Source organism: Populus nigra, chromosome 15, assembly GCF_951802175.1.
Source record: "Populus nigra chromosome 15, ddPopNigr1.1, whole genome shotgun sequence".
NCBI classification, from domain to species: domain Eukaryota; kingdom Viridiplantae; phylum Streptophyta; class Magnoliopsida; order Malpighiales; family Salicaceae; genus Populus; species Populus nigra.
The window spans coordinates 11,447,256-11,566,641 of record NC_084866.1 but is presented as its reverse complement, the minus strand read 5'-3'; the positions used below and the strand labels follow the sequence as shown (position 1 = coordinate 11,566,641).

At 31.5% G+C, this 119,386-nt stretch overlaps 11 protein-coding genes and 4 long non-coding RNA genes across 15 annotated transcripts; 7 read left to right on the top strand and 8 right to left on the bottom strand.

Annotated features, from left to right (window-relative positions):
* Positions 1 to 3,316: 3,316 nt before the first annotated feature.
* LOC133674882 (glycine-rich protein 5-like) lies at positions 3,317 to 4,121 on the bottom strand. The gene has a single exon (XM_062096177.1). The coding sequence runs from the start codon at positions 3,932 to 3,934 to the stop codon at positions 3,506 to 3,508; it is 429 nt and encodes a 142-aa protein (XP_061952161.1). The 5' UTR covers positions 3,935 to 4,121; the 3' UTR covers positions 3,317 to 3,505.
* A 4,114-nt stretch (positions 4,122 to 8,235) lies between these two features.
* On the bottom strand, positions 8,236 to 9,993 carry LOC133673729 (uncharacterized). The gene is made up of 4 exons (XM_062094603.1): positions 9,733 to 9,993; positions 9,139 to 9,468; positions 8,947 to 9,057; positions 8,236 to 8,856 (listed from the first exon to the last, which is right to left on the bottom strand). The coding sequence occupies exons 1-4, from the start codon at positions 9,763 to 9,765 to the stop codon at positions 8,326 to 8,328; spliced, it is 1,005 nt and encodes a 334-aa protein (XP_061950587.1). The 5' UTR covers positions 9,766 to 9,993; the 3' UTR covers positions 8,236 to 8,325.
* Positions 9,994 to 10,111: 118 nt separating this feature from the next.
* LOC133673830 (uncharacterized) lies at positions 10,112 to 15,821 on the bottom strand. Its single transcript, XR_009835069.1, has 4 exons — positions 15,600 to 15,821; positions 14,778 to 14,871; positions 10,796 to 10,861; positions 10,112 to 10,524 (listed from the first exon to the last, which is right to left on the bottom strand). It is a non-coding gene; the product is annotated as an uncharacterized LOC133673830 (long non-coding RNA).
* A 589-nt stretch (positions 15,822 to 16,410) lies between these two features.
* LOC133673771 (uncharacterized) lies at positions 16,411 to 18,296 on the bottom strand. The gene is made up of 3 exons (XR_009835059.1): positions 17,676 to 18,296; positions 17,542 to 17,594; positions 16,411 to 16,501 (listed from the first exon to the last, which is right to left on the bottom strand). It is a non-coding gene; the product is annotated as an uncharacterized LOC133673771 (long non-coding RNA).
* A 1,188-nt stretch (positions 18,297 to 19,484) lies between these two features.
* Positions 19,485 to 20,669, bottom strand: LOC133674938 (glycine-rich cell wall structural protein 2-like). Its single transcript, XM_062096237.1, has one exon. It carries the CDS (start codon positions 20,169 to 20,171, stop codon positions 19,677 to 19,679), a length of 495 nt encoding a protein of 164 aa, XP_061952221.1. The 5' UTR covers positions 20,172 to 20,669; the 3' UTR covers positions 19,485 to 19,676.
* Positions 20,670 to 24,572: 3,903 nt separating this feature from the next.
* On the bottom strand, positions 24,573 to 25,748 carry LOC133674855 (glycine-rich cell wall structural protein 2-like). Its single transcript, XM_062096132.1, has one exon. It carries the CDS (start codon positions 25,245 to 25,247, stop codon positions 24,765 to 24,767), a length of 483 nt encoding a protein of 160 aa, XP_061952116.1. The 5' UTR covers positions 25,248 to 25,748; the 3' UTR covers positions 24,573 to 24,764.
* A 1,235-nt stretch (positions 25,749 to 26,983) lies between these two features.
* Positions 26,984 to 27,678, top strand: LOC133673944 (uncharacterized). The gene is made up of 3 exons (XR_009835097.1): positions 26,984 to 27,076; positions 27,348 to 27,487; positions 27,580 to 27,678. It is a non-coding gene; the product is annotated as an uncharacterized LOC133673944 (long non-coding RNA).
* Positions 27,679 to 29,039: 1,361 nt separating this feature from the next.
* LOC133674718 (tetraspanin-15) lies at positions 29,040 to 30,365 on the bottom strand. Its single transcript, XM_062095927.1, has 2 exons — positions 29,790 to 30,365; positions 29,040 to 29,327 (listed from the first exon to the last, which is right to left on the bottom strand). The coding sequence occupies exons 1-2, from the start codon at positions 30,363 to 30,365 to the stop codon at positions 29,040 to 29,042; spliced, it is 864 nt and encodes a 287-aa protein (XP_061951911.1).
* A 1,007-nt stretch (positions 30,366 to 31,372) lies between these two features.
* LOC133673913 (cytochrome c oxidase subunit 6b-2) lies at positions 31,373 to 33,982 on the top strand. Its single transcript, XM_062094845.1, has 4 exons — positions 31,373 to 31,602; positions 31,988 to 32,076; positions 32,177 to 32,258; positions 33,736 to 33,982. Exons 1-4 carry the CDS (start codon positions 31,591 to 31,593, stop codon positions 33,787 to 33,789), a joined length of 237 nt encoding a protein of 78 aa, XP_061950829.1. The 5' UTR covers positions 31,373 to 31,590; the 3' UTR covers positions 33,790 to 33,982.
* A 7,023-nt stretch (positions 33,983 to 41,005) lies between these two features.
* Positions 41,006 to 43,256, top strand: LOC133674535 (tetraspanin-8). The gene is made up of 2 exons (XM_062095698.1): positions 41,006 to 41,631; positions 42,704 to 43,256. The coding sequence occupies exons 1-2, from the start codon at positions 41,125 to 41,127 to the stop codon at positions 43,016 to 43,018; spliced, it is 822 nt and encodes a 273-aa protein (XP_061951682.1). The 5' UTR covers positions 41,006 to 41,124; the 3' UTR covers positions 43,019 to 43,256.
* Positions 43,257 to 47,951: 4,695 nt separating this feature from the next.
* On the top strand, positions 47,952 to 49,679 carry LOC133674717 (amino acid transporter AVT1J-like). Its single transcript, XM_062095926.1, has 3 exons — positions 47,952 to 48,012; positions 48,407 to 48,690; positions 49,161 to 49,679. The coding sequence occupies exons 1-3, from the start codon at positions 47,952 to 47,954 to the stop codon at positions 49,677 to 49,679; spliced, it is 864 nt and encodes a 287-aa protein (XP_061951910.1).
* Positions 49,680 to 54,267: 4,588 nt separating this feature from the next.
* Positions 54,268 to 56,390, bottom strand: LOC133674923 (WAT1-related protein At4g30420-like). The gene is made up of 7 exons (XM_062096218.1): positions 56,105 to 56,390; positions 55,936 to 56,001; positions 55,706 to 55,822; positions 55,225 to 55,435; positions 54,988 to 55,146; positions 54,725 to 54,876; positions 54,268 to 54,625 (listed from the first exon to the last, which is right to left on the bottom strand). The coding sequence occupies exons 1-7, from the start codon at positions 56,281 to 56,283 to the stop codon at positions 54,394 to 54,396; spliced, it is 1,116 nt and encodes a 371-aa protein (XP_061952202.1). The 5' UTR covers positions 56,284 to 56,390; the 3' UTR covers positions 54,268 to 54,393.
* A 13,321-nt stretch (positions 56,391 to 69,711) lies between these two features.
* On the top strand, positions 69,712 to 74,525 carry LOC133673752 (very-long-chain aldehyde decarbonylase CER3). The gene is made up of 11 exons (XM_062094640.1): positions 69,712 to 70,096; positions 70,242 to 70,462; positions 70,570 to 70,805; positions 70,897 to 71,116; positions 71,446 to 71,573; positions 72,032 to 72,291; positions 72,381 to 72,488; positions 73,052 to 73,258; positions 73,385 to 73,495; positions 73,668 to 73,841; positions 74,113 to 74,525. The coding sequence occupies exons 1-11, from the start codon at positions 70,046 to 70,048 to the stop codon at positions 74,293 to 74,295; spliced, it is 1,899 nt and encodes a 632-aa protein (XP_061950624.1). The 5' UTR covers positions 69,712 to 70,045; the 3' UTR covers positions 74,296 to 74,525.
* A 7,850-nt stretch (positions 74,526 to 82,375) lies between these two features.
* Positions 82,376 to 86,412, top strand: LOC133673760 (uncharacterized). The gene is made up of 3 exons (XR_009835056.1): positions 82,376 to 82,773; positions 83,173 to 83,367; positions 85,864 to 86,412. It is a non-coding gene; the product is annotated as an uncharacterized LOC133673760 (long non-coding RNA).
* A 22,277-nt stretch (positions 86,413 to 108,689) lies between these two features.
* Positions 108,690 to 110,051, top strand: LOC133674278 (transcription factor IBH1-like 1). The gene is made up of 2 exons (XM_062095322.1): positions 108,690 to 108,855; positions 109,295 to 110,051. Exon 2 carries the CDS (start codon positions 109,296 to 109,298, stop codon positions 109,851 to 109,853), a length of 558 nt encoding a protein of 185 aa, XP_061951306.1. The 5' UTR covers positions 108,690 to 108,855; position 109,295; the 3' UTR covers positions 109,854 to 110,051.
* Positions 110,052 to 119,386: the final 9,335 nt, after the last annotated feature.

The following is a 119,386-nucleotide window of genomic DNA, read 5'->3' as shown; positions in this document are numbered from 1 at the left end:
ATGATATCACTTGATGACCAAGCGGTTACGAATTCAAATCTCACTATTTTTCATTTATTTAATAAAAATTAAACACAAGTAATATAGATCTATACAAGTTTCAAGCCTAGAGGGTTTTCACTTGAAGAGATATGTTAGAGAATAATATAAATTATATATTGAAACCTCATTTATCAGTTTAAGTTGTTGGTTTAAGATGATTCTTTGACAAGATATTGAAAGAAGAACTTCTAAACAACTTACTTTTATAATATGAAAGTTCCTAACAAGTACTATTTATTAAAAAAAATTATTTAATGATTTGTTCTTGAAATAAGATTTATACATGTTTAATATTATTATCCCATAATGTGTTTTAAATATTATTTTTAGTTTAAAATCAATTTGGATGGAGATCATGCATGCTGATTTATTTTTGTAGTTTAATCATGTTTTAAAAAAATTATTTTTTTCAATATTTTTCAATTATGATGATATTAAAAAAATTAAAATTAAAATATTATTTTAATATTTTTCTAAGTCAAAAGCTTTTATTTTAATTTAATAAGATTAGATGAGGGAACCTCAAATCCATATAGATTCCTTGGTATTCGATTGCAATTTCATAAAGTTAAAGGAGCTGCTGTAAATTACTGTTCTGTTTTGACTAAAACTTATATTCTCCATCTTGTTTATCTAATATTTGATATTGTTATTCCTTCTCGTCTCTCTGGCATTTTCTTTTCTTTATTCAGCTGGATAACTACTGCGGTGATGGGCCCCATAAAAGGAAGGTCCTTTAATGGCCGAACGGACAAAGTCGTCGGTTAAAATTGGCTGGCAGTGGCACAACATGAATATCATCTCTCTATCCAACTTTCTGAGGCACGGGTTTATGTCTCTTCGCTTCTGCCTCCGGGAACTTTCCAGGACAGTTCTTTTCCTTTTATTATTGCCAGATCCAATTCACAAGCAAATAATTCATTTGATGCTTTTTTAATAAAAATATTTTAAAAAATAACTGTTATTATAATATTAAATAAATTTTAAATAATATTTTTCTCATCTTAACACATCCTTTACTTTTATTTTTTTTAATGTATTTTAATTTTTTTAAAATATTCTTTTGATGTAATATATTCACCTTATAATCATTATTTTTACAGCAATGATGATTATAATAAAAAAATAATCAAATAAAGACTAACAACAAAAAAAAGCGACTAAGATAATGAAACATCAAATAAGAGAAGACTACATCAATGAGAAAAAAATCAAATAAATAGGGATCCAAAACCCAAAAATCAATAAAAAGAGAGAAAAAAAGTATAGAAAAACCAAAAAAAAAAACAGAGAATAAAAACAACAAAAAGCAGCTTGACGGGAAAAAAAAACCCTCCATGTAAAAAAATAAAACTAGCCATCTCTCTCTCTCTCTCTCACGCGCACACACATCTTGTCGTCGGATCCCATTGCATCGATCCAGCCCCATTCTTTGATGAGGTCTTTCCTCTTGATATCCCATTGAAGGTAAGCGAGTTAATGTCCATGGTTGATGCATATGAATATATTTATGTGTTCTTCACCCTTTTGATATGATAAGTGAATTCAGGTCGGATTGATTGATGATTCCATATATGCAGATTGAATATGAGTGGTTGTGGCTTTCGGGTCCATTTCAAACATTAAAAAGGAAAATGGGCAAAAGCGCAGTTAGAAATCCATTCCCCCTCCTTGCTGGGTTACAGTCAAAATAATTAGAAAAACATGGTTTCCAGTTTTTCAACTTCTAGAGAAACGAAGACTAAGGCCCAACCGGGTAGCTAACGGTCATACTTTGAGTTTGATGCTTAATAATCAAGGGATTTGGATTCAAGTTTCAGCATGATGATTATAAATTTACATAATTATTAATTTTATAACTTATAAAATTAAATAAATAAATTAACTCGAACATCTATATTAATGATAATAAAAAATAATAACATTCTGAATAAAAAGATTGAAACTACGCAACCAGAGGGTAGAAAAGCCTTCCTCTTGAATAGTTAAAATGAAAAATATGATTTTTTTTTTATTTTTTTATTAAAAGGAAGTGACAAAAATGCCTAAGTGAACAACATGATGAGTGTGGGTAAGACATTTGTTTCAATAATTTGTTACAGTAGAAACTCTATATCTTAGTATATTTTGAAATAAACTATAAGGAGTGGGAAGCCATAATTAAACATAATAAAATACATTGTAAACTATGGACAATCTTTTTCTTTCGACATCAGAGAGGGTGAGTTGTCACTTCCTTGTTGCTTTCTGTATTATGAGAGCTGAATAGTTGGAAGATTGACGAAAACTACTCCATTCAAACTACTCCATCTATTTGAGACTGGATTTTATGGCTCTCTCTTAATTATTTTATTTGGTTAGTTTTTTAGAATTAACATATTCATTTCTCTTAAATAATAAAAAACACTAAAACATAATTAATTTAAAATAAAAAAATTAATAAAAAACATATTAAAATTCACTCCAAAACCGTTCATTTCAAAGCTTGTGCTCCGATGAGATCAACTCGTGCGTGAAGAGGCCCTATAATTCCACTCGTGAACATGGAATTGCACAAGGTGAGTCTCCTGTTTAGGAGAGGATACTCATTAAGTACACCATCTCGCGTGAAGTTTTCAAGATCATGAGAATCAATCCTCAAATATTTAAGCATCATAAGGTCTCCATAAAGCCAGCACCATCGTTGAGGTTAATAAATAATTATACATATAAATCTTATTATCTTGACTTTATATTACAGAATTAAAATATGATATACTTCTAAAATGTTAAATCTTTTCAACAGCGTGAATAATTGAAATTATATTAGTGATGAGTATCATGAGATATCCAATGTTTGATTGTAAAACCATTTTCAAAATAGCCTTAAAGAATTCGAAATCATATTTAATTATTTGTTAATTTTGAATACTTTCAATAACCAAGAAATATAAGATCAAATATTGGATTATTTAGATAATAATTAAAGATTTAGATGATCATTAATCTCAGGGCTCGTAAAATTAATCGAGATATACGCAAGCTGACACAGATACTCACGTTAATAAAAAAAATATTAAATCATTTAAAAACCAATAATAAATTATGGATTTTAAAGTGCTCTAATTCATCAATGGATACGATTTTTAGCTTTAATATGAGGTACTGAACACCCTTTGCGTCGATTAAAAAAGAAGAAGATAAATCCTTAGTGTCTAGTGTCGATCGTGAAGGAATTGAGAAATATGGTAATTAAAATTTTAAAAAAATTGCTAAAATAAAAGACAAAAGAGCATAAACACTAGGAAGGTTCTAAGCCTTCTTCAATGGACGCATAGAAGGTAAATAAGGTACAAATTACAATATTACAGTGCGCACTTATAACACAGGAGCAAGACACAAACGTTCACAACCTTGTGGTGAATGCTTATTGGTAGTCATAGTACTGATTTTTTCTTTCAACGAAAAAAGAGGTCCTTTTCACTTATTTACCATTCCCGTTTCCTGACTTGGACCCGGCCCTAGAACCAGCAGATGAACCGGCTCCTGACCCAGCACCAGAACCAGCAGACGAACCGGCTTCTGACCCGGCCCTAGAACCAGCAGACGAACCAGCTTCTGACCCGGCACCAGAACCGCCTCCGGACCCAGAACTAGAGCTTGACGAAGAAGAGGATGAACTGGAACTTGAGCTAGACCCAGGTCTCGAACCCGAACCCGAACCCGAACCTGCTCCAGCACCAGAACCAGAACCTGATCCACCACCTCCCAGCCCAATACCCACTCCAACACCCAAACCAATCCCTAAGCCTCCAAGGTCCAAGCCCAAGTCTTGTCTAGCGACCCGGCTTTCACTCACAGCAAAAGATGCAACGAGGAGACCAAGAACTGCTAAGCACTTCAAATTGGCCATTTGTTAAGCCTAGGAACCGAAGGTCCGAGAATACCAGATACTATGTATGTATATACTACTATAAGAGTATTTTCTCAGCTATTAAGAGATCACGAGCTTTTGTGAGAGGGGAATGGAAAGATAGAGCTGCATTTATACTAGTAGATAGTGAGGTTTGGTATGTGGCAGTGAACGCAATTAAAAAGTTGTAGGCGTGAAGACTGTATCAGAAAGTGGTGGAGGGACATCGAATGCTAAGTTGCCTGATGAATTTTGTGGACGCCAAGTGTAGTGTGAAGGTTCGTTTTCTAAATCGGCTGTTTACAAGAATTTGGTGGCAAAAAAGCTGAGCATTGGGACAGGATTTTGGTGTCTGATACGTTGGACACAGCATTAGGAAGATCATGCCGTCCCATTATAGATAGTGGACTCTGACTGGCCTGTGCTGTAGGATGCTGTTAAGGATGAATTTAAGGAAAGTTACCGCTTCAACACATGCCCGGGAAGATGATGTCTGGAGTATCATTACCGAGAAGGCATCGCCCAGGTCAAGAAGAAAGAAACTACAACAACCTTCGGAATCCCACCTCGCAGGTTGGAATCAAGAACCAAATACAAAGGAAAATCTGGCAAGGCTGGTGAAAGTTTTGTTTGACTCCTGTTTTTTCATGAATTTATTGATTTGCTTTAAAGTAAATTAAGCAATTGAAAATATAAAAAAATGACCCTTACTTTTCTATAATTTATTTGCGATTATACCTTATTTTTATAGTTTTGAGAATTACAATATATATTCAGGGTTGAGGCCATTTTTAAACATTTCGACTTGGAGACCAAGGTCCAAGCCCAAGCCTTTTCTTGCAACCCGGCTTTCACTGACAGCGAAAGTTGCGACAAGGAGAACAAGAATTGCTAGACACTTCAACTTGGCCATTTTTTAATCCTGGCAAACAATGGTCGAAAAATATCAAATACTATGTATTTATTGTTTTAGCTAAGATATACTTGGAAAGTTTTTGTGAGAGGGAAATGGAAAGCTAGAGCGATATCTATACTTAGTATGTATTTAGTTTTCAGTGTATAATAGTTATGGTACTCGTGCTAGAGTCAACTTAAAAAAAATAAAATTTAGGAGCTGTTAAATTTTTATTGTTGGCGATGAAAAAAAATTAAGTGTGCTATTATTTGAACCCTTGCCTAATCTAACAGAATCAATTGTGAAATAATGAAACACTAAATAATAAAATTAAAAAAAAATTAGGAAGTGAAATGAAAATATGATCTTATATTAGATCGATCTTAATCAATTTGGGTTAATCTATTAAATTCACAATCCAGGTTATAACACGATCAAAATAAGCTAACTCGGTCTGACAATCCATCCCATTCATTTACCTCACTTTCTTTTCTTCGTGTGAGATGAAATTTAAGACTTATTTGAAGAGCCATCTAAGAATTAGTGGCTAAAGCAGACTGAAAATTTATCAGAAAACTTGGAACCAAATAAAAATATTTGATTGTTTAGGGATAATACATTCAAGCAATGTCTTGGACCTCATCCTGAATTTATTCATGACCTTTATGGGTGGCATTAGAATTATCATCGCTAGTCCTCTTTCTCAAGGCAACACATGTCATTTGCGAGTTCACGACAAGACTTTGATTTTTTCTCTCTCTCTCTTGATTTACAGGCAACGCAATAATATATAAAAAGGTGTAGATGAATCTTCAATGGGAATTAGTTCTTGTTTTTTATGATTATAATGGAAAAATAAAAAAGAAAACTAAAGGGGAAGACAAAAACATTTTATGCAAAGACTTAGTTTACTATTGATTACAATAGTAAAATAATGGTTTTGCCTTTTCCAAAAAATCACTAACTTTTTTTTAGAGATGTGTGACGACTTCTAGTTGCATAAAATATTGTTCTACCATGTCGTTGGATGCACTGTTGTGTCTTATTCCTTCTAATATGATGCATGTCGGTGGCAACGAGCTAGTTTATCATCGGTTGGCTTTTTTTTTCTTGTTCTCTCTCTCTTTCCCCCAAAAAACATAGGTTGGTCCTCTTTGTTGTTGATATTTCAACTTCATTCCTTATTCGTTTGATTTTTAATTTTTATCCTTGGTTGTTTTGTTAAAGTTTTATTTGGTTCCAATTTAATGCTTAAATTCTAATTTGTCATGTTTAAGTTTTTTCAATTTGGTCATTTTTCTTTTGATTTTTAATTTTTTTCTTTGCACTTTTGTAAAAGTTTTGATGTTTTAAATTTTACTCTTCAATCTAAGTTTATGATGTATTTTGTTTTTATTCTTTTGATTTTTTTTCTTTCCCTCTAATTTAATTTTTATTTGATTTCCACCTTCATTCTTTTTATTACTATTTTTTAAATTTATTTTAGATCTTTTTTTTTAATTAAATTTTTTTCAATTTTATTCCTTTGCATTCAATTTGCTATGGATTGAGTTTTGCATTTTTTCCATATACAGTGCTTTGGGTTTATTGACTCAAGTGATGAGTTTGAAAAGTAATGTTGATTGATGTATTCTTTTTTTGTTTATTTTCTTTTATGATTTCATTGTTTGATATTAGTCTTATTTTATTAAAAAAACTGGCTTTGTTGTTTTTCTCAATTTCTTTTCTGTCAGGTTATCTTAATCTTATAAACTAGATAATGAATTTTATGGGTTAATCCGAGTTGACTCGCCTCTTAGTAATCAAGTTATATGCCAATCATGCTATCTTGAATTGACTCGAGCTCTTTATTTTTCTCTTTTTTATGCAGTTACATGCTTCATGAGGTTTATTATAAAGTTATTGTAATTATTTTTTTTTTTAAAAAAAACTGTCGATTTACTATTGTTACTAATTTTTTAATTAAAACAAAATAAAAATTTTTAAACTAGGTTAGATAGTTTGTTTTTTATTTTTATTTTTTTGAAACACGTTTTCTTGACCTAGACATTATTTTTAAAGAATGCAAACCAACGGGCATGTTTCTAGTATATAAAATTAGAGATGGTACGATTGTAGACTGTAGGAGCGCAGAAGGGGAGCCTGGAGACATAACCTGCACTATTGTTTCTAATTAATTTGCTTTATGAATTATCGTGCATTGCCAAGTGTGCATGATCATGTGAACACGTTTTTAAATTAGTATTTGTCCAAAGTTTGTGGCTGAAAAAAGCTGAGAATTGCATTGCCAAGTGTGCATGATGGTTTTGAGATCTACGTACGTTTGGACAAGATGGTAGTGCCGTCCCATGAATCCCAAACCCACTACAGATACATACATTGTGGAGTTTGATTGGGTTGCACTGTAATGTTGCAGCAATGAATTAGGGAATAGAAAAATGCTCAGACATGTTCAACATGCTACCTGGCTAATTAAATTGATTAATTATAAGATATGGATAGATGAAAGATCAATTACATCCCACAGAAAAAAAGCTAATTCATCTCAAGAAATTTGACATACAATATTCACACAATTATATATGTTTTATCTTTTATTTTTATGATTTTATACCTCAACTAATTTCATAAGCCCTTAAGTTAACCATTATATAAATCTTTAGTGGTACTGAGAGGACCAAAACTCGTGATCATTGAGTAACAAATCCAAAACTTAACCAATTATACTTGATTATACGGGAGACATGTAGGCAGGGGTGCATAGGAGATATTATCTAGCTATTTTCTTTTTAAAAAAACATTTGTACACATTATTGTAATAACCAAGATGATTTTAAGAGTTAATCAAATATAATTAAAAAATCAAACTAAAATTTTGAAAACATTGAATGGCAACATTTTTTTTTTTTGCTTCCATGAGTATTTTGATCATCCACTACTAAAAAATGGAGTAATTAGCAACGGACGATTCCGTTGCAAATAAAACTAACATCCGTTGCTAAAACAATTTAGCAACGGAATCAGCAACGGCACAAATCGGATGCAGATTTGTCGTTGCTGATTTTTTTGCAACGGATTTGTCCGTTGCTGATTTGGCAGCAACGGAAAATCCGTTGCTGACATTTAGCAACGGATAATCCGTTGCAAAACTAGCAACGGATTATCCGTTGCTGCCAAATCAGCAACGGACAAATCCGTTGCTCATTTTGTGAATCAGCAACGGATTCTCCGTTGCTGATTCATGCATTTTGTTTTTTTATTAAATTAATTTTTATTTATTTATTAAAATCACTTTTAATTTATTTATTTAATTATTTATCAATAATTTAAAAATTGTAGAATATATATAACCAACATAAATTAATTAATATTAAAACTAATTATATCATTAATAAAAAACAAAATAAAAATAATATTCATATTATAAAAATTTAGTTAAACTTGCATTAATACAATTAAGTTCAAATACAATAAAAAAAAACAACAAAAAATACAATCATGGTGCTGGTTGCGAAGACGAACCATGATATTGTGGATCAACAGAAGATTGAGCAGGATATAAAGGTCGAGGTGTAGGTCTAAAAATTGGTTGAAATGCAGGACCCATAGGTGTCATTATCTGAGGAGCCATAGGTGGCGGTATTGATGGAGTCAAAGGTGGTGGCATACCTTGATCAATATTTGATGTCCCACCATGGTATCCAAGATTGTTCACAAGATATTCTTTCATGGAATCCATCTGCCGTTTCATTTCAAGAATAAAATCATCTTTTTTCTTTATCTCCTCTTCTTTATCTTTTATCTCCTTTTGCAATGCTCGATACGATGAACTGGGATATGATGACTCCACCGAGTAGGAATGTGATGAAGAGCTTGTACTAACTTTTGATTTTGGCATACGAGGTGCACCATATACCCTACCCTTTGTAACTCCTCCTGAAGCCACACACCAAGCTGCTCCATCAAATGAAGGATGATTTTCCCGATCAGTTCCATACTTTGAAATCATCTCCATTTTATAATTTTCCTACAAATAAAATACATGCAACAATAAATTAATTTGAATGTTGAATAATACTTAAGTTATATTAAGAAATAATCAAATAAAAATACATACAACCACTTTTTTAGACTTGTTGTCGATAAAGCTACCAGATTGCTTAGTACTTTGATGCAAAGCTGTAAAGACATCATCCCATGGAGGTTCTTTTCCACCAGCTTCCTCTTGCTTTCAAGATTAATAAATATTATAAAAGATAAATATACAAATTTTAATTTATTATCTTAAGCATTAAAAAAAAATCCTTACCATGTTAGCTCGATATGATGCAAATGACACTGTTCCTCCAGAATGAGTGCTTATTTTGCCATCTGTTTTGGTTAATCGATTCCTCCTAGCAGATTCAGATCTCCTTTGAAATTCAGGGGTGGACCAAACATCTTTGATCATTTGATTCCAGTCATCATTGTTTATCCAGGCAGGACCTTTATCAAGACAATCTATAATATTTGTAGTGTTTTCTTTTGACATGGCTTTCTTGCGAGCTCGGGTCAATTGTTGATTCAAAGCTATCCTAGCCTTATCTTCCCAAATATTACGAACAATCGACTCATCTTCCTCAGGAAAGGAATATTTTTTCTACCAAATAATATATATACCAAGTAAAAAGAGTGCACAAAATTTCAAATTATATAAATAATTAATCATATTGTGTTATCTTGTTCAGAATTTGCAAGATGATATAATAACTAAAGAAATTAAATGATATTAAAGAGTAAACAAGAAATAAGAACAAATTATAACACAAATCAATCATAGCTATTTAGTTGATAATTTTTATAATTCTACATTAAAGTTATCAAAATTAAAAAGAATATTATGACAATTAGTGTTGGTTCTTACCTTAAACTCTTTAAAGAGTTCATCCCTGCACATTGAATCTACTTTTTCCCAAGAGTGCCATGCTCCCTTAAAATTGGACCTCAAAATATCTCCGATTGCACGACCACACGATGCATTATTGAACCTGAAAATATATAATAACAAACTTATATTAAACAAATAATTACACAATAATAAGTAATTTTTTTCATACCTGAAAATATAACCTTAATAAGTTAGTTATTGAAAGTTTGAACTTACTCGGTTGTTCCATACAAACAAAGCTCCTTTTTTCTTGTTATTGGATCTATTGACGTGTCAAAATCCTTCCTTTTAACACTTTGATCATAATTGTATGGAGAAGATGTTGAACCGTGATATGATGGAACACCATCGTGATCCTCATCACATACACCTCTCTCATTACTACCGTCTCCCTCATCTTCATTTCTAATGTTCACATCATCATCATTACCTTCAACTCTCCCATAACTCCCATATAAATTATGTCCTCCATAAACAAGTTGATTATCTCGAGAGAAACCTCCTTGAGTTTGAAGCAAATCTTGAAAACGAAAGCCCTCACAATATTGATATGAATCAACCCTCCCATAATCATGTTGAGGAGGATGTGTACTCCCCAAAGTAGGTATATAATACTCATTTGCGTTCTGATACACAGGTTGATGAAATGTGGATCCTTTGTTATTATGCCTTGATGTAGTTTGAAATGACTTGGATGAAGTGGACCTGTCACTCCTAGAAGTGGACCTGTCACTCCTAGAATCTAATATGGATCCTCGTCGAGGCATGCTAAAAACCAGAAAAAATAACTAACATTTAGAATATGGCAATTTATACAACATAACAATAAATTAGTTCATAGTTAAACTATCAGGAACAAAAAATTCACAGATATTTTCCCAAGATTGCCATAACTAGAATGAAAACAAACTGTTACATCTCATTGACAAAACTCAGCCATGAAGTTTAAATTGTCAAAAGCCAATTACCACAAACAATAATAAAAATAATAATCTAAATAATTAATTAAGCAAAAATCAAAATTTATGAGTATGCTTACCTTGATGTTTGGTCCTATAAATCAAAACATTGAGTAGGAAGAACCCTTTCTTTCACGCTTCAGCATCTGTAAGCAAGAAAACGAATCACAAAATAAAATATAACATCAGAATCACAATTTAAAGATTGATACTTGAAAGGTTATAAATGGTTTCAAAGGTGAATGAAAATGATTTATGTAATGTGATGCATAACCCACACTTGAATATAAAAAAAAAAAACATTGACAGCCTAAATATTGTCAAATAATATGAAATCATTCATACATATAATAAAGATAATTCATTACATATACTACAAAATATAATTAACTTGTGCTACTCATTATTATCATCATTCCTAACCATCACCACCATAACAATCATCCTCATCATCATCATCTTCTTCTTCTTCATCACCATCACCATCACCATCATCTTCTTCTTCTTCATCTTCATCTTCATCTTCATCATCTTTGTTTCCCCAATTCATGTCAAGTTGAATCAATTCATGTTGCCCGATTTCTTCATAATAAGATGGTTCAACAAGTATATTTGGATCATCAAGTGTTTGAGTAGGAAAGACACGACATGATTTAGAAATCTCATCTGATTGATCAACATCAAATGATCTCACATTGTTGGCATCTTCAATAAATTCACCCATGTCAACATTATAACGACTTCTAGCAGTTGTCTTAATAACCGTCCACCATTCAGATGATTTATTACCAGGTGGATATGTATAGTAGACTTGTTGACATTGTTGTGCTAACACAAAATCATCATTTCCGTGTAGTCGAGATGTATGCTTGATTTCAACCAAACCATTCGAAGGATGCACTCTAATCCCTCGTTTTGTATCATACCAATTACATTTAAACATAAATAACTTGCACTTACTCCCCAAGTATTTTAGCTGAACAACTTCTTTAAGCATTCCATAATAATCACGTTCATTATCATCATAGCAACTTCCTTTCACACAAACTCCACTATTCATTGTCTTTTTAAAACGACCATAACGTTGAGTATGAAATTTAAAACCATTCACATAATAGCCATTATAACATTTCACTGAAGTTGAAGGGCCCATAGCAAGTCCAAAGAGCTGATTTTCAATTCCATTAGATTGGTATTCCACCTAGCATAATAGTTAACTCCATAAGAAATAATGATTCAAAAGAGATTAATAATATTTTTAAAGTAGCTAATTGACATAAAATATAAATTAATTTTACTAAAATACTTACATTATTTTTTAACCAATTTGGAAAGATCACTTCGCATAATTTTTCAATTTCACCATCACTCGCATGTGGTTGTTGTGACTTTAGCTCTTGTCGACATTGCCTAAAATTTTAAAATGTTAAAGTTAATAATAAATTATTATAAATTTAGTACAAATTCATATTTCATACTTACTCTAAATAAGGCTTCAATTCTTGACAATTGAATATCACATAGTTATGCGCAATTTGCATTTCAGCATGTGACAACTGCCTTTTATAAAATCTTTTGGATAATTTTTTCCCTGGATAGGAAAAAATAGAGAGACATCCATCTACACTTCTAAGGCCACCATCATCATTCCGTGGAACTCGATTCCAAATTGTTTGCACGTCATCACCAAAATAATGAGATGCAAAATTGGTAATTTCATCAATCAAGTATGCTTCACATATGGAACCCTCAACTTTAGCTTTATTGGTCACTTTCTTCTTCAAATAAAACATATACCTATACCATTTCTGTCAATTAGTTTATTTTTAAAAAATAAAAAGTGAATAAAATTAACATAGTATGAAAACATACCGTTCAAATGGATACATCCATCGATATTGAACTGGTCCACCAACTTTTGCCTCATAAGGTAGATGTATCGTCAAGTGTTCCATGGAGTCAAAGAAGGATGGAGGAAAAATCCTTTCAAGTTTGCAAATTATTTCGATTATATTCCTGCATCCATAACCATATTCCTATATGGATTCTCTAGACAAACATCATTAACAACATGACTCATTCCAATCGATGAAGGTCCAGCCAATATTGGTTCTGCAACATAAGGCTCCCCATGTACAGTCCAATTTTCATAACAAGGTAAAAAACCTTTTGTCAATAGATGTTTACAAACATCATCTTCCTTTAAAAACTTTTGATTTTTGCACCTCACACAAGGACATCTAATTTTTCCCCCAGATATATTTTTATCAATTGAAAATGCAAAATTGATAAATCTTCTGACACCGGTAATGTATTCAGGACGAAGGCGACCATCCATAAGACGACGATACATCCACGATCGATCATCCATGTTAATCTAATTAACATGACAACACCAATAAGCATTTTTTGAAATAAGCATACTTCTTTAACTACTAGTACTTAAACAATCTTTTAAAATAAAATATGTTCGGTTAGTATTTTATATTTTCATTTATATTTTCTAACTAGTGACAGAAGTAGACTTTTAGATTATGTTCAGTTAGTATTTTATACAGCACAAATGGGTGATGAAAAAAAAAATATTTAGTTGAACAAATATTAAATAAATTTATCTTTATAATAGTTTTGGAGTTCATTTTTTTTATTGGTCCTTCTAACTTTTGTTACCACCTCAAGTAGTTTTTTTTTTTATTTGGATCATTTTATTTTTATTGGATCCATCAAACTTTTTATTTTTATTCGGATATTTTTTGCTCAACTAATAAATGGTAAATAAAATCAGAAACATGCGAGGTAATACAAGATTAAAGAATTTTTTTCATTTTTTAAAAAAGAAAAAAATGCAATATAAAAAAAAACATAATTTATTATGTGTTACAATAGTTACTCACATTTGTATCTGTCTCTTATCATATACATTGTATCTATCTTTTATGTCGTAGTGAAATAATAATTAAATCATAATTATAATACTAGTGGATGAAAATATAAATACATTTGTTTTATAAATTTTTTAGGCACAATCCAATTTAGTTGATTGCAAGTTCTACACGGACGAGCAATAAATATTGTTAATATTTATGGTTAAGGCAATCACCGAATTTAAAGAATACTATTAGTCTCTTGGATAAGGATTTGTTTTTGTATTATGACATTTTTAAAAAAAGAATATCAAATTAATATTCTTATATTTTAAAATAATTTTAATATAACAATGTTAAACAAATTAAAAAAATTTAATTTAATATAATTTCAATTAAAAATCACACGAAATTATTTAATTTGCGTGGGTATACATGTTTTCCACACGTAATTATAATTGCAATCACCGAATTTAAAGAATACTATTACTCTCTTGGATGAGGATTTGTTTTTGTATTATGACATTTAAAAAAAAAAATATCAAATTAATATTCTTATATTTTTAAATAATTTTAATATAACAATGTTAAACAAATTATAAAAATTTATTTTAATATAATTTCAATTAAAAATCACACGACATTATTTAATTTGCGTGGGTATACATGTTTTCCACGCGTAATTATAATTGCAATCACCGAATTTAAAGAATACTTACTTTTTCGTAAAACTCCTAAAAGTGGTTTTGCATTTTTCAAAGTGTTGAATAACAATTTAAACATTTCCTTCAAACATCAATATCTCTCACCCATTTCTCCCATCTCTCCCTCAAAATCCTATCAACAAAATTCAATATCAAATTCAACATATTTCAAGCTGTTTCAACAGAATTCATATTTTATCAATTATGTTGTGCATATAGTAAAAGGAATCAACTTTTCCATCATTGTAATGTAAGTATTGTTATTTACCACACACCTAAATGTGTAATCATGTTTCTGAGAGTTTGATTGTACTCAATATAGGATGTAATGAAAGAAAATCATTCCATTAGTTTTCTTATACAAACTGTCAATATTGTCCCAATGAAAGGCAAAGTTCCAACTACTTGAAAAGATTACAATAAGCATGCCCAACATAAAAATTACGCACGATATAATTAAGCAACCATGTAAAAATGGAGCAAAATAGACTTACCTAAGCCCCAAGAATCAATGGCACAAGGTGGAGGTTTTCTTATTGCAACCCAATCAGATGTAGCATATTGTGATCCAATAAGCCATTCATATTGCTGGAAAAATAAAAAACATGAACAGTATGTTACACACATGTAGTTATAACAATTGCTAGTCTTTAAAACAAATTAGTGTTTTCCTCTCTAATCCTTTATCCTTTGTGTGATTGGAAATGGATCTATACTAATTAGTGCTTTGCTAGAACTGACTTCACAGTGTAAACATCAAGATCCCATCTTTTATATTCATTCCAAACAAGATCATGACCTTGAGAACCGAAAACAACAAAAGAGTGTCTAATATTTCCAATTTCACAATTTAAATGGTCAAGTCCAGTGACCTCACAGCACTTGACCCTAGCCTTTTCCACAAATAATTCTAACAAGCCCATGCGATTGCTTGTAGTTTGTTAACTGATCCTATATCCACTGATAACGGCTAAGCAAGCAAAGATTTTCACCATCAGTTTGCATCATTCACACAGAGAAACTCAGCTAACTGACTAAAAAATGAACCATTGCACAATGCTGGTGCATTTTACATGTATCATTACAGACAAACCTGCTAAAAAACATGCGATTGTTTCTGCAATTACACAAGTTGGCTCCAAACAATTTGCTACTTAGTTCATGCAACAATCAGAGTCATCTAAAACATGGAATGTGGAAAGGAAATAACTGAAAGTGTGAATAATTTACTAGCCATTTCATCAATTCTTGAACTGTTAAAACATAAAAGCAGCACAACAATCATCAGTTCATCTTGATAAGGTAAATGCACTTACTGTTTGATCATAGGCATCTATTCCTTCACTGTCTAACAGTAAGAGATTGTACTGAGTTCCATCAAGGTCAGTTCTCTAATGTGGCAGTTCCTTTTGTACATGGCCGATGATTGGATGCTACTTGAAATCCACTGCTCCTGCCAAGAAGATACAATACACAATTCCACCTCTTAGTTAATAACTGACACATGAGGTCAGTTGCAGAAATGGAACGTCATAACAATTAACTCTAAAATAAGCTTCAACAAACAAAATTCCAGTAGATATTCATTGATAAATCTACTAGTGTACATCTTAGGTAAAGGAATTGTGCATAACATCTTAAACCCATCCAGTTATAACACTTGCTAGTCTTTTAAAACAAATCCAAGTTAAACTATGAAAAACAGAAAGGATATCCAAGTTAAACTATTAATTTTTAATATTTTTTTGGCACTTGTCTTCTAATCACAATTTTTTTCTTCTAAGATCTAACCTGAAAAATTTCAATCTTAAACATGATTCATTTTGAAATTTTAAAATAACTAGCATTTAATTTATAACAAGGAACTAACTTATGGTTTTCAAAAACATAATGACTAACTTATAAAATCACAAAAAATGCATAGACTAAATTAATTAACTCTAATTAACAATGGTAGCAGATGCAGAAAATGGTAACAGTTTGTATAAAAACAGTAAATGACATGTAGAAAAATTGCATGAACAAAGGAAGCTGGATGCATTAAATGATATTCCATGTAAATGACATGTAGTATAAGAGCACAAGACCTCAAAAGGACAAAGCATTAAGGAGACCATATTAAATAATAGTAAGAACGCAACACACCACTTTCGTGCCAAGAAGAACCCAAAGGCTGATTAATTATTGAGGAAGATAACTTGATGCCACGCTTAAAAACCTAAGCCATCATATTGAACAAAGTCATGTCAGGACCCAGAAATTAAAAAAAAAAAAAAGCCAAATAACAAAGCAACTGTAACAAAATGAGTAAATATTACAGATTTTTATCCAAAATTCAATAGCTGAAGCATACATATAGATGATTCATATAGCCAGTTCCAAACTCCCTATTATATCTAGAATGCCTTTGAGTTGAAAAAAATAAAATAAGAAAATTGTTAAATTAAGGAAATTTTTAAAAACAGAGAAAGAATATTAAAAAAAAATAAAAGAAATTAAATAGTGAAATTACTATATTTCATGTACTAAAAAATCATGTCCCATTTCTTACATTGTTTCTCTAACTTTTTTAAATTCTCAATGTGACTATCATATTAAAAGCCTGCCACCTAAACCATTTGGTGATCAATAACGTTTCCAAATCATGCATGCTGACCTCAAGACAGGACAATCAAATGAAAACAGACAACATATATAGCTAATGTGGAAAATTAACTGATCACTATGCAAGGAGGAGGCAACCATGAATTGCAACCTCTTTCACTACACAATTCTGCTACTTATATATATAACAAGTAAAACAGCAAGAAAAAAAAATAATGAATGAAGAAACAAAAATAAAACAGCAATCTTATTAACAAAACACAACATCAACAAGCAAGTTTCCTTATATATATATAAGCATATGAATACATTCAAAACACCTAGGTGTCTGCACACAGGAGGACAAAAAGACTTGCAGACATCAAAGATCACCCAGCATCAATAATTCATACATAAAAATTAAATTGGGGGTTTTGATAAATTTTCAATTAAACATGCATAATTTCCATCAATCACTCTCTTCCAGACACAAGAATTGCCAGCATTCAATTTATGAACCGTAACCCTAAAAATTAATTTGGGGGTTTTCATAAATTTTCACTTAAACGTGCATAATTAGGATATAAATCATGGTAAAAACATTTCATAAACCTTATATTTTCAAATTAATAGCCTAAAACCATTATTCACAGTATCGGGAAAAAAAATTCTTACCTGTGTTCTTCAGTTACAGGTGAGGGAGATGGATCAACACGACAGAATAACACCTGAGATTGGGAAAGCTAGGTTAGAACTGTTTAGTGTAACTTAAATTGAAACAAAGAAAACAAAAACCATAAATTAATTACCTGAGCTATCGAAGAAAACAGTGCAAAACCTAACCCGTTTACAGAGAAGGGGTAAAACAGGATGTTCGATGGTGAAATCGATGGATCTGGTGCGATGTTGCCATGGGTCTCTGTTTTTGTTGGTTTGCAGAGAAATATTGAAACTGTTAAGATGAAGGAGAAGAAGATGAAGAAAAAAAATAGGGTTGCCGAAGACGAGTGCGAAGATGATGAACAGTTTCGGGTAAAGGAAGATGAAATCGATGAAGAGAGGGTGATTTTTGAACAGTTAGGAATCGATGTTATTAGGGACGAAGAAGGATACTGGAAGAGTGGAAGTAAATTAATTTTCAGCGTAAATGGTTGTTGGATCTGTATTTCGGTGTGGGGGGAGAGAGTGAAAATAAACGGTTCAGATTTTATGCAATCAACGGTCTACATAATTTTAACATTTTAATTTATTTTTTTTCAATTAGCAACGGAAAATCCGTTGCTAAATTCAACGTAAATTTTGCAACGGATTATCCGTTGCTAAAGTCCGTTGCTAATATTAAAAAAATAATATATGTGTAATCCGTTGCAAATCCGTTACTGAATTTAGCAACGGATAATTCCGTTGCTAAATTCAGATGCAAATGCCCCCTGTTTTTAGTAGTGATCTTAGTGTTTATGAAAATATTGAATGAAAAAATAAAAAAAAAACCAAACAAATTATTAATGATTTATGAAACTTGTGAAACCCTATTCAAAGGTATTTTTTTTTTTATGAGAATAACAAAATAATCACTACATTGCAATATTGAATTAAAAAAATGTGAGAGGAGGTACAACAAATCTCCCTTGCCTTTTAATATATTTGTTATGTTTATTGGAGGCTCACCGCTACTTTTGAATGTTTAGTTCATTGGAGTACACCATGTATCTTTTTTCCCTTTTCCTATAATTCCAACCATAAAATCTGGAAATGAATGATCTAGTATCTGTATTACTGGTTATCTAGTGTTGGAAATTAACTTGTTTATTTGGAAAAAAAAGAGACATCCAACCATTTAATCATCTATAAATAAACTAATTGAACAGTAAACTAGGTGGTGTCTCATTCTTATTAAAAAGTAATATAAATAATATTTTGGAATCTCATCTAATAATTTAAATTTTTATATTGAATTAGTTTTTTAATATGATATCAAAATCTTAATAACTAAAGGGTTACGAATTCAAATCTCATCATTTATTTAATAAAAATTAAGTATAAAATAATGTGAATCTATATAAATTTTAAGCCCAAAAAACTTTTATTTTAAAAAATAATTTAAATAATAATATAAATCTTATTTTCAAAGATGAGTTAACAACTTAAATTTTTTCACACTTGTTACTTTAGCAACCGGCATAATAATTTATAAGAAAAGGCTCCAACGAATTGTCTTTAGATTTTGTTAGAGGATATCTGTGGGGTTATTGTCAAGGATGTGATAATCTCCTGTATAGCTTTTAGCTCTCCTATGAAAAAGAAAAGAAAAGAATAAAATATTATACCACTTCTTAAGTTTTCAAACAGATTCTTGTTTGATAAACTATAACAGTCGAAGATGCATTTTTTAAAAAAATATTTAAAATTTTTGTATCGGATGTTGGTGAATCAAGTTTGTGAAGTGATTAGCCAAAGAAATTAAATTAAAACGCTTGAACCTCGAGCTCATGCATGGCAATGTCAATAACGTGTCTTGGCCTCTTGGGTAATAAAATCCTTGAAGCTCATGGCAATAATGTCATTACCGTAAGGTGACATCAAAGAAATCCAAGGATGGAAAATTATTTGATAAGCCATGCACATGAACACAACGATAATATTAGGCAACAAGAAGGACTCATGAGTTACATGACTGGTAGACAACTAGGTTAAAGACTCCATGGACGAAGGAGTGCTCTTATTCCACCACCTGTTTATTTTTTTATATACCAAACAGTGAGTTGTTCTATTCTTATTTTCACCACACTGGTATTAATTATCTTTCTCATTTAGTTACCGCTTCCACTGCCATAGCCCGATCCTTGTCCATGGCCCTCGCCATAGCCTTCACCGTTGCCGGACCCACTTCCCCTGCCAGAACCCTCACCGTATCCCTCCCCATGTCCAGAACCGGACCCGGAAGCTGCTCCACCACCTTGTTTACCACCTGATCCTGATCCTGCTCGAGACCCAGCATAGGAACCCGCTTCAGAGCCCGCGTCAGAGCCCGCGTCAGACCCGCCATTAGAGCCTGAACTGGACCTGGATGAGGATGAAGAGGACGAACTTGACCCGGAACTTGATCCTGAACCAGAACCCGAGCCAGACCCAGCTCCAGACCCCGAGCCACTACCTCCTAAACCCACGCCCACTCCTGCTCCAAGCCCAACTCCCACACCACCAAGATCCACACCCAAGTCTTTTCTTGCAACCCGACTCTCAGATTCTATAGCTGACATGATCACGAGCAATGCAATCAAAGCCAGAGACCTGTATGGAGCCATCTTTCGTTAAGGCTGGCTGTTAATATATCCTTCAATATAATTAAGGGCACTTAAAAGAACACGAGCGGGGTATAGTTCTTGAATCTTGCAAGTAGTTTTGAGAGTGGAAGAGTGATTGTTTCGTGGGAGAGACTATGGAGAGACCGTGCTATTTATAGTTGATGATTCTGAACGTACTACATCGTTACAGAAAACGAGTAGTGAACTACCGGATAATTGAATATTTTTCACAATTTGATTGAATTGGAAGTGGAGGTGATGATTTGGCTAATCTCGGGTTTTGCTGGACAGAAATTTGTGGCCAAGAAAAGCTAACCTGTTGGAGATTTCTGTATTCTTGGACATGTGTTACGATGTTGCCGCCCCACTTCACCTGCACCCACCATATATAGTGGAAACGTACTGTTGCGGTCTGCAGCATTTCTGTTGACTACGTTTCACTGCTGCTACGCAGTTGACATTTTTTTCCTTTGCGGTCATTATCTGAGTATCGAAAGTGGAATTCAGGCATCACTAACTTCCTGACACTTATATACCAATATTTGGTCCAATGCCAGTGGCTCTTATAATTTGCACATGCAAGGAGGGGAAGGACGACTCAGTTTCGGTGAGTGTGCGAAAAAGATGATGCATGCGTGCTCAAGAGGTGCGACATTAGCTAGCCTCTCTCAATTTTAGAGTGATGCTTAATTTATTTCATAATATTATATTGTAATCTGTAATTGTAATGTATTTAAAATTACGTCATGCTTGACATAACAAGAAGCAAAGCAACAGCAACTAAAGACTTAAATGCAGCCATTGTTGCGAGGGCACAACAAGAATATAACTTTTAGCAAGTAAATGACTTCTGTAGCAGGAAAGAAAATGCAATTCTTGACCTTATTGGATTAATTGATAATTTGCTAGATGAAGGAGAACCTTAATTTATATACTTAATTTGATCATGATACTTAAGATTGGAACAGAAAAGGTCAAGCACGTATATGTGGCCAAAAACTGAAGGATGTAGGGCAGTGGAAAAGTTGATTTTGCATAATTTCCAACTAGTATTGATAGACAAAACTTTGTGGTTGTTCTCGGAGATATTGTTGGTTTTCGACCCTTGGCCAAGGTGCCGACCCATTTGATTTCCACTAACCATAGTGGAGTAACATTTGTATGATGAATCAATATTTTATCAGCAAATTTTTGAATAATTTTCCAAAAGTAAAGTATTGATGAAAACATTCGGGAATAAATGTGACGAACTCTTGTTTGGGTTGGCATGCATCAGTTCCAAACTCAGGAGTTACTGGGTTTGTGCCTACCGTACCCAAAATTTGGTTCTGATAGGTGTTGCTAGGCCCAACGACTTGGCCTGGTGCTATCCTAAGTCAACTGGGTGGGTCTAGCACACATCTTTCGCGGGTGTCAAGCTTAAAGCTTTTTGTCATCGCACGTCGACGCTCCATGTTTGCCTGGGCCTAAAACGTGGATCCGCAACACCCATATGCTAAATGCATTGGTATGTACAAATTCTCTTGCCATACGCTACTGTAATTTTATTGAAGCAACACCTTGATTGCTGTGATGTAGCTTGCTATGCTGCATGGAGGGACAATTTGTGAGGAAACCAGATACAAGAGGGGAGGGGTGAAAAAGGTTAACTGCAGCAAGCTTGTATTCGTCTTGTATGTAATAGATGATACAAAAGTTGATCAACCATCAATTTTTGTCTTATTTGTGAGCATGCTGGTTTTGCAGTGTACACTGATGAAATGGTGCTGAATATCATCATAATAATACAAGCGTTGATATCACAAGGATTGAACTTTTCTGCGTTGATATTTTTTACACTGCGATGTATAATGTACATTTTGTTAAGTTCTGACTTATATCTATAATATTTTTATCTGCTGTTTTGGTGAAAAGAGCTAGATCTGAATATGAAAAAGGCTTAAATATAGAGAAGGTGGTGCAAATGAGAGCAATGGAACAAAATCTCACAGGGATGGAAAAGTTGCACATTGATGTCTTGAATGCTGATAACAGAGCACGCGGTAACCTTTTTTTTTTTATTGATTCACGTGGGGTGTCCGGGCCAGCTTGCGCGCATCACGACTATTCCCCACGGCCCACTGGACATCCTGCAAGCCCAGAGGCAGGTTAGGCACCGCGGGGGTGACAGACGTGCACATAGAAGGTTGAATCCGGGACGGGGACGGAACAAGTCATACAGTTGACCACAACAGCTAGGTCCTCAAGTGCCGGTAACCTTTTCTTGCATCTGAATGTGGTGGTTATATCATTCACAATTTTCTTTCATATTCTCTAATTCTTGTGGTGATCTGTGTTGTATTAGCTCCAAACCAATATTGTGTTGGCTATGCGAATCCTGGTGCTTCTTATCCACCCCCGGTAGAAGGCGGTGGTGCTTATGCTTACGTTGATGGATGGGAGGGGTTTTTTTTTTAATTTTTTATTAATATGGATGTTCAAATTAGTTTTGTGTGTATCTTGATTAATTTCACGGACCCTGAAATTAACAATCATGTAAGCTTTTAGTAAATCTGAAATTTATGAAACTCGAACTAGTAATTTTTTTTTTAAAAAAAAATTTAAAACCTAATCAATTAAATTATAACCTCAATATTAACATAAAAGGCCTCTCTAGTTCTCGTTGGTGTTGGGTCAGCTGGGAAGTGACCCAGTTGAGTCACCTGTGGGATAAGCTGTGATGGCTCTTGTTCCCGGACCAGGAGTGAGTTGATGCAATGGTACTGTAGTGTCCAGTGTTGCATTCGGTGGTGCAAAAAAGTCCAATGCTCATTCGGTTTTAATTTTAAATATATTTTAGATTTTTTTTATAATTAATTGTTTTCTGATTTTTTTTTGGCATTTAATTTGTATGAATTGAGTTTTGTAATTTTTTCATGGTTGTTGCTTCAAATCTATTAACTTAGGTCATGAATTTTAAAATAATGCTGGTCGATGTTTTTTTTTGTTTATTTTTTGTATTTTATCATTTGACATTTATTTTTTTATTAAACAAATTAGTTTTATAGGTTTTTTTAATTTTTTTTATTATATTATCTCGATCTCATAACTTAGACCATGGATTTTACGGATTAATCTAAGTTAACATATTTTTTAGTAATCAAGTTACATGCCTAGAAGTATTTTGATTATTTTACTATTTATAAAAATATTGAATGGACAAAAAGAAAACCACCAAACAAATTATTAATGATTTATGAACATGTGAAACCCATATGCAAAGGTATTCATTTTTTTTTATGAGAATAACAAAATAATCACTAGATTGTAGTATTGAATTAAAAAATGTAAGAGGAGCTACAATAAATCTCTTTTGCCTTTTAATATATTTGTTATGTTTATTGCAGGCTCCCAACTACTTTTGAATGTTTAGTTCATTTGAGTACACTATGTATCTTTTTTTTTTCTATAATTCCAACAATAAAATCTGGAAATGAATGATGTAGTATCTGTATTACCGAATTGTGGTTGCCTAGTATTGGAAATTAAGTTGTTTAATTGGAAAAAATAGAGGCATTTTCTAACCATTTAGTCAATTATAAATAAACTAATTCATTAGTAAATTAGGTGGCGTTTCATTCTTGTAAAAAATTAATATAAATTATATCTTGAAATCTCATTTAATAGTTTAAGTTTTTAAGTTAAATTAATTTTTTAATATAATATCAGAGTCTTAATTAATAACTGAGTGGTTATAAGTTTAAATCTTACTATTTATTTAATAAAAATTAAGCACAAAATAATATAAATTTATATAAGTTTTAAGTTGAAAAAAATTTTATTTTAAAAAATATATTATAAAATAATATAAATTATATCTTACAATTTCTAACTATTTAAACTTTTAGATTTTTACTTTAGCAACCAGCATAATAATTTATAAGAAAAGGCTCCAACGAATTGTCTTTCGATTCCGTTATAGGATAATCTCCTGTATAGCTTTTAGCTCTCCTCTAAAAGAAAAAAATAATAATAAAAAATCCTTGTATCACTTCTGAAGTTTTCAAACAGATTCTTGTTTGATAAACTATACTACTCATTTTTTTCAAACAGTCGAAGATGCATTTTTTAAAAAAATTTAATTTTTTTTTGAAATATATTGAAAACAAGGGTTAAAATCGAGTTATCAATTAATTAAATTTATATAAAAAAAATTAGTTAAAATACAAACTAGTCCAGATTAATAATAATAAAAAAGTTTATGAAAGGTTAGCTAGAGAAATAAAATGCTTGAAGCTCATGGCAATGTCAGTAACGAGTCTTGGCCTCTAGGGTAATAAAATGCTTGAAGCTCATGGCAATGTCATTACCGTGAGGTGACATCAAAAGAAATACAAGGATGGAAAATTATTTGATAAGCCATGCACATGAACACAACGATAATATTAGGGAACAAGAAGGACTCATGAGTTACATGACTGGTAGACAACTACGTTAAAGACTCCATGGACGAAGGAGTGCTATTATTCCACCATCTGTTTATTTATTTATATACCAAACGGTGAGTTGTTCTATTCTTATTTTCACCACACTGGTATTAATTATCTTTCTCATTTAGTTACCGCTTCCACTGCCATAGCCCGATCCTTGTCCACGGCCCTCGCCATAGCCTTCACCGTTGCCGGACCCACTTCCCCTGCCAGAACCCTCACCGTATCCCTCCCCATGTCCAGAACCGGACCCGGAACCTGCCCCATCACCTTGTTTACCACCTGATCCTGATCCTGCTCGAGACCCAGCATAGGAACCCGCTTCAGAGCCCGCGTCAGACCCTCCATTGGAGCTTGAACTGGACCTGGATGAGGATGAAGAGGACGAACTTGACCCGGAACTTGATCCTGAACCAGAACCCGAGCCAGACCCAGCTCCAGACCCCGAGCCACTACCTCCTAAACCCACGCCCACTCCTTCTCCAAGCCCAACTCCCACACCACCAAGATCCACACCCAAGTCTTTTCTTGCAACCCGACTCTCAGATTCTATAGCTGACATGATCACGAGCAATGCAATCAAAGCCAGAGACCTGTATGGAGCCATCTTTCGTTAAGGCTGGCTGTTAATATATCACAAGGGAGGCTTCAATATAATTAAGGGCACTTAAAAGATAACACGAGCGGGGTATAGTTCTTGAATCTTGCAAGTAGATATGAGAGTGGAAGAGTGATTGTTTCGTGGGAGAGACTATGGAGAGACCATGCTATTTGTAGTTGATGATTCTGAACGTACTACATCGTGACAGAAAACGAGAAGTGAACTACCGGATAAATGAATATTTTTCACAATTTGATTGAATTGGAAGTGGAGGTGATGATTTGGCTAATCTCGGGTTTTGCTGGACAGAAATTTGTGGCCAAGAAAAGCTAACCTGTTGGAGATTTCTGTATTCTTGGACATGTGTTACGATGTTGCTGCCCCACTTCACCTGCACCCACCATATATAGTGGAAACGTACTGTTGCGGTCTGCAGCATTTCTGTTGACTACGTTTCGCTGCTGCAACGCAGATGACATTTTTTTCCTTTGCGGTCATTATCTGAGTATCGAAAGTGGAATTCAGGCATCACCAACTTCCTGACACTTATATACCAATATTTGGTCCAATGCTAGTGGCTCTTATAATTTGCACATGCAAGGAGGGGAAGGACTCAGTTTCGGTGAGTGTGCTAAAAACATGATGCATGCGTCCTCAAGAGGTGCGCCATTACCTAGCCTCTCTCAATTTTAGAGTGATGGTTAATTTATTTCATGATAATATTGTACCTTGCATGTGAACAGCAATATAACACCCACGTTAATGCGCATTTAGCGAGGGTTTTCTTTGAAGGCGGCACATGGTCGCGATGGAGCTTTGTAATTTGTAATTTATTTAAAATTACGTCATGCATGCTTGACATAGCAAGAAGCAGAACAACAGCAACTAAAGACTTAAATGCAGCCATATTGTTGTGAGGCCACATCAAGAATATAACTTTTAGCAAGTAAATGACTTCTGGAGCAGGAAAGAAAATGCAATTCTTGACCTTAATGGATTAATTGATAATTTGCTAGATGAAGGAGAACCTTAATTTATATACTTAATTTGATCATGATACCAAAGATTGGAACAGAAAAGGTGAGGCACGTATATGTGGCCAAAAACTGAAGGATGTAGGGCAGTGGAAAAGTTGATTTTGCATAATTTACAACTAGCATTGATAGACAAAACTTTGTGGTTGTTCTTGGAGATATTGTTGGTTTTTGACACTTGGCCAAAGTGCCGACCCATTTGATTTCCACTAACCATAGTGGAGTAACATTTGTGTATGATGAATCAATATTTTATCAGCAATTTTTTATATATTTTTCCTAAAGTATAATATTGAGGAAAACATTTGAGAATAAATATCTTGAACTCTTGGATAAGTTGGGCCGGTATGTACTAGCTCCAAACACGCCCCAATATAGCTATGCATTGTTAGCTCAAGTGTAGCTAGATTTAGCAGGTGTTGCTAAATCCAGGAGTTATTGGGTTTGCTCCTACCGGATCCAAAACTTGGGTCTGATAGGTGCTGTTAGGCCCAATGACTTGGCCTGGTGCTCTGCTAAGTCAAAGGGTGCGTCTGACACATCTCCTTCGAGTGTCGAGCTCAAGGGTTTTTTGTCATTGTACCCTGAACATGGTCGTGCGCTCCATTTTAGCCTATGCCTAACTCGTGGCCAGACCTGCAACACCCATATGCTAAATGCATTGGTATATACAAATTCTCTTGCCATACGCTACTGTAATTTTATTGAAGCAACACCTTGATTGCTGTGACATAGCTTGCTATGCTGCATAGAGGGACAATTTGTGAGGAAACCAGATACGAGCGGGGAGGGATGAAAAAGGTAAACTGCAGAAAACTTGTATTCGTCTTGGAAGTAATAGATGATACAAAAGTTGATTAAACATCAATTTTTGTCTTATTTGTGAGCATGCTGGTTATGCAGTGTACACTGATGAAATGGTGCTGAATATCAGCATAATAATACAAACATTGATATCACAAGGATTGAACTTTTGTTGCGTTGTTATTTTTTACACTGCGATGTATTATGTACATTTTGTTAAGTTCTAACTTATATGTATACTATTTTTATCTGCTGTTTTGGTGAAAAGAGCTAGATTTGAATATGAAAAAGGCTTAAATATAGGGAAGGTGGAGCAAATGAGAGCAATGGAACAAAATCTCATAGGGATGGCAAGAGAAATGGAATAGTTGCACATTGATGTCTTGAATGCTGATAACAGAGCACGCGGTAACTTTTTCTTGCATCTGAATGTGGTGGTTATATCATTCAAAATTTTCTTTCATATACTCTAATTCTTGTGCTGATCTGTGTTGTATTAGCTCCAAACCAATATTGTGTTGGCTATGCGAATCCTGATGCTTCTTATCCACCCCCAGTAGAAGGCGGTGGTGCCAATATTGATGGATATGGGAGGACTCTTTTTCTTTTTCTTTTTTTTTTTGATTTACGTGGGTGTCCAGGCCAGCTTGCGCGCACCATGACTAATCCCACAGCCCACTGAACACCCTGCAAACCCAGTGGGCATGTAAAGCACCGCGGGGGTGACAGGCGTGCACATGAGGACTCGAACCCAGGAGCAGCAGGAGAAAACAAGCCCCTCCTACCGCCAGGCCAAGACCCTCGGTGCGATATGGGAGGACTCTTGTTCACATGGGTGTTGGGTCAGCTGGGGATTGGATAATTCCATACAACAGTAGCAACGGTGAAGTGTCCAGTGTTGCATTTGGTGGTGCAACAACGTCCAATGCTGGTGGTGCTACAATGTCCAATACTGGTGGTGTTGTTCACTGGGTAGGGCCTTTTGATCCATCTCATGCTCGGGGGTGAACATGATGAAGCTTTGATCAGAAGCTATCCAGAAGCTTTTCTGCCTTGCCTGGCATTCTGGGCTTACCGCAGCTCTTCAAAGGTTCCATCAATAGCTACAAGGTGAACATGCCAGTCTGATGAAGTTTTTCATCAGAGGCTTTTCACAAGCTTTTGCTACCCACACAATGCTCTGCATTTGTAAAATGCACAGTTCATTTGATGTTGTGTAAATTATAGATTAGATGCTTCCTTCACTTGGTAATTCATTATTAAATTTATTTCATTATTTCCATTCACCAGTCTTCTTGTTGAATCAATATTCAGCAGTAGGATAGCCATAGAGTTTGCCTTCTCCATCAATCAGAATTATCATTCTCCAGCCACCTTCGTTATAAACTGTATAACAAGTTCAGACAGGTTCTCTCAAGAATGAGAAAAAGAAAACATAAAAACCATATTAAGATCCTTCGCAGGAAAACGAAAGGTTTAGAGGTTACTTCATGCGGCTAGCTAATTAAAGCTAAAATGCCGAAACTGATCCTTCACAAGAGGCTTGATTCGTTATGTAGATAGGCTCATTTCCTTGCAGCTCAACTGGGTAGCTAAACTTGCAAGCTGTTGGCTTCTACAGATCAAGATCAGTCTAGATCTGTATCTGCCATGGTGGGTGAGGCCAGTTAAATGCATAGCAAATGGCCCAGAGAAAAGGTATGCGCTCCGTTATTGGTAAAAAAGTTTCCCCTCATACATGCTAATTCAAAGCATAGAATCAAAAGTTGCAAAATAACAGCGATCTAGAAAACAAACGCACAGGTGACCAACACCATAAAACAAAGCAAAAGAAGAAAACCATTCTTATTTCAAAAAGATTAAAAAAAAAGCGAACCCTTTTCATAAAAACGATCTGGCAACACAATAAGAAAAGGTCCTCTCTTTCTTGAATTTGTGGAGACGAATCCATCGTTCTTCATTATCTCTCCCACATAACCATAACGAATAATAATATGTGAGCAATAGCAAGAAGTAACCCCATTAAGATGAGGAGGACTCCGAGATTCCTCCATTTACTTTCCATTATTCTCACAAAACCACGTCTACAAGATCCGCAGTTGTAGCACAGGGTGCTTGGATCATTCCGCCATGTAGCACAGTCACTATATTGCAGTTGTGATTCATCCACTGCGCCGTCAACTTTTATCCAAAATGTGGCGTTCACATACTCCATTTGACATATTGATGGTGGTTTGCAACATCCAGTCTTCCATATAACAAAATAAAATAAAAATATATTAAATTAATTTGGAAGCAGAGCTGATATGCAAGAATATATTTAGATTTTAGATTATTAGTTAGTTGCACTCAATACCATAAAAACTTAAAATAACACACACAAATCAACAAATAACTAATTGCAGATCACTTGAAAAAGCATGGCTACTGCGATTAAGAAGGACGTTTGCTATAATGATAGGGTCATGTGTATATATATATGAACTTCTTTTTTCTTTGTAATTCTTCATAAAGAGCAAAAATATGGGTTCGAAACCTACCCCTCACTCCTCTCTTTTCTTTTTGTAGGAGCAGATAACATTGGTTAAATATGCATTTATAATCATGTATATGCGCAGCGATTTTCCTATAGAAATCATATCCACGTAAAATAGGCGCAAAAAATGATTCAAAGATAACAACATAACATGTGTAAATGGAATAAAACTACCTCTATAGATGATAATTTCTTGATACTGAAATCAAATGCTTTGAGATTCAACGACCTGGACACCAAATCATCGCATGTTCCTGAACTGAAAATGCAAGATTTAATATTCTCCCAGTCGTCATGATTGCGGATTTTTTCTCTGAACCACATTGGTGTCGCCACCAATCTCCTGCTTTCCATCTTGTTAGCTCCCACAAGTGCAAGTCCCATTGTGAACATCACGATCAACGGCACCATAACTATGAAAAAACCTGGCACTGGAAACCGTGGTCTCAAGAACACAACAATGTTGCTAATCAAGGAAACAAATATCAAACCAATGCCAATGCCCATCTGTAATCTCGGTAGCCTCAAGAGCTTCTCACAGTCGTAATCTCTCATGTAAAGCAACCAAATAGCTAAGGCAATGATCAAAACAGAAAGCACAAAAGTGAATATTGATAATAAGCCTGCATATTTTCTTACTTGAGTTCCTTTATCAGAGTCTGTATTTTCTACAGTTCGTTTATTAGTTTTGGTAGTCTCTTTTGTTGTTATCACTGCAAGTGCTTCTGTAGGGTTAGAATTTTCTGCCATATTTGAGATGAGCTGATCACATAAAATCAACAAGTAGTAATGGGTTTTATTATTGTCATGTGTTTACCAAGTCAAGTTCGTTTAAGTGTGAGGGAAAAGAGATCCTAATAAAAAGTAACGAGTCAACGTTGTTTAAGGGATACAGGAATTTAGCTTCTTCTTTTTTTTTTTTTTAATTATTATTAAACTCAGCTGGCTTATTATGTGAGTTATATATTATATGAGTTAATTCAAATTTATTCTGTTTAGTTTAATTTAAAATAATGTTATTGTTTTTTTTTAAATGGGAATATTTTCAATATTTTTTTAAATCAAATCAGATTTAAATTGAGTTATATTGCATCAATTTCTACTAAATTTATTTTTAAACTTGATTTAAGTTAGGAATCAGATAGAAATCACATGTTTGACTCAATAGTAAATTTAAGTTTAATTAATAATTTTTTTTATTAAGTATCTATTATAGTCATAGGAAAGAGATTTTGATACTCAATAATAATAATAATAATAATAATATGATTCTTCTATGTTTTTTTTTCTTTTTATTTTCCCATGAAAACAAGAAAAATAAATTATTTAAAATGGGTCAAGCATGTATAAGATTATTATGTATCATTGAAACAAAAAAACTAGACAACCTGTAAACTAGATTAAATATATATTTAGTTTATTTCATGTTTAACCGTTGCCATATAGTTAAATACACTCTAAAAATATTTCATATCATGGTGTAAATTATTTTTATTTAAACTATATTAAAATGATTTTTAGATTTTTTTATTAGAACATAAAAATCATAAAAAATATTAATTTAATATTAAATACTTTCTTAAAATTCACTTAAATATATTTTTCATATTAAACATTCTTAAATATGTTTTTTTCCATGTAGAAACGCAATACCAACTATCCTCTAAAGAAGAAATGTTAAGTGGTCTCGGTCTGGCCCAATAAACAAAACTGTAATTCGGGTTTAATATATATCAAAGCCAACCAAACAGTAGTTCATAACCCGATTTCACAGTCCATGCCTTCTTGTACCCAAACATGACTCTCTCAATTTTTTCGTTTCGTTATGCACGTGGGTCCCAATTTTATTGTTAATCGGACGAACCGCAGGAAAAAAAATAGAATTAATTAGTCAATACTGAGCCATCTCTCCCTTCGAACTCTTTCGATTGATTTCTCGCTTCTCTGTGTCTGAATTCGATCGCTATTGGCAGCCATGGGAAAAGAGGTATTCTTTAATCTCTCCTCTATCTTCACTTTCCGGATTTGAAAATAAAGGAAATCGAATTCATTTTCATACAATCAATTCCTCGGATCTGCAAAAGATTTATTATATATTCTGGCTGTGTTCTATATTTTACGTACTTGTTTTCATGTTTTACAAATAATTAATTATTTAAGTTAGGTTGATTCCTCCTAATGCTTACGACATCCTATGCCTGGTTTGTGGGTGATCTATTAAGATTTAGGGTTTTTTCTTTTCTTTTCGAATTAAGAATAAGGAAACAGCGATGAGACATTTTGAAAATTGTGATTGATTTTTATTTTTTATCTGTTGTTTGAGAATGATGTGGTGTTTCTTCGGGTAATAATGGTATTGTTTTACTGCGTAGATTGAGCTGAAAACAGCTCCAGCTGATTATCGATTCCCTACGACAAATCAAACCAGACACTGTTTCACCCGCTACATTGAATTTCATAGGTATTGTTCATTAGTCTTTGTCGATTTTATTTCATTTATCTGTCTATTATTTAGTGGTTATCTTTGTTTTTCCATGAACGTTAATTATTATTGACTGCAGGTGTGTGGCAGCGAAGGGTGATGAAGGTAATGATTGCGAGCGTTTTGCTAAATACTACCGTTCCCTTTGCCCCTCTGAGTGGGTGAGTATACTGAGCCTCTTTTTTTTTTGTCTCAATTAATTTATGATCTGCCAAGGACATTTTTTTTTTAATATACTGTAGTTCTCTGTAAAATGTTGGCAAATGATTTTCAATGAAAGTTTGCTAGTAAAAACAGCAAATTATTGAATTTAGAATTAATTTAAGTGGTTTCTTATTCACGTGGGATGTCATCTTTGCATTGTAGCATTATCATGAATGTTATTGCATCATTCATGGTTTGGGAGTCAGGCTAAATGTAAACACGCCTGTCTGATGCTACATGATGTGGTGTGTTTAACGACATTGCCAATTTTGTTTTAAACTGTATTACTCCTATTTGCTATCGGAATACACTGATACCAGTTGTACGAGCTTATTTACAATATTGAGCAAAGGGCTTATTTACAATATTGAGAAATCAGACAAGCTTGCCTTTATGTTAGAAACCCATTTCACCTCTCAAACATCATGCTCTCCACATTTGTCATCTGTGCAGAACAACAAACCATCTATATTTGCTGTTCTATCTATAAAAGTTTAAGTTTGACAGCTTGTTGGTCAATTTCTCAAGAGTATAATTAGTGATGTAGTGTGGGAAGAGAAATCAACTCAAAACAACGAAGAACAATAAATTGATGGCAAAAACTAGAAAAAAATTGAACTTGGAACTGGAAAAATTGGTTTAGGGTTTGTAGACAACCTTTTAAACATATTATGATCGATAATATACAAAACATGTCTGAAAAATAAGCTAGGCAGCTTTATTTATACTAGTACTAGGTCTAAATCCTAATCCTTATTGGAAAAAGAATCCTTAGAAAGTTATATGACTAATATTTAATCCAAATGGCATCAGGATTTTTAGACTAATAAGAAAAGTAAAATTACCAAGTAAAGCTCCATGTTGATTACGCTTGTTAGTATCTGATTGACGTATTATGAATCAGAGACTGTAATAGAGATCTTTTTGCATGACCTATTTTCTTTCATTCCCTGGCCAACATAGACAAATATTTGGGCCTAGATTACACGTAAACAGAATATCTCTGCATTTGGTGCTTTAACATGCCATTACTTAGAATGTGGAAGCATCCAGTCAGTGGTAAGATATTGTTTAGGATTGAATGAAAAGTTTATAAGACAGAATATTTTTTGTGCTGACTTAGTCTGTTCTTGATTAATGCTGCAATGCTATGTTCATCACTCTTGTATATTGAATCATACCTTCTACTATTTTAACTTTGACTCAAATTTTGTATGCCATCTCTCTGGATTGTCAGTAGTCAGTGGGATGTTGTCTTGGAATATACCATAATTGGTCTATTATATATTTCAGCCTCTTAAATGGAATCTGTTTTGTAGAATATTGTCTTTAGTGCTTGAAGTGGCAGTGATTTGCTTTTAGAGTCAATGAAAAATTTTTACCATTGTAATTGACCATTGTTTCTTTCTTTTTCATGTGAATGAATTGCTGCAGGTCGAGAGGTGGAATGAGCAGAGGGAGAATGGAACATTTCCAGGTCCCCTTTGATCTCACATCAGCGAGCTGAACAGTCTCTGGCCGTATTCGTCTTCTCATTTCTTCTAGCTACATTTGTGGTTGTGCTTTGAATATGAATTAATAAGGCACTGTTTGGAATTCCTTGTCAGTTTGTTGAATTGACATGAATTATTGCGGATATTTGTGCTGGTTTCTAATTTGTTTATTTTCATTGTACTGTTAATTGTTCTTCTTCACTGTTAGGGGTGCAACCTTTGAGTGTGTTGACAGTGAATGGTTCTGGAATACCTTGTTGATTATTAGAACTTAAAAAATATACATATAATGAGGTCAAAATGGTTCTATCACGGAGTTTGGGGTGGATTTCTCTGGAATCTAGAATAGGATATCAACAAGCCTGAGATGGCTATTTGAGGATTTGGTGGAAAGGACAAGAAGCTAGAACAGCAACCAGGGTGTTTACGATTGCTTAGCAATGCTTTTACTTTGTCACCATTGTAATCGTTAGCCTAAGTTTTTGTTTTTTTGATGGACATTTAGCACAAGTCCAGGAATGGAATTGGCTGAGGTAAAATGCAGCAACTGTATGCTGGAGCCGAGACCGAATACAGACTTCTCAGGGAGGCCCTGCTTTGGCGGAAGTCTTAAAACCTTGTAGTTTTGGAACCAGCCAGGGTGCCTCCCTTTTGATTCTTGTGGATGGTTCGATATTAGGTTTAATTATTTATTAGAGAGATGGATTGAAGAATGGGGCCAAGCCATATCTGTGGATTGTGTGTTAAGTTTCAGTGCTGAATCCGTGGTCGGTTGTTGACATTTAATTTGGCTACCATGACCGTATGCTCGTAAGAGGTATGTTTCCAAGGAATTCGAGCATTACACAAACAAAGAAACAAAAAATTCCTTGGTCAAAGTGGGGGGAGCTGTCCCATTGTCTGTTAATCATGCTCCAATTAATAACCTCATATAATTAATACGATGAAAAATGAAAATCGTCTAGGGCGATAAAGTGAAGCAATTTGATTACCAGTCCTCGTAGAAGAAGAGTTTGCAAGCAAAAGCTATCGTCCTTGCTGGTGGACCAGCAACAACCACCATCACCAACCACCTCTACTTTGCTTGCTAGTTGCTTCCATTCCAATTTTGCTTACCTTGACGTGACGGGATAGTAATTTTCTTAATCAGCGCCACTAATCTATGCATGTCAACTTGTTACCTTTAATTTACTCCAAAGCTTATCGGGAGCTCTGCACAACAATATAACTACTTTGCTTCTACAGCCATAAAGCTAGAGATGTATGGTGATATTCAAAGCATTAACAAAAAATCAGAACCTTCTTCTTAAAAGGTTGCTCTCACTGACAGATTGACCAAAGCATCAAATGCCATGTGATCGTGTTAAGAAGGTTCATTTCGCTTAATTAAACATCAAGTGATTACTGGGAAAATATTGGGATTTCCTTTATTGTCGAGCGGGGATATGATTTATTATACTGTTAAACTACACTAGCTAGATTGTCATAATTTGCAGGTACAGAGCATCGGAAACAAGCCGTACGAGTATATAGTATGCGCAACACCACCACGCTGCCTCGTGACACATTACCACAGAGGAGCAAAAAGGCTTCTTTCATATAAAATGGAATTTTTGCATGGATATCATATAGCGCTGTCTCGCTGACAATGCCATTCACAATGTGCATAGAACGTGATTTCCGTAGCTTACTGGCTCCTTATTTGCTTCAATGCTCTGTCTCTGTGAGGAGATCATGTGGATTGTGACAATATATAATGGCAGAGCCTGCAAAACCGTCATGGAATGGTTAGCATATAACAAAAATAGATTAAAAGGAAGAACAAAAGGAAGGAAAGGAGAGAGAGGGGAGGTTGAGCTTGAGTAATAAACAAGTGCAAGATGCAGGGGCAATATGTTGACTGGCCACCTGACGCAGAAGAGGTCACAAAACTAGTTCTTGGTCCAAAATGTCATCCGGTTCGAAAGAGGTGTTCTCACATTGGGATGTCCACCCTCCGTATGCCATGGCCCTGTGTGCTTCTCTTTTTGAAGAAAAAGGCACTACAGTTATAAAATTTATAAATGTGCTGTTCAAAATAGATAAATAAATAAATCTGGTAAAATATATTATACCCTTCAAGAGCAGGACCATCGTATTTCTGGAGCTAAACGCGGCATTGTAAGTTTCCAGGCAATTTCCGTCTGTGTATTTTTGGAAAATATTAGTATATGGGTTAGCAGTGCATGTGAAACTTGCACATAACCTTGTACATTAGCCTTTTTTTTTTATTTGATAAGTACAATCTACAATTCCACAGCTCCACATGTTCTTCGTCAGTCCTCTTTCTTAACCTTATAATTATTTATTCAGATTTCTCAGAGTGCTAGCCAAAGCAGGTATGTGCTTTGTGTGAAAAGATCAAATTGCTAACAAATGACTTGGTGAGGATACGACATGAGAAAAAACATTAAATAAAAAAAACAAAAAAACAAGAGGGCCAAATTGCTGAGATTCAAAAATCAAATTGTTCAACTTTATTTCCTTTTCTTGCTCAAATAGCATCCCATAAGGAACGTATATTTTTCAGTGCACCGAACACAAACATTAAGATAAAGTCTCTCTACTTTTTAATTGCATCAAATGTGGGCATAGGTATAGACTTAGATACTTTAAGATTATTATTTTTAAAGTATTAATTTTTTATGTTATATTTTTTTTGTAGAGTTAAAATAATATACATTCAGTATATAATAAAATTTTAAAATTTATAAACAACAACTTCTATAAATTTATTAAAATTTATTATTTTATTTATGATATAAATATAAACAAATAGCTTGTAAGGAAAAAATAGAAAAAAAATATTATTTTTCAATTGATTTTTGCCATTATAAGATTGATATTTAAAAGGAAAATAAAACTCTTTCATACCCACATGTCTATAAAATTTTAAAACATATCTTTTCATACCAATATATTTATAGAATTCAAAAGGCAACTTTTTAGTCAAATTAGTTGAATAACTGATATGATGTGTCATTCCTCATTAATTGATTAATTAATTTTGAAAAAAATATTATATATATATATATATATATATATATATATATATATATATATATATATATATATATATATATACCGAGATAAAGCGGCTTTGTTTTTTTGGTGTTGTATTTATATTCTAGTGACTTTTAAATTTCATGTGAAAGACTTTATGGATGTAAAAAGATCATATAGATACTTTAAAAAATGATTGAGGATATGACCTCTACACAACAATTCATCTTCATCTTGTTTCTTATGATCTGCCCTCAATTGATCATTGTTTTTAGGTGTAGATGCAGGAATTTCAGGCAGATTCAGATAAAAGATATAAGAGATCTTTAAAGTAGTAAATAAGAACATCATCTTGTCTTTTCAATGAGCAAATTCATTCCATCAAAACAATCTTGCTTTACAAACTCTTGATTCATCATAATCTTAGATTTCATTGCAGATTAATACCTTAAATTTGTTAAGTTAGTGGTATAGAAACAAACATGGAGACGAGAATATCATTATTTTTAAGATATTAATTACCTCCACTATATTTGTTGTAGAATTAATACAATATACCTTCATGATATAGAAAATCCTTGAAACTTATAGACATAAACTTCTATAAATTTCTTAAGGATTTTTGTTATGTTTATGATAAACATAATCAAAGAGTTTGTAGAAAAGATTGTTTTCTAATAATTTTTACCAGTATCAAATTGATATTTATATAAAAAAATAACACTTACAGACCAATATATTTTTAAAATTTAAAAACACATTTATTCATACCAATATTATACTATACTTTAAAATGAGTGAGAAAAATATTGTATATTTACTGTGGACACAGACTCATTGTATTGTGGACCACACTATAGACATAAAGTGTTTGTACTATGGACCACACTGTAACATCATGAAGGCATTGTCTTTGTTGTTTTTTAGTCAAAAAGTGTTACTAGGGGTGTTGTCTTTTGTGTTTCATGTGCCAAAGCTTCTGGGTCTGGCTTGGCAGCCAAACCCAACACTATTGAGTCTGGCTCACAGCCAGACCTAGTTATGTTCAATTTTTTTAGGTCTCTTTAGATTTTTGTTCTTTTCTTTTATGTAATTTTTTTCATATGATAAAGAAGAAATAAATTGATGAGACTTTTTTTATATTGTATAAAAGTTGGATGATAATAATTTTTTTTCATTTGAGGTTGGGCTAATTGATATCTTTTCTTCCAGTGGGGTTGGGTCGTGCTGCCCAGCAAGACCCAACAGCGATGAGCTTTGCCTTCCAGCAAGACCCAATAGAGTTGGGCCCTAACAGCATTGAGCCCTATCGCCACCTGGACCTAACGGTGTTGGCAGGATCTGGTTCATTCAAAATTCAGGCCTGTAATTGGCTTGGAGTAAACCGGTTGACTGGTCAGGTCAACCCGAAACTCGAGTGACTCGACAAAAACCTGGCAGAGATCTTTTTTTCTCAAATGTGTTTTTTTTTCTACCCAAAGACTTTTTTCTTCATATTTTTCAGTTGGTTACTAACTCATTTCAAAGTTCACCATATAAATACTTGAAGAATGTTTTATTTTTCAATGTGGGATTTGAAATCCTTTAGTATATATACTTTATGTTTACAAGAAAAAAATTATATTTTTTCAATGTTGGATAATAAACCCTTTTGGTTTAAATACTTCAACTTAGAAGAAGAAAATAATATCTTTCTAATGTGAGATAAAAAAAACCGTTTGAAATAATTTTTTAAACTTGATTATTTACAACATGTATAGTATATATTTACATAGATTGTTTCTTAATTTTTTCATAATAAAATATTAAAATATCAAATATTTTTTAAAAAAATTTCTGGGTGACCCGTGGCCTTGGCCAGGTCTATTTCATTCAAAATTCAGGTTTGCAATTGGCCTGGAAAAAACCGGTCGACCCGCCCGGTAGAGACTCTTTTTTTATATTGAAGAATTTTTTATTTTTCAAAATTTAATATTTTGATTTATATTTATCTCTTGGTTTTTCAAGTTTTTTTTTACATGTTATTAATGATATTTTATCGATTTATTAGCACATATAATTTTTAATTTATTTAATTACATGTATAAATAATATTTTTATAAAAAATATAAATATTTAATCCATAAAAAGCACGGGTCACACATAGCTGGAATCCATAAAATGCCGTGACCGTGTGGACATTGAAGTAAAGCTAGCCATCCCTCTTCTTGTCGAGAATCATTGCTAACATTTTACCTAATTTCTTCGCTGGTTGCATGACTTTCGTGGTGTTGGGAACTGCTTGTTTTTGAAGAAGAAGAAGAAGAAGAAGAAGAAGAAGAAGATGGACAATTTGAATATCTCATCCTCAGCCAAGCTTTCATATATTATTAAAATTATTTTTTAACATCAGCACATCAAAACGATCCAAAATATACAAATCATATTAAATTTTAGTAAAAAAAATGAAATTTTAAAATAATGTTTTATTTAAAGATATATTAAAATAATTTTTTATTTTTTCATCAATATATTAAAATATTTGAAAAATATACTGAAAAAATCAATTTAATATTTTACTAATATAATATACTTTTAAAACATCCAGAAAAAAATAAAAAAAGTTGCACTTTCAAACACCATGAAAGAATTCGGATCATTGGCTTTTGTGTTTCAAAAGTGTTTTTAAAAAAATTAAGTTTTTTTTTCTTTGCTTCAAATTTATATTTTTTTGGTATTTTTATATTATTTTAATCTATTGATATTAAAAATAATTTTTAAAAATTAAAAAATAAATTATTTTAATAAATTTTTAAATAAAAAAAAATCACTATCATCTTTTAAACATGAAAAAAACAGAAGGTACAGAAAGCAAGAAAGAATACAGGACTTGTTGCAAACGCAAAACATGAGTTCACCCCCTTTTCTCAGTAAACGCGGTTATACATTGACTGACTTCGGATTTTTATCATCATAAATAGCAAATAATAGCAATAATAATTTGCCTGATTTAGAAGTGGACGCGTGTGGGACATGCCGGTGACCCCTCATTCATAGTTACCACGCCGACAAGCCGCGATGGGTGACACGTGAAGGGCGCATGTTGGTAGTATAGCCCACGGGGTCACCAGAAGACTGCTACCTAACGGCTCCCTCTGAAACTTTATTTTATTAATTGCTTTTAAAAGGAAGACTTTATCATTTCATTATTGTAATTTGTAAAACATGTAATTGGCTAATAATTAATATGTAATCCTTTCTTATTTTTATTTTGTCTTGAACAACTAATTCTTTCTGTGGTATTTTTGTTCATAGACACATTTTGTGAGTAATATTTTTAATATTTTTTATAATAATAAAAATCAATTATTTTACAGCTATTTCATATTTAGATTTGCATTGTAATTAACGAAAAATATTTTATTAAAGAAATTATATATTATCATTCTTAAAAAAAATGAATATTTTAAATGTAATGCAACAAATTTCAATTATGTATTTATTTTGAAAGACTACAATGTATTTATTTGTTTTATCATATAAAATCATAAATTTATATAGATTATTATAAAATTAGAAGTGATTTAGAGCTAGTTTAGTATTATAATGTTATAATATTATAATATCAATTAATTTTTAAAATATTTTTGTTTAAAAATAATTTAAAATAATATATATATATTTTTATTTTTTAAATTTTATTTTTAACACAAGTATATTAAAACTATCTAAAAATACATAAAAAAATAAAGTAAAAATAATTTGTTTTTGATAAAGCACATTTCTACCGTAAAAAAACATGCAATTAATGAAAAATTACATTAGATTTTTCAAGATATGCACAAGAAAGAAAGAAGATAAATTCAGAATAAAATCTAAATAAAACACCGAGCATTAAAGAAGGATTTACACTAATTAATTAATTAAAAAGAAGAGATAACGAGGTTAAAAAGTTTTTGAAACACACAGTTGTGCTAATTACTAAACTGTCACATCCATACACGTTGACCGCTACTCTTTGTATCCGTTGAGGATTGTAATATAAAAAACAAAATATATAATAATAAGAAACCCTACGCCTTTCAACTAACCACGCGTGACTCAATTAATACGCGTCCTTTAGCGCGTGTAGTCGTAACCTCCGAGGCTAAATAGAAGAACCAGGCTTCCCTGCAACCTCCTCCCCCATCTTCCCCCCCTCCTCCATCACTAGTCATTATAAATAGCCTTCTCCCCTCTTCCTATCAAAACCCAACAAACGCTCCCTTCTTTTCTGTCTCATATTCTCCGCAACCAAACAAGAAGAACAATGTTTCGTTTAAGCAACAACTTGGTAGGAATCCTGAATTTCATAACCTTCCTGCTCTCAATCCCCATCCTGTGGGCAGGGATATGGCTAAAAAACAAAGGGACATCAGAATGTGATAAGTTCTTCGACACCCCAGTTATTATCTTGGGTGTCTTTCTCTTACTAGTCTCTCTAGCTGGCCTAATTGGCGCGTGTTGTCGCGTGTCATGGCTTCTCTGGGCTTACCTCCTAGTCATGTTTCTCCTCATCGTCTTGCTCTTCTGCTTCACGATTTTCGCTTTTGTCGTGACCAATAAAGGTGCCGGTCAGGTTTTGTCCGGGAAGGGGTATAAGGAGTATAAGTTGGGAGATTATTCAAATTGGTTGCAGAAGAGAGTGGGCAATCAGAAGAACTGGAGGAAGATTAAGAGTTGTTTGATTGATGCTAAAGTTTGCAGTGATTTTAACCAGAAATTCGCGAATGATACTGTTGAAGTCTTGTATACCCGCCATCTGTCTGCTCTTCAGGTATTTTACCTATCTTTTTTTTTTTATGCTTTTGATTATTGTTTTTTAAATTTGCGGTTTTTCTTTTTTTTTTTGTTAGATCTAAGTTTTTGTTGTTAAAAAGAAATAATGTTAAATCTACGATGATAATTGTTAACATTAGTATTTTTCTTTCCTATTGAAGAAACGAGATGGCACTCGTGAGTCATGATGGGTTACTGGTTGTCGTTAGATGTCAGTACAATTTTCTGTGTGTAATTGTGGATTAAGAATGTTGTGATTAATAATTTTGATCAATATTATCATAATGACAAAAAAAAAAGCTTTATTCTTTGTGATATAGGAATAAGGGATTTTTTCAATTATTTCTCTTTCTTTCTTTATTATTTTAGGATTATTCGCAGTTGTTTCTAGTTTATTATGGCTTTAGAAAGGAAAGCAAGAACACTTTTAGGTTACTGTATGAAGAATATGATTCTTTGTGGTGAATTATATATATATATATATATATATATATATATATATATATATCATTTGTTCTCATTTCTTTTATCTTTTACAGTATCCTTTGCTGGGATTCTGTGGCTAGTGATCCTTCCTATGTGCTGATATGTGAAATTACCCCATTTTTGCTTAGCTTTACCATGTGCTTGAGTTGTAATGAGTTGGGGGAAATGACCCTCTTTTATTCCTCAATCATTATGGTTAATTACCTCTGATCATTAATATTTTTATCATCTACTAATTGTTTTTGTATGGGGCAGTAGGGGGTCTCTATTCCTCGATGGCCTTTCACGGCCGTATGAACTGAGCTGTTGCGGTTTTACTTTTGTGTGCGCCGGTGGTTCTGATTACCCTGGGACAAGAAAATGGATATTCACTTCTTTAGCCAAAGGGGTTATTATTACCCTTAGATAATTTATTTATTTGACATGTAATTTTTGTGTAGTTCTTCAATTGTTTCTATGAACGTTTGGTAAATAGTGTTCTATGAACCCTGACATGTATGTAGGTATTATTGCAGTAGACTTCTTCTTCATGAAGTGTTCATAACACTACACTGGGTTCTGATGTTTCTTTATTGTTTTGGCAGGCTGGCTGCTGTAAGCCATCAGATAGCTGTGGCTTTCTTTATAAATCACCGACTAACTGGGAGAAGACAACTACAAATTCCACCTCCGATCCTGACTGCGCTTCATGGGATAATCAAACAGATGTTCTCTGCTTTAACTGCAACTCTTGCAAAGCTGGACTGCTGGACAACCTCAGGAGGGATTGGAAGAAGGTTGCTGTTATCAACATTATTTTTCTCGTATTCCTCATCATTGTGTACTCCGTCGGATGCTGTGCTTTTAGGAACAACAGAAGGGACAACAATGCTTACTCTGGTGGATGGAAGCACCCTTAACTTGGAGAATTCTTGCATCTAGCATGGATGCAGATAGTATTGCTTAGGATTTTAGTTGTAGGCAGCATACTTATTTGCTGCTCACTCTGATGTTATATATTTTTTTATTCCACAGTTGGTTTCTTTGTATAGCATTCTTATGCTTTCCTTTTTAGTATCTTTGGAACATATTGGTTATATATGGCCTTGTATGCTCTGCGGAGCTCACATTTTCTATATCTGAGACCTTGTTTGATCATTCTTCTCTGATTTGTTCAATGCATCAGTTGCCAAACCATGCATTAGTTTAATGCGCATACTGTTTCTTAGGCGAATATGACATTGTGAAGCAGCTTTAATACTATTCCTTTAATATATTTATTACCATGGTGTGGTAAGCGGTTGCTGAAAAAAAAAATAAGGTCAGGGAAAAGGGGTTTCTTCGGTTTCTAGGTGTGGATTCTGTGCTTATAATTGCTTCTGCAGAAGACTGATTTCATTATATTTGTGAGCGGTTGCTGCCATATTTTGCAGGAGTGGAAACACACCATTAATTGCAGGGCTCCCATTTCTTATTCCAGATACTTGAATGTTGGGTGCGATGTGTAAACTCAACAAAAAAATGGTAAATATTTCTCCTCGAGCGTGTTGATTGCAATCGAGAGGATAAGGACTTTCTCTGAAAAGTCTTCCGACGTGAACAGGGAGAAGAAAGGTGTACGTGCCAAAATACTGTCTTGTCTCAAAGTTTGGTGAAGATCAAATCATACAAAACACAAATTGACGTGCATTTTGGAACGTCTTTATCCAGCACAAGGGACTACATGGATGATTAAAGGTATCCTTTCTTAATTATTAGGATTTAAATTTCAAACTAAAATGTGAAAAAAATCCTAATTTTGATATGGATAGTGCAAAGCTAGACTAATTTTAATTTTTTTTTTAATTGAGGAATTATTTTTTCAAGGTTATCAAAGTATTTTTAAATGAAAATATGTAAAGAATTTTGTTGGGTGCTAAGGGACTTGGCTTACGCACATGAATATGTAAAGATTCATTTTATATTCAATAAAAATATTTTTAAGGTAAAAAATAATTTTTTTTATTCTTCCTCGTTTTTTTCTTGTGTTTATCTATGTCAATAGAGTTGTTGTCACTATTTATTTCTAAAATAATATATATATATATATTCTAAATTATTATTGTTAATGATGATGACTCATGGGGTCTATTTTTCCTTGAAAAGTCTTGATGAGAAAACTTTAAATATAATCACTAATTATGACGAAAATTAAGTGCCACATGAAATAATTTTTTTTTAAATAATTGAATACTGTAATTGTTTTTTGTTATATTCCTATACATCCCTTTCTAATTGGTTCATCGTAACCATACATCCTACCATTAAAATTCACGAGTCCCATTCTGCATTCATACTTGTAAGTTAGGTCCTATTACTTTGTTTTTTTTTTAAATTAAATCAATTTCTTTTAAAATATATTAAAAAAAGGCTAGCCATATAGGGCTGGTTACCTAACACGCCTAGGCCATAAGACAAGCTTAGGTGTGGGTGCATCTTAGCTTAGGCCCGAGCTTTTTTTTTTCCTTTCTTCGAATTGCCCACCCATTATTTTTATATATAAAAACAAACAAGCGAAATATGTGCCCTTAGCAAACCTGGTTTTTTACCACCATAAAGGTGGCTTAAAAATCGTGTTGGTATTTTTTTTTTTTACTAAAATCCTAATTTTTTATATATTTTCATTTAAAAACACTTTGATAACCTTGAAAAAATAATTCCTCAATTAAAAAAAACTCAAAATCGATTAGAAAACACAAAATCAAATGGGAAACAAATCTATCTCAAGTTTAATCTAATTTTTCAGGAAATTAGAAAGTTTTAAAACACTTTAATGGAACTCTTCTTACCGAAAGAAAAACTTTGACATCAAATTTAACTTTTTTTTTTATTGAAATCCGATCAACCAAAATTTTTCTCTCTCATCCAATGATTTTCAGTGTCTCTCTCTCTCTTCACTTTTAAATTTAAAAACTGAAATGTGAACAAAATAAAATTTTAAACTAAATTGTTTAATTGCAAAGCTAAAAGGACTAAAAAGAAAACTTGAAAATATTCTAAAGAAAAATTAAGCAAAAAGGTGCAAACACCATTTTATGTTTAAAGGGCCTTAATTATTTTTTTTTCAATCTCGTTTTCTCATTTTCAATTTTCTTAAAAAATAAAACTAGATTCTTTTCTCATGAAATCAAGTATCAACCCAATATTGAGATTTTTTTTAGATTAAGATAACTATAGAAAAAGTATATTAAAACAAATTATGAGTTCCAAATCTCAATTAACCCAACGTTGAAGGATAAAATTAAAAAAAAATAAAACAAAAGAAAAAAAAATGACCAAAGTCGACACCATAGTTTTGTTAAGAAACAAAAAGGGATGTCATTTTGTGTGGGTGCATGCTAGCCTAGGCCATGCTTGGGCTTTTTTTTTCCTTCTTCAAATTGCCTACCTATTTTTTTTTTAAGAGAAGCAAACTAAATGCTCTTAGCAAACCAGTTTCTGACCACTATAGAGGTCTCTTAAAAATCATGTGGGTTTTTTTTTATTTACTAAAAACCTAATTCTTTACATATTTATATTTAAAAACACTTTGATAACCTTGAAAAAATAATTCATCAACTATAAAAAACTGAAAATCAATTAAAAAACAAAAAATCAAATGGGAAATAAGTCTATCTCAACTCTAATCTATTTTTTCAGGAAATTAGAAAGTTCAAAAACACCTTAATGGAACTCCTCTTACCGAAAGAAAAACTCTGACATCAAATTTAGCTTTTTCAGTCATTGAAATTCGATCAACCAACTTTTTTCTCTCTTATTTGATGTTTTTCAATGATTTTCTCTCTCGACTCTTAAATTTAAAAATTTTGAACAAAATAAAATTTTGAACTAAATTGTTTAATTGCAAAGCTAAAAAGACTAAAAAGAAAACTTGAAAATATCCCAAGGAAACATTAAGCAAAAAGGCCCTAACACTATTTTATTTTAAAAGGGCCTTATTTTTCTTTATTTCAATTTCGTTATCTCATTTTCAATTTTTTTATAAAATAAAACCAGATTCTTTTCTTGTGAAATTAGATATCAACCCAATATTGAGATTTTTTGTAAATCGAGATAACCATATAAAAAGTAGATTAAAACAAATTATGAATCTCAAATCTTAATCAACCCAACATTGAAAGATAAAATTAAAAAAAAAATCGATGATAAAGCCAAAAGAAAAAGAAGAAGAAAAATGACCAAAGTCGACACCATAGTTTTGTTAAGAAACAAAAAGTGTTGTCATTTTTTCTTCAATTTTAGTCCCTTTATTTTCAATCTCTTGCAAACAATAAATTGAATTCTTTTTATATGAAATTGAGCACTAATTTGATGTTAGGATATTTTTTTGAGATCTCAATAATAACATAAAAAAAAATTAAAATAATCATCAACTTCAAATGCATATCAACACAATATCAAAGAATGAAATTGAAAAGAAGAAAAAATTGATGATTGAAGCAAAACAATAACCGGAAAAAGAGAGACACTACTCCAATTCACAATATTCTATAAGGAAGAGATGCCTTTCACCAATTCTTTTTCTCAATTTTATCCCTAGATTTTTTTTTACTGATCAAGTTGATTGAGTTACATCAGGACAACTCTTACACAATTTAATTTTCAACTCGAGCTAGGCAAGAAGTTGGGTTGAAAGGTTTTATGTCAATTTCATCTTTTTTTCTCTATTATCCTCAGTTATTTTTTGCTGGTCGGTCAGGATGTCTTTAGACCAACTTAGTCAATTCAGTTATATTGGAACAACTTGTATATGATTTAATTTTAAAAATCTAAGTTAGATAACAAATTAAATCAAGAAGTTTTAACATTGATCAATTGGATCGAGTTTAATAAAAATATCAAATAATTTTTACATATTTAATAATTTTTGCAATGTTCAAACAAATTTGGATTTGACATATATAGCACAAACCTATAAACTAGTGTCTACAGTATTTTTAAAAAATATCAAAATGGAACCTTTTTTTTATAATAAAAAACCCTTAAAATCCATTATTTTGATTTTAGTGATTGATTGGTGGATGACCTTCTTAGAAAATATTCTGGATGTAGGTGCATCTCATAAATTTGTTATATAAGGGACGGAAAGGGAGGGGTTTTGATAAATTTTATTCTATTTTATTTAAATCTTCCAATAAACCAAAAAAATAAAAGATTTCTTTTATATTTTATTAAGCTCCTGTTAGGTTTTTTTTCCCTTCTGATAAATCATCGTGACTGATCATCAGCCACTCCTAAAATATCGCCTTTGTAGAAAGACGATTTTTGAGAGATACAGCATCAATTTTATTCTTTCCCATAAAATTTTAAAACTATATTTTTATTGAAAAAAAATGTATCGTAGCTGTATATAGTCATATTACAAGGAAAATAATTAACCATAAATATGAAAAAAAACATATCTACCGAATGTTCATGTAGTTGAATGGCAACAATACCACAGCTCAAATCTCCTGTAATCTCCTACATCACTCACCCTCCATTCCAAGGTTTACAAAGTTGTTAGAAAATAATTAATTACTTTGCTTGAAAAATGGTAAATTAGGATAATGTGCAAGGTTGTTAGACAAGAATTAAGGTAAAACCGAAAACACAATTAGTGCTAACAAATATCCTGATGAATTCCTTCCGTAAAATGTGCAGTATCTCAGTAGTCGTAGGAAACTAGGTATCTTCTTAGATCCCTACTTTCCATCTCCTTTTCCTGATCACTGAGTTCATACAACATGCATTGAGAGAGATGTATAAAAAGAAACAAACCCTTCATTTTATTTAGCACATGGTTTAAAAAGTGAACAAAAATTCTGAGAAACAATGGAAAATAAACAAGTAAGCTTCCTAAAGACTTGCATTAATGGCATCAACGCTCTTTCAGGTATGTTCATTAACAATCATCCTTTTCTTCTTGTTTCCTTTTATTTTCTCTTCTTTTCTATACTGTCCAATATAGCTAAAATTCGGCAATCGAGCCTCGAAGACTGAAAAGGATGCAGTATTTTTTTTACTGTATTGAAGAACTGGTATCAATATGATTGAACTGAACTAAGAAAAAAAAAAACAGATGATCAGAAAAATATGAACATCATACTTTCTTAAGAAAAGTGTAGCAACATTGTTTGTTGATTTCGATCTCGCAAATTCTCCATAAACCCGCTTTTTACAGGGAAACAGGGTCTATTCTTTGCAAAACTCCGACAATTCCTACAGTGTAGATGGCTTTGCGTTGATATTTGTCTGACAGCGCGCTTGCGATTTATTTCTTGTCTCAGGAATGGGCATTCTATCCATTCCGTATGCCCTTTCAGCAGGAGGCTGGTTAAGCTTGATCCTGCTGATCTTGATTGCGGCTGCAGCCAGCTTTACTGGACTTCTGATGTGCAGATGCATGGATAGAAATCCTAATGTTACAAGTTATTCTGACATTGCCAGTCATGCATTTGGACGCAAAGGAAAATTAGTAGCGTCTTTCTTCACCTCTTTAGAGCTTTATTTTGTCGCCACTGGTTTTTTAATAATGGAAGGGGACAACTTGCATAAGCTTTCTCCGAACTTTGCATTAAAGCTGGGAAGCCTTTCTATAGATTGCAGGCATTCTTTTGTTATTCTTTCAGGTATTTTGATCTTGCCTACTATGTGGCTAAGTAACCTCGGTGTAATGTCCTATGTTTCGGCCTGCGGGGTGCTGTCTTCTCTGGTTGTAGTTGTTTGTGTTTTGTGTGTTGGTGTGACTAAAGGGGTTGGATTTCATGGCAAAGGATCACTGATAAATTTACAAGGGGTGCCTACTGCACTCAGTTTGTACGTTTTTTGCTATGGTGCTCATGCAATGTTCCCTAGCATATACAATTCAATGAGAAAGAAAAACCAGTTTTCCAAGGTGAGGTTTGGTTTCTTTTATATCACTTCAATGACTTGTAGTTGTCAATTCAATATGCCTAATGATGCAAGAATTAGACATACAAGTTTCTCTTTGTTGCTAGTGGTGACTAACTACTGATTTTCTCTTTGTTGCTCCAATTGCAGGTCATGTTTGTAAGTTTTGTCATATGTACTATCACCAACTTATCTATGGCCGTATTGGGCTATCTTATATATGGTCAGAATGTGCAATCTCAAGTTACATTAAATCTACCTACGCAAAAGCTCAGCTCCAAGATAGCAATATACACCATGTTGGCAGGTCCAATTGCCAAGTATGCATTAACAATAACACCGATTGCCACTGCAATTGAAAGTGTTTTGCCAGACAGGTATCAAGATAGTAAGTCGATAGGTACTCTTGTCAGAATGTCTTTGTTAATTAGCACAGTAGTTATGGCCATGGTATTTCCATCTTTCCAGTCCTTGACATCTCTAAGTGGAGCGGCTCTCATCGTTATTGTTTCATTCTTCCTCCCATGTGCATGTTACTTGAAGATTTTTAAAGTTCATCAGAAATGGGGAACTGAGCTAGCAGGTATCTTGACAATAATGCTAATGTCAGTTGTTGTTGGTGCAGTGGGCACATATTCATCTATTGCTCAGACTGTGAAGCATAATTAGGAATTCAATAGTCGGTTTTCAGTAACTAATGCCACACAAAAATAGACAGGCAATGGGATATGTTTCCTTGAGATGGTATTATGTGTAGGTTTCAAATATCACTGTATTTCATATTTCGAACAGGATCCCGGAGTCATTACCAGAAACATGTCGAAAAGAAACGGCACAGAGAAAAAATTGAGCTGAATTTGAAAGTTCCAGTCCTACTTAGACTGCTTCTGGATGTGGATAACTATTTTAATAATTGGCAATGATATTTATTTCTCATTTTCTGATCTGTGTCAGTCTTTGAGTTTGGTAATGTCAGCAATTTTCTTCTTCATGGACTGATATCTATTCATGTCATCTGTAGAATCTGCTTCTTGCAAATCAACATGGTGGCAAGCAAAATTGTAGCTTACTAGATTTTGAAAAAAAGTTAATATTACCATTCTATATCCTACACTTTCCTTCACTCAATATCATGAATTGATCTCTGATATCATCATTTTTTAAATGCCTAATACACATGTCGACTTGAATTCCTTCAAAGTGAAAATTCAATAATCTTGAGTGGAAATGTTTTTTGTTGAATTGGAAATGCACAAGAAGATTATATGTTGCAGATTTGCCTCGATAAAAAGGAATGATCCTTAAAATTATTAGTTTTCTACTTGACTACATACATTATTATATTAATCCAGAAACTTTAAGAAGTAAAACTTCAATAATTTCTCCAATCTGACTAATTTCAGGGACTCGAGTAGAATAACAGGCATCCACTTCAAAAGAACAGAACCAATGCTTTCTTAAGTAGCAAAAATGACTGTGGCCTAAAGCACGCTCAAGTTTTCTGTCAGGTTCAACGGAATGATAGCAATTGGTCAACATACAACTCAACATGTGTTGCTTGAGGCTTAGATTTTCCAATACAGTAAGAGGAGGAAATCAGCAGAGATATATATGGCTTGGAGCTTATCCCACACCATTAAGGATGAGAAACAGTGTAACTAGTTGGCACTATTAAAGGCAGCTCAAGGCTCTGGCAGAACCATACCTTCCTCTACCTTTTGAATAAGATCAATTGTAATATACGACCTTCTTAAATTAGCGATTTATTCTTCTACAATAATCAACGTAAAAAAACCTGATTTTGGTAGTGGAAAATCTTTTATTTTCTTTGTTTGAAAATCTAAAAAGAACCCCTAATTTTCTGTCTTAAAATAATATATCACTTCAATTCTCGTACTTTTTGAAATAAAAACTAATATACTCTTAAATTATTTTTATAAAAATCATCTTCCATTATTAAAATTTAAATAGTTAATTTTTAAAACTCTATTCAAAATTTTGTATATATATACTTTGCTTTAAAACTAAAAATAAATTTAAGTTTCTTAAAAAACATGTTTTTAACACCGAATTAAACAGACACAAATAAAAAAATAAAAGTAAGAGCAAGTCCACTCAAAACTATTGGCCTGGAATCCTTATAAACTAGTAGTCGAGAGCCATTCCTGCTTAACCAAATTGAAGCCCAAACATAGCCATTGCAGGCCTGTAATCATCAAATCCACCCTTTTTTTTTTTCTCTGTCAAGGCTTGATATTAGGGCGACGATAAAAGTTCTGCTGTGACATGCACTGATGCACACACCTCATCTCACGTGTATGCAGTGCTCTTACATGGACAAGAGAATCGTTAAACCAGGTATCAGCAGAAGGTGACAATGATATTCCTAGTATTATAAACCTTTCTGCCAGTGTAAATTAAAAATCGAAGTAGAGAGACAAAGAACAGACTTCCCACATGCATGTGTCTCGTTTTTTCTTGTTTTTAATCTGACAAGGACTTCTGGAAATCAGAAACCAGGATGTTACTGCTGTGCTTCGTTTCCTCTTTGTTCATGTTCTGTTAATATAAACGCTAATCAGCCATATATACCTCCATGGGCCAATCTTTTGTTCCACTCTTCTGAAATAAGAAATTGTTACATCGATTTTGAAAGGCGACCGTGTCTGAATAATTAAGACGAGCCCCACTGGATGATGCCCGTGAAGAAAATTCAGAATGATTCATGCATGTGACAACCTAACCATATGGGCTGGCGTAGTTTCCATAGGCTGGTTCTTATTCTAGAATTAATACCGAGGGCCAAATACAAATGACGGTTAAATCACAGGTTCGGAAGAAAATAATTATAAGATTTTTTTATTTTATTATCATGGATATTAAAACTAATTTATATATATCTTGATTAATCTCACGATTCTAAAATTAATAATCATATTATATAAATTGGTGGCCTATTTTAATAACTCGGTGAAGGCATACAGAGAGGATGCAATGGAAGCATGTGCAGCGAAGAGAATAAGAAAAACAAAAGATTAAATAAACCTAGAGGCTAGACAAAGCCACATCACTTGGCATGGACCAAAACAATAATGAATTCGAATCCAATGATCAAATAGCTATTGGTCTTTGACAATATTCGTGTCACATCAACCCTCTTTATGGTCGCATATTGCTTCAATTAAAAAATAAGGCATACTTTAATCTACTTCTTAGAAAAATAGAAAAACCATGCACTCTAGCGTCCACTAGATTAGGCCCATAATAAGTAAATCAAACTATATATATTTTGGTTTATTTACCATCATTGTATTATATATAATGATCATCTCAAAAATAATACTTTTCAATATTATAGAAAAATATTCTTTCAATATTTAATAACAAAGAAAAATCAAATGTTCATGGAGAAAATTAAAAAAAATCAAATTAAAAATAGAATAAAAAACAAATCAAGTTCACTCGAGTCAACCTGCCAAATGCACAATCTGGTAGTGAGATTAAGATAACCCTAAAGAAAGCAAATTGAATAAAACAACGACGCTTAAATCTCAAATAACCCAATGTTAAAGGGCAAAACTGAAAAAAGAATTCAATCTAAAAAAATAAAAAAAAACACAAGTAAACTTAGATTAACCTACTAAGCTCGTGACCCACGACATGAGATTATGATAATTTCATAAAAATAAAATGAAAACATTCACAAAACTCAATCTCTAACTAACTCAATATTAAATAATGAAATTGAAAGAAAATCAATTTAAAAAAAGAATCTAAAAAATATTGAAGTCAACTCATATTAATTTTTTAACTACATGACCTGGGTCATAAGGCCTGAACTAACCCTATAGAAAATAAACTCAAAAAAATTATGGAGCCAAATCCTCAATCAATAAAATATCGAGGGGTGAAATTAAAAAAATCAATAAAAACGGATAAAAAAGACAAAATAAATAGCAATCAAAATAATAAGAAATAAATATGAGGTAAAAATAAAATGAATCCAAATATTGATGGATAAAATTGAAAAAAATATCAATCAAGAAAAAAATGGGAAGAAATAGCAATAAAAAAATGAGTACTAAATTTGATATAAAAATAAATAAAGTCAAATGCCAATAGATGAAATTGAAAAAATGACTCAAAACAAAATAAATAGTAATTAAAAGAATAAAAATAAAATTTAATACAAAATACAAATGACATGACACCTTTAAAATTATAAAGGTCAGTGCGAAAAGGATGATAAAGATAAAGACAAAGGACACGAAAAAAATTCACCACGACCAAACCTCCATGCCACCACCTACACATGTTGCACCACCTAAGAGCTTCCTCATTCATCACTTGAAAACTATGGATGCCTCTCACCTACTAGCACAAGCGATGCATGCATAATTCCTTGCTCGTTTACCCTAATACTTATACTTATTTTAGTTTTAATTTAGTCATTTAACAATTATTTTAAATAGCTAATTTTTGTTTTATTTTATAAAACTAAGCACCAAAATTTTTTCTTAGTAGTGTAAGATCCCCATATCAAAATAACTAAAACAAATTACAAAATCAAATCCCAAATAAATCTAATGTAATGTGATCAAATTGAAAAAGAAAAGAAGTTGAGGTATAAAATATTTTCTCGACACCTTGAGATCCCCATATGCATTCTTGGAAAACAAATTACTAAGAACAATTTCAAATCAAGGCAATTTTGAAGGACCAATTTAGAAAACAATGAAATTTAGAGATTAAAGTGTAAAGAATCTCAGGGATTAAAAAAAGAAGAAGCACAGTGCTTCCTCTCACTATCTACAGTGAGGGCTATTAGTTTATATATATATATATATATATATATATATATATATATATAGATGAAGATTGAATATTTTTTAAAATGTATTGAATGATTAAACTCAAAAACATACAAAAATAAATAAATTTAATTGTTCAAACTTCAATCATATAGAAATGGCGCCGCCTTACACAAATGAAACCGCTAATTAAGTGGCGGCGCAAGATTAATTAGGACTTTGTAGTTATCTTCTTAATTAACTATGTTAATTGGACAGCAGAGGTGAACGAACCAGGCTGATCATCACTAATGAGACAAGAGTTTTCAACGTGTTACTGACATAAGCAGGATTGGTTCTGACAGGTCTTCGAGATGGAAGCTTTTTGTCCTTTGTTTGGCTTGGAATGTCTAAATAGCATCGGGAAGGTCCAAGGTCTTTTCCAAACCATCGCTCCTTGCGGTAGGTTTCGTGAAATAATACTAATTTGATGTGCACTAATTGAGTAATAAACTTCTTCAAAATTATTACAATGTCATGTTCGATATGTAATCTCACAAGAACTGCAAAATGACACACTCTACAGATCCACTCTATTTTTTATGGAAATCACTGCTTTCTTCAATGTCATTTGATTTATCAGATAGAAGGGGCTCTTCCAAGACAGGCTCGACTCCTCTAGACTCCTCAATCGTGATTTTACTTGTCTGCCTTTCATCAGTTTCCAGCTTTGGATCGACTCTGTCTTCCTCCTTTATGAAGTCTTTGGCTTTTCCCCATAGCACAATATATAAACCAATAATCACAGCAACTGCTCCTATCAAGCTGGACATGTTGCAAAAGAGGGCTTTGATGAGAACCCAGTATACAAATAGAAAGAAAAGAAAAGGTGGACAAAGATAGAAGTTCAAATCCTATTATTACCTTCCAGTGTAAATCTCTTCGTGGAGAAAAATGGCAGCCAGTATAGTGACAATAACAGTGCATAGAGGATTGAACATTGCAGAGAAGAGGGGGCCTCTTTGAGAAATCACCCAGGCCTGAACAAAGAAAGAAATCCCAGATCCTATAATTCCCTGTGTACATATCAGAAAATTTTGACCTTCAGTAATTGGGATATCTGTCAAGACCAGAGCATAAAAAATGCCAGCCTGTTACCAATATCAGGAACAGAGAGAGCTACTAACTGTGAATAAACAACCAACAACTTCCAAGTATGAATGCAGTTTCCAAGCATCCAAGTCTTTCTCTAAGAATAAAGTCAGAATCCCTGACTGCAGTGTTGCCAAGAAACACAACCAGGCTGACAAGGATAGGTGGTTAGGATAGCTAGCTGTAACCGGAACCTGTTAAAATTAATTTGTAATCTTATATTAGTAAACAAGATCTCTGAATGAGTGAGCAGAAATTTTAGATCCACACACCTGCAAAATCAGCCAAATTGACCAGCAAAAAGTGCTCGCAAAAATAAGCAGACAACCCAGCAACCAATCCTCACCTCCCGACTCAAAAATGGTTGTGTTAAGCAGCTTTGGTCCCCTGAGCAATGCCATTGATATGGCTCCACTTACACATATCACTGTTCCTACTATTTTCGCGATACTTCTGAAGCTTCGAATATTAATCTTCTCCAATCTATTCAATTTCAGAATAAATTGCAAGTGTTAATTACACGTTAGTTTTGGAGTATGTAACCTAAGAAGTGAAAATTTAATTGATTAATGAGGTTTTTTCTATGTTTTATGTGGAACTAAGCAATTCCATTATTTTTCTTTTGGCCTTGTATACAAGTCTTGTCGACTGATCTCATAATTCGAAGTGTTGATAGCTGCTACCTTCAATAGTGCCTTGTATGTGAGTTTTAACAGTGCATCAACCATCATTAATAAAGCAAGAATCATTTACCCGATAAGGAATGCCATGACAAATGTGATTGCAGGAACGAGATTACCCATTGCACTTGCCATTGATGATGAGGCCAAGTATAGTCCCTCAGCATAGACATTCTGATTGATTGTTACACTGTGGCAGGTTAAAGTCAGGAATGATCATGCTAGCTGCTGCTGGTGTTGCTCGATTTCAACACATAGAGGCCAAATAATGAAATTAGATTAGACTGATATATACTTGCATACCCAATAAGCGAGGCCGAAAACACCAAACAAAAACTCCTCAATCCCATAGCAGTTCCACCTGATTTTCTTCCGTGAACATAAAAGATTGAAAGAGAATATCAAACGAATGTTGGGGCGCGTGTGTGTGTGTGTGTGGATATACAGAAGATTTTAAGCATATAGAAAATACCTTGAGAAATGAGCTAAAGGTGCAATGACCACAGTTGCTATAGCTTGCCTGTAGACAACGAAGACCCTGGGACTCATTCCTTGTATAAGAGCAGCTCTTGTGATCAGAGAAACAATTGCATAGCTGAATTGCATTCCTAACATAGCCAGTGCAGGCTTGGAATCCTCAAATGCACCCATATCTTGCTTGTCAATTGCAACAAATTAAACTGCTTTATATATATATTGCTTGTTACAAAGCTCACATGTGTATGGTATATATAGGCTAGGCAAGCATACACATGATGATGATGATGATGCTCCAGATTTAAAAGAGAATCAATAAACTCACAAAGGATCATAATATTATACTCAGTGACTCTTGGGCCCAAAGATTTTAAAAACATAAACAATTGACAGCATCTAACGTAACAATTGTGTCTAGGATGGTAAGGACTACACTAAAACACTAGATTAGACTAATCTTAGTTTTTTAAAAGGGTTTAGAAATATAAGCTTATAAAAACTTCTTTTTATTAAACTCGATGAGTTTTATAAATAAGTTATAAAAATTCAATAAATAAACATGTAATATGATACATATTTCTTTTTAAGAAAAAAAAATGTGCGAATATAAAAATACCAGAATGACATGATAATTAACAAACCTGTAGAGAATTAATATGCACGCGCACGCGCATATATACACCTAGTTTTATAATGAAAATCCTAATAAGATCATTCCTCACATTTTTCCTTCTTAATTTATGTTTTTTTATTTCAAGTTAAATCATAAATAAAACGAGAAAAACTGATTTTTTTATAGAAAAAAAATATTGATAACTCACAGCCTAATAAATCAAATCCAGTGTGTAATATTGAATCAATAGTTGAGCAGCTCCAACTTGTTATACAGTGCGTGTCAAAGATATAGTTGTTTTGACTTTTAATGAAAATATTTTTTCTGTTTTATCTCATTATAATTTTAATATTAAAAATTAAAGATATAATGATACTAATAACATGCGTATAGAAATATAACAAGTTATTAAATAGATGTTGAAAAAAATAATTGATGAAGTGAGATGTTGTCAACAATTTTCTCTTCCTGCCATGCCAAAAGCCAAAAAAAAAAAAAAAGAGTTACCAATAAATTAAGTGAGAACCATGGTTATATTATTAGTGCATCTTGTCCTCCATGTGACCAAGGTGTGAGTGCCGAGTCATTGCTTTTGGAGCTTCGTTCATTGCGGGTATTGATTTGTTTTGTCTTCTTCATTAAGAAATTATACAAACATTATTTATATCAATTATTTGCTGCGTTGGACTAAATTAGAAAACAATTTATAAAATAAATAAATATATAAATAAATCAGACAATTAAATGTTCTGTTTTCCGTTTTGCAAACATGAGAAAAGAAATGCTGTAGTGGCTAACAATACCTTTATCTTCTCTCATGTATATGAACGTAGAAATAATAATTTGAAAATCTTTAAAATAAATAGATTTTTAATTAATTCTACGAAATAATTATTCTATTGATTCCTTTTTTTCATTAATAAAACTAATTATTTATGTTAAAAATAATTCCTTTTATATTATTTTATTTAAATTTTCAAAAAAACAATTATTCTCCTATGGTTATTCAATTATATCTTTTATCTTATCTTTTATAATCAAATATAATCCGTTATTATCTCCAAGTCAAAAATAAAAATAATCAATCTATTCATTCTTAAATTATTTTTCTTCTTATAACATATTTGATTAGTCTCAAAAATAAAATTATTAGTTTTATTATATTTGATGTCTTAAGAAAATAATTTATCTAATTTATTTATTTTTATGAAAATTGAATTAATATTTTTATCATTCTCATAAATTATGAATTTATTTTTGTTTAAAAAACAAATATGTTTTTATATATTAATTGTCAAAGAATTATCTCAACCCAAAAGTTTAAACTGTTAGGTTAGGTCCTAAAATATGATTTATATTATTCTTTAACACACCCCCTCAAGTAAAAATCCTTTGGGCTTGAAACCTGCATAGATCCACATTACTTTGTGCTTAATTTTTTATCAAATAAATGGAGATGGTGAGATTCGAACTCGAGACCACTTGGTCATTAAAACTCTAATACCTTGTCAAAGAATCAATTCAACCCAATAGCTTAAGCTGTTAGGTAAGGTTTCGGGATATAATTTATATTATTCTCTAATATTAATTTGATTCAAATAATTAAAATATATGAAAAACAATCCAACTCTAAAAAAAAAAAACCTATTTTTGGATTTAAGGGAATGGTTATGTAGTAGTTTTGAAAATCTTTTATATAAATTTTGTCGAGGGGGTTATGACAAGCTTGTCCCAGGGAAAATTGGTGGAACATTAATTTTGACATAAGACACGACAAAAATCACACCTTTGTAGCACAAAAAAACTTCATAAGTTTTAAAACTTGTGTTGGTTATAGATAAAATTTCAAATTAATTTGTAATATATTAAAAGAATATATCAATATTAAATATATATTTTATTGTATCATAATTTTTTTTAATTGAAAAATGTAAAGATGTTATATATGTTTAGTAAAAAAAATTAAAAATGGTTGAATCGAACAACTATTAAAGAGTTGTTAATATTAATTAAATTCTAAATTTTTAAGTCAATATTTCTTCTAAAAAAAAGATATATAGATGTTTATGCAAATATTTAATACTCACTTTTCTTTTGAATTTATGTGTTTTTTTATTTTTATTTTTTTATTTTAGAGGTTATTTTTTCTCATCAAGAACAAATATTAAAAAAAAACAGAAATAATACACCATTCAAATATGGTTTATTTATATCCAAAATATAAATGACAATATTCTATTTGAAAAATTATAACAATACAAAATATAATTTTTTAAAAAATAACTACTATTTAAAAAAAATAAACAAATCAATTTAAAAAATCAGAGAGAGGTTGTTATTTAAATTAAAACTAAAAATTAATGTAAACTAAAAATATATACAAAAAAGGTTAGCCACATGCATGGACTTATATGTTTTTTCCTAAAATGGATATACATTTTATTTTAAAAAAATTTAAAGTTGATGACGTGTTATTGGTGCGAAAAAATATGCATAGCATGTTACCTAGTTCCCAACTACCTTAAGTGACAGAAAAAGCATTAGAAAATCAGGTTTTTAACTTTTGGGTTAAAAACCTCCTTTTCAACCAATCTTTAACATGAACACATTTAAAAAAAAAAAAGACACCTTATAAATCTCAATAAACCCATTTATGGTATTAAAATAGCAAAAAATTCTGTTAAAATCACAAAAATAATTCAAAACTATAAAATTTTGAAAGCCTTGATTTACTTTTTTTGAAAAGATAATGATCAAAAACCATCATCATTGAACTTCTCTCGTCAAATAAAACCTTTTGACACCAATTTTGACCATTTTGGTTTTTAAAATTGTGATAACCAAAAACTTTTTCTCTCTTTCATCTTTTTTCAACAACTTTATATCTTATCTCTCAAACTAGAAACTGGAAAATAAATAAAATGAACTTTTAGATCAAAATAAAAATTATGGTGAATTTGGGATTAACCATATGTTTTCTCTGTTTTTAACATTTCAAATTTATGTCTTTTAATTTGAACTTTTTACTAAAATATCGAAAAGATATTGCATCTTGAAAGGATTTATTTTAATTTTAATTTTTTTTCTAAATAATCTTATTATAGAGGATACTTTTACCAAAAATAACTCATATTAGAAAATAAAAAATTGAGTTAAAGTACTTGATTTAGAGTAATTTCATGGTGCTTAGGGAGGAACTAGTTGCATCCTAATTGTTTTTTTCTTTGATTCACTTTTTAAAAAAGAGGCAAAAATAAGTAGAAGAAAGAATGTTTAAGTGAAGATATTTTTATTATTTTTTTATAGGTCTTGAATTTGTTTTTCTCTTTCTTTCATGTGTTTGTATTTCTTAAAATTGAGCTTAGAGAATAACTACTATAATATCATTAATTATTTTCTAGACACCATAAAAATTTTCTTGATGGGGATGATAAAAAAAAAGGTTGGTATATCAAAATTAAAATATTAAAATTCATATACTTGATTGATATAAAATGAAAATTAGAGTATTAATAGCATTTTAAGGAAAAATGACACATCATCTAATAAAAAAAAATGATGACAAGTGAACAGAAGCACTTAATTGAAAAATTCCAACAAGGCAATATACTCAATTTCATGTGCTCAATTGAGAAAAAGTATAAAGTTAGTGTACCAAAATGCAACTATCCCATAAATATTTTGATAAACAAATTACCAAATTGATGATTTTTTAAAAAAAACTTGTTTATAGTTACAACATTTTTACATCAAAACCATAAAAATTACTAGAAAGAAGTAATTTGAAGCATTTTCAGCCCCAAGAAATTTTGAAAACACTTGATAAAGTAAGACGCATTGAATATAAATCTGAAAACAAAGCACGACTTATCAATGAGTGTGGTGATATCCTTCCTATTCCGTGTTTTGTTTATGTCAAAAAAAATACGCACACGCGATTGGGGTTGCCCAAGTTTTAGGCATGCATTGCATATAACCTATTCTTGGACTTTTTTAAATAATTTAAATTTTAGGTTAAAATGATTATGTGATATAGTTAAATACTTGAATTTCAAATCCTACCCTCTCATTCTTCTAATTAAGTAAAGAATTTCAATCATGAGGGATATAGTTCAACTACTTCGGCTCTAGATTTGCTCTCTAGAGGTCACAAATTTGAGTCTCAAAAATCTTAGTGTCACTGGAGGCTTACATGATTGTTAGTTTTAGGATCCGTAAGATTAGTCAAGATACATGCAAATTAGCTAGGGCATTCATATTAATAATTAAAAAAAAAAGGAAACAATTTCAGCACAAATCACTAGTAGTATACTTGTGCAAGTCTGAAACCACAAGAAATCTTGTAAGAGCTTTCATCATTAAACAACAAACCCACATAAATGATATAAAACAAGGCTTTTTAGAAATCTTTAAAATTAAATCTTAATTGAACCAATTGATTCATGATTTTTCCTTTGCTACTCTGAAATCGGATCATGTTCAAGTCTTGTATGCACAGAGCAGGGCATCTGATCCAAGTTGCCTGGTTGTTAGACAAGGAAAGGGCCTTGGAGCTGAAATGGGCTCATTCGTGGACGCACGAAATGCCAGCCTGACAATGGAAAGATATTTGAAAACTAAATTACAAAGCCTGGTCTTTGGCCCACATTATACAATTGCAAATTCTAAGTCCTTTTCGCAAACTGGAATCAATATGTTTGGACTTCAGCTTTTGGACCAGCCACCGACCATCATCACCAACCAACTAGGATGGGCTTGGCCTACATAGCTGGGCCCAGCCCAATATATAATAATAATATATTAATAAACAATATTATAATGTTAAATATTTTTTAAAAAAAATTCAAAAATCCTTTCAAAATTTTTGTGATTTTCTTGCATATTTGTCTATCAATTTTGCATAATATCTGGTTATATATCTACACTGTAAGATACAGATTCGATGTTAAAATACATGGTTTTCTTCAAAAAAATTAAAATTCAAAAATCTAAAAAAAAATTAAATTAATTTCCTTTTCTTTTAAAAAAAAAGTTTTGGTTTTCATGAATACGGTCAAATCCTAAAAATTTCCAAGTATATTTTCATAAAACAAAATTACATCTTTCTCGTATTTTAAAATTCAAAATGAAAATTGTAACCATTTTATAATTATCCATTAGGATTTGATTAAAATATCAAAAACTCTCCACCAATCATTTTGTTAACTTTATATTTAAAATGTTAGGATTTCGCTATAAATTTTAGTATATGAAGGTATAAAACTACACTGTATAATATATTTTCAGATATTAAAAATATAAAAATAAATATAATGTTAAAATTAAAATTTTAGAATGGTTAGAATTTAGCCTGAAAAGATTGAGATTTTCTTATAAAATACGATCTGACTTTAACCTTATAAAAAAAAAGATGAATGAAAACCTTACCTATAAAAATAATTAATCAACAATGACTTGTTAAAAGAATAAAATGATCCAATCCATAAGACAATAAATTCTTATACGAGGAAACATAATAATGTGTAATATTGGATATGCTAATCATATCCAAACTAACCTGACATTAAGTATGAGTTTGGATATGCTAATCATATCCAAACATTAATATTTTTTTTAATATACAATAAATTCCTAACATTATAATTTAAAAATGAGTTTTTTTTAATAAATGATTTACGATAAAAAAAATAATTTAGGTAGCAACATGTTTTTTAAAAAAATCAAAGCAAATTTTATGAAGATGGGTGGAATTATAAATTGATCAAGAAAGTAAAAATTAAAAAACTTTAATTTTTGACTAAATCGAATTTTTAATTTAATTCAGTTTTATGGCAATTGAAAGGAGAGTAGGATTAGGTGAGTATTTATTGAAACTAGAAGGACTGATATCGTACCCTGGGTTTAATTAGGTACGGCCGCAGTAGAAACGTGTTTCTTACGGAACCACAAGAGTCAGATCACCGTGTGGCTGTACGTGACACAATCAAGTCCTCCATCGAACGCGCAGCGCCTCCCGAGCCCCACCACGTTTACTGGTTTCTGCGTCGGTAAATTAGATAGGTCCCGTTTGTGAAGGGGACTGTGGCTGCGTTTCTAAAAAAATTTTAAATTTTTTTTATTAAAATTTAATATGGTTTGTACGTTTTGATGTATTGATGTTAAAAATAATTTTTAAAAAATGAAAAAACATTGTTGACATGCATTTTAGCACGAAAAGTTATTTGAAAAGTACCCGCAACCACACTACCAAACACGTTCTAAAAGCCACGTGTACTTTCTGGTTTCTAAGTTTCAGCTGGTAGTTGATAAAAAAAAAAAAAACTTAATTAAGGAGGCCCTAGCCGCCCTACACCGTCGGTCCATCGTGTTAACTTTGCATTAAAAGCAAATCGGTACAAATGTACAATGACTTTGAATGCTAGTTAATTTATGATATGATGTTTTGTATTTTCTTTAAACTATTATAAATAGGTTCTTTCATTTGATTTTTTCTCCAGAGATACCGTGTGTTGTTCATCATTTAATTTAATTTAATTTAATTTATTCTATAAAAAATAATATTTATGCTGACTGTCTTTTTTTTTAAGTGTTAACCTCATCGAACACGACACGACATGTACAGATTCTTCAACTGTTAGAGTTTTATAATTATATATTCCAGAAGCTTTGCTAATTGAAGAATAATCAAGAAATATATATACATTATTCATCAGATTTATCATCAAACTTTCTTCAATTATTTTCATTATTCAAAACAAAACATTTCAATTCAAATACATAAAAAATAAGAGATATTAAATTTTCGAAGCTTTATATAAAATAGATTAAAAAAATACTTGATTTTAAACATAACTAAAAATATTAATACTTTTCGTCTAAAAATATTGAGGCAAATTATGCTCATTTCACATAGTTTTTTTTTAACAGCTCCATTTTGTTATGGAATTCAAGAATTATAAAAGCAAAATTTTTACCTTCAAAACTTGAAGCATACATGAGACCGAATAAGTCCATATGAAGAAGTTCAAGAGCACTATTTATAGAGACTTGATTTTTAGCTTTTAAGTGAGCTTTTTACTTGCTTTTTATATTGACATGGATCACATGCATATTATTTCCTCCTTGTATTTAAGATGTGGGAGCCCTTTTTAAGAATTATATATATATATATATATATATATATATATATATATATATATATATATATATAGTTTTCAAATCAATTTGATGTTGGTATGTCCATGTCTTCGATAACTCTAACAAAATTTATTGAAACACTTTACATCATTATTAATTTTATTTGTATCAATCACATAAATGTTTTCAAGTCTTTTTTCAATAAAAATTATTTTATTATCAACAATACAAATAATCAAGCAATATAAAAATTCAAATATAACTATCTCATATAATTGGCTAGCGGAATTTCCAACATTATCGTTGCCTTTTACTTTTTTTTTTTTGGGGAATTATCTTTGAATATCACATGTCTGACATTATTTTTAAAGGGAATAAATTGGGATTTGTCTAAATATTCATTATCCAATTACCACTTGTTATTCTTTTTCTACAGGGAAAAACCTCAACTTGGTTTTGGTATTCATAATCTCGTTAGTCTATTTGGGTCAGTAAATATGTCTTTTGTCACCCAAATAAATTTAATTTTAATATAGATATTTTCATAAATGCAATATTTTTCCTGAAATCAATTATTTGTTCATGAATATGTTAGGCAAATATGGAAAGCGAAATCCCAGGAGCAGTCGTCTTTTTCACTTGTTCACTTAAAAGAATTAAAACACACAACAAATTGGAGAAGGAGACGAGAGGAGAGAAGGATTAGGTTAAAAATGAATAAAGAATATAAATATCATATCCTGGGTTTGATTAGGTGCGTCCGCAGTAGAAACACGTTTTTTAGGGAACCACAAGAGTTAGATCACCGTGGCTGTATGTGACACCGTCAAGTCCTCCATCGCACACGCAGCGCCTCCCAAACCCCCCACCATGTTTACTCGTTTCCGTTTGATAAATTAAGTTAGCAACAAAAGCAAACATTTTCATCGTTAGTTAATTTATAATATGATGTTTTGGAATTTCTTTGAAATGTTCGAAACAGGAAATTGTCCCATCAAATTTGTAAGGATACTTTGATTTGCAACGTTGTATTATGTCTGTGGGGTTGCTGTTTGTGAAATTATAAATTAATCTTAGTTAGGTGTCCAGCTGCATTCATAAGGCTGGCTTTGGGGTGATACGCAGGAGAATTTAAAGCTCCTTGGTGGTTTGTTGGGCACATTAATATTCCACACAATGTGCATGACCATTTGACATATATAGTATTTGCTGGCTACATTAATAGCCCGCCCGCCCGCCCCCCCCCCCTCCTGGCAAGTCTGTCTACGGCCCCTCGATGTTTCTTTTTCTTTTTTTCCTTGTACATTTTATATTTTTCTTTTCAACCCCTGGAATATATTTATTTATATGAATTTTATTACATACTTATTGCAATTTATAGATCAGTACTTTTGTTTTTTTTACCTATTCTTTTTCCTTAAAAAAATATAACTAAAAATAGAATAATAACATAACATCCTTGAATCTAGTCAAGTGTTGAGCTCGAATATATATAGGTTCCGCAAGTTGCCAAACTCATCTTCTCTGAGCTCAGCTAAACGCTGAGCTTATGATCTTTTTTAATATTGAATGATGAAACTAAAAAAAATAATCAATTTAAAAAAATTCTCAAAGTAAATAAAATAGCAATCAACATATATTAACTTTTATAGGAAAAAAAGAACCGAATCGGGATAAAATTGTAAAAAAAATTAAATTTTAAAAATTACATTAAATAAAATAAATAGTAATAAAAAGAATAGAGACCCAATCTGACAAATGAAAAAAACATAGGATGATGAAATTGAGAAAGAAAATCCAATTTTATAAATTATTTTATCTAAAATAAATAGTAATTAAAAGAACATGAACCACATATGAATGAAAAATAAACTAAAGGGTTGCTTTGAAACTTTAGAGGGCTATTTATACAAATTTAGGAGGAAAGAGAAAAAAAAATCATCAACAACAAACCGAAAGTCTATTGACTACAGGCGCTGCTTAAAAGTAAAAGGTCATTAAGATGACTTGAACCCCGCCCCTATGCAACATGTGCCTCTCAAAAAGCACGACAACTACCATGACATGTGTATCACACATATTAATTATTTTTTTTAATAATGTTTATTTTTATGAAACTATCAAAAATTCCATAAATGCATTTGAATATAACAAAAAAAAATCATAATAGAAAGACAAAAGGACACTTGAACTCAAGTTAAAAAAATGATATTAAAGATAATTCATTAATTTCATCATGCTTGAAAAAATTAAAAAGAAAAAAAAACTCTTAATGTTAGTTTATTTTATTTTTTACTTTTAAATATAATTAAATCATTTTACTTTTCTAGAGAAATACGAGAAGATCGAGTTGTCAACATCAACTTGATAATGATTAATGTATTATATAAAAAGACTATATTATCCCTTATAGCAAGACAATTGATTTTGTTTGAAAAAGAAAAAATAGTATTGCAGTGTTAATACAATGAATCTAGAGTCATGGTGTTTTCCTGATTTTTTTTTTCATGAAAAGCGAAACCCTAGGAGGAGCTGTCTCTTTTATTTCTTCACTTGAAAGAATTAAAATACAAAATAAATTGAAAAAGGAGACGAAAGGAGAGAAGGATTAAGTTAAAATGAATAAAGAATATAAGGGTCAAGTGAGTATTTATTGAAACTAGAAGGACTAATATCATATCCAGGGTCTAATTAGGTACGTACACAATACAAGAGTGTTTCTTACGGAACCACGAGTCAGATCACCGTGTGGCTGTATGTGGCACCACCAAGTCCTCCATCGCACACGCAGCGCCACCCAAACCCCACCATGTTAACTCGTTTCCGTATTGATAAATTAGATTTAAAGGCTACATGTAGTTTCTGGTTTCTAAGTTTCAGCTGGAAGTTGATTAAAAACTTAATTAAGGGGGCCCTACAACGTCAAACCATCGCTATGAATTTTATTAATTTTTAATATGATGTTTTGGCATTTCTTTAAGATATTCGGAATAATAGGAAATTGTCCCATCAAATTTGTTCCCTCTCCTAAACAAGGATACATTTATTTGCAACGTTGTTACAGATAATAAAAGAAAATGAAGAAATTTGTGAGGTTGCTATTTGAATACTAAAACTTGATATTATATATTAATATATAAGGAGTTTTGGGGTTATAATAAGGAGAATTTAAAGCTCCTTGGTGGGCGCTTAATGGGTACATTTCATTATCAAAAAATAAAAAAATATGGAAAAAATATTTTGATAGCATATGAGAAAGATTTCATCGATATTGAAAAATGCTAACATAAAAGGTAATGGAATAATACTGTCAAAAAATAACTTTTCAAGTTTTATTTCATCAGCATTTTTCAATACCAACAAAATCATTGTAAAAATATTTGATCTAAAAAATCATTTTTTACCGTCTATTTCCTATTAGAAATTCCAACACCATTTATTTTTTTTGATAGAAAATTTTATTTATTTTTTTGATAAAAAAATATAATAAAACAAGAAAAAGGATAAAAAAATTTAAAAAAATGACAACTAAGATTGGATAATAAAATAAAATAAAATACCGAGGGACAAAATTGAAAGAAAAAACAAATTAAGAAAATGATAAAAAAGAACAATTACAAAAATGAGGACTAAATCTGAAAAAAAAGATGAAATAAAATATCGAGGGACAAAATTGAAAGAAAAACAAACCAAGAAAATGATAAAAAAAAAAACAACAATCAAGAGAATGAGTACCATATTTGATATAATAACAAAACAAAATCAAATGAAAATTGATGAAAATGAAGAAAAAATCTAAAAATAAATCCAAAACAAAGAAAGAGTAATTAAAAGAAAGAGAATCATAATTGATTTTTTTTCTCAATTTTTTTTATCAAAATAATATAAATTTTACTTTTTAGCTGAATAAAAAATTAAGTTATTAGTTAGGGGGGAATCATGTTAAGACCCATTGATTTTTTTTTTGCCATTATTTTTTTTTATCGAAATAATGTCATTTTTACTTCCTGCAAAATAAAAAACTCGATTGACCCTGGTAACCCTGATCACTCGACCCAACTCATAACTTGGGAGATGACGGGGGTCGACTCCTAGGCCGCGTTTAAAAAGCATGATAAAAAAAGCATCAAATGTGAAATGAAAATCCAATAAAATTAAACAATGAGTGATGAAATTGTAAAAAAAAAATAAAATCAATAAGAGAACTGAAAATAAAAGGAATTAAAATCATAAGAATAATGAACAAATTAAAAAAAAAGAATTAAAATCAAATGATAATGGATTAAATTGAAAAATAAATTCCAATTAGAAAAAAAGATTAAAAGTAAAATAAATAGAAATAAAAAAATAAGGATCAAATTTGACAAAAAACATAAAAAAATCAAATGTTAAGGGATGAAATTAATAAATAAATAAATCAGACTCAATACAATTAGAAGATTGAGGACCATTTTGCAACTTTGCAAGGTTAGCACATCTTTTGAGGTAGAGGAGAGAGAAAAAATTTTACCTGGGCTCCGCCATGCCACGGATGATGACACGTGCTAGCCCACTGTGTGGAGGGGGGCATAATGCTTTGAATGCCGTCGTTGAAGACCACTAACGACCACTAGGAGGTGTCTCACGTGCCGCTCAAAAGGCGTGAGCGCCTTCCACTTGCTGACGTGTGCTCTGCGTGCCCCAACCATTTTTTTTTTGAATTACAGAAAGATCATAACATTTCTGACCCCGCGTGATAATAAAAAAAAAACTAAAAGTATCCCCTGACCTTAGACAAGAAAAAGTTAATTCCAAGGGTTATTACAAAGAGCAAAACACCCTGACCCCATATGATAATTGCAAAAATAAACCTAGGTTTGAGAAACCAAAAATACCCCTTACCCTTAGAAAATGTTTTTGACCCCAGGAGTTATTTGGTAATTATATTATGAAAAAAATTATGAAAATTAAGAAATGCCCATCAAACATAAAACCTTTTTTTTCCTTCTAAAATCATGGGCGTAATTATACTATGCAACAAAATGTAAAAATACCATTCCCCTCTTATATGTACTTTATCTTTTGATATCTTTGAAGGACAAATTTATTACAGATTGCATTGTGGACAATTCAAAGTAAAACATTAATACTTTTTAGTTGTATGTTAAATATTGAAGAAATTTTTTTCATGATTTTTTATTTTTATATCTTTTAGTTTTCCAAATTTAATAGTAAAAATTAAATTGAGTAAAATTATTAGTCTAAATATGATGTAAACATAAAAATTAAAATGATAAAATATTTAAAGAGATATTTATATAAAAAAATTAATTTATTGCCATCCCTATCTTTTATCTTCTTTAACCTTCCTTGCTAGAAAGAATAAAAAAAAATAGTTAAAAAATATTCTTAAAATCAAGATAAAAATTAATTATTATTTCCATCTCCACCATAAAACATGTATATCTCTTATTGATTTATTTGATATTATAATAGTGGTTGTTTTTTTTATAAATATATTAATTATTTTTTAAAATTTATTTTTAACATTAATACATTAAAATAATGTAAAAAAATTAAAAAATTAATTTTAAATAAAAAAAACCCTATAGTAGAACGTAAAAAAACAAACACGTATTTTGAATCAATTACCAATTTGGCACAAACCGTGAGCTGAATTCTCCAACTGCCCACCCGAAGAGTCATTAATTTCTAGGAGCATGAGGCCATCACTCCAGCTGTGTGCCAAATTACAAGGGAGGAGAGGAAATGAGACAAAAACATGGAAGTGTGAGCTGCTAAAAAAAGATTGATTAAGAACTTCAACTGTATTTTTGGTCCTTCCTTCAAGCTATATATAAGTGGGTGCCTCCATAAAGATATCGCAGTTACGAGTAATAGATATACAGTGTTAGTCGAGTCTTAAAGAAAAAAAATCAAAGATAGAGAGACTGAACTTGATACTCTCTTCCTTTCATCTCTCTCTCCCCCTCTTACCCTCTAAGGGTTGCTCCATCTGGAGCTTGCGTTCATTTTTTCGCTTCATTTGTGGTGTAGCTAACCACTTTGAGCCATAACCAGGGAACTATCTTTTTACCCAACAAGATAAAGCTGCTTACAGAAGCAAAATTGAGACGTATACCCCAGTAAAAACTCAAGAAAAAATTGAAGAAAACCGTTGAAGATCAGGTGCTTTACTGCAAAAAAATGGTTGGTCCTTTGTCAGCTTGGCCTTGGGAGAACCTGGGCATTTATAAGGTATAGGAACTTTCACATATCCTTGATCAAGAATTTCTTTTGCTCAGAAATTTAATGAAGTATTATCAATGTATGTTTTTCTTCATTGTTTAGTTCGTTGTTATGCTTATGCTCTCTCTCTCTCTCTCGTGTATTATGTGTGAAGTATCTGCTCTACGGACCTCTTGTTGGTAAAGTCTTGCATACAAGGACTCAAGAGGGTTCTTTCAAGGATGATTGGTGTCTCCATATTTTGATTATATGTATTGCTAGAGCTCTTCTTCATCAACTGTGGAACAGTTTTGTCAACATGCTTTTCCTAACACGTACTCGCCGGATTAATCGACAAGGCTATGATTTCAAGCAGATAGACAAAGAGTGGGATTGGTACAAGCTTCTCCTGACACGGTCTCATCTGTGTTTTTAATTAAAATTTAAGATTTGGCACAATTCATAATTATAGCTGCTTTTATTTTTGCTGGTTATTTTTACAGGGATAATTTCATACTTCTTCAAGCTCTCATTGCTTCCATTTCATGTTACATCTACCCACCATTTATTGAAAATGTTCCTCTATGGAACACAAAAGGTTTTATTACCATTTTGGCACTCCATGTGGGAATTTCAGAGCCCCTATACTATTGGGTTCACAGATGCTTTCATAAAGGTTATCTCTTCACCCAGTACCATTCAACCCACCATTCTTCTCCAGTGTTACATCCTTATACAGGTAGGAAAACGAATCAGTAAGATATGTCACAGATTTTGACAGAATCGTAACTTCATTTTATGATCAAGATATTTCATTTTTGGTAATTCAGGTGCAAATGCAACCTTTTTGGAGCATCTCGCTCTATCCACAGTCATTGGAATTCCAATAATTGGATCTCATATGATGGGATACGGATCAAGAAGCATGATTTATGGGTATCCCTTGGTGTTTGATTTTCTTAGATGCTTGGGGCATAGCAATGTGGAGGTTGTTCCTCATCAATTGTTTGAGACCCTTCCCTTTCTTAGATATCTTCTCTACACTCCAACGTAAGTAGTAATCTTTGCAATTCATATAATTAAGAAACAAAAAGTAGCACTAACATTTGCTCTCACAGCACTGTACTATTGTGGAGGAGAATCCATTCCATATGCTGGCATTCTTGATTAATTTATAGAGGCCCTACTTCCATCTATATTATGAAACAATAGGGTGAGGTTGGTGAGGAAATAATTGCAATCTCCAATTAGATCATCCAACCCAAATATCAAATATATCCCGTTTCAATTTTGCATTTATTTAATCTTATTCTTAAGCAATTTTTTATTTTATTTTTTTATTATGACTTGTGTTAACCTTGTTCTGGTGGGTGATACAGATACCACAGCCTGCACCATACAGACATGGGCACCAATTTCTGCCTCTTCATGCCATTCTTTGATGCAATATGGAAGACACTTAATAACAAGTCTTGGGAACTGCACAAGAAATTGAGCTCAGATACAGGCAAGCCAGACACTATAGTAGTACTCCTCCTCTATCATACAATAAATGGGACTGGGATATCAAGTTTTGTGCCTAAAAGATTTAAGCTAGTCAATCAACAATAGATCCATGCAGCAATGATGACAATAAATTGAACATTGACAATAGGGGACCATCGATCAAGTGGCTCCATAAATTTGATGGAACCCATTGCGCTAATAGTGCACCTCAAAATGCTGTAGACAGTAGAGCATCGCACATGCACACAGTTACAATCAATAATGGAAATCTAGAACTACTCTTTAGGGATGGCACTTGGTTAAGCAGGTTGCAGAGTTAAAAACGTCTCCTTTTGCCATTCTGACATGCTTCATGATTCTAATATCTGTTTTTTTGTAGTGATTTTTGCATTTCCCCTTTCTTTCAGAGTTGAAGCTTAAAAAGTCAAGATATTTGACAAATGATTTGCTGTAATGCAGGAAAAGACAGGAGAACTATACCTGATTTCGTTTTCTTAGCACATGTTGTGGATGTATCATCTTCAATACATGCCCCTTTTGTCATACGATCGTATGCTTCATTGCCTTACCAGACTAGGCTCTTTTTACTGGTTTGCTGGCCTTCGGCATTTATTGTTATGCTTATGATGTGGGTCTGGTCTAAGACCTTCCTAGTCTCTTTCTATAATCTCAGAGGCAGGTTGCATGAGACATGGAGCGTTCCTAGATTCGGCTTTCAGGTTTGCTTCAAATTTTGGCCTTGAATTCTCTGCAATAACCCATTGTTGAAGCTTGCTAGGAAATTTCTTATGCGAATTTTTTTATGCAGTATTTCTTGCCATTTGCTAAAGAGGGTATCAACAAGCACATCGAACAGGCCATTCTCAGGGCTGATAGGCTCGGGGTCAAGATCATTAGCCTTGCTGCATTGAACAAGGTTGGTAATTAAATTAATGATAAAATTCATTTTCTCTTCCCTCGCTATACATATATATAGATTTTGTCCTTGCCATATCGTACTTGTTTTGGAAATTAAAAAAGAAAAAAATTACTTCTGGGGATTTCTGATTGTGGTCGTTGAAGGAATACTAGACATCAACCATGTTCTGAATTGAAAAAAAAAAAAAAAATCCGTGCTGAAAAAGGTAGGTTCACCTTTTTTTTTTTTTTCTTTTGGCAGTCCGGTAAATGCAAATTCAGAAGCAAATAGTCTCCATCAATCATGTTCTCCTAAAATACTGTACATGCTTAAGTGATTCGAGTTCATCGGGACCCATTAGTCAGTCATATTGGTTGCGGTTTGTGTCCGAAAAGGCCAACGCCATAAATTAGTGAATGAAGGTTTATCAAAATAATTGATGTTGCCAGTCTGTTTATTTAGTCATTTATGGTGGTTGCTGTTTTCTTTCTTTATTTAGATACTGACGCATCAAAACAATATAAAAACATAAATTTTTACAAGTTAAAAATAATAACGTTTCCCCCAAAATCTGTGTGCAGAATGAAGCTCTGAATGGAGGTGGTACACTGTTTGTGAACAAGCACCCAAACCTTAGAGTTCGAGTTGTCCATGGAAATACCTTAACTGCTGCAGTTATTCTCAATGAAATCCCTGAGGATGTGAAAGAAGTGTTTTTAACAGGAGCAACTTCCAAACTTGGAAGAGCTATTGCCCTCTACCTCAGCCAAAGGAGAGTAAGAGTCCTAGTAAGTGTTCCCACACCACCAATCTTCTTCATTAAATTTTCTTATTTCAATATATAATTTACAAATTGTAATGGCTATATATAAGTATGCATCTTTGGTTTTGATGGAGAAAAACAAATACTGCAGATGCTGACTTCATCAACAGAAAGATTTGAAAAAATTCAGAAAGAGGCCCCACTCGAATATCAAAGTTATTTTGTCCAAGTGACGAAGTATCAGGCTGCTCGTAGTTGCAAGGTACTGTGACCAAAAACTATTTATGATATTAAAGCTTGTTTCAGGAAAAAGAAAAGAAGAAGAAGGCTTATTTCTGCTTTATAATGAAGAGGGTTGCGCTGTTTGCTCTAAATATCAAACTGGATTTATGTGAATTTGAATGTGATGTGCTGAATTTGGAACCCAATTGTAGACCTGGATCGTGGGAAAGTGGATCACACCAAGGGAGCAAAGTTGGGCTCCAACAGGAACACATTTCCATCAATTTGTGGTGCCCCCCATTTTTTCCTTCAGAAGAGACTGCACTTATGGTGATCTTGCAGCCATGAGACTACCTGACGATGTTCAAGGGCTTGGAAACTGCGAGGTAACAAGCTTCTTCAATTATTTATAGAGAATTAAATGCATCAACAGTTTCTGCTTCAACTTCATAGACTTTTCCAGCATATCATATCCTAGTGCCCACATACGGGCCCCGACTCTCATTACTGAATAATACTCTGATAATCTCCATGGAAAAAAGAAAATTGAGCCCCTAGCTACAGCCAACACAGTCGTCATGATGAGCAAGCAACCTTGCTTAGGTTAGTTACGTGTTGCTGTTTGATTAATTAGCATTTTGGTGGATGATGTAACAGTATACCATGGACAGAGGAGTAGTCCACGCATGCCATGCAGGTGGTGTGGTTCACCTGCTAGAAGGCTGGACTCACCATGAAGTTGGGGCACTTGATGTCGACAGAATCGACGTGGTTTGGAATGCTGCATTAAAGCATGGCTTGAAACCAGTCTCATACTCCACCAAACAAAACTCCATGTGAATGCCTTGTTATGAAGAAACCAAGGATTTAGAGAGCGGAACACATAAGTGGTTTTAAGCTGCAATTCATAGGCGATACATATTTTGTCATCTATACTTCCAAAATCCGATCTGCATGTTAATGAATGGAGCAGAAGTTACCGCTTTTATTTTATTTCTGTTGTCATGAAATTCTATGTAGTAATTAAAGATGTTCTGGATATAATAAATATTCAAATTTTGAGATGGTTATTGCAATCTATTTATTTATATACAAAAAAAGTAGTAAAAGAAAATCACATGTCCATGGTAATGGCCTGTTCTTAGTTTGCGCATAGAACTTTTTTTTTTTTTTCATAAAAAATATCTATTAAATAAATCTGTTCTCCAGCTTCTTTTTATTCAGGACGTAACATTAGTTAAATCAAGTTATTTTATGAGTTAGTGGATTCAGTGATTTAAATAGACCCATATAATAAATCTAATATATATATATATATATCTGTTATTTTTATGCCCCTGGCACTAAAGAGAGGCCTTGAAATATGGAGCGCTATGACAACCTAGATAATGAAAAGAAATACTCTCGTCAGTTGTGAACTTTTTTTTTTTTTTGAGGTTTTAGTAAAATTATATTTTTATCACATTAAATTAAAAAAAAAAAGTATAAAATAACTTGCAACATCCTTTTCAAAATACATCATTTAAAATATTTGATATAATATGTGTTTTTTTCTAATATATTTGAACTCGGTGACTCGACAAAACCTAGTAGAGACTTGTTTTTTAAATGTGTTTTTTCTTCTAACCAGAGATTTTTTTTTTATATTTTTCAATTGGTTACTAATCAATTTCAAAGTTCACTATATAAATATTAAAATAATGTTTTATTTTTTCAATATGAGATTTGAAGCCTTTCAGTATATATATTCTATGTTTTCAAGAAAAAAAAGTTATGTTTTTTCAATGTAGGATAATTTTTTTTTAATTTAAATACTTCAACTTAAAAAAATAAGATAATATCTTTCTAATGTTAGATAAAATTGTTTTTGAAATAATCTTTTAAACTTCATTATTTACAACATATATAATTTATATTCACATGGATTGTTTTTTAATGTTTTCATCTGAAATATTAAAATTTCAAATATTTTTTAATTTTTCCAAATCAACCTGTATAATCTTGCAATTCGTTTTGTTTAGAATTTTCAAAATAGGTTGTTAAAGTTTCTTAATTTTTTTTATCCATATTACATCAATTTAACAAATCACATCTAAAAAATTATCTCTAGCAAATCACTCAAAATCAATTAATTTCAATACCTAAATAAATATTCTTAACTATGGTAACTATATAATCAATTTATAAGTTGGGTTTGGAAAAAGATTTGCAGGAGAAGGGAGGAGACAGTAAAAGGAGAAAGAGGAAGACAAGGTGATTATCAGACAAGGATGTTGGTAACAATTCAGTATATACACAAAGAAAGAGCTAGAAATTTTCAATAAGATCCAAACTTGATTTGTAATATATATATATATATATATATATATATATATATATATATATATATATATATAGAAGCATATATTAATTTTATTTTATATTAAATAAAATTGGAGTGGAATTAATTAAGCCCTTAAATTACATAACATTATAAGTCTTTTATAGAAGAAAAGAATGCACATTTATAGAAGAGTTAGGGAGAAAAAATAAGATAGCAATATTTTTATTATAATAATACAAGCATAGGATAATATACTTTTAAAAAATCAATATCTTAGTTTAAACAACAAATGTATTAACCCGTTTATGTTTTATATATATATATATATATATATATATATATATATATATATATATATATATAAGAGCTATCCTTTTCATTTTTAAAATTTTCAGTGCACAAGTAAGAAATTAATATAGACATGGCCAAGACTCCATGTATAGGTAGCCTCTAGCTAGTTATGGCCCCAGTAAATAGGTAAGAAATTAATCTGCTTAGGTCCAAGAAAGCTTTTTCTACTCGTCATTATTGCTGTCCAATAATACAAGAAATTAATCTGCTAGTTATGTACATTTATACGAAAAGCAATCGGAACTATATTTAAATTTAAATATTAAAATAATTAAACACAATTATTACTAAAAAAATAGGATGTAATAATTAATTTATAAGAACAAAACTAAATAATAAAAAGAAAAATGAGATGAATAATATTTTATTAAAAATTCTTTTATAAGATAAATCTTTCTAATTTTCTTTTTTCTCTCAACTTGTGTTTTATGCTTAAGATTATAAGTTTATTTATAGGACTCAAATCCTAACTAATCAATGAATTAAACTATTCAAAAAAAATCTTAATTTAATAAGGAATCTAACATTCTAACTAAACAAGAATTATAATAAACTAGTTTATTACAAATTCTTTTTCATCAAGTATTTCTATATTAATTAGAATTTTTTTTTAGCTAATATTAAAATTTTTATTAACTCTAAATTTTATTAGTTGAATCCTAATTGATATTGAATTATTGCTACTCTTTATATGTAATTTTCTTCAGCTTAAAGACCCTCGACTCCAATCTGCTTCAGCTTCTGTGAAGGGAGTCCTCTGCTCATGTGCTGTTCATTCATTTGGCTCATGCCCATCATGTTCTTGACAGGAAACTCATGTTACCTTTTGGAATCTAAACCCCTTCATTTGGCTCCAGACTCGCTTCCACTGTTCCAGTAATTCCATTATATTCTTTCCTCACAATACGTCACTCGCTTGTAAGCTTTGGATTTGAGCTATCCAACTCTGTAAATTATCGTCAGCTATATATTAGCAAATCAAGACCCAGTAGGTTCAATCACCGAGAGGGTATATTTTTAGTTCTGAAACAGTGTAGAGCAACCTTCTAGCAGGTGAACTCCACCACCTGTCCATGTTACAAGATCCGCCAAAATACTAAATAATTAAACAACAACACGTAACTAACCTGAGCAAGGTAGGGCCTCCATTTTCTTTTTTCTATGAAGATGATCAGTATTCAGTAATGAGAGTCGGGGCCCGTATGTGGGCTCTGGGATATGATATGCTAGAAAAGTCTATGTTGAAGCAGAAACTGTTGATGCATTTAATTCTCTATCAAATAATTGAAGAAGCTTGCAGTTTCCAAGCCCTTGAACATCGTCAGGTCATGGTTAAAAATAGGGGGGGGGGGGGGGGGGGGGGGGTGGGGGGGTATATGTTGGAGCCCAACTTTTTTCCCGATATCACAGCGGTCTTAAAAATAATTCTAATTATAAAAAAAAAAATCAATTTCTGTCATCTTGTTCTTTTAAAGGAAAAATCTTATTTAAAGAGTCGTCACCTAGTATTATGGTTACTATGAATCCTAATTGGTCAACAGAGATTCTATGGTACAAGACTGGTTACGCAAAAGAAAAGACACTATCACTCTTTAAATGTCCAGTCTGAGGTAGACTGCATTACTAGTTTTGTCATAAATTACTAACATTTTATCGGTCTTATGCTATGATGGTTTCATGTAATATTCCTGACTCTGGCGCCAGTAAATATTTAATTACAGATACTTCCAACTCTAGCGTTAGTAAATATTATGTAACTATAAAAAATAAATAAATTTAAATAAGTATTTTTTATTCCTGACTATGATGTCAGTGAATAAAAAAATAAAATAAATTTATTTTTACGTATGCATAATTTTTTATTTTTCTAGCTAAATAAAATAAAATACAATGAATAAAAATAATATAAATTTAAACCGATATTTTTATTCTTAATTCTAGCGTCAGTGAATAAACCAATAAATTTATATTGTTTTTATTCATGCATACACATTTTTTTTTTATTTTTTTTTATTATTTATTTATTTTTTGGGGCTGGGCCCAGCTCAGCCCATAGGGCCTGGGCTGGACCCAGCCGGCCCAGCCTGGTCACTGGCCCAAGCCAGTGACCCGGCTGGGCCCAAATCATCAAGAGGCATGCTTGGAGTATCTCCACGCGTGCACGCACAGTGCGAAGGTAATTAATTTACCTTCGCACAGTGCAATGCTCCTCTCAAAATGTGGAAAAGAGAAACGAAAGGAAAAACTGGCTTGCCTGGTTTGCCGGAGACGATGAAGACGACAGTGATGCTCCTCCTGAGTGATTGGGCGACACTTAGCAAAGGACCCGTTTCAAACTTCCCTTCTGTTCTTCTGGCTTTGCTTCTTTGGCTGCTACTGACTTGGTGTGGTGAAACTGGAGATGAGCGGCTGAACTGATCAACGCCGGCAGCTCCTCTGTTTTTATTTGCTTGCACTCTAGGGACGGAGATGAAGCATAGCACCCTAGCTCTTGCTCTCCTCCATCTTCTCTGGTTCTTTCCTCTGTTCGCTCGTCACTGGTTTCCGAAGACTGTGAAGACGATTGTGATGAAGGTGACTTCTGTTTCGTTCCTCCTCCCCTCCTGTCCAGTGCGCTTTCCCCTGTTTGTCCCCTTTTCGGTCGCTCCTCTTCTGTTTTCTTGCTCTCGTTCTCTTTGTCTCCTGCGTTTATTTTTTTCGTCCTTCAGTCCCTCGGTCCTGCCTCTGTTTTTATTTGCTCTCTTTTATTTGCTCCTTATGCCCTCTTTCCCCCCCTGTTATGGGTCTCCTTTTCTCTTAGTTTTTCCCCAGTTTTTCCCCAGTTTTTCTTCCCCTGTTTCTGTTTCGTTTGCTTCCCCTCCCCTTTTCTTCCCCTTTTTCTCTGGCTTTTATAAAGCCAGAGAACGTGGTAATCAGGGTGAGCCACGTTCGTCCATGCGTCCCACGATCTGCAGTTACAGATCTCCTGCTGAAACGGTCTTGAGCGACGAAGAAGGTGGAGCATTTGATTCAGAAACGGCGCCGTTCACAACTGGAAATGGCAACTTTCATTTTGGACCTTGAATTTTGGAAAGTTTTGTAATTAAGCCCTTAGTTAAATTGTAATTGAACCCCTGCATTTCAGCATATTTTACAAGTTAGTCCTTGAACTTTAATCTGTTTGCAATTAATGTGCTCCCAATTAATTTCAAACTTATCAACTCTCCAATTAAACCCTTTGATTTGATTAATTAAATTAATTCCAAGCTCAATTAAGTCTCATAACTTATCAATTCTCCAATTAAACCCTTGATTTAATTAATTAAACTAGTCAAGAGTTTAATTAAATCTTTAAACTTTCAATTATGTTACCTTTAATCTAAATTTTAATTCATTCTTCATTTATTTTATTTTTACTTGTTTTTTTATTATTTTTTAGTAAATAAAATAATTAAAATAAAAAAGTCAAAATTTTGGTGATGACAGGTGTGATCCACTTTCCCATGATCCAGGTCTACATTTGGTTCCAATTCAGCACATCACATTCAAATTCACAAAAAACCAGCATGCTATTTAGAACAAACAGCCCAATCCTATTCAATATAAAGCAGAATTAAGCCAATTAAAATTAAAAAAAAAATGTTTGGCATGGAGAATTCAACGAAATAGTGTAATTACTCAGTTAGGAGTCATACCAAAAAAATGTTCACACACAAAATTCACAATCATATAAAATAGAAATATTCAATTTTTTTTTAAATTTTTATCTTTGAGCAATAAAATCAAGTTTTTTTAAAGGTAGCTGGTTGAAGAATAATGAATTACCTAAGATAGCAAGAGACAAGGTTGACGAATCCAGTTTTCTCACTATCACTGCATAACATCACGAAACAAAATTAAGAAATTATAAGATCTTTTGGGCTTCATCATCTCATTAACGAAACTGCCATGACTGTGGGTGACTAATCTGCCATATTGTATATATAGATAATAATAATAATATATAACAACAACAACAATAATAAAGCATTTATGGCAATTAAGCTTCTTGTTTTTTTTTTTTAATTGTCACGATGTTTTTATCAAGTTATTATCGATTCAAAAATAGCACAAAGAACTTCTTGAAAGGTAAAGCTAAAATGAATATTGCAATGCCAATATTATTGGGTGAAGAAGTGTACGATGAAGTTTTACAATATAAAAACATTGTATTTGTTGTTTTTATTTTGGTAAACAAAAGTTTTTTAGTTTTGACATGACTCATAACTGAGTAAAATAAAGTATTTTTTTAGAGCTTCTTTATTGAAAGACCAATATCATCCGCTATAATTTAGATGTCAAGCATATTAAGAAAAATATGTTCAATAATATTTTTAACAAGATTATAGACGTGTAAAGAAAAACAAAAAAGAATATAAAAGCTAGAATGAATCTAGCTTTGTAATGTGACCATGAGAATATAAAGTTGGTTAATAATGAATTATGTGTTGCAAATCCCAAATACACCTTCGCATTAGACAAGGATACACAATTATTTATTTATAAATGACTTAAGAGTCTATGATTTTATGATGAATATGCTTTGAAAATAGATGTAGTGGTGAATTTGAGGGAATTCAGATTGTATAAAATTAAAAAGTTATGATTGTCATGTGTTTATGTAAATACCCATTCCAATTACTTATAGAGATTTATTGCCAAAAGGGATATGAAATGCACTTACAAAAATTAATCACATTTTTAAAGATATTTTTCCAAACAAGTTTTATATTTAACATATGAAGCAACTTGAAAAGAACATTATTAAGATAATTTATAAACTTGAAATGATCTTCACTTTGTTATTCAACTCAATGGAGCATCTACCTATTAATGTAGTGTATATATAAGGTAAAAGTTGGAGGTCTTATACAGTGTGAATGGATGTATCCATTTGAGAGGTTAAAGATTACATATATCCTTAGTAATTGTCCATTGTCTTTTTTAAAATATTTAGTTATTCATCTTCAATTACTTGCATGTAAATACTTGTTCAATCTAAGTAAAAGGTTAAAAACAAAATACATATTAAGGCTTATATATGCAAGGCTTATATTTTTAAATAAATTTCAAGATTTGCCTCATATTATTTTGAGCATCTCTTGAGAACAAGAATCAACTGCATTCCAAAAAATGATGATGATGATGAACTACTTTTAAGTGAAAATTTGTTAATATTTTTGCATCCTAGATGATCATTATCGAAGATTTATGACAAATATCGAATCCAAACAAGCATATAATTATATGTTATTTAATTGTGATGAATTGACACCTTTTGTTAAGTAAGTAAATTTTATAATTATATATTTTTAAACAATTTTCTCTAATATTCTCTTATAAAATAAATTCAATTAACTTCCTTATTGGTAAAATAATCAATTATTATTATCTTAAAATTTAAATGTTAGTAAATCACAAACTTATCAATTACAAGATGAACACTTTATAACGTGGTTTAAAATATTTGTAAGTATTTAATAATTTGTAAATCCTAAGTTTATATTTAATTATGTTTTGTCTTTAATCATTAATTGTTGTTAACTTTAACCAGATATTAAACATAAAACCCAATTCCATTAGAAACTTTGACGAATCATTAATGCCAACAAAATTACCAAAGATATTTTTTAATTTTTAAATATTGTTTTATTTCATCATTAATTGCATCGGCAATAAAAAGCTCAATTTCTGATGGACTATTTCATCACTGATTCTTTTAGCAATCCCTAAACCTTCTATAACTTTATGATGAAATGGGTGGTTCGTCATTGATTTTGTTGGAAATGCATTTCAAGAAGTAGTGTTTAAGAAATAATGCAGATTTATTATCAAGAAAGAGATGTAATAAGGCCATAACAAGCAGGGGAAAATCCTAAAAATTAGCTGCAGAGAACCTTGAGCTTGAAACAATCAATAACTACATTTAGCCTTAACAAGCAGAAAGAATGAACATTAGTGTTAGAACATAAAATCTAAATTAAACTACCTAAAAGCCTAAAATCTAGAGTAAACTAATCAATCAGTAACACCCTTTGTTTGAATTTAGTAAAATTATAACTATGAGTCAAGGATTTGTGAAGAAAAAAATGGATTACCAGCTTGGAAACACTCTCTCTACTGTTTCCATGTAATTTTTGGGTTCTTCTTCTTCTTCTTGGTCTGTCACAGAAAATGACAAGGAGCTGTTTTTATTTCTGCCAGCACAGAAAATAATTGTCACTGTAAAAAACATAAAATAACTAACAAACGTGCCGATGTGAGAAAAACTCAAATATGTAAGAAATTGTTGTTGATTTTGAAGAGATAGAACAAGAAAGTGATCATTTCAATATCGAAACAAGAACAAAATATCTCATTACGTGCCACGTATTTCTTAACGATCCCAACCGCCAAAAGAAGCAAAGGAAAGCCTTGTTTGTTGATTTTGCCTCCCTTTCTCTGCTCTCTGTTCCGAAGTGTTTCCTTTGAGACCACACACGCACACAGGTGAAGAGAGTGTTGTTAGGAGTTCAAAACAAGAGCAAGTCAGCAAACCCATCAAAGATAACCAGAAAACAATATCTGGCTTTCAAGACTAACTGCTTTCTCCTTCCAGCCTTCCCAAAAAAATCGTTGGCTTTGAGGTAAAATCTCTCTGTCTGTACTGTCCTTCTTTCTTTATTCTGTTTAGAATCTTCAACTGATTATATTAACATACATAGATGATAGATATCGATGCATCAGCTTGTGTTTTCTTTTTGTTTGTAGCTGTGATTTGACTGACGATTTGTCCAATTCTGCATTTATTTTTGTGCTTTATTTTTAGATGATTTGTTACAGGATTTTTTTCCCCGTTATTTTTTCTTCTTTGCTTTGGTAAATGCTTTTATTTCTCTTCGTACTTACAACTTGCCATCCTTACGTTCATGGTGACTTCTCCTTTACGTTTTTTGTGGGATTGGAGCCTAAGAATTTGAAAAGTTGATTAAGTAATTTGGCCTAATTGAAAGAGTGATGAATTCTATGTTTGTTTCTGTTTTCAGAATTCCGAGTGGATCAAGTAGAGATGGAGAAGAGAGTGTAATTAGGTGTTCAAAAGAAGAGCAATCCCATTAAGAAAAACAAGAAATGGTTCCTCGAGAAAATTGTGGACTGTATGAAATCTGATTCTTACATGTTTTCTCCTTTCATCTCGACACCACATATTGCTTCAAAGACCAGCTCTTCTTCTACTACAGGTAATATCAGTTCCAGTCCTGTTTGATGTTTCAGTTTTCTAGAAGGATGCTTGAACAACAATAGGCTTTTTATGTTACCAGCTTTGTCTATTTGATGTTTCAGTTTTCAAATAATTAGGTTTGAACTTCGCTTTTATTTCATTTTCTCTTTGGATGTTCCTCTGGGAAATAAATTGTTTTTGTTTTTTAATGCATGAGCTCTAGGCTGATAAGGCTTTCCTTCAAATTTCTATTCTTCTTAGATTCATATTGCTGGCTAGCAGTGGCTGTTTATCTGTCAAAAGTTATTATATCAACGGAGTTGACCATTGAAAATTAGGGAGTTAACTTTATGTAGCACCTTAATCCTTACATATTTTGAATTTTGTGATTATAATCCATTTTGCATTGGCTAATCGATAGCTTGCATTCTGCTCTCTTTAGCTCTAGCATCAATGAACAAGTATTGGGCGTTTCCTATTATTAAGAAATTTGATTGGAAGAATAACAAGGTGGAATAGTATCAACAAATGAATGCATGATGTACCAACGTGTATATATAAGAGAGGTATCAAAGTATCTCCCAGGTATTCAGAGTGCTATCCCGTTTTTTGATTCTATATGAGCTTCTCAATAAATCACAGCCTATATATGCAAATTGCTTGTCCAAGAACTTAGCTCATTTAACAACACTAAGGAGAGTTAAGGAGAACAAATCATCCCAATCAATGGATTTTCCATTGAAAACCTTGGCATTCCTTGGCAGCCAAATGGACCAAAATGTTGAATCTAGAACCAAGAGCCACATTTTCTTGTGCATTTTCCCATGAGCATGCATACTCTACTGCTGAAATAGGCCATCCACTGTTCTAGACATCACCCACGAGCATCCCCACCAATTGAAAAATCTTGACCACAGCTGCAAGTCCTGTTGGTAGTGAAGGAAAAGATGCGCCACCGTCTCCTGATACTCACCACAAATAGAGCAGAGGCTTGCTGGAAAATCAAGAACTCCAATGCGCCATAGATGCTCCCTTGTTTGAAGGTTCTCAAGTGCAGCTAATCATAGAAAAGCCTCCACTTTTGGAGAAGCTATTGACTTCCAAACGTCTTCAAATTGGTATTCTGATACAGAATTGATATGGACATGCAAGGTGGTTGCAGAGTTTTTGTGATTCACAATGACACTTTTATCACAGAATTATTTGAAGCAAAAAACCCATTTTTTTGTTTCTAATTTCATATCTCAAATAGATATATGCTAGTGTATGGTTCAAGTTACTCCAGCTTCCAGACCATGGAACATTATGGTGTTTGTTGCATGTTCTCTTTCATTTTATATCTGCTAGTGCAACTCCACATGTTTTTGCATTATGTTCTTCAAATAACAACGCCCTTGAACAGTGATCATGCAGCCTCTTTTGCCTGCTTTATCTCTATAATTAGTACAAAGCTGTAAGAGTAGATGGATCATGTTAGTGATTTATGAACTTACTCAGATCATTCCAATTTTATCAGATGTCTCTGAGGGGACAGGGCTCTGCTCTTATTTAACCACTGTACAACCTAAGAGGTGATCTATATCCATGAGCAGCTTAAATGCTGAATCATTGTTCATACTGCAGCTAACCGACAGTAAACCTGCAATGCCATTGACTTCTGTTGGGAAGTTCAAACGGCTGGCAACAAATTCTTTGTATGTTGGGAAAAATGCATCCCCAGCCTCAGGAAGACATCACTGTTGCTAAACCTGTTGTTCACCATCTGAACTATCCGTGTAGGTTTATATGTGCTGGACTTTGTTTGTCTCTGCTCATGTAAATGGGTTCTGTATCTGTTCTGTTGTTTCTGCTCTGGAAAAGACTTGATAGTTCAAAGTGCATTAATAAAAATAAAGTATTACGGGTTTCCATAGCTTCCTGTGCTTTATTTTTTTGAATCAGCACTTAAAATATAGCACCCATTGCTTGCTCCTCATACTATTGGCTACTATTAGTTGTGGAGTGACTGAATCAGATGATAGCTTTTGATAAGCTATTTCCTAGAAATTATGAGTTTGAAATTCGTTGGGTTTTTGTTTATAAATCCTTTGAATGACTTTTGGTAGCCATTAAAGAATTCCTTTCCTAAGGATGAAGGAGGTCAGATGATTTGTTTTTTTTTTTTGGGGGGGGCGGGGGGGCGGCGGCATTAACTCAATAACCTGTAGTTATCATAATGTGATGGTTCAGTTCTGGTAATTTTTGCGTTGGTAGTTATATAGAAGTTTCAGCAACTTTGGTTTCAAGTGAAAGATACTTCAGTTTGTTTGAACCATGGATTCGGTTTGATTTTCTTGCTGCATGGACCAGGTTTTGTTTGGCTTCATACTTGTTTCTTACTTTATGCATTTATTTATTTTTCTTCTTTTATCCCTTCACTTTGGAGCATAGAAATCATTGATGCTGTGAAGGATTGTACTGAAACTTCTGAGCCTTATGATTTATTATGTCATTTCTGAGGTTGTTTTAATTTCAGGACAGCTAGGTACGTTAAAAAAAATTACTATGGAAGTTCCAACCAGGAAATTAACCACGAAGGATAATCAATCAACTGTCGAGACATCAAATGTAACAGTAGAAGACCAATTCTCTGAGCTTCCTGAGAAATGCATTTCTGGCCAGCAGACGTTCGTGCACAAGGAAACAGTGAAGCACATGGTCTACCAAAGTTGCCGCTCTTCGCTGTCGGTTACTTTCTTATGCCACGTGCATTTTTCTTGTTATTTATCTGGGTTTCAGCCTCTGCTCCCTCTGATTTAGAAAAAATGAAGATAATTGGATCTTAAAGAACTGGTTTTCAACACTATCCAATTATATAGGGCTCATATGCTGTTTCTTGTGTGATTTTTTTAGAATAACGTGGGCGGGACTGAAATTCAATTGTAAGAGGTTATGCACATGAAACTATCTGGTGGGATGCAAGCATATATACATTGTTTCTCAAAGTTATTGGCAAAAGAATACAGCACATTTAACATCATAATATATGGCCAAGGCTAGTCGACATATTGTTTCTTGCATTTAACGTTGATTTTTCTACGTACAGCAGAAAACTTGCAGAACTCACAATTCTCTACTGAGAAACAACTTTCTGATCATGTTGTCTGTAAAATTGATATAATGGCGCGGAGTTGCTTAATTTGTTCTATGTCAAGGGATATTGTTTGTTTTCCGTTGTGCTATTAGTTTCCTGAATAAAGCTCCTTGGATTGTGAGACTTGGTTTATTCTGTCCAGGGAAGGGAACGCATGATGCGCAGCTACGGAAGCTTCTTCTTGACTGAATTTTTACGGCGTTTTTTAAAGTAATATTTTTTGAAATACATCAAAATAATATTTTTTTATTTTTAATAAGTTATTTTTAATATTAAAATATCAAAATAATTAAAAATATATTAAAAAATAATTTTAAACAAAAAAAATTCAAAATTTATCTAACCACCCGTTTATATTAATGCAATGACAAAAGGGGTAATTAAGTATGATTTCTATGTATGCGTCGAGTGTGCAGAGCGTGAACTATGTTTTAAGATTCGGTTTGTTTTCATCATCTTGTCGGAAATGAGCACTTAATTCTATCATATAACACTCTTAGTTTGTTGAGCTCGAGTTTGATCCGTAGATGTTTTCATAGTTGCAAGTGCCTCGACCTTCAAAATCTCAGGTCCGGTTTGCTCAACTTAACATGACAAACAGTTAATATGTCATTCTGTTGATGGAGAAAGGAAGTTTGTATTGGAAATCGCTAGAACAATTCTGAGAACTTAAACTACCAGTGACAGTTAAGTAGATTAGACGGCACAAAGTGTTCATTATACTGGGGCCAGCAGCATGTGTCTTGGAAAGTTGAAATGCCATTTGATCTGATTATACCTAGCGTTTACAGGCCTACATAATTGTGTACCACTGGCTGTAGACTTGATGCAAAATGAACCAAGGGTTAGGTATTAGAGATGGTGCAGAGGCAACATTTCTTCATAGGATAACAATGATAGAAATCTAAACACTGTTTTTGTTTTTCCTAATATTTGTGCTGTCTGTATCGCGATTGAACTAAGACATTGTTACTTTTTGTTGACAGGATTGCATAGTGAATTATCATTACATGATTATAAGTGCAAGGCGATGCACATCAAGAGTTAAATCTGTGTCTTGTCAGTTTCAGTAAGCGAATTACCTTAATTCCCTCTCCGTGAGGTCAACTACAGTGGATTATCCTCCTGAATGTTCGTTCAATTGCTATTTTCTTTCATGGCTTTTCCTTGTGGATTTATCTGTAAGCATCATGGCTCCATCTCCAGTGCTGAACTGTAGACTGAAATTTACTGTACGTCTCTTGCTGGTTTATAATTGCTAGGTACTGTGCTATAACATGGAAGTTCGGTTCTATGGAGTTCTAAAAAATAATAAAATAACATTGAAAATTTATATCAGATTATTAAATAAACTTATTAATTTTTTAAATAAGGATCTTTCGATGTCATTGTCTTATGTTATCATCAAGATTTTATTATTTCTTTCTCAAATCACTAGTAATATAAAATAAGACCCCTTTGAGAAATTCATTGGGTTGTTTTGCTCATGTCTATGTATTTAATTTCTATTCATCCCATAATAATTAATACTAAAACTAAAAAACTTAGATCAAAACATAGTAAATTATTAAATTGGATATTAATTATTTTTTATAGGAGACTTGCCTTTCGTTGATTTTGACTCCATTAAATGAAACAAGTTTACTCTTTTTGAAAAAAAAAAGGCTCTATCTTTATTAATATTATGACTGATTAAAAACTATGATACTTATATTATAGTATTAATTAAAAGTTATTAGAATATATACTAAGCAAAACTTTTATCTAACATCTAATGTTTTATCGAGTTTTATTTATTTTGGAAACTATTAAAGAGTCTTCTTATACATATAACAAAATATAAAAATATTTTATATCATAATTTATCATGTTTTTAATTTTATATTTGATTTGTTTTGGGAACTTTTAAAGAGTTTTCAATTATAGATAATAAAAAATATAAAAATATTTTATATTTTAATTTATCATGCTTTTTTACTTTTATATTTGATTATATTCGTTATCATCATATACTCAAACCCTTTTTATTTTTTTAATAAAAGTAACAAATTATATTTTTAAATTGAAAATATTTCACATTAAGTACATTAAAAAAATTTCTTTCTTATTTTATATTTTTCAGCTTTTTTTTTTTTTAGAAAAACAGAATTTCTTCTAATGACATGATATGGAAATTAGTTAAATTTAAATTATGATTATAAAAAAATTATACAAAATTTTAAAGATTATTATTTCATAGAAAATATTAAATATGTACTTGAATAATGTATGTGTAAAAGATAGTAAAAAAATAATAGGGAATACATAATAACATTTTAAGTAAGTGTTAATTCAACTATTAAGATCACATGACAATTCATTCTAATAGTAATTTAAGTTATCATTCAAATATTAGGAAAAGTCGCAAGAAGTATATATATTTTATACGAATAATGTGAAGTGGACTATCCAATTATAACTCAATATAATTTTCATATATTTTGTGACCCATTTGTATCGGTTGACATATGGTTTTTAAATATTAAAATTTTACAACATGCAGATGTCCCAACTAATCTTTAATATTTGCCTAAACAATCTAATTAAAAGTGGATAAAAAAGAAATGTATTTTTTTGTACAATTGAGAATAAAATGCAAATTAAACATTTTAGGATAAAATAAAATATAAGAACTAGTTGATATTTATTTCTATTTAATCATGAAAGTAATAAAAAATATTAATTTCTTTGTTACATTTATTTTATTAGAAATAATGTTGTTACTAGCCTTAATTGATTTAAAATTATTTTATACTTCTTATTTCTTTTATTCTTATCCACACATAAATTCAGAGTTGTTAGGGATCACTATTAGCTAGGAATTCAGTAGCTATGACCAGCAGTTTTCCGATATTTTCCCTCTGGGACCAGTCGTTGAGAGTATGGTAAAGAGTTTTTTAAAAGTATTTTTTGATTTGAAAATATATTAAAATTATTATTATTTTTATATATTTTTAATATTAATATATCAGAATAATCGGATAATATTAAAAAAATATTAATTTGACATTTTCGAGTCAGATAAACTCTTAAAATACATTCAAATGCAGTTTTAATTACAAAAACAAGCTATACATATATACCAACATGCTTCTTCGTTTTAATATATAATTCAACAATGCTGTTGAGTGAAGCCCATGGAGGGTTTGTTAAGAGCTGTGGTGTGCAAACGTGTATGCATAAGATAGCATTCACTGAAGGACGACCACGGCCTGCATGATTTAAATTAGGTATTATTGTGCAATTATTTGCATCAACCACTCTCCCGGCCGCCCGAGGCTGAAAATGAAAGGACACTGGTGCTGGTAGAGTAGCTTTTTTATTTCAACAGTTTAGATTCTTGAAATGAAGACAAAGAAGTCTATGCATATTTTTTAACATAAACTTGTATGTAAAGAATGTCTATTATGTTTTATGTCATAAACTTGGAAAGATCTTTGAAGTGTTTTATTTTCAAATAAATAACCGAGCAGTCCATTATTAACTGCATTTAATTATTATTGAGAATCTGAGATACGATTGGAAAAGACAGAAGAAAGAATTCATGAATATTGCTGGGACTCAATTGCTTGGGCGGCAGCTTCACAGACGCTGGAAAGGCACCCCAACGTGGCATCATACTAACCATAACCATTGAAAGACGAAACATGATCCCTGGAAACTACTGGCCAAGGCCATGATTGAAATACCCACAAGATGTTGAAACGTGAATCAGAACACACGACGAATTGGGTGGCATCATTACTAGCTGTTGAGATCCGTAGAAACTCATTAGGGTTTGATAAACAACCCAGCACGTTTTTTCTTCAGAGAAGGGATAGGCTCGAGATAGGGCATCATATATACAGCACAGATTTGCAGTCCATAATATGTTACCAATTTAATGGTGCCAAAGGTATGGTAAACACAGGAAGAAAGAAAAGTCATAGCAAGAGAGGATGGTTTTCGATCCGACATGTTGATGTTGTTCTCTCCATCAAAAGTTTCTGTCCTCCGCACAGTAAATGGAATTGATGTGTTATTTGGAAAATTCCGAATGAAAACATGAAGATGTCGTATAGATTAAAGACCCCTATCAACCCATGCACGTGTGTGGCATTAATTAGGCTCTCTTCTGGGAAATGACCCCTCCCTGCAGCAGCGATGGCACCCCCCTCCCTGACTATCTTTATCCAGGCTAGGCTGGTTTATTGGTCATCATCAATGACTAGAAAAGGACCCTTTATGCTCGCATACGGATTTAATTTCTACAATATTGCAATCTTAATTTCAAGCAATTTCTGTTACAATTTATACTAATTCCTCAAATTGTTTTTATTACTAAAGATTAATATAAAATTATTTTATACTTTATTTAACTTTTTAAGTTTTTAAATTGAAATTATTCTTTAATATAGTATCAAAAATTTAAAGATCAAATGATTTTTATCTATTTCATTAGTATTAATTAGATTAATAAAATCAAATCAAGTGTAAGATTGTAGTAAGTTTGTACTAATTTTAAATTTAAAAAACTTTGAAATAAAATGATGTGTTAGATAATAATACAAAATTGTTTCTCAAATTTGACCTTACAACTTAACTTTTTGAGCTAAGATTCTTCTTAAATGTTTTTTTATTGATAAATCATGGAAAAAATCATAACAAAGTTTTTATTTTTTAATATTTGGTCCTTGTAGTTGTAGGTTTGTTTGTTTCAGTTCTCTAACTTCATTTTCATCATGTTTTGTCTCTAAGTTATGATAGGAGAGAGAAAATTGTGAAAAAAAAAGAAAAAGAAAAAATGCAAGGACAATCACATTATGACCATAAAAAAATATGAGCTTGGTGTTAATGGTTTGTCTTGATAAAAGAATTCAATGGAGGTGGTTGTATCCTCTAACTATAACAGAAAAAAACAAATTTAGGCCTAGCAAGGGGTTTTTTTAACTCATTTTGTTTTTCTTATTTTTGAGTGATTAATTGTTGTTTCGGATTGGAAACAATTATTTTGAGGTTTTTATAAATTTTTTTTTGGATATTTTCAAATAAAAACAAGTTGAAAATTAGATTTGGAAGATCCAAAAACTTGGACACCAAATATCTAGTCACATGAGGTGATTGAAATTTACACCCGAAGATAGCGCATTGCTTGTCTAAATAGATGATGTATTATATCGTCTATTCAAAAAAATAAAAAAATAAATAAATAAGATGGTGATTGAAATTTACACCCGAAGATAGCGCATTGCTTGTCTAAATAGATGATGTATTATCTTGTCTATTCAAGAAAATAAATAAATAAATAAAAAAGATGGATAAAACATTAGCTGATGTATTAAAAAATAGAGTTTTTTCTTATTAAAAAGATACTTTTTTTCTTCAATTCAAGTTATTAGAATTTTTGCAAATATCTTTTTTAATTGTCATTATCTTTTATATCCAATAAACCATGTTGATAATAAAAAAAAAGTATATTATTGTCAAAACAGAAAAATTATATGAATAAAAAAAGGTAATTTCCATTAAGTATTTCTAATCATCATATTTTCTTACTAATATCTATTTTAATTATTGTAAAAATATGTATTTTAAAAAGTGTCATCATATCGTGTGCTAACTAGTTAAGGGAGCAGGATCATGGCTGGATTTTTTTGATTACTATCGGAATTTTCTAATATATATATATATATATCCAATAAGGAGGGCCGGATGCTTCACCTAGTGCCTTTGATATTCATATTTAACACTCTATATATAGCATTGGAGAAGGCACCATTTTGAAGATGTTAACATAAGCTAATTAAGAAATTTAACTCCTATATATCCTCAAGCGGATAAGCTAACTTGACATTTCTTTTTTGTTTCATTACTAATAAATATCGGAAGGGAATTCTGCATATGATATAGCATTTGTTGTGGTATGGTGTATCGAAAAGATTTACAAAACTTGTTTTTTAAAGTATTTTTTATTTAAAATATATTAAAATAATCATTTTTTATTTTTAAATTTATTTTCACATCAACGTGTTAAAATAAATTTTGACACATTTCTATTTATATATAGACCTCAATTTCCAATTAGAGTAGCCACGCAAGTTACATAAGGTAGAGAGCTCTATTGATTTGGGTGAATTGAATTGACAATTAATGCATACAGGACTGCAGCTCCAGAAGCTCACGCAACTCGTTAGGGTAAAAGAAAGAAATTAATGGAAATAGAGTCCTTATCACTTGTCAGTTCATTGATCTTGGATGAGTTCATGCAAAGTTACAGACATTAAAGTTAGACCAGCCTAAGACCATCCTCCGCTAGCTAGGAGATGGCGTCTTCGCCAATCCATCCTACCTTTCGAGTACTGGAACCTGTTTTTTTCACGAGGGTTTCACTTTCATGCTCCTTTTCAAAGGTTTATATATATATATATATATATATATATATATATATATATAGACAATAGTCTTCACTTATAGTATATTGGTGACTGATACGCCGCGGGCTTTATTTTAAATTAATATAAAAAAATAAATTATTGATGCAATGTTAGTAATTTTAAAGAAGTGAAAAAAACTTAAACAACTTGGTTCAATAAGAGTAGCTGGTTTAATAATATGATTAAATAAAATTCAAATATAAAAAAATTAATGTTGAAAATTAAAATTAAAAAAATTAATTAAACAAAAAAAGTCGAATCAACTTTAGTTAACCTGCTAAGCTCATGATATGAGATATAATATCAGAATGACCTTATAAAAAGAAAAGTGAAAAAATCATGAAATTTAATCCCCAACCAACCCAATATTAAATAATAAAATTGAAAAAGTAAATTAAAAAGGACCTAAAAAACCAAAGTTAACTCGGACTAATTTTCAAAACTCGTAACTTAGATCATAAGGCTAAGACTAACCCCATATAAGTCAAACAGAAAAAATCCAAATCCACAACCAACAAAATATTGAGGGGTGAAATTGAAAAAAAAAACAATCAATCAAAAAAGAAAAAAATAAATAGCAATCTAAACAATAAGGAACAAATTTAAGATAAAAATAAAATGAAACTGAATGCTGAGTGATGAAAAAAAAAATAAATCAATTAAAAAATCAGCATAAAAAGATCAAGGATTAAAGTCGATATAAAAATTAAATGAAATCAAATACAAATGGATGTAATTAAAAAATCAATCAATAAAATGATTCAAAAAAACTAATAATAATCAAAACAATGAGAAACAAATTTGAAAAAGAAAACAAATGACAAAATATGTTGTTTTTGGCAGGCCAACATGATTCCTGAGAAGAGGAGAGAGAAAAGCAAGAGGAAAAGAAAAAAAACTTGTTGGATCTCAATTGTCATGCTTCTAGCAACATATGTCGGACCACTAAAAAAAGTGCAAATAAATGCTTCCAACATCTTCATAGAAGTTGTCGTTTGGCCACCAAGTGACTCGTCATGCACTGTTTGAACATCGTGGATGTCTCTTACCCACTAGAGCCTGGGTTGCCCATGCCAGCATATTTGCCATGCCCATTTACCCTAGTCCCTATATTTGATTTAGTTGTAATTGTGGTACCATTTACACTAGATTTTTATTTTCCTAGGGGTTTACCATTATAAATAAGAGCTTGAGATACATATAAAAGAACATAGAGATAGAGGAAAAAGAACCTAGCAAAAGTAAAAGAAAAAAAAACTAAGACACTTAACTACCGACAACCCCTCACCAAAAAAAAATCTCTCCATATGGATGTGATTCTTCTTCTCTCCCGATTAGTCCCCTCACTGAGACTAACCATCATTTTTTTTTTATCAAACTTGTCTCTTCCACCACAACAATCCCATACAAACTCCTCTCCTCTATAATAACCGCGACACCAACAATTGCAACCTTGCTCTCCTTTCCCTGATTTTCTCGAACCATACTAGTCTTTTCTTAGTTCAATAACAACTACCTCTCTCCCTCATAGATCCCACACGACAATAGAAATCGTCATCATTCTCACACAACACAATTGGAGCAAGCATCGGTCACTATAAACCCAACAGCTTTTAACCCAAAATACATACAAAAATCAACCAAATTTAGCCTGAAAATAAACAAAAATTCAACCTTAACTATGATAATAATCAAACCAAAAAGAACAAACAAAATCATAGATTAAATCACAATTGTTTGTGGTGTTTTTTCCACGTATTAAAATTGATGAATATATATTTAGTTGTCTTAGTATATTGTTTATGTGTTTTTGTTTGTTGTGTTGAATATTTGATGTCATATATGTTGAGAGCTCGACCTAGAATTAGATGATCATTCTCAATTCTTATCTTTAAAGGTTGATTAGTGGATATTTAAATTGGTGACTACATGTTTATATGAGGTCCAATACATGTCTTTCGTCAAAGTAGGGATTGAGTCGTCTCGAGCTCAAATACAAAACCACTCTTTAGTTTAAATCTAAAATAAAAAAACATTAGGTTTTGATTATCCTTAAGCATAATGAACACTTTTAATTTTAAAATAAAAAATAATACAACTTATCTTAGGTATAATAAATAGAGTCATCATATATTTTCTATTACATTAGCAACCTTTCACTTAGAAAATCTGAAAAATCAATTAAAATTTTTTAATTATTATAAAACTAGATGACTCGTATTTTTAGTTTTATTTTTAATTTATCGATACATACTTTGTAGTAGATAAAAGCATTCTTAAATATTGATGGAATTCTTTTTCTGTTTATTTTTGTTGTAGATTCTATTAATTAGTGCTACATATATGTGGATGTTGTTTCTTAGTAGCTTAATTAATTATATTTCAAAGTGATCTACCTTGATATTACAAAAATATTATTCTCCATTTTCTTAGAAAGCCTTTTTTTTTAACAAAAAAAATTTATATAAACGTTAACATCTATAAGATAATTCCATGGTGTGTGTGTACATTAAATTGGCAATTGTATGAGTAATTTGGATGATTGGTGAATTGCAAATCCAGGAAACTGATCCATCAATTGATAGGCTCAAACATTACCGATTCAAGTTTGAAACTTTGGTCGAAGGCATGAAAATCAAAACCCATGTGTACGGCATGTGCACGAAGTGTGAAGGTTGAGATAAGCTAGCTAAAAAGTTTCTTTGACCTTGAATAGAAAGGGCCAAAAAGAACTTTAGGGTTGTCAATTTCATACCGAAGTTCGATGCATCTGCCACTACCAAATTATTGGAGCCAAGCTTGGCTAGATTCATAAGAAAGAAATTTGCAAATAAGGTAGTGTATACGAGCCTCGTGACTGTGATTGAAGTTACCGAAATATAGTTTATCTTTGATGGTGAAAAGACGTGTTCTTCAAAGAAATAAATAGAAATAAGAATTTATACACCTTTTTTTTTTACCTAAATAAATACGTTATATGGCTACTTTCAATTTTGTAATTAATTTCTAGTTTTTTCCGTCATATATATATATATATATATATATATATATATATATATATATATGGGGTGGATCTACTACTTATGCTATGGGTGCCGTGGGACCAAACACAAGCTAGAAATAATAAAGTGAAGGTAGAAAAGTAAGATTATAGATTTTGAAGGGCCTGTTTAGAATTTTCTTAGTGAGAGAGGGGCTAAGGTATACTTTTTTTGAAAATGAGAGTGTGCGTGCTAGATGAGTGGGAAATACGGAGGATATATATATATATATATATATATATATATATATATATATATATATATATATATATATATATATATATAATTGCCTCCCGTTTTTCTTCTTGGTTTGGCTTTGTTTTATATCCAGAGTTGCATTTAGCACACCGCAATTAATACGAGAATGTTTATTTTTGTTTTTTTTTTTAAATTAAAATTTCTTTATATGAATGACCAGCTACCCTCTTCAAACTCCCAACTTGGGATGCTTTTGTAGAGACATGCAGCATGCCACATTCATATTACTTTAAGCTATCATTAATTAAGAAGGAAAACATATAGCACTACCATGCTTCGTAATAAAGAAAATTCTTGCTCGTCATTTAATATCAAAATGTTTTAACTAATTTAAAACAATCATCAAATCTTTATTCAAGATAACTACAATCTAAATAAGTGGAGGATCAAACCCCAACAAGAACCCATGAGAATACAGATCTACACATTCATCTAGATCCACCCACAAACATGTAAAGGACTTAATTTAGATAAAATCTTTTTGGGAACATAGAAATAAAAAACACATAGGTCTATCTATAGAACTTTACGAAGTCTCTAATTAAGAAGAAGAAGAAGAAGAAGGATGAGAAGAAAATAAATGAAAAGAAGAAGAAGAAAGAAAGTTAACTGGGATATTAATTACTTCTATAAATGTCACTATGATTAATTGCTGCATGCTAAATTTACAAGACAACCAAAATTAATTTGGACCATCGAGAAATTTCTTTTATAAATTCGATCTATAGAACAAAACAATCACAATGAGTTCCTTGCTCAGAAAATCAATCAATTTATAACGATAAGGTCCTCTACACCACTCAATTAATTAAGCTGTCCATGCAATAATTTTACGACTGTGTCACGACATGGTTTACTAATTAGTCAAACCATTGATTGTTTGTCAATCATACAGCCTAGCCGTGACCCATCAAGTAAAGAATCGATCCTTGTAAAAAAAACACAGAGAGAGAGAGAGAGAGAGAGAGAGAGAGAGAGAGAGAGAGAGAGAGAGAGAGAGAGAGAGAGAGAGAGAGAGAGATACTACTCCAATGTAATTGTTCAATAATTCGAGTGTATTTTTATTTATTTATTGTATAGCCTAAAGCTTAATTATTAGATTTATTATACCTCTTGTTAAAACTAAGAGAAAAATAAGGTTTGACAATGGCTAAATACTGGTACCAGTGAGGGAATTAATGAAGAAAATGAAGATCTTATTTTTGTAACCACAGTTTATTAAAATCTTCATGAAGTAGTTCTTGACGCGTCCTCAGTTAAAATCTTCCCATTCTAATCAATGAGCAAATCTATAACAACAATTCATAAATATCGTTATTAATCACCCTGCAATATTAAAATAAATCACAAAGCACATCCTTTTTAGGTACAAGATCAAGATAACAAAGACGAATTCTTAAAGCATATCCTGCTTTGAATTCAACTTTTCTATAGAATTACTGCCTTGCAGGGTCTAGCTAGTTTGAACAAGCCTGAGTATGCACCTCTCAGATTAGACATCATAGAAAGCACATAAACTCTGGAGAAAGCTCGCTTTAAGTTGCAGTGCAAAGATGTAGTTTGCAGTCATTTGGAATAAAGTTTCCATATTGTCCATAACTTCACAGCCTGGAATGATCTTGTGGAGCTGATGCAGTTTCTTCCGCATGGAAACTCTAGCAGTCCTAGGGTTGTTCCTGATTGATGAGAGTTTCGGCCTTTTCATCTTTCTCCATTTGCAAGAACGTTTTCTCATTTTGTGTCTCAGAGAGAGGGGGCGACCTAGAGAGGGTGTTTTCTTTGAGAGAGAGACGGCAAGGGATGGAGGAAGGGAGGAGATGTGTAGGAGCATGAAGAACTGGGGATCTTTATATAGGCAAACATCCTAGGCAGATAATTCTCCTAAGGTCTTAATTAATACTCAGAGATTAAGGAAGAACCCACCACGTGCGTGCGTGTACGAGTTCACGTGTGAGAAAGGTATACGAGGGATACATGATAGGATGTGGTCAATTTTTTATATGAAAAGTTAGGCTAACAAGAGTCACATTTTATAAATGATTAATTTAGATTTAAATAGATATGTTAAGCATCACATTGGAGTCTTACCTAATTAAGAATGCATATTGTCTTTGTAAGAATTAATTGTTTAGTATAATGCAATGTGAAAACAGGCAGGGTTAATAAATAAATAAATAAAACACAGCATACAAATCTATAATAAGCAATAAATTTAAAATAATGTAAATATAATAGGGTATTTAATTGCTGGATTTTGAATGAAAATAAGAAAATAAAGAGGTTTTATACCCTTTATCTTTAAAGATAATATTTTTGTCACTTGGTATAAATAATTTTAAAGCAAATAGTTTTTAAAAATTCCAACAATAGTATCTTAAAATTACCTTTCAAGGTTAATAAATTGAAAAACAAACTTGATTATCTTTGTTGCTATCCAATTTTTTACCCATATTGTTGATAAATTTTCAGAAAAAACTAAAAAAATAGCAAAAAAACAAAGAAACCTCCAAAAAATGTATTTTTGATATATTTGCATCGTTTTTAGCATTTTCAACGCCATCTCAAAAATGTAAGAACATGTTTTTATATATATTCTGGGATTTAATAACTGATTTATTAAAACCTCATAACTTAATTAATGTTTTAAATTTTCAAATCAAATCAAACCGTAAAACAGCTTATCTTAGGTAGGGTGTGTTAGGGGTGCTAATACTTTTTTTAGTCACAACCAGTCCCTTACCTTTTAATCTCTGACAAAGACCAGTATATTTGAGTTTCCTAGTAACCCTCAATAAAATATTAGGTGGTGACTCCTAAGACCCTGAATCAAGCAAACATAACAAAAAATCGTTGCGCGGGGGACGTGCAACAATGTCCATAAAACAACTGAACTTAAAGCTATAGAACTACATAATAGAAAAAATAAAAATAAAAAGACATGAGGAAGACAATATGAAAAGGATTGCAAAAAAGATAGAGCTTGCTAAACTTGTTATTATGCCTCTACATAGTGCCTCCATCCCCTAAGGACCTGGGTTGCAAGGATTAATTATGATTCAGAGTATTCATTCTAGTAAATAAAAAATATTAAAAACATTTAATATATTACAAATATTTAAGTCATTAATCTAGACATTAAAGATGTTTAAGATTTTAACTAAAACTCTCTAGGTATTAAGTAGGATGATAACATATGAAACAAGATAATTTTGAAAACGTGACATATTTAATGACCAGATAAGTTGGAAAAAAAAATTCTTAACCAAAAAATTATTTTACAATTAACCTAAATTAAAGCCTAAATCGAAATGATTATACAAGTGTTGTTTTAACTCATATTCCATAATGTCTAAGATCTCTCAACTTAGAAAGTTTTGTGCTCCACAAGCTTAATTTTTGCAACTATATAAGCCTCTTGAAATCTTCTAATGTGGGATTAAGGTTTTTGGGTTTGAAAATTTTGCCAATTAATATTTTTTTAGATTAATTTTTATTTATCCATAATTAGTTTTAGAAATGTTATTGTTTCATATTAAATTACTTATGTTTGAGAATATTATTCAATAAAATATTAAATCTAAATATGAATGGACCCCACTTTTAATCATATCAAAATCAATTCCCAACGATCTTTACATGAATGAAAATTATCTAGTGAATTGATAGATCATTATATCAGAGAGAAAGTAATTAATGAACATTATGTCTTGAATTATTCAGCCTCTTATGTAAATCAAGATAATAATACTTACATACATAATTTTTTTTACTTTTTACATTTGTATTCATTTTAGCATCGAACAACTTTGGGTTCATGAATGACTTAGTGAATTTAGCTTTTCAATGTTTTTAAAGAAATAGCCATATTTTTCTCTCATGTATGTGATTTCTCATATTATATGTATACTATAAGTATTCATTTAAGCCTATTTTTTTTTTTATGAACTATACACAAACTCTGTCGTTAAACTTTTAGTAAACGGATTTGTAGTATTTTTCTTTGACCTCACAAAGTCAACGCAAATAATTTCAATTAAGAGCAACAGTTTAATGGTATTACATACACACACACACACACCTAAACTTACCATTATACATGCTACTTTGTGTCATTCCAGTTGTTAATTGGTTGTCATAATGGACACAAATCACTAGCACTGGTTTTGGCAAACTCTGAATATCCTTTAAGAAATTTTGAAGTAATTCAACTTCCTGCCTAGTTTTATCAAAAGTAATAAAATCTAGTTTCATTGATGATCTTGCAATACAGGTTTAATTAGATGATTTCCAATACTCAATAACTCTATTGAGTGTGAAAATATATAAACTAGTGGATTTTGAGTTCGTAATGTTAGATATTCAATTTGCATCACCAAAACTCTCAAGTATTGTTGAGTATCCAATATATTGCAACTCATAGTCTAAAGTATATATCAAACATTTGAGTACCATATTTATAGATTTTTAATTGTCCCATAAATTATTGGTAGATCTACTTAGTTTTTTCACCAAGTTAGCAATATTCAATCTTATATAATTTATAACATATATCAAGCTCATCTGTGAGAGAGATAAATAAGAGGTGTATGATAGGTTTTGATCAATTTTTGATAAGAAAAGTTAGGCTAATAAGAGTCATATTTTGTGATTGATTTAGATCTAAGTAGCGTAAGATATGAATGATGGCATTCATATATTCTTCGTTATAAGAGTGTATGAACTGAATAACAACAATTTATGAATGATCAAATCTAGGAATGATTAATTATGCAAATACAAGGTGTTTAGAGAGTTGTAATTCACTTAGATTCTCCCCCTGAATTGGACTTAGGATCAAAATAATACACACACACACACACACATCATTATAATGAAATTTAACATCAAGGCAATAAATAACATCATGAATTAGTCAAGTTTCAATATAATATGATAGGTTAAATAATCTATAACACCTGAATCAATTATCTATTCACAATTATTATTATTAGGTGCATAAATTTTAAGAGTTTTACCTAGGTTACCTAAAGTCGCGATCAAGGTTGAGGATTCTCTAGGAAAAGGTCCGATAACAACAACTTCTTTTAGTATATATAACAACAAAGGCATGGTGATTTGGTTTAGAATTTTAATTATTAGGTACCTTGGTAGGATCCTACCATTCTAGATATCTAATCAACTCATAACATCGTGACTTAGTATGTTATGTTCAATATAATGTGTACACAAACACTTTGATCTTACAACTCCTACTTCATAACTACAATTTTGTGATCTAAATGACCAATCTTGATAAGCTTCATGATTTAGTGAGCTAGATGTTCACTTAGATTGTAGATTAATTTACTCTTATTGAACTTAAGACTAGCAAACCACTAAGACAATTGACTCTGGATGATTAAGTTCCTCATTCAATGTTGTTCAATAAGCCACTATGACAGTTAACTCTAAATGATCATGTTCCTCATTCAGTATTGTTCTGTGAATAACATCATAATGTATAAATGTATAAGTTTCTTTAAAATTCATTATCATATCCTTTTTAAGAATCTCACATTGAATTTGTTCATACTTTATATCAATTCCATTTAAGAAGATACACACACGTAATCATACAATTGACTTTTTATATACAAGAATATCATTACGATTTTTTATTATAATCTTATCACCAAAGTACAACTTTTAGAAACTTTTAACAAGATAACCATAATAGGTTGGTAGAGGATGACCAAGTTACTTAATAGAAAATGCTTGTTAATTCAATGTAAAGATTTATGATTTATTTAATCTATAATATAAAATTTTGGCCAAAACACTCTAGATCTCACTTGTAGAGCCTGTTTGGGAACGCGGTGCAAACCACGTTTTCAAAAATTTTGAATTTTGTTTTTGCTAAACATAATTTTTTTATAGTTTTAGATCATTTTGATGTGCTGATATCAAAAATGATTTTTAAAAAAATAAAAAAATATTATTTTGATACATTTCTAAGCGAAAAACAATTTGAATCGCAATTGCTACCACAATCTTAAATAGACCCTTTGTAGGCAATCAAAGATAACATGTTTGATATCAAGTACAAAAAAAGTAATGTAGTAGTAGAGAAAGAACAATATGGTTTTGAGGAAAGGTATTTCATTGTATAATTTTTTTAATTGATATGAATAAATAATAAATGTATAATATCCAAATTAGAAAATAAAAAATTATGAAATATTAGAAATTACCTTTCTCTACTAACTTTTTTATTCCCCCTATTTTCCTTTAAATTTCATTTTTTCTCATTTTTTTTAATAGTCATTTGGATTGTCTTTAGATCAGCCAAGTCAACCGAATTATGTTGGGGCAACTCCTGCATGGTTTAATTTTAAACCCGTGCTAGACAAAAAGACGAGTAAAGAGATTTTTTTTCTTTTAATTTAATTCTTTTAAAAAAAACTTTATCCTCAGACTTTTCTTACTAATCCAACGAGCTACACTAAGTCGACCGAGTTACATCAAGATAACTTTCACATGATTTATTTTTAAACCCAGGTTAGATAAGGAATAAGATTGAGAGATCTTTTTTTTTGGTCAATTCCATCTATTTTTTCTCAATTTTATCCTCAAAGTTTTAATTTTAATCTTGAGTTAGACAAAAAGTTGGATCTGAATTTTTCTCCTATCAATTTCATCTTTTTTTTTTTTAATTTCATCATCAAACTTTTTTAACTGGTCAGTAGGGTTGTCTTTAGACCCGTCAAATTATTTAGGTCATGTTGGGGCAGCTCCCATAGAGTGTAATTTTAAATTTGGCTAGGCAATAAATCAAGTTGGAAGGTTATAAAATTGACCCACTAAGATAAATTTAATAAAAATTACCAAATAATTCTTTTTTATTTATTAAATTCAAGAAATTTTTTTAAAATTCAATAGGATTTCAAACTGGGATTGTAGTAGTTTTTATAATCTGACAATGGAGCCCACTACCACTAGTGCACATGATAAAGCAATCCCTCAAATTAAGCTAAGCTACACATTCACCTCAACAAGTGTGAGTGCCTGTCTGAAAGATAGACAGAAAGAGAAAGGGAAAGTGAATAAGCTGTTTGTTTGGAAGACACGGTGAGGGACTTCCGGGGAACAAAGGCAAAGGGCAAACGCATGCGCCTCTCGTTTTTCTTCTCTATAAGCCAAATGACGTCAAAGCAATCATTTTTCCATTTTGGTCCCACCCCATAAAAATAGTTTTTTTTTTTTTTAAAAAAAAGACGTTCTATATAATTCCCAAGGGCATGAATATTACCCTTTTTTTTTTGGTTAAAAATTACTATTTTTCTAATTAATAATGGATCTCCTGTGGAAAGATCAGTAATCTATATTAAAAAATAAAATATAAAACAATTTAATTAAGATTGAGTCTATAATGCAAATATATATATATAAAAAAGTGGACGATAATTAAGTAAGTATATTTAATAGCTGATATATTGATGCAGGTACATAGTATTCTATATATGTGGCTACATAAACTCTTCGTATACATTTTACAATCCTACGGTGATTATTGCCGCATTCTATGTTGCCTAAGACGGTTTGGTTTTTCCCCTACTTTCCCGCCTTTGTTTTCTTTTAACATGGTCCCAAGCATCAGTTGTCCGCGAAACTTTCGGGTTGAATAAACAAAGATTTGGATGCAATAATAATAATAAAAAAAAAACAAATTGAAGTATAGCTAATAATTGTTTTAGAAAATAAAAAAATTTAATAATGAATTCAAAATCTAATGAATATATTTATTAAATAGATTAAAAAAATTAAGCATAAATAAATGTTAACTTTTTTTTTAACACTAACCATATACTAATTGTAAAGTTGAGAGACTAGCACAAATAAGGATAACCAATCCAAAGACAGGTCTACTTGACTTAAAAAAACATTTCACAACATTATTTATTTTAATATTAAGATGATGAAATTTTGAAGTAATTTTGGTTAATCTATGTTAATCTGTCAAATTATTGACTTAAGTTATAAACCTAGCCAAGTTTAATAACCTGATATTTCTATCAAAAACTATTATAATATGATTGCAAAAGTTGATGCTCATAGTAAAAAAATAAAATAAAATGATTATAGTGGGTTATATAAAAAGAATATTTTTATTTTTTAAAATCTACACTCTTATTTGGAAACACATTAAAAATAAAATGCCATTAAATATAATAATATTTTAATTTATTTAAGAATTTAATTAAATAATATACAAAATATATTTTCAATTAATTAATTTTAAAAAATGACATCTAAATTATTGGGAAAAGAAAAAATAATGAAGCGTGTAAGCATATATAGCTAGCATTGGGCCTTTAAAAATAAATATAGATGTGTGGGCTATCAATTTAAGCCCACACATCTAGGCCTTATAAGCAGAGAATATATTGTTCACCCAATATTTTTTTTAAAAAATAAATAATAAAATGACATGTCACTTCCTGTCCAGATTTTGACCACTACAGAGGTGACTGAAAAAATAAAAAGGTTTTTTAATTTAAAAATATATTTTTCAGCTCATATTCATCTAAAAACATCTAATAAACAACTTTTAAATCCCTCAAAAACCAATTCATCAATTAAAAAATTACCAAAAAGGTTCAAAAATACAAAATCAAAGTAGGAAAAAAAACTCCCCCAACTATGATCTACCTTTCATGACAAATGAAAACTGAAAAACCTAAATAACATTCTTCTCATTAAGATGAACACTTTGACATCAAATCTAGCCATTTTTCTTGCAAAAACTAATAAACCAACCTCTTGGGCTTAGACTAAGAAAGCTCAATGTCCATGGACTCAGCCTTGAAAATAGCCCAACATTGGGGAAGAGATCAACACCATGGGTTCAACCTTGGAAACAGCCTAATATCAGGGAAGAGATTAACATTATGGGCTCAACTTAGAAGAAAAATTTAGTTTTTATAGGCTCAGCTACATTTTAGATCCTACTCTTCCTATACCTTTAAGTGTGTAAAAGTCATCTAAAGGCCTACTATATTTCCATCAACATTAATGTTATATAAGTGATAGTATATAAAAAATCTTTCAAATGTTTACTATATTTCTATCGCATTAATATTTATATAAAAAATATTTATCACTTATTAATTTATATATTAGAGATATTTTTCCTCATTAATGCTATGAGGACAAAATTACATTCTAATTTCTTCTCTCTGTAAAATAGTAAGACTCATGAGTTATATGATACCTCATGAATCCTTCAAACTCTATAAAATTACAATTTTTATTTTTACTCTATATTTATTTTTAAAATCTCTTTCTAAAATATTATTATATTTTTTCTAAAAAATACTTATATTTAAGTATCAGGTATTCCCAAAACCACTTCCAGAAATGAGCATGAAGCTCAAATACAATTTACTCTTGAAAGAGGAATCCCAGCTATATCTGTTATGATGGGAATGAAGAGGCTTCCCTACCCGGGCAAGGTTTTTAATTTGTATTTCCTTATATGGGTTTAAGCTCATCCAAAATTTTAATTTTTGCTGGCTACATTCTTTGATTTGCTCTATCTGCCAATCTCTTTCTAATGTTCAAAAAATCATAGCATTCAATTTCAAATCTTGTTTTCTTGCTGTAAAAGATTCAGTGCCTGTGAAACTATCTTAATGGGATTTCTTGGTTTTAATTAACAAAATAAAGATAGTAATATAGAATATAAGTTTGTTTTATCTTAGCAATTGACATATGCAGGTGGTAAACTTCTTTTGGAGCTGAATCGTGTGTTGCGACCTGGTGGCTCCTTTGTGTTGTCAGCCACTCCTGTTTATCAGAAACTAGCTGAAGATGTTGGAATTTGGCATGGTGGGTTATTTTTTTAAAACCAAATATGCAATAATTTTTTAGAGAGCTGATTGATTCTAACGAACTGTGCCTTTTATGGAATTGTCTGCAGCCACGACTGAACTAACAAAAGTTACACTTAATGGAGTTGGTGTAGCTACGTACAGGAAGCCTACTTCCAATGACTGCCATGAGAAAAGATCAAAACAAGAGCCTCCACTTTCCGAAGCCTTGTAATTTTACTCTTAAGCCAACAGATGTTTTCGGAACATGGAAATCATAGCAACAAAAGCAATGAAAGGCAATGTAATTTTTTAGTTTGGTTTCTAGTGACATAACAGTACCCTGATAAAGATTGTAACAGTAGCCTTCACAGATAGGGGTGTTCATTCTCTATGCATTTATTAGCAAATCGTTAACTAATTTGAATGTTTGCCTAAAGTTTTTGAGGATTTAAGAAGCTTCATATATATTCAGAATCTTGGTTATTGAAAGATGGATCGACAAATAAATAGCTTGCTAAATATATAGACTTTTTTTTTTTGGATTCGAGGAAACCCCACCTCCTGGAAAGCGCACTTTGTGGGCCCAGGTGAGTGAGTAAAACCCCGGCTGTCCCAGACTCTTACAAGAGGTGCACGCCCTGACTCGAACTCGAGACCTGCTGTGCAGATTTCAAGTCTTTTTGCCACCACGCTACACCTCTTGGGGACAAAGAACGAGGGATAACAGTGCGCATTATTTAAAGTTAATGAGTTTCATCTCTATAAGTTGAAAGGAGTGGAGTTGGTTTGGATTAGAAAATCCAGATCAAAACATTTGTTAATTAAACCTAAAAAAAACTAAGCTAAAAAGAAATGGTTAAAGCTGAAATAGGCCATTAAAAACCCAAAAAATAAATCCATTTAAAAATATTATTTTCAGTTTTTTAACCAAAATTTCAAATTTATAAGAACCAAAATGGTTTAATCTAAACTAGTTTTTGATTTGGTTTAGGTTAAAATTTCTAAATATTAAAAACTCTAGTTTGGTTAGATTTTTTAGCTCAAACCGACCGGACTGTACCATTCCATACCGTGAACATGTCTATATATATGTATGTATTTATGTATGTATTTATGTATGTATGTATGTGTGTGTGTATGTATATATATTTAATCATTGAAGAAGATTGTACTTTGAGAGAGCCTACACAAGACCGTCCTTTTAAAATCCCATGTGGAGACCATGTGAGAAATTTATTTTCTCTCTATTCTCTGTCCAAAGCCGAACCCCATGCCATAAAATTTCTCTTATGTGGGTCCTTTTCAGTTTTCTCCCTCTCAGCATTGCCATGTTTTCCGGATCCTGCCAATTCCTCCCCCCAAATCAACATCCTCGCAGTGCGCAATTCCATGGAACTCGAAGCCCAAAAATTAAAATAATAATAATAATAAATTTTAAGAAATATAGTTTAGCTAGTCAAGTTCTAATTTATTTTTTAAAAATTATCAGTTTGAGTGTTATAAATCTCGGGACTACTAGAGATTTACCTAATTATTAACTTTAAAATTTTAAAAAATTAGTTAAGATATGTGTAAATTAGACCATGTAAACTAGTCCGGATAATAATAATAATAATAATTCTAGTGATTAATTTTATTTAAATGGTCAAATGTATTCTTGCAACATTACTGAGATTTCTATCATTAATTTACATTTCATATCACATATTTTGTCGTGGAACACGTCCTAGCTAGCTTGGACAGACCTGCAAAAGAGGTTTGAAATTATTAACGTAGTTGAAATTAAAGTCCAACTTAAAACTTCTTAATTCTGAATGTTAATGGGGAATTTCTTATGAGTAATTAGGAATTTTAAAATAGTAATTGGGAATAGGAAAATGCTTTAATTTCTGTACTAATTCAAGATCATTAAGCATCCGAATGCTAAGTAAAGAAAATAGAAATAAAGAACGATTTATACATATACTTTGGGATATTGATCTTAATTTTGTATAAAGTCTTGAAGGACAACTCATGAATTCCAAATGCTTTTTACTCAATCTTTGTCCGAAGTACTCCTTTCCTTTCTGAATCCTAGATCTTAACACAAGTACTTTGTATGAATACAAATTCCAATGCCAGTCTAGAAACAATAATTTCTGCTAAGCTTATATAATAAAGAATTGTTTGTCTAACTGCTTTCTCCTTTTTCTTTTCTTTTTTTTATTCAAACTTCTTGTACAAATTTGGTAGCTAAAGAAACCCTATGTTTTAATATGTCCACGTTTCATCCCTTATTTTCTTTCTATATTTTCTTTTTTTTTCTATTTTTTTTTAAAAAGGAAAAGAAAAGAAAGAAATAACATGAAATGAGTGAAAAGGGTCAAGTTGAAAATAGATTTAAGAATATAGGGACTAATTAATGATTCGTAAGACCAGGGGGATTATCCAATTAACTTTGCAAGACTATAGGGACTAATTTATATCTTAGGGCCAATTTCTTTTTTACATCTTCTAGTTCTAGGGTTTGTGTGGTGGGCCATGGACACCATGTGCCTGCATGTGCTGTGTCTTTCTCTCTTAAAGGCCCACTGCTGCTTTTCCTTTGAGCAAATAAATGGGGTGGCTTCACTTTCTTCTTCCTTCACGTTCTTCTTCCTTCTCATTCTCTCTCTCTCTTACATCATTCTAGGATTCTGAGACACACTTTCTTGGATCGTAGAATTGCATCATTCTGCAACTTGTCTTACTTACTTCTCATGATTTTCTGTGCTCTTGTTCTATACAACAAAGGTATGCCTCACATCATTATATATCTTGCTCCAACAATGCATCATGTAGTTCCCATGACTAGATAGATCCATGAAAGTGCATAAATTCACCTTAAACTTGCCATCGTCTTCTTTTTTGAAATAATTGTCCACCTTCACTAGCTCTCTCATGATTCCTTAAATGTTATTAACTTATACTCACTCGCTCTTTAATTTAAATCTTTTCCCATTTTTCCTTTCTTAATTTCTTGGTTTGGAAATATATTTACTTCTTCAATTCTATGCTATGGATCCTCTCTTTGGTTGAGAAAAATTGTTGGAAGAAAATATTAAGAAAAGTATAAAGCCAGCTAACTGACCAAACTAGCAGCTAGACTGAAGCTATAAAGCTTGTAGCATTTCTTTTCCTGTGCTCACATCTCTTTCAAATTCTTCTTGTACTGTCTTCTTATCTTATGCAGAATGCGCGATCCTAGTTCACTCAAGCAACAATTTCTCAAGAAATGGATATTGGGTCTCCAAGTATGTGGTTCTGGGAAGCAGAACATGAGCATATTGGAGAGAAAGAAGGCAATAGAGCTATCAGCAGACATTGCCTTAGCTTCTACTAGAGATGGAAGGACTTGTTGGAGTCGTGCACTCATTGCCAATGCTTCAAAACATGATGATAATAAAGTCCTTGTTCAGCACCTATTAGCTCCTGAGAGTGAGAGGCTAAAGAACGCGTCAATTGGATTGGCCATGGACAACAAGAGGGTTAGATGCAAGAAAATCTTGAAGAGGAGTTGCTGCATTAAAAGAGTAAGAAAAAGTGAACCGCAAGTTGTTCTTGCTAAATCTATTGCTAAAAGGATGGTAAATAGAAGAACACAAGTATTGAAGAGTCTTGTACCTGGAGGGGAATTTATGGATGATATCTCTCTGATTGAAGAAACCCTAGACTACATAGAATCACTTCGAGCTCAGGTTGATGTCATGAGAACTCTTGCTAAGGCTACTGAGCTAGTCAATGGTAAATAGGAACATCGATGGAAAATTAAGTAGCTACTTTCTATGAATTCTAGATCTTCTATTTCTTATTTGTTCTTCTTCTTCTTCTTTTTTTCCTTGCAAGACTAGATATAATAAAAAAAAAAATCAGGACGTGCTAATAGGTAGCAAGGCACGTACAGATGAACCATATTTATTAAATCAATCAAAACTTTTGTTTCCCTCGCCTCTACTAGCTGGTCTTAGTTTTAATTTACATTAAAATGATGAGCAAGATTCCGGAAATGTTTGCACAAATTTCTAAAACTTAATTATTGGTAGCCAGCAATATTGCACTGAGCATTTTCTATTTCCCTTTGTACTGATGATGTTTCTTCTTTTCATTTTGTTGTCCAAGATATATGGGATGTGCTCAATATGCAAACAAATTAAGGCTTACAAATTATGTTCAAGAACATGACTACATGGGGAAATTCATTAACAACCCATATTTCATCCACAAAAAGAAAAGAAGGGAAAGAATAAAATAATCCAAAGAAGGAACTTCCACTATACGAGTACTTGAATTGTTGCTTGAAATTCTACTTTTATTGTCTTTTGATAGTGTTCTTGTGTTTGTCCTTCAGTAAAGGGAACTAGCTTGGTACATACTCTCTGTTGTCACTCAAACTGATATCTTACCGTATGAAGTATTGCTTAGACAGCTAGCTGTTTGGTTCTTCTTTGCTTATTTTGGTTAAGGACGTGCGATGATCTTGCATTATTGAGGCATGTAGGAGGGAAAGTTGGTGTTGACACAAGATAACAAAGAAAGGCCAAATTACTATACCCGTGCAACACCCTGCATATACTATATTTCTTTGATGGTGACAGCAGCAAAGATTTTAAGATGTAAGAATTCATAAATTGTAGTCCATGATGACGCAGATATATGTTATATATACACGCACACACAACCGTATCCATGAATATATATATATATATACATGAATATATATATATATATGTGTGTGTGTGTGTGTGGCCTATAAAATATTTCAACTGGTTGTTACATGCAAAGCCTAATCCTTGCTTATTAACATTTATGGAACCACTGGATTATTGATCTCATGACCTGGTCAACTATCATAAAAGTGATCAGTCTCCATTGGTGATCAACATGAACCATGAAAGATGTATTATAGTTTAGCATTTTCCAAAGTTTTATAATTGGCAAACCTTAATATAAAAGATGGTAGATATTAAATGAAGATACAAAGAACAACAATCAGCCTTTCTCGTTCAGATTTCTACGTTTATTTATTTTTTATGAATATTGTTCTAGTAATTCTATTAAAATTAAAGATGGTACAATGTCCAAAACGAGAGAATTGGCCAAAGGAAACAAAGATAAAAGAGAAGTAAGAGAGGCTTCAAAATGTCATGAAGCTAAAGCAAAGATGGGGACTAAAACGGTTTGCAGTTTCCTTTGATTTGTTGTTAACATCAGAGTAAGAAGATGGTAATCCATACCAGTTTCCATTGTTATTACCATTTATGATCAATATTAAAGAACATCATTGTAAGAAGCACCGTTTTAGTGGGATTTCTATATATAGTCCGGCCATGTATTTATATTTCCCCAACTGTAATATCCTGATTGTTTTAATAGTGAATTATCGAGGATAAATTAATTTCATGATTATAACTCTTAAGAAGATTGAAGATAGGGTTGTGATCACAACTACTAAAAAAATAGTTGTACTACAATTAGGAGGCTATCCAAATTTTGCCCAGATGAAGATGGCTAACAATACAAGAAGAGAGCAGTAAGTCCTCTCTGCCTTCTCTAGATGTAACGAAGAGTTGGTTGGCCAATTAATTATGTCCCATCAAATTAAATTTGACCATTTACCGTCTAATGTTGCTGGCCAGCTATATATAATCAATTCATCTCTACATATAATGACAGACACATGCATGATTTTTGGAAGTCATAATGGTCATAAAATATGCAAAAGTGTGCGTGTACCATCATGGACAGTGAGTTGATTGTCTTTACTAAGAAGTGAGACCAGCAACCCTAAAGTAAATAATAATGCTACTGGCATTTTCCATTTGAGAAATAAGTTTATGCACAAAGGAAAGCGACCTACAGCTAGATTTCTGATTTGATGCCCCTGCACAAATTATTATGAGCCTTTAAAATCTGGACTAAGCGGGAAAGTATCTATGTTTAGCCATTTCCTTCGTTGTATTGATCATAGAATCCGTAGGGTTGGGGGCTAGTTGTTATCTGTTGTGTCAAGGAAGAAATACATGGTATTATAGTATATCACCGAGGTTTTACGTAGGGCAAGACAAAGGCAACGAGCCAAAGACCAGGCTCGAGATGGTTTGTCTGTAGCACGCTGCCTCCGCCACCAGACTCCATTGATAGTCCCACTGCAAGAACACTTTCAGGTTCTTGAAAGGCCTGTTGAGGACAAATCGGGGCGCCCTTGAGGGCCTTTTGGTATTTGTCCAAATTGTGTCTATATAACCTTTCTTATCTGATAGGTTATGATTTTTGTGGTCAGCAAGTTCAGTCCAAATTTGGGTTTGAGCATGAGTTCGAGTCTGATTACAATAACATTAAGCCTGCTCTCAACTTCACGAGGCACAGACAGAGCAACTTTGGGCCAACCACATCGACCTAGTAAGGATTTGGGTCACACTTCAAAGAAAGGACCTCATCATATAAAGCCAGGCTCACAGTGACAACTTATCTGCCCGAAGAGCAGAGACTGGAGAATTTTTTTTTCCCTGGATTTCCACGAGTATATTTTACTGTGCCGTTTATGGAAAACAAATTTTTATAGTAATTTTATATTGAACAATAAAGGATATTTTTATATATTGTTGCAGGGACATCTTGATAAACTAAAAGTAAAAATTAAAAATTAAAACCTAACTAGTCTTTCGAGTTTTAGATAAAAAATTATTTATGCTAAAGTAAAGATAAATATCATTCTAAAACATTCTATATAAGATAAGTTTTATTGTGTTTATTTCTAAAATAAAAATACGTAAAAGCCATTGCTGAAATTGGATTAAATTGGTGTGTATAATTGGTTAAAAAAAAATTATCACTAAATCTAAGATAATAATTTAGATTTTTACTTGATAATAAAGTCCAATCCTCACTTAAAATGATAAGTGTTGAACCTGGCCGATAACGAATGACAAATCAAACTTTGAATTCATTTCTTGGATCATGTCTAAAATAAATCTAAAAACCATTACTTACACCCAATAGATCTTTTTGAGGTAACATTAACTCGGATTAAATTCACTAGTAATAATGAGATAATATTCTAATCACATAAAAAAATTATTTTAAAAAACATTAATTGACATTAATAAAAAGAAAAAGTATTTACAAACAAAGATAAATTCACTGGTATAATTTTAAAAAAAAAATAAATGTTCCCACCTTAAGAGCGACTCTACCAGTAAAATAATAGTTTATTGTATGAAAGAGAAGTAAATCAAAAGAGAACCTTTCAACTCATGGATTGAATTCATATTTTTGAAAAACAAATAATATATATGTATAATTATAAAAAGGCTAGCGGATGTGCAGGAGAGAGGGGAAGAAGATGGAAGAAAAAAAGGGGTTAGGATTCCTTTTTTTTCTTTTATGTTTTTTTTTGCTAGTCTTTTTTTTTTTTTTGCTTTATTACTCTCTATTTTTCTCTGCTTGTGATTTTACTTTGGGAATTTTACTTTCTAATTCTACTTCCATGAAATTTTTTTGCACTCTTTATTCCTTTATTTATAGGCTCTTTATCAAAAAAAAAAAAAACTAAAATGCTCATCTTTTCTCCTATATTTTATCTCTTAACCTCCTAATTTTCTATTTTATTTTAAATCCATAGTTTTTTTTAGATGGACTTAAACTCTTGTATTTTTTATTTTGGTCCTGATTTTTTAATCTGATTGTCATTTCACTCTTTAATATTTTTTCTTCTTCTTTTTGAGTATGGGGTAAAAAATCAATTACGATAGCTTTTCTTTCTTTACAATACTTATGGTACAAAATAAAAAATATATATTTTTCTTTGACCTTGTATTGTGAGTTTGTAAAGAAAAAAAAAGAGTTTCTTTGAAAAGAAAGATGTCATTGGATTAATAGGCTTTCCTTGAATAAAAATACTATTTGGAAAAAAATAATTATCATCATCCAGTTGAACTTCTCTTTGAAATTAAAATCATCTAAAAAGAAATTGTTATCAAATTGATGGGCTTATCTAAATAAATGCCATTTTGATAGAAAATTATTACCGGACTGATGGGTCTTACTTGAGAAATTGTTATTTGAAATAAACTTATCATTTAAAATGTTGTATCATGTTCTTTTTCTTGAGAAGGAGAAAGTTTTTCTGTGTTGAGAGGAAAAGTCTTATGTTAAAAAAAAAAGATGTCATATCGTATTATGATCACTAGAAAACCTTATCATCCTAAAATATCATTGTAACTTGTCTTTTATTTTTAATGATTTATTGTCTTTAATCTAATAGTGATCTATCTATATTAGTGACAATTAATCCACTATAATGAGTTTAACCTTAGGTAGATATTCAAGTCTAATTATTCTAAGGTCTTGTTTATCTTTATCACTCCTAAGTTATTTTTTTTTATATAATACTTGGTGAATTGACACGCCTATAACTAGTAACTTCTTATCATGACATATGATCAATAATCTATCAAGTCATTCCAATGAATAATCAATAGGCTTATATTGAGCTCTTTTAACCTAACCTAGATCCTAAAAATGGTTCATAAATAATGTCATGTCTAAGATTCATTTATAATATTTTTTTAATGAAGATTGTATGCTCATTTATTTGGAATGAGATCTAAGTGACATAAAGATCTCATTTGAACTAAGTTTTGATAATGATCTTTTTAGTGTTCATTTATCTTTTAGGTATGTTATTTAACATTCAATTTTTTTTATTTAATTTATCTTGGTTACCCCTCATCACTATGAGTGAACAACCTCAATCCCGTTTGTTTTTAATTTGTTAAAAATACATATGAAACTTGTTTTAAAGACTAAATATCTCTTATTCAAAATCATAAAAGAAATACATCAACAATGTACACATGTAAATTATACATAGATTTATGAAGTATGATATGTATAATATCGACATAATGTGAAAGGATTGACTTCTTCTTCATCAAAATGATTTGAGTCACAACGACTTATTTTTAATGAAAAGCAGCATATCTTATTGATATATAACAAAATTTATATATGAAAAAATGAGAGAGAGTGAAATGGAAAAGATTTATTTATATATAAAGAATTGGATTTATAGTGAGAAATAGAGGAACTATAAAATTTAAAGAGAAAGAAAAAGATAATAACCATGAGTAATGAAACAAAGAAGGTGTTTGTACAGGGAGATAACGTAGAGAAAGGGTTTTTTTTTTATTTTCCAGGTTGACTTAAGTCAACCCAACTGACTTGGTACCCGACTATTATTCCAGGTCAACCTTCAAGCCGAGTTTTATAATTATGGTTTCTAATGATAAAAATAATTATGTCCTCTTTCTAAAATTGGTTGAAACTGATATATATATATATTTGGTAAAGAGAAAAAAGATCATTAAACCTAAGATAGTGATTTGGAACTTGGTCCTCATAATAAAACCCAATTCTCACTTTAAAAAAATGACAGTTGAACCCAGGAGGATGATAAGTGACAATTGGGTTTTGAGCTCGTTTCTTAGGTCATGCCTAACATATACTCAAAGACCACTATTAATACTCAATAGGTCTTTTTAGGATCATATTGATCCTGCCTAAATTCTCTTGCAATGATGGGACAATATTCTAAAAAAAAAAACTCTTAAGAAATGCACACAATGACATCAATAAAAAAAAAGATATTTACAAACAAAGATAAATTCATTGATATTTTTTTTAAGAAAATGAATATTGTCAGTAGCTATGCTAGTAGAATAATGGTTTATTATATAAAAGAAAAGTGAATCAAAAGGAAACTTTTCACTCCACATATCAAATTCATATTTTTAAAAGAAATAATATATGTATGTAATTTTGGAAAACAAGTTATTTTTTATTCAACTTTCAAAGAGCATGACTCATTAAGTGATTGTATTACCTTTGGGTTGAACCTAAATCACAAAAAAAAAATATTAAAAAACAATTGACATCTAATTGATAAGACATGTTCAGTGATCTACCAATAGGTCAATCATTTGATAAAAAACAACCAATAATATAAATGTTTAAATATATGTATATATATACTCAAAATATTCCTGTCATATTTAAAAAAAATCATTGAAGATTCTAGCATTCTAAATTAAAAATCTACATTTAAACGCATTGAATATGAAATTCAAATATTTACCAATACAAATTCTCCACACATTTAATCACATCCATGCAAAATCAATAAAATCATGCTGAGAAACTATAAATCACCCAACCTAAACAGATAGATACACATATAGATCAATAAATCAACACGTATAAAAATCACACTATTTAACAAAGTGTCACCCAAATTATATTAACACATATGCAAATAAAAAATCAATCCACACTAAATCATCTACACATCAACATTACAATACAAGTAATTCAAATAAATTGGCTTTTAGATATGAAATTGACCTTCTATAACTATTATAAATGAATCAAACAAGGCAGAATAATGTTAACGCGTGCTTTTGAAATACTAGGTTATGATAAGTATAGAAGGCATATGCTCTTTATGTGCCAAGGATGTACTTGCAAAATCACATAAAAATGATGATCTTTTAGGTGGATATGGAAGCTGGTTGTTCCTTGTTTATTATGGGGATGATTTGGTTGGGTTTTAGCTGTATTGTCGGGTTTGATTGAGGTAATTTTTTAATGAAATTAAGGTTATGATTTTGGGTTAAAAAAAGATCATAATGATGTGTTGGGTGGTGGATATGAAGGCTATTCTATAGGGTGACAGTAAGGGAGCAATGGATGCGTGCGACAAAAAGATGAGAGGGATTGTCGTGTGGAGGAGATGAAGGTAGTGGAGCGATATGGAGAGAGAGGATAATATTTAGGTTCATGGTGGTCTGAGAAGCTATTGTTAGTTTCGTTCTTTGAAGAGAATGCGATTTTTAGTGGTTTACTCAGTCTGTTACTAGGTTTGGGGTTGTTGGTTTGACCAAAATTCAGCGAGAAAAATGAAAGGAAAAGGCTTATAGTTGTGGAGGGAGGAAGAGGGGAAGAAAAAGCTGACTTCTTCTTCTTCTTCTTCTTCTTCTTTTATCTTTGTGTCAACCTCTTTTTTTTTTCTTTGCTTTTTTTTTTAAAAAAAGATTTTACTCTCTAGCTTCTCACGTAAAAAATTTTCTAGGATCTCTCAAAATTCTCTCCATTTTTCTACGTATATAATTTTCCTTTGAGATTTTTTTTTGTTTCTCGATTCTCTTTAGTTTTGTTTCGGGAATTTTTTTTGCAGTATTTATTCCTTATTTATAGTCCCTTAACCACATATATATATTTTTTCAAATTCTTTTATTTTCTCCTCTATTTTATCTCCTAATCTCCTCTTTTATTACAAATTCACAATTTATTTTGGAGATAAAATTAAACTCTAGTATTTTTTTTTTATTTCAATCCCTATTCTTCATTTGATTGGTGTTTCACTCCTCCATTTTTTTTTTAATATAGGGTCAAAAATCGATTATAATATATATAAACTTATACTAAATTCTCTTTTGAATGATCATAAGTATATATCCCCTATATTAGTATGATATATTGAAAAGAATACATTCATCAAACTTATCAACTACTATTAAATAATACAAAAAAAATAATTATGATTGCTATCTTGTATTACTTCCAAGAAAATATTAATGATATTTATGAATTTGATTGGGTCTAGATGATTCAAATAAACAAATTAAATGTATATTTTTTAAACTTAACTTGATTCAATGGCTACATCCAAGAAATTTGATATCCTAACATTTAATTTGGATTGATTCTAAAATTAAATAAAATAAAAAGTTGATCTGGTAAAATTTCATTGACCCAACGTAGCCTAATTCAAACTTACTAAGTTAATTATAAGATATTCAAAATAAATTAAAACAATATCATTTTAGTTTTTATTAAAACAAAAGAAAAATTAGGTTTAGTATATCCACTCATCTATTGACTCGAATCCATTATCAATTTAGACTATAACTAAGTATGATAACGCGTGCTTCTATTCCCCTCCAATAGGCTTTCCAAATCATGAACAGAAATTGTAAAATTGAAAAGAATCCGAAATATCACCCCTGCTTTATTTTAAGATTATGTTCGACTGATCTAAAAGTAAACTTGAATTGCAAGGTTTGCAAACTAGCCGCATGATAACCTAAGCTTAAGAATTTGGGATAAAACCCTAAACTTGGACGAGAAATAATTCTCGAATCCTACTGTTTTCATCAACAGTTACAAAAAAACATATATTAAACACTTTGAAATTATAAGTTCTGAGTGTGCACCTAAAACTCACCATAATTTAATTTACAAAACAAGATTAAACTCGTTAAAACTTCCTCTATATCGATTAAGCCTCTGCAGCGTAGTGATTTATCAGTACAGATTTACACGCCAAAGATCCCCAGTTCGACATTAATGTCTTGGAGGATTAAAATGCAAGAAGCTGAATAATTCTTTATCCCACTTTGGCCGAAACTTTAATTCAGAATCCGAACATTCATCTTTATGCTCTTAAATATAATCTTTAGTAACCTTCCAAGAAAATCAAGAGAGGAGTGCATTGCCCCTAGTCTCACATCGGTGCTTAGCTTTTCTTAATCACACACTCACCATTTAATTAAGAAACACAAGTGATCACGAGCACTCAAATTATTCGCTTGTCACATGAGTCTAATGAGCACACTTTTAATAAATAAATAAATAAACCTCTGCAAAGTCCAGTAATCCATCATCAAAGCAGAATATTGGTGACCCCATAGCCATTTTGAGAGATAATCGAACCCATAAAAAGCTACTCAACTAATTTTCATAAAACCCTTTTTAATACAAAAAGCTAAACCCTAAACCTCGTCGTTTAACAACTTGTTAATCATCCAACCAATATTATAATCAGAGAATGTCTAGCTTCACTATTGATACATGTCTTTGTAGCTTTATTGTGGTTAACATCAATCATACTTGTCTACATCCTTTTTAGCAATGTTGGCCCTAGACTGCATGCTTGGTTATAATAATGCCTCACAATTCTTGCATCTTACTCTCTTAACTTTTATGGCTTGTTGTGGCTATAGCCTTAGGAAATGTTTGTTTTTCGGTAGAAACCGTGTTTCATGACAAAATAAATTTAAAAAATTACTTGAAATTAATTTTTTTAGTATTTTTAGATAGTTTTGATGTATTGATATTAAAAATAAATTTTAAAATAAAAAAAATTATTTTTATACTTTTCAAAATAAAAAACAACCGTTACTACGATATTAAATACTACCTCAAAAAAACTAACATGGTGGCCCTG

Coding starts and splice junctions, on each gene's coding strand:
- LOC133674882 (XM_062096177.1), bottom strand. CDS start 3,934: ATGGCCAATTTGAAGTGCTTAGCAGTTCTTGGTCTCCTCGTTGCATCT.
- LOC133673729 (XM_062094603.1), bottom strand. CDS start 9,765: ATGTGCAGGGATGAACTCTTTAAAGAGTTTAAG. Junction 9,469..9,732: donor AACTCTTTAAAGAGTTTAAG/GTAAGAACCAAC, acceptor ATTATTTGGTAG/AAAAAATATTCCTTTCCTGA. Junction 8,857..8,946: donor ACAAGTCTAAAAAAGTGGTT/GTATGTATTTTT, acceptor TTTTATTTGTAG/GAAAATTATAAAATGGAGAT.
- LOC133674938 (XM_062096237.1), bottom strand. CDS start 20,171: ATGGCTCCATACAGGTCTCTGGCTTTGATTGCATTGCTCGTGATCATG.
- LOC133674855 (XM_062096132.1), bottom strand. CDS start 25,247: ATGGCTCCATACAGGTCTCTGGCTTTGATTGCATTGCTCGTGATCATG.
- LOC133674718 (XM_062095927.1), bottom strand. CDS start 30,365: ATGGCAGAAAATTCTAACCCTACAGAAGCACTTGCAGTGATAACAACA. Junction 29,328..29,789: donor AGAAATTATCATCTATAGAG/GTAGTTTTATTC, acceptor GTTATATGGAAG/ACTGGATGTTGCAAACCACC.
- LOC133673913 (XM_062094845.1), top strand. Junction 32,077..32,176: donor CGCTACATTGAATTTCATAG/GTATTGTTCATT, acceptor TATTGACTGCAG/GTGTGTGGCAGCGAAGGGTG. Junction 32,259..33,735: donor CCCTTTGCCCCTCTGAGTGG/GTGAGTATACTG, acceptor GAATTGCTGCAG/GTCGAGAGGTGGAATGAGCA.
- LOC133674535 (XM_062095698.1), top strand. CDS start 41,125: ATGTTTCGTTTAAGCAACAACTTGGTAGGAATCCTGAATTTCATAACC. Junction 41,632..42,703: donor GCCATCTGTCTGCTCTTCAG/GTATTTTACCTA, acceptor TTGTTTTGGCAG/GCTGGCTGCTGTAAGCCATC.
- LOC133674717 (XM_062095926.1), top strand. CDS start 47,952: ATGGAAAATAAACAAGTAAGCTTCCTAAAGACTTGCATTAATGGCATC. Junction 48,013..48,406: donor TGGCATCAACGCTCTTTCAG/GTATGTTCATTA, acceptor TTCTTGTCTCAG/GAATGGGCATTCTATCCATT. Junction 48,691..49,160: donor ATAAGCTTTCTCCGAACTTT/GCATTAAAGCTG, acceptor CTCCAATTGCAG/GTCATGTTTGTAAGTTTTGT.
- LOC133674923 (XM_062096218.1), bottom strand. CDS start 56,283: ATGGGTGCATTTGAGGATTCCAAGCCTGCACTGGCTATGTTAGGAATG. Junction 56,002..56,104: donor CCTTTAGCTCATTTCTCAAG/GTATTTTCTATA, acceptor TGTTCACGGAAG/AAAATCAGGTGGAACTGCTA. Junction 55,823..55,935: donor TTTTCGGCCTCGCTTATTGG/GTATGCAAGTAT, acceptor AACCTGCCACAG/TGTAACAATCAATCAGAATG.
- LOC133673752 (XM_062094640.1), top strand. CDS start 70,046: ATGGTTGGTCCTTTGTCAGCTTGGCCTTGGGAGAACCTGGGCATTTAT. Junction 71,574..72,031: donor GAAATTGAGCTCAGATACAG/GCAAGCCAGACA, acceptor GCTGTAATGCAG/GAAAAGACAGGAGAACTATA. Junction 73,259..73,384: donor AAAGGAGAGTAAGAGTCCTA/GTAAGTGTTCCC, acceptor CAAATACTGCAG/ATGCTGACTTCATCAACAGA.
- LOC133674278 (XM_062095322.1), top strand. CDS start 109,296: ATGCGCGATCCTAGTTCACTCAAGCAACAATTTCTCAAGAAATGGATA.